The 144,179-nt window shown below is 37.7% G+C and overlaps 8 protein-coding genes across 11 annotated transcripts; 5 read left to right on the top strand and 3 right to left on the bottom strand.

The window, feature by feature from the left end:
* Nucleotides 1-19,863: 19,863 nt before the first annotated feature.
* On the bottom strand, nt 19,864-30,283 carry LOC139134153 (dynein axonemal light chain 1-like). Of its 2 annotated transcripts, XM_070701076.1 has the most exons (8): nt 30,030-30,283; nt 29,855-29,896; nt 27,526-27,635; nt 26,419-26,474; nt 26,046-26,101; nt 24,997-25,086; nt 24,327-24,504; nt 19,864-20,485 (listed from the first exon to the last, which is right to left on the bottom strand). In XM_070701076.1, exons 1-8 carry the CDS (start codon nt 30,030-30,032, stop codon nt 20,445-20,447), a joined length of 576 nt encoding a protein of 191 aa, XP_070557177.1. In that variant the 5' UTR covers nt 30,033-30,283; the 3' UTR covers nt 19,864-20,444. The 2 variants fall into 2 exon arrangements, with proteins under 2 accessions (XP_070557177.1, XP_070557176.1); XM_070701075.1 differs by lacking the exons at nt 29,855-29,896; nt 30,030-30,283 and adding an exon at nt 28,038-28,076.
* Nucleotides 30,284-30,380: 97 nt separating this feature from the next.
* Nucleotides 30,381-46,785, top strand: LOC139133786 (zinc finger protein 91-like). Its single transcript, XM_070700552.1, has 3 exons — nt 30,381-30,713; nt 40,878-41,000; nt 42,898-46,785. Exons 1-3 carry the CDS (start codon nt 30,587-30,589, stop codon nt 46,653-46,655), a joined length of 4,008 nt encoding a protein of 1,335 aa, XP_070556653.1. The 5' UTR covers nt 30,381-30,586; the 3' UTR covers nt 46,656-46,785.
* Nucleotides 46,786-55,023: 8,238 nt separating this feature from the next.
* Nucleotides 55,024-62,968, top strand: LOC139134151 (zinc finger protein 665-like). 2 transcript variants are annotated; one of them, XM_070701072.1, is made up of 3 exons: nt 55,024-55,244; nt 57,160-57,276; nt 60,919-62,968. In XM_070701072.1, exons 1-3 carry the CDS (start codon nt 55,121-55,123, stop codon nt 62,772-62,774), a joined length of 2,097 nt encoding a protein of 698 aa, XP_070557173.1. In that variant the 5' UTR covers nt 55,024-55,120; the 3' UTR covers nt 62,775-62,968. The 2 variants fall into 2 exon arrangements, with proteins under 2 accessions (XP_070557173.1, XP_070557174.1); XM_070701073.1 differs by having other exon boundaries at nt 55,035-55,437.
* Nucleotides 62,969-73,073: 10,105 nt separating this feature from the next.
* On the top strand, nt 73,074-90,958 carry LOC139134152 (zinc finger protein 347-like). Its single transcript, XM_070701074.1, has 3 exons — nt 73,074-73,376; nt 86,156-86,278; nt 86,897-90,958. Exons 1-3 carry the CDS (start codon nt 73,256-73,258, stop codon nt 88,102-88,104), a joined length of 1,452 nt encoding a protein of 483 aa, XP_070557175.1. The 5' UTR covers nt 73,074-73,255; the 3' UTR covers nt 88,105-90,958.
* Nucleotides 90,959-102,156: 11,198 nt separating this feature from the next.
* Nucleotides 102,157-105,211, bottom strand: LOC139134150 (FAD-dependent oxidoreductase domain-containing protein 2-like). Its single transcript, XM_070701071.1, has 6 exons — nt 105,071-105,211; nt 104,608-104,950; nt 104,244-104,489; nt 103,679-103,895; nt 103,176-103,407; nt 102,157-102,540 (listed from the first exon to the last, which is right to left on the bottom strand). Exons 2-6 carry the CDS (start codon nt 104,909-104,911, stop codon nt 102,349-102,351), a joined length of 1,191 nt encoding a protein of 396 aa, XP_070557172.1. The 5' UTR covers nt 104,912-104,950; nt 105,071-105,211; the 3' UTR covers nt 102,157-102,348.
* On the bottom strand, nt 104,917-106,596 carry LOC139133785 (FAD-dependent oxidoreductase domain-containing protein 2-like). The gene is made up of 4 exons (XM_070700551.1): nt 106,581-106,596; nt 105,829-106,123; nt 105,071-105,373; nt 104,917-104,950 (listed from the first exon to the last, which is right to left on the bottom strand). Exons 1-4 carry the CDS (start codon nt 106,594-106,596, stop codon nt 104,917-104,919), a joined length of 648 nt encoding a protein of 215 aa, XP_070556652.1.
* Nucleotides 106,597-118,851: 12,255 nt separating this feature from the next.
* Nucleotides 118,852-124,030, top strand: LOC139134149 (FAD-dependent oxidoreductase domain-containing protein 2-like). Its single transcript, XM_070701070.1, has 10 exons — nt 118,852-118,975; nt 119,172-119,233; nt 119,521-119,812; nt 120,209-120,509; nt 120,780-121,122; nt 121,322-121,567; nt 121,844-121,936; nt 122,292-122,421; nt 122,779-123,010; nt 123,645-124,030. Exons 2-8 carry the CDS (start codon nt 119,221-119,223, stop codon nt 122,333-122,335), a joined length of 1,332 nt encoding a protein of 443 aa, XP_070557171.1. The 5' UTR covers nt 118,852-118,975; nt 119,172-119,220; the 3' UTR covers nt 122,336-122,421; nt 122,779-123,010; nt 123,645-124,030.
* A 10,540-nt stretch (nt 124,031-134,570) lies between these two features.
* On the top strand, nt 134,571-138,776 carry LOC139134148 (zinc finger protein OZF-like). Of its 2 annotated transcripts, none has more exons than XM_070701069.1 (3): nt 134,571-134,848; nt 135,357-135,479; nt 136,665-138,776. In XM_070701069.1, exons 2-3 carry the CDS (start codon nt 135,398-135,400, stop codon nt 137,696-137,698), a joined length of 1,116 nt encoding a protein of 371 aa, XP_070557170.1. In that variant the 5' UTR covers nt 134,571-134,848; nt 135,357-135,397; the 3' UTR covers nt 137,699-138,776. The 2 variants fall into 2 exon arrangements, with proteins under 2 accessions (XP_070557170.1, XP_070557169.1); XM_070701068.1 differs by having other exon boundaries at nt 134,571-134,810; nt 136,665-138,775.
* The last annotated feature ends 5,403 nt before the right edge of the window (nt 138,777-144,179 follow it).

Genomic DNA, 144,179 nt, shown 5'->3' with positions numbered 1-144,179 from the left:
AAAATCGATGTATTCTTCTTTTCTGCGAAAGTTTAGTTGAGATATCTATTTTCCATCTCCTCTATAAGTTTACTTTTCAGTTTGATGCCTGTCCTACAATTGATATGACAGATACATGTTATCTCTCTCAATATCAAGAATCGAAAATCACATTGGGCATCAATTTTATAAACTCATTTGCGATTGACTGTTTTATTCAAGTTCAACGGGCTTTTAAGCTTATTCTTCAAAAATGGCACTTTGCAAGTGATTTTTTCAAATTGAATAGTACACCCCTTCTCTTTCAACCATCGAAGCATTAAAAGCACTGAATTTTTACAATTCTTTGTTGGATCCAATAAGAAATAAAAACTGGCTCTCTTTTTTAACACGACGCCCATATTCCAATTCCTTCATCTGTCCATTAAATATCCTCACGTTTCGGGAATGTGAATATGGTTCACGAAATGTTCGATAACGAAGATAACACTTTGATGTGAAACTGAATGCTTTTTAAAGTCTTACTTTAATCTTGTCATTCTATAGGAGAGATCTTGATAACATGATCAAATTTAGGATAAGTGTCTTCCTATTCGCTGTTCCCGTTTGTGGCACCTTTGCAAACGCTTACACAGTACCTGTATTTGCGTCGTTCATTTTGTACATTCTCATTGTCAGCATCTCTGATGCATGACAAGTATACTTAAGTATAGACTTGGTACAAGTCTGCCAATAAAACTAATTTATTGAATGTAATGTAATGCAATAGTAGAGTTTTCGCGAAGTGATACGGGAGAAACTGCAGAACGCGCTCGGTCCGCGCATGCGCAAAGGCATTACCCAGCGTGACCATCTCGCAAGAAGGCAGTTGGAAAAAAAAACTCAGTGAAAACGGCGTAGAATCGCATCAAGGTCATTTTAGTTTCACACAAAAAGGTAAATTGATGCGATGTAAGTTACTCAAATGACTTTATTTTACACTATCACCGACTTGGACCTATAGCCTTAGACCGCACTCAGCATGTAGTCCTGTGATCAAGGTAAAATGGGTCCATTTGAAATGTTCCAATAATTTTGCAATAGGATCGAAACTCTCTGTCGTCCAATCTTCCAGTTCAGAAAGTTCGAAAAAATATGCAAATAATGTTTTACAACGATGACAATAATCTCAAGTTTTGTAACTGACATTTTCATCGACACAGTAGGAAATATTTCCTGTCACGAGTTAACAGATCGTGTTGATCTTGACTAGGGGAAGAGTACTCTCTCACGCTTACACAGTTTTCAATGATAGACAGGAAACTGCCTTTTCCTCTTGATAATCCATATGACCTGAATGCGCTTCCGCGTTATGAAACAGACTTAATTTATGCATCGTAAAGTCGTGCATTGTGAAATGTACACCAAAACATGGACTATACATCCAGTCCAATCTTATTTATAGTGCAAACCGCACTTTAGAGTCGCACATCATGACGCATATTTGGTGGTTCAACTTTACTATCTCATTAAGGTTTCGCGCTGCTGAAAAGAAGCAGCATTCTATATCAAATACGTCCGTTGCACAGGGAACAACACTATTGACTTCTTGTGTATAAGTTATACACACCAACGCAGTGAGCCCTCCTTGGTTTACGTGCTTCAAGTAATTTCTCACGTCTCAAGTTATAAGCTCAAAGTTCGTAGAATAGACGTTTCCAAAATGCTTTTACACATCCAGTAATTGGATTTGAACATAAATTACAGGAAATCTGTTAGTAAAATTTGGAGAAAAATTGAATGGTCTCATATTATAGCATGCTGCCCTTTGGTCTACCGTTGTAGTCATGGATATGCGAGACAGGTGGGGTTAAATGAAGTGATCAGCTGAAATGGGCAAAACCATGTCAAAGGTCATCAAGAATCGAAGGGGAAAGTATATAGCTAGCTTTTGTCCGCTGTTGGTAAGGAAGTAGGCTCAGACAACACCGTCACACAAGTTTTACATGCATGCAATTATTTTATTTTAGGCTTTCATAGCCTTTTTGTGGCAATCATGTTAAAACAAACATGTCCCCTACCTATAGTCGGTATCCACTTCACTTAAGACGAACATTCCGTCTAGCGGGCCTGTTACAACCGATAACGTAGTAACTAACCGATAACGTAGCAAACCCGATAACGTAGTAAAAATTTACCGATAACGTAGTAAATCAACCGATAACGTAGTAACGAACCGATAACGTAGTAATTTTTTCTAACCGATAACGTAGTAAAAATTTACCGATAACGTAGTAATTTTTCCTAACCGATAACGTATCAACAAATTTACCGATAACGTATCAAATCAACTGACAATGTATTGGATCAAATGAATCATGGGAATATATTCTTAGGGATAGATGTATCCTCGATCGATCGATCGATCAATCCATTGATCAATCGATAGATCGACCGATTGATCTATCGATGTACTGATATATCAATCGATCGATCTTTCTATCGACTGAATGATTGAATGAATTGATCGATTGCTTGACTAATAGAACGATTGGTATATATATATATATATATATATATATATATATATATATATATATATCGATGGATAGATAGATCGATCGATTGATAGTGTATCAAATCAACCAATAATGTGCCCAAGAGAACAATAACGTATCAAAGTAACCGATGACGTATTAAATCAACCAATTATGTATCAAACCAACCAATAACCTAGCCAAGTCAAAGAGTAAAGATTCCAATCAACTGAAAATGCACCAAGTCAACAAATAAATTATCAATCGACCAATAATGTATTAATAAATGGAAACTAATTGAATATTAATGAGTGTTGTATCTTTCGTGTTTATATGTAGTCATTCAGTTACACCTTCAGAGTTACAATCGTGATATTACTCAGACATCACGAATCGAATTTCATCAATTGGGGAAATGCGAACAAATTAATAAATATTCCTGCAGGATGAATTCAAGATACAACACACATGTCAGTGTCTTTATCGACACACTTTCTAAGTTGGTAGGACTTGGAAAAAAGTGCTCAACATGACCGATTATGAAATTTCGTTATTTACAACGTCAGTATATCAAAATGACAATAAGCTTACAATGTCACTCTCATTCTGGGACTGAATTACAGGTAAATCTTGACTCATTGTTCAATGGAATTCCTCATAATCAGTATTCATTAATTTTGCAAGTTACTCATGTAAGCAAGCCAAGTCAACAGATTTTGTAGACAACATATTGCTTTTTCATTCCTTTTTATCCTTTCTGTCGTGATTCACGTCAAGTCATATCTTATTTGAATTAGGATTACGAAGACATCGCAAAATTATTGAGTATTATATTATAGAGCTGATAGAAAAAAACGCATAGGCCAATAAAATAAAAAGTTTGTTTCTCATCCTCGCGCGCGTCAATTCAGACCCCCACGTCAACCTTTGTTCTGCTCATGAGGAAATAAAATTTTAAAAACCCGATGCATAACACAGTGCTGTATAAAACAGAACTGCAAACAAATAACTGACACTATAACATTCCATTCAGAACTGTACACATACGTCACTTTTATATTAAATTGACAAAACTGTGCACTGCTGCACTAAAAGTCGACAGAACTGTTGTTATACAAAAATACTAAAGCAACACAACTGTGCATATATTTCTGCGTGCATTCCTGTGTCGTTTTCGTGTTTTTTGTGCGTTCTTGTTGGTTGAAGAATAAAAAAATTGAGTAGAAAAGAAACCCGCGTCACCGCATCATTTTTGCAATATGTGTAAGATGAGAAATGAGCTTTTTATTTTTCTTGGCCTTACCAGAGTTCACTCATACATTTATATTGCAGGTTCCTGATATAATCACTGATATGGTTACCTTTTTCAAATACACCCGATGGAGATTTTCAATAACACGAAAAATCGTCAATTGTACGAATGACTCATTAATGTTCTTTGGTTAATCACTAATACGCAGTTACTTCTATCGGTGACGTATACAATATGTGTGCGAAATTTGCGATGTTGGCTGTCGGTGATTGCGGTACTTATACTATCTCTTTGGATTTTACCCAACTAGAACTAAACTGTATAGCTACTATAGCAAGACTAGAAACAACTTCCCAAACCTATTCCAGTAGTTTAACAACATTTAGATCAACTTAGTCGTTCGTACTACCATGAAAACAGTCGAAACACAATTTGTTGCAGAAATTTGTGACAATTAATGCTAAACGGAAAAAATAAAAAGAAGTAAAGAAAATTGCGTACGAGACAATGTGATAACAAATCGATCTATCTATCTATCTATTGACCAATTTATCGAACCGATCGATCGATCTATCGATTAATTCATCTATCTTGCTATCGAATTGATGAATCCTTTGTTCTATCGATCGATCTGCCAATTAATTTATGTATCGATCGATTGATCAATCGATCGACCATCTATCAAACATCGATAGATAGATCCATCGATCTATCGATTGAGTGATCGATTTATTTATCGATATATTGCTCGACCTATCTATCTATCTATCTATCTATCTATCTATCTATCTATCTATCTATCTATCTATCTATCTATCTAATACTTATTTATCTATAAATCGATCGATCTATCGCTCCTAATGAATCGCTTAATCAGATATTATCAGTTAATTGATATGTAATTGGTTGTTTTGATGCGGTATTGGTTGACTTTTCTACGTTATCAGTTGATTTAATCCGTTAATGGTTCATTGATACGTTATCGGTAAATTTGCTGATACGTTATCGGTTAGGTAAAATTACTACGTTATCGGTAAATTTTTACTACGTTATCGGTTAGAAAAAATTACTACGTTATCGGTTCGTTACTACGTTATCGGTTGATTTACTACGTTATCGGTAAATTTTTACTACGTTATCGGGTTTGCTACGTTATCGGTTAGTTACTACGTTATCGGTTGTAACAGGGCCTACACAAACAGGTCATTGTTCTAGACTGGTTGAATTCAACGTTCTAAGCAGCAGTCAATTTAATATGTGGTATAACCACAAACTAATCGCAACGCAAATATTGTCGGTAGTTTTAGGATCGTCTGGCGTAGCTGTACGGCATATTTTAACGAAGAAGAAAAATATGGAGTAGATGGGCTTTGAATTTGAGCTGTTTTTGAATGTATTGTAGCAGGGCAAAACTATTCATATCAAAGTAACACACTTTTTCAACAAACAAGTAACTTTTTAAAAGTAGTGTTAAAATGTGTATGTTTTCGATATTTGAATCCATTTATTTAAATATTTACTGGTTTTATTTTATTTTGTATATGGACAGAAAATTGGACACAAATATGCAACCTAAGTTGTAGCTCTTGTTTGTGAGTTGGTTTGCAAAACAAAATACCATGCCACACATGATATTGGATCTCTCAAACGTAATACGCTTTCCATCAGAGAAAACTACCATGGCCGACAACAAAATGTCTTGAAAACAGGAATAAGAATTATACTTTCTACAATATGGATGTCTGACAAAACAGTATTAAATACTGGTGCAAACTGTAAATGATCAGAAAACCAGTTTTAAAAATCTCGTAGGTAGATTTTAATGATCTTTAGGGCCTAATAAGTAAAATTGAAATTTTGCAATAAATAACTTTGCACACTGCCCGAGTAATTATCCTACGTGACGCAAATATGAAAAGTGTCAAATGAATGACAGTTGTTTCTCTGAAATCATATTGAAATGCCATAAATTTGTTAACACAGCCTGAGTATGAGTATGTAGCAGTGTTGTCATATTGACAGCAGTATTCAATTTAAGGATTACTTAAACAATACAAGTGTACATAACAAGTATGAAGATTGCATCGGTAAGCTGAAAACTGCTGAAATCTACTTCAACTTGATACTTTGTAAAACAAGATTAAAAGATCACAAAATTTTAATTTTGTTTAATATTGTTGGTTTTAAATATTATTTCATTTTGTCATGACAGGGGATTAATTGAAATGTTTTTGAGGGCATTGAGGATGGATTGAAAAAATTGTGAGTACAGTATCAAGGTATACCATGCAGACGTCGCAGTTGCCTCTCTGCAAAGCGCCCCTTAGTCTCGCATGCCAGACCTCGAAACCTGCCTGCGGCGCGAGCGGCGAAGCCACGAGGTGCGAATAACCGCTCGTAACCTACGGCTTCGCCGCTCGCACCGCATGCAGGTTCGAGGTCTGGCATGCGGGACTAAGCGCCCGTCATAGTTTGAGTATCAGCATACATGAAAAAGCAAACTTTAAGATAATGTTTTTTTTGAAATTTTAGTAGCTTTCCAATTTCGGTTGAGCGTTTCTTTAGATTTATTCGCTGTGATCCCATATACTTTTGTTACGGAGATAGTTGGTATGAAAAATAGTGCCTATGAGCGTCGTCGATTTTCTTCGCTTCTCAGAGCATTAAAGAGAATGATCCAGCCCTCTGCAAACGCCCCAAACCTGGTTTTACCGCTGCAGCGAAACGTTTGTGATATTCAACGACTGAATCTTTCAGTGAGTGAATATGACTTACTTTCAAGTCCAAGCTTATGTGAAATCATCTTCTTTTACTTGTCCCGAAATATAGCGTTCCAAAGGGTAAAATTATCATTGAAAAGACTAACCACATGTTGACCGATACTTATCCTAGGGCTTTGCAATTTTTTAAAGAAAAAAGTGGAGAAAGAAATGATCAGAAATCACATTAACCTTGTTCAGAAAATCGTCAAGACCAAACGCCTGTCGCAATTCATGGATTACACTTTGTATTTCCAGCGAACTTTTAAGATGATGACCTTTGATGACCCCTTGGTTACCAACCTTTTCGATTTTTTGATTTCATGATACCACGCACGTTGTTCAAATTGTGAATGCGTTTTAACGAGCAACTCCTGATAAGTGGTGAGTTTTGTACTAGAAGACAATATAATTTGAAATTTAGGTGGCAAAAATCCCGCTAACACGCAATATTTTTGAGTTATTACCCCTTCCACCTTTGGTAACGGGCATATGGACGTGACAAATTAAATGTTAAGGTAATTGTTCTGAGGTGCGTTTCCGTACCTTTCAAATATCGGTGGAGCGTTTTTTTTTAGATTTACTTGCTATCCTTCCAACTATCGGCACTGTTATCTGTACGGCGGATGACAAGAGTACTCATCACAACCGATTAAACAAGTCTGCGGATAACTGCTAAAAGTGATTTGCAAAAGATGCGTTGAGAACGACCCAGATTTGATAACTGGATTGAAGGTCTGTTTGTTCCTTAATCAATAATGAGACTTCAATTAATATAGTCCGTGGGCTGGAGGGGCCCACCGTGCCACCCCCCCCCCCACATCCCTACTTCTTGGGTATTTTTTTGTTCTTTAGGACCTGCTGAACAAGAAAAAAGATGTTAACATTGGATATTTTGGGATGCACTACCTATCTGGGCTGGTTTTTGATTTGCATGTACCGCAAAAAATGGCGAAAAATGGGTAGGGGTAGGGGGTACTATATCCTCCCCTACATTGAGTAAACTTGCATGAAATAGCACAAACCATACATTTTTGGAAAGCTGAGATTCTGCTCTTTATGAAAAACACCAACTTTAGCAAAATTAATTTGTGTACATAGAATAGGACGACTTTAAAATGAATTTTTTTGACAATTTTGAAAGTTTTTACCCAAAATACCATGTAACAATTGTGATTTACTTGTTATTAAGCAAAATTTTGACAGCTTTTTGTGTTTGAATTATTTATTCCCACATATTAAACAAGAAAAAAAGTGTTAACATTAGATATTTAACTATACACTACTTCTCCTGAGTCAATTTTGAATTGCGTGTATCTGTATGGGGTGTGCAAAAGCTAGGGGTAGGGGTACAACATTCTTTCCTTGATGAAGTAAACTGGCTTGAAATGCCATATACCTTATAGTTTTAGAAAGCTTAGATACTGGTCTTTCTAAAATGCATAAAGTTTTAGTGAAAAAATATGACGTCATAGAATTGGATAACTTTAAATCGATTTTTTCTGGTAATTCAGTATTTTTAACCGGAAGAAAATACGATAACTATTGTTTCCTCCTTATGAAGCAAATCAAACACATTTATGGATGTTATTTTCTAATTGCAATGTGCTGAAGAAGAAAATAAATGTCAAAATTGGGTATTTACCATGCATTATTGTCTCTAGTCACTAAAATAGCAAGTTTTGCTACATTGGTATATCGTGAATGGCCATTTTATTGTTATGCAATGAACTAATGCACAGCCTTAAAAAGAAGACTCGAAAACGTGCACACATAGTCATATTGCCATTTTCTCCTTCAAGTAAATAGATTATTGACGACTGTCTATTGTTATAATTTAATTTTAAATATTTTTCTACAAAATAATTTTGTTAAGCGTATTTGGAAAATTGTCTATGCCTCCTTATCTTACTTTATACACAGCAAGCATTACTAACAATATGTGAGGCCGACGCTACAGGGGCGTCTACGTGCACCTCCCCCCCCCTCACCCCACAGGATAACAAACCTGTAATTTTCAGAAGCCTTGGATCCCCAGAATAAGAAATGGGATTTTAACAGATAAAATATAGGGACTCAATAGCTGTTACGGTCATGTTTTGAAGGGTACCACAAAATCACGATTTTGTGACCCACGTGGATTTTTGTCAACCTGTCTTCTTGTACGTGATCTGCTGAGCTTACTGTTTAACATGACCTAGGTTATGGGTATCATTAGAAAGGTAATTTATTTTTTTTGAAAATGGTATATAGCAATATGCAACATCTTCTACAGTTTTCATGAAATAGGGACATAATTTACCCCATACCCCAAAGTTTTATGTCACAAATTACTGTCAAAACTAATCTAAATTCGACCAATTTTTTACCTATACATAATACAAAAGGCAATACTGTGTATTAAGTTTGTGTTATTTGCTACATGTACATGTTAGAAACTTGGAATAAACTTTTAACAGAAAAAATATTGGGATCCTGTAGCTGTAACAGTCATATTTTGAAGGGTACCGAAAAATCACAGTATTACTGACTCGCATTCGTTTTTGTTAAACCTGTCTTCTTGTAAGTCTTCTGCTGAGCTTATTTTGAACATAACGAGGCCAATGGGGTACCATTAGAAAGTTAATTTACTCTTCTTTAAAATGATATGTTGCAATATGCAATATCTTCTATAGTTTTCATGAAATAAGATCAAAACTTACCCCATACTCCAACGTTTTTATGTCGCAAATTACCATCAAAACTAATCTCAAATTCTACCAATTATTTTCCTAGACACATTACAAAAGGCAATTCTTTGTATAAAATATATTTTATTTGGTACAGGGACATGTCAAAAATATGAGTTAGACTTTAAAGAGACAAAATATTGGTATTGAATGACTGTTACTGGCATGTTTTGAAGGGTACCGTGAAGTCAGAGAAATACCGACTCGCATATGTTTTTGTTAAATGTGTCGTCTTGTAAATTTTCTGCTGAGCTTACTTTTTACATAGCCTAGATTATGGGCTGCCATTGGAAAGACAATTTATTTGGCTTTAAAATGACATATTTTAATATGCTATATCTTCTATAGTTATCATGAAATAGGACCAAACCTTACCCCATACCCCAAAGTTTTATGTTGTATATTACTGTCAAAACTAGCATTTAATTTCGATAAATTCTATAAAAAAGACAAACTTTGTATGAAACCTATTTTATTTGTTACAGAGACATTTCCAACTATGAAAGATACCATTAACAGGATAATTATTGTGATTTAACAGCTGTTAGCATCATAGTTTGAAGGATAGCAGGATATATGTTGCTGAAACCCGTGAAATTTTATTAAACAAGTTTCCATGAAATTTATCTGCCAACCTTTATTTTATCCGTAACGCAGATTATAGGGTATCATTACAAAGCTTTTATCACTCTTTATTTTAGCATATGATAAAGTGCATTATCATCTGAAGTTGTAATGAAATGGCAAAAAACTTACCCAGCCCTTAGTTTTATGTGCAAACTACATCTGTTCGAAAACTTTGCAGTTTGCGAATTTTGGTATGGGGTAAGTCTGGTCCTATTTCATGAAAACTATTAAAGATATTTCATATTACAATATGTCACTTAAGGCAAAATAAATTTGCTTTCCAATGATAGTCTATAAGATAGGTTAGAGTAAAAAGTAAGCTCAGCAGATGACTTATAAGATGACACATTTAACAAAAACACATACGAGTGGGCATGACTGAGACTTTACAGTACCCTTCAAAACATGACAGCAACAACCATTCATTCCCAATATTTTGTCTTTTTAAAGTCTATCTAATATTTTTAACATGTCTCTGTAGCAAATAAAACAGATTTCATACAAATCATTGCCTTTTGTAGTATGTCTAGGTAAAAGTTTGGTAGAATTTGAGATTTGTAGTGATAGTAATTTGCAATATAAACTTAGGGGTGTTGGGTAAGTTTTGGTCTTATTTCCTGAACACTTAAGAAGATATTATATATTACAATATGTCCTATCAAAGAAGAAAAAATTACCTTTCTAACGATACCTCAATAGCCGGGTTATGTTAAAAAATAGGCTCAGCAGATGACTTATAATAAGACAGGTTTAACCAAACGTATGCGAGTTGGCAATACTGTGAGTTTGTGGTACCCTTCAAAATATGACTGTTACAGCTACAGCATCACAATATTTTTTCTGTTAAAAGTTCGTTTCAAGTTTCTAACATGAACCTAAAGCAAATATACTAAATTTAATACAAATCATTGCCCTTTATATTATGTCCCGGTCAATAGTTGTCAGAATTTGAGATTAGTTTTGACGGTAATTTGGAATATAAAACTTTGGGGTATGGGGTAAGTTGTGGTCCTATTTCATGAAAACTATAAAAGATATTGCATATTGCAATATATTATTTTAAAGAAGAGTAAATTAACTTTCTAATGATGCCCAACTTGCTACATTATGTTAAAAAGTAAGCTCAGTAGAAGACTTACAAGAAGAAAGGTTTAACAAAAATGTATGCAAGTTGGCAGTACTGTGATTTTGAAGTACCATTCAAAATATGACTGTTACAGCTAGAGCATCTGGATATTTTTCTGTCGAAAGTTTATTTCAAGTTACTAACATTTACCTGTATCAAATAAAACAAATTTGATACCAATCATTGCCCTTTGTATAATGTCTAGGTAAATAATTGGTAGAATTTAAGATTAGTTTTGACAGTAATTTGTGACATAAAACTTTGGGGTATGGGGTAAGGTTTGGTCCTATTTCATAAAAACTATAGAAGATATTGCATATTACAATATGTCATTTTAAAGCCAAATAAATTGTCTTTCCAATGGCAGCCCATAATCTAGACTATGGTAAAAAGTAAGCTCAGCAGAAAACTTACAAGACGACACATTTAACAAAAACATATGCGAGTCGGTAATACTCTAACTTCACGGTACCCTTCAAATATGCCAGTAACAGTCATTCAATACCAATATTTTGTCTCTTTAAAGTCTAACTCATATTTTTGACATGTCCCTGTACCAAATAAAATATATTTTATACAAAGAATTGCCTTTTGTAATGTGTCTAGGAAAATAATTGGTAGAATTTGAGATTAGTTTTGATGGTAATTTGCGACATAAAACGTTGGAGTATGGGGTAAGTTTTGATCTTATTTCATGAAAACTATAGAAGATATTGCATATTGCAACATATCATTTTAAAGAAGAGTAAATTAACTTTCTAATGGTACCCCATTGGCCTCGTTATGTTCAAAATAAGCTCAGCAGAAGACTTACAAGAAGACAGGTTTAACAAAAACGAATGCGAGTCAGTAATACTGTGATTTTTCGGTACCCTTCAAAATATGACTGTTACAGCTACAGGATCCCAATATTTTTTCTGTTAAAAGTTTATTCCAAGTTTCTAACATGTACATGTAGCAAATAACACAAACTTAATACACAGTATTGCCTTTTGTATTATGTATAGGTAAAAAATTGGTCGAATTTAGATTAGTTTTGACAGTAATTTGTGACATAAAACTTTGGGGTATGGGGTAATTATGTCCCTATTTCATGAAAACTGTAGAAGATGTTGCATATTGCTATATACCATTTTCAAAAAAAAATAATTACCTTTCTAATGATACCCCATAACCTAGGTCATGTTAAACAGTAAGCTCAGCAGATCACGTACAAGAAGACAGGTTTGACAAAAATCCACGTGGGTCACAAAATCGTGATTTTGTGGTACCCTTCAAAACATGACCGTAACAGCTATTGAGTCCCTATATTTTATCTGTTAAAATCCCATTTCTTATTCTGGGATCCAAGGCTTCTGAAAATTACAGGTTTGTTATCCTGTGGGGTGAGGGGGGGGGAGGTGCACGTAGACGCCCCTGTAGCGTCGGCCTCACATATTTGTTAGTAATGCTTGCTGTGTATAAAGTAAGATAAGGAGGCATAGACAATTTTCCAAATACGCCTTAACAAAATTATTTTGTAGAAAAATATTTAAAATTAAATTATAACAATAGACAGTCGTCAATAATCTATTTACTTGAAGGAGAAAATGGCAATATGACTATGTGTGCACGTTTTCGAGTCTTCTTTTTAAGGCTGTGCATTAGTTCATTGCATAACAATAAAATGGCCATTCACGATATACCAATGTAGCAAAACTTGCTATTTTAGTGACTAGAGACAATAATGCATGGTAAATACCCAATTTTGACATTTATTTTCTTCTTCAGCACATTGCAATTAGAAAATAACATCCATAAATGTGTTTGATTTGCTTCATAAGGAGGAAACAATAGTTATCGTATTTTCTTCCGGTTAAAAATACTGAATTACCAGAAAAAATCGATTTAAAGTTATCCAATTCTATGACGTCATATTTTTTCACTAAAACTTTATGCATTTTAGAAAGACCAGTATCTAAGCTTTCTAAAACTATAAGGTATATGGCATTTCAAGCCAGTTTACTTCATCAAGGAAAGAATGTTGTACCCCTACCCCTAGCTTTTGCACACCCCATACAGATACACGCAATTCAAAATTGACTCAGGAGAAGTAGTGTATAGTTAAATATCTAATGTTAACACTTTTTTCTTGTTTAATATGTGGGAATAAATAATTCAAACACAAAAGCTGTCAAAATTTGCTTAATAACAAGTAAATCACAATTGTTACATGGTATTTTGGGTAAAAACTTTCAAAATTGTCAAAAAAATTCATTTTAAAGTCGTCCTATTCTATGTACACAAATTAATTTTGCTAAAGTTGGTGTTTTTCATAAAGAGCAGAATCTCAGCTTTCCAAAAATGTATGGTTTGTGCTATTTCATGCAAGTTTACTCAATGTAGGGGAGGATATAGTACCCCCTACCCCTACCCATTTTTCGCCATTTTTTGCGGTACATGCAAATCAAAAACCAGCCCAGATAGGTAGTGCATCCCAAAATATCCAATGTTAACATCTTTTTTCTTGTTCAGCAGGTCCTAAAGAACAAAAAAATACCCAAGAAGTAGGGATGTGGGGGGGGGGGGGGGTGCACGGTGGGCCCCTCCAGCCCACGGACTAATAAGACAGCCCAGTTGATCGCTACAAGCTCACGTCGGAAGGTACCATATTGACTGCTCAAAGTGTGCATTATGTTATTTTACATCTCTTATTGGCAGAAAAATTTTACCATGTAGATGTGTAAAAATATAAAATATTATATGTCTTTGAGTTTCTTTCTTTTATACTATATCAGATAATTTTTCTTTTCCTTAGATAAGAAATGTGTTTGACCACGGGCGATAACGGTATGCCGCATAAATTCAATAAATGAGAAATGAATACCCCATAAGCTGGTGAGAGTGGAATATTACTGATGAGGTGTGGGGAATTGATGATACTAAAGTTGAAATCACCTCTCTTGTCATATAGCCTAGTAGAAAGGTGACCATTAGAGCCAAATTCAAGTAAAATGTCCAGATATAAAGCAGAAGAGGCCGTTTCTGTAGTTTCTTTATTCTCCAATTCTTGAGGATAAGTCATAGAGAGATAGTCGCTGAATTTGGAGTTATTCATTGAAATAACATTATCTATGTATCTAAATGTTAGGTTGAAAGTTCTAGCTACATAGACCTCTCTTTGATTTGGTTCTGGATAAATTCTGCCTCGTATGAGAACAGAAATATAAGTCCGCAAGCATGGGAGCACAGTTAGTACCATAGGAATTCCCATACACTGTTGGAAAATGTGTCATCCAAATTCAAAAAACTGCGTCGACGAGGAAATCAAGCATACTGATAATGTCCTTCTCGGCATAAAAAAACCTATAGTAGTATTTTTAACAAAATATATAGAATTATACCACATATTTGTAACGGCGTGAACCGTTTTTGTAGACAAATGCTTGGTTGATGATGTTTTTCAAGCGTTCTTTCAATTTATCATGTGGTATTGTGGTATACAATGTGGAAAATTGAAAGTTTTAATAGATGTTATTTTTAACTCTGTTGCTGAACATTTAGAAGATCCTGCGATAAACCTAGCTTTGTAAGGCGTTTTGTGGAGTTTTGGTATCCAGTATAAGCTAGGCAACTTATTGTGGTCATCCGTTGTAATATTAAAATTATCCATGAATGACTTATGGTTTGCCAAAATTTCGATCTGAGTCATTGAACATTGATTGTCTGTAAGTGGAGTTGGTTGAGGTCTTAGTTACACCAAGTTCGTCTATAAGACATTCAAAATAATACTTCTTACAGACAAATGCAATGTTATTGGCAGCTTTATCAGCAGAGACGACAGCATATTTGTCATGGATATCATTCAAAAACCAGCATCCGGGTAATAATTGAAGTCGACGAATACAGCCACGGACTAAATTAGCTATTCTTATTGCTGTGAAAGTTGCATGTAGCTAAGGCCAACTTAGTATAGTTGAGTGTCTTCAGATTTTGGTTAAATTTTCATATTTGCATTTATAGTGCAATTTCTCCTATTCGTGGCCAAAAAATCATTTTCAAGATTGTATCACTAATTTTGATATACCAGGCTGCATGGTGTTGTGTACTGTATGTGTGTGTCGATTGCAACTATTATCAACCATTGCATACTAATTTGCCTTGGTATTTGATGGACTAGACACCAAAATGTGTTCAAATGTACTTGACATCATAAATACTACAAGCTAAGGCCCATAGAAGCTATTAAATGTTGTATGTACGGTATACTCACTCTGGCCTGCCACATCGAACCAAATGCTAGTCATTGTCATTGACGCTGTGTTTATAGATAGCCAAATATGATGTGCACAGTGTCTGAGCATAAAAGTGCAGCTAAAATGAATGTCCGTTTTAGCTCCCATATATATGCATATGTATATATGCAAATGGGAGGTATTTGTATAAGGTGGAAAAATGTCGTCTGTATGTATGTATGTATGTACGTATGTATGTATGTATGTATGTATGTCCGTCCACATCAAAAACTCCTAAACCGTAGCACCTACTGTCTTAGTATTTGGTGTACAGGTGCACCTAGGGGTGGAGATGTGAATTTGTTCAAATGAACATGTCAGTGCCAAAAATATGCAAATGAGGGGAAAAAAAGGAAAAATCCTGCAAATGGCTAAAACTCAGTAATCATTGGTCAGATTTGGTTGAAACTTGGTATGCAGATTTCTTTAGGTATTTTTAATTATGTGTGCAAAAATTGGGATGAAATTTGCATGTTTGTATTTTTAGGGTATTTTTTCCGTTTTTAGTCAAAAAATCTTGTTCTCTGAAATCGCTCGTCTGATTGCTATGAAACTTAATATTCATGTTCCTCAGGATGACCTCAGTCATGCTTGTACAAATTGTATTGATATTGTCATGTTTGTAATTTTGGGGCAATTTTCCCAATTTTTGATAAAAAAATTTTTATCCAAAAACTACTGATTTGATAACTTTGATATTTGGTATACAGGTATCTAAGATTAATCTCAATATAATGTATTGAAGGTATGTTGAAACTGGCAATTTTTCTTTTGATTTTGGGGGCAATTTTTACCTTTTTTGGTCAAAAATGTTTTCTCCTAAAACTTCTGATCTGGTAGCTTTGATATCTAGAGTACAGGTTCCTGGGTTTATGTTAATTAGATATATTCAAAATTAGGATGAAATCTGCAATTTTGTATTTTGGGGGGCAACTTTTCTCATATTTGGTCAAAAAATTTGTTTCTCAATATTTACCAGTCTGATTGCTTTGATATTTTGTAAGCCGGTTCTTAGGGTTTTTGTTAATAAGATATATTGAAATTAAGTTGAAATCCGGAATTTTGAATTTTTGGGGCAACTTTGTGAAACTGTCAGTTTTACTGGGATATCTTTCATTTTGTATTTTAAAGATTTTTTTGGTAATTTTATACCTACTGGAACTAAGAGTATATAATGTGGTGATTTAGTAAGCATTTGTTTGATATGGTAAACTGTATTTGGTGTTGAAATGCGGTAAAAAAATCCTGGCAGATTTTGAAAACATTCCAAACAAATGCCAATAAAAAATTCAGCCAGAGAAGGTTTGACAAAAAGAAAAGGTGGGAGAGTGGGGAAAAAAGAAGTTACAATGGATCGAATAAAAAAGATAATGTACCTCATCGATCTTCCAGACACCGTCCCTTATCAAATGGTCCACCCCGATGTATTTTTGTGCGCAATTGACCATGCAGTGTATTTTAGTTTAAGATGTCAAGTTAGGTAAGGATTTGAAAGGAATAGTCAAGTTCACCACAGTTTAACTTTACTCTTGTGTCATCATCCTTGTGTAATTGGTTAAGTTTGTAAGTTGTTCCAGATGTAGATGAACCAGCTGTTCTGGAAGAAAACAATGTTTACTTTTCCCTGTAGGGTTTCTGAGTTGATGATTGTATGTTGAAATTTCTCCATGTATCTGGTGTATGGGCAAAGTGTTAACATTGGTTGCATGTTATGTATTTCAGTCTATGTCAAATATTGTAAATGAAAATCCAGAACAGTTTACTGTGTGCTTGTAAAAGATAACATATTTGTCAATAGATAAACTGCCTTGCAGATTGATTGTCTTAAATATTATCACAGAAGTAGAAAGGAAAAGAAACTAATCAAATTGCTGTAACATATTCACTCTCAGTGCCTGTATAGGCCTGTACTTAACTATTTTATCATTACATTCAGCTGTTGTTATATCTTTATCACTCTCCATGGGCCAAGGCACACTTGGGGTCAATGTCATCACTCTGTGCCAGTCTGTGTATGTCAGTCTGTCTGTATATGTATGTCCATGTTTCATACAATTGTTGACTTGTTTTGATAACTATATGGGAGCGAACAGTGATGTTGTCACTATTTTTGAATACAAGCATAGGTTTAGCAAGATAAATGAAGGTTTTTCAGACATTAAACTTACTTATGTTATTTTATTAATATAAAAGAAGATATTTACAATACAATAATACATTTTTAAAGATAACCATGAGTTACATAGGTACAAACAGATATTCTGTGGGGACTAAAAACTCTTGGATAAACTGACGAATTTAGGAATCAGTGTTTACACTCGCATGTTCATCACACACGGTTTCTTCTAAAGTACACACAAAATGTGTTGATAAGCCAGACATAAAAGTTGCCGCCTCATTTAATTACTGGTTATTAAAAACATTGATTCAGAAGTCTTTCAGGTCTTCGGAAAGAAATATCTCTATTTCACACTGCAGAAAATATGGACTAGTAAAACCATGATTTAGAAGTTTTCGAGAAATTGTCGTTTATTGATTTGTAGCTGGTCAAAAGGTCAACCCGTTGACCTTTTGATGACACGCATAGCGACGCACGCTACCCCGCAAACAGATAGCTGCGTTTCCACAGCTACTGTAGTGCGTATGAAAAGAGATTTTTTTACAAGTAAAAACGCCGTGATACTATTTAATGCTGTGGACTTGTTCAACTTTTGTGTGTGTGGTCAACTTGTGTGTGTCTGCAGTCAATTGCCTTTCTGGTTAGGTGAAAGAGATCATAAACTGGCATTCTGTGTTCTGGATGAACTACTGATCTGTCTCTGCCAAGACCATAACCCCTGGTATGTTTTTCTTGCACTAGGTCTTTGTTGAGACCCGAAAGACTTCTGTTTTACTAACCAGTAATTAAATGGGTCGGCAACTTTAATGTCTGACTTATCAACACATTTTGTGTATACTTTTGAAGAAAATGTGTGTAATGAACATGCAAGTGTAAACACTGATCCTATTAAATTCCCTGTATTTTGAGATCGGTTTATTGTACATTGGCAGTGTCAAAGAGAGGGTACTGTAATGGGGAGCTAAACTGTAGTAGGGAGTAGGGACTGTTGGAAACGGGCAGATTATAGATACTTGAGGGCTGTGGGCATTACAATTCAGTGGGAGGACATGTTTTCCGCACATGCTGGTGGGAGAGCAGTAACGAACAGCTTCACTTTCCCTTCCAAATTATACGTCAAAGTTCAAGAACATGTAAAATCATTATAAAGCTTACTGAACATGTTTTGTGATGATTTTGTAAAACTGACTGAATTCACCACATGGCTGCGCTTGACTATGGATGTTATTATGATTGGGAAACAGTCATAAAAACAGTGTCAATGACGCTGTGCTCCCATTTTACAGCAATTCTCAGCACTAGTACACACATGACATTGCATTCCTGAAGCAGGGTTACTGAGAAAATTCCTCTGCAAATCAATCTTATATCCCAGCAGATATGAAATGATTCACCTCAAATGGCATGCACACCTAATTTGAAGGTAATGGAATAGACAGTTTCTAAGATTTTTTGACCAAAAATGACAAAAATTGCTCTAAAAATGCAAATATGAAAATTTCACCATAATTTCAGTGAATCCCATTTTGGTCATCCCTAGGAACCTGTAAACCAAATTTCAAAGCTGTAAAACCATTAGTTTCAGAGATTTTTTAACAAAAATGGCAAAAATAGAGAAAAACTTCATTAAAAATAGAAACTAGCCAATATTGGCATCAAATCAATACGGCTAAGTGTGTGTGGCTTGAGGTACCTTAAAAACCATGCGACAATGATCAGATGAGTAGTTTCACAGTTCTTGACTTTTGACCATTTTAACCCTCTTTCTACCTCATTTGCATATTTATGAGGCTGACATGTTCATTTGAAATAAAAGCACATGTACATCACATATGGCATCACTACACCAAAAATCAGCTTTAACACTCATACACAGCAGTTCACAAGTTTTTGATCTGGACGGACAGACATACATACATAGACATTGTTACAGCATATAGCCTCCCAGTTGCCATATATGTATGGTAAATGGGAGCTAAAAATGTTGTCAGAGTATGAGAAAAAGCCAGCCATACCTTGATGCGAGTACAACTATTAAATGGCAGCCACTTTTGATTTCTGAAGGACAAGATTTCAAGATATCGACCACTGTTAGCATATTGGTAGTAAATAAAAAAAGCAAGTGTAGTGTTCCAGAATGCTAAATTATTGAATGTAGAATATTGTGCTTGAATCAAGGAAAGGACAAAAGTACATATGTATCATTTTATGCCTTGTGCGTAACAATAGGCCTACTCTGGAATAAAATTTCATACTCTGACATCATGCTGTACTGCTACAAACATATACCTGTTAGTAAATGTGTCTATCCCAGTACACATACTTGTGCATGGTTTTGTTTGTACTGTCTTCATTCAAATTTCTGGTTTCACCCATTCATAGAGAACTCGCAAATACCTACATTGCTGTAGACGTCTATTGTGTGTAGAGATTGACTAGATATTTCAAAGCAAAGCAAAAACACAATCACATTTTTGAAAAATTAATATTTGGTCATAAACATTTTTAATAATAACAAAAAACTGTACAAATTCAAAGCTCCGAGGACTTTATTACATGTCCTCGTTTGTCGGTGATAAAATAGAAACAAGTCTTGTCATAGTTTGCAAGTAATGTCTGAAATGTAATGTAGTAGCCTTGCTTGTGGTAGCTATGGCTGATACTATTACAACAGAGTCTCTCTAGTTTTCAAATCTAAAATATGATTTTTCTCCTTCATAGATACAGTTCAATGGGTACTGAAGAATGTTATAGATATCATAATAATAATATACTTAGTAATTTCATTATGGTTTTTGTTACACTTCCCCACAAAAGTGAGAAAATCCTCTAAAAACTTTGTAAGAAAATGGAAACAGACTGTATTTACAAGATGGACCTGAAGACAGAAGGACAACAATGCAGGCTGTGATAGCATAAAGTATTCAAACATATCCTGAACTGACCAAAAAATCTGAAATATGTTGCAGTAGTGAGTATTTTTCACCATTTTCAACTTTTTAACAGAGAAACAGGCCATCTCCAGATGTAATGTACGAGGGTGTCACTGCTATGCAACTTGATTTAGTCTTCATCGTCTTCATCTGGTCTGATAATTGGTACACCTGAAAATGAACAGCCATTGAATATATTTATGATAATGGAATAAAACAAAGGTATGGAATTGCAAAACAGATACAAGAACTTATCCAGGTGAGGTATGGGATTTAAGGTTGCTAAAACTTCTTTTCAATGTGAAAGAATGCTATGTTTCTTTTTGGTTTTTGTTCATAATGCTACAAGTAATGGTCAATTAAAGACAAAAATAATATGAGGTTACTATGAAAATGCTACAAAGGATGCATGAAGACATTGATGCTGCATATCACCCAATGCAAAGCAGAGAGTGATCCGCTGTGCTAATGTCCGAGTGCATTCTTTGCGGTATTTTCATAATATGCTTATTATTACACATTTTACATTCATGGCTATGGAGTTAAATGGGCCACATTGACCATTTCAATGTAAGTTCAACAATTTTTCTTCCGATTTATTGCGCAAGTATGGAACACAACCTTGTGCGCACTTCTGGACAGCCTTGTGTGTACTTCTGGATAGCCTGTGAACTAATGTACAGAGAGCGCGACATATTCTGGCAATCATCAAATGGATGCCTTGAAATTCTTCAACTGTAAATGTGCAGATGCAACCACAGACTGCACCGCACGTTTGGTTTGGTTGGGGGACCCTTGGAAAGAGCAAACATTACGGAAAGGGTGTTCCGTGCAGCTCTTTCACTGTACACAAATTCTTTAGTTCTTTATGATAGATATATAATAATACTTAATTACTTTGCAACATTCTGACAAGCATTCTAATTTCAAATTTAAACTTGATAACAAACAAGTGAAAATCGCATTAATGACGCTGTAGCTTCCCCAGTATGTGGCCAGGTCAGGTTATTGGTTGTTGGCATGGAGTTGTTGGCAAGTAGTAGGTGATGTAGTGGCATGAGGTGGCATATGGACCCAAAGAACCAAAAGGTTGACTAAATATATGAACGATAAATCAGAAAAATTTTAAGCTACAGTAAACTGCCTAAAGATAGTTCAGCGTGGAAAGAAGTTAAAATTATGCAGAAATAAATAAGAGAGGCCAGTGGCTTGCCATTAGATAAGTCAATGCGAGATATGGCCAACCATTGGGCCCCTGACCTTGCATCGCTGGCAAACTAACGCTTTGGGATATGACACGAAAGTAAATTTTTTTTTGCAGTCTGTGAGCTGTTGAGTGATTTGGGAAGGCATAGATTGGAATCTATTGATTTTGGCCAAAAGTAGTAAGAAAAGTATTTTTTCATATGCAGTCCAAATTGGGACCACATTTCACTGGTTTTGTCTATGGACCTTAGCTGTTAGCAGGGGGTAGAGTTGACTTTTCAGCTCCTCAGATTCAGATCCTCAGATCCTCAGATTCAGATCCTCAGATCTCAGACCTCAGATCCTATAACTTCAGACGCAGATTCGGAATTAAAATTTCACAACTTTCAAAGTTTGATGTAATATACTGATAAATAAAATATAATTTAGATTTGTACAGGTTTTAGAAATTATTTTATTTCTATCTTGAATCTTGAACTTAAAAACTGCGATCTCAGAATCAGAACGTCATCAGTCGAAGACAGGGTGCGCAATGATTCGACTTGTTATATCATCACGTGAACGTTCCCTCTATTGTCAATACATAGAGACATAGAGATAAACACACACCCGCGATCGAATGATCAAGACCGCTGCGATCATGTAAATGCTGGCTATCTGCAGTCCGTATTTTACCATCGTTCGTAATATTGATGGCGAGGGAATATAACTAATCCATGTTGGAAGCCAGAGTGACCCCGGGCTAAATCAGAGTTCAAGGGTCGGAAGAAGCAAGTTAGCTAATCTGTAATTGTAGACCCGTGTTCGTTGAAACTTGTTAAGCGAAAATGTTTATGTAAACGTCCGACTATTTTGTTTTCATTCATAACTGCCTTGTATATGTCATATTCAAATTATTTTTTTAAAAATTGCAATCATACTGTTAATACGGGTATTGTAAAAGGTTTGTAAATTTGAATCTGCATCTGAAGTTACAGGATCTGAAATCGAGATCTGAGGATCTGAATCTGAGGATCTGAGGATCTGAGGATCTGAATCTGAGGATCTGAAAAGTTAACTCTACCGTTAGCAGGGCTGTGATGGGAGGCCATAAAATGCTGGGAACACACAACATCATACGCAGGGATATCCAAGACACAGCATGTTGACCCCATGTTTTGAATTAAATGTTGAACTCAAAGTATTCTGTCCATTCACATTTTCATGTCTAACATGAAATCAACGATAAAAAAATATTAACTAAATGACAAAAAGAGAGGAACACCATCAACAAGTGTAGATTTTTATAAGCAAGGAGATCAACTTCCAACAAATCAGAGCCGTGTGTTTTCCATGTTCATGTCAAAGTCAACCACCAATCATTAGGGCGGCATACTTGAAAATGATCCATCTTGTTGTAAAGTCCCTTAAAATGTCTCATCATATTGTGGCAACATTTAACATACAGGTTATATACATTGTAGTCGGTTTTACAGTGGCGACTGTATCTTGGTACGTTCAGATTGACGACTTTGCGTCGGCCCAGGTCCCGACCAGGGCCGACGTAAAAAACCAATGTGGACACGCTGAGTCGGCCCTGGGCCGACTCAGTTTGGTCCCGGTTAGAAGGGGGGGTTCAGGGCCGACTCAGGGCCGACGCAAAATTTGGTCCGACGCAAATCGCCAGTGTGGACACGTTACGTCGGCCCTGGTCCCAGTTGACCAGGCCTCCGCTATGGATCGAAGTTGAACTAGTCACCCTATTCGCACAAAACAAACGACGTTTGAAACTAAAGTTTACACCTATCGAAAGTTTTCAATCCAGTCTTTACATTTTAATATCATCCCATGTACGCTGAACTTCCCACCAACCTTTGTTCCGCAAACGAGACCATGTCATTCGATTCCCAAGTGCACGTAATAGACTAGAGAGGCATGTCAAAAATGCCGCGCACTGGTTATTTCTCCACCGCGGTCTTATATATACCATATGCTCATCCAATAAATGGTGAAGATCTCTCCGATGATTAAAAGGGTGAGTGGTGGTCATATTTGCCCTTCTTGTGCGTAAAAACACAGGAAAATCATGAACAGTAGAAACAGCGTGCCATATTCAAATGCGCCATTTTGAACTTTGACAGGTCAGAGGTCACAAAGGAAGGTAAAGTTACGTCGGCCCTAATTCTGGTACCGGTAAGTGTGGACACGGACCAAATTTAATCCCAAAAGGACAATTATTTTGCGTCGCCCCAAATTTCAGTTGGGTTGCCAATGTGAACAAGATTTCTGTCTGGGGCTTTGTAATTTCCGATACATTCTAAGATTTCATTAATTAGTAAACAACTGTAACTGATAAGACAAGCCTGTAGGTAATTAAATAGGAAACTGGTTGTTCAGTGTGAAAAGAGTTTGTGTAATGTTTATTATTTTTGTCTTTGAGAACCTGCCACTAGTGAAGCAATATTTGAAACAAATGGTGTACATTTAAGAACAAAGTAGGAAATATCTACTACAAACCTATATCCAGCTCTACTTAAAACGTCAAATCTGCGTCACTCACCACTGTCATAGCAATGATTATTCACTCAATGATTATTCACTCACTAGACGGTCACCTTGTGGTTACTAAGTGCAACGAAACATGCCATTTTTGGCATTCAACTCAATCAGAAACCCACAGCAAAATACATGCTTGTAATTGCTAATTTATTCAGTCTATTCCAAAGTCACTCCAAGAGGTATCAATTTGACACTCATGATTTTTTGGCAACCTCTGGGTGATGGAATCTAAATGAGTTAATGATTCTGGGTCATATTTCATACTCACCATCAAGCTTTTTGAGTTTTGGAAGTTTCTGTGCTACGACATCTCTGTAATCACCCTCCAAAGTGTGCTTCTCTTCCAAAGGGTTTCCAACAAACAGGAGAACTCGTAGATTTGGTAACTCAGATAACTTTGAAAATTCACCCCAGTCTTTTACTTGGTTGTTTGACATGTACAAAATCTGAGAAGGAAAGCCAAAAGATTGTCAAAAATTGTAGAAAAGAATAAATTACAAGATGATGTTTTCTTAATTTCAGCATTATTTTTTCACATATACCATCTTAAATCAAACGATGATTTTCCCAATATTTTAAATACAAAGCCCTTTTCAAGTAGAGTTGATAATATCTGGTAGATATACCTATTGTACCTGTGTATCAGCTTGTCAAAAGTTGCATGTACAGTTGTATTTAAACAAAAGGCACATGGCTGCAGTATGGAGAAATTTAGTGATGCAACAAATGAAATTTCCAATCCTTGTGCTCTCAAACTTTAGAACAATTTATTATTTTTATGAAAAACTTTAAGAGCTGATATTTGTAGTGCTGCAATGGCATTAATTTGTCACGCCACTGTGTATTTTATTAATGACTGGTTGAAATACTTGGCCCAAATGCTTTAACTTCATGTAATCTTCATTGCATGAGTAACAAACGAAGGATACTGGACTTACTTGAAGTTTCTTGAGTTCTTGAATACCCTTTAATTTCTCTATGAAGTTGTATGAGATCCAAAGTTCACGTAATGTCTCAGCCACTGCCTCCTGTAGAAATAAAAACAGACATCGCGCGCACATTTCTTTAAACATTATAATTTCCTTTTTACATTTATGGTGTTGGGAACCAAGATGAAAGGTGAAGGAATTTATGCAACTAAAGAAAACAAATTCACAGAGAACCCATGAGACTACAAGAAAAGACACTGAATTTTATGTTGATGATATACACCCGTTATTATGTTTAAAAACTGGAACAACAATAGCGCTGATCGCAAATGACGTCATGTATTTCTCATTAATATGCATAAATAAATATTTGTCTACATTTTCCGCATAAACGTCGAAAATAAAACCTGCTAGCGTAACAATGGTTACTAAAAGTCACACTAGTTCCTGGTATTTTATGGCTCAGACTGCAAGCTGCAACAACAGCCGTGCATGCAACAACAAAGTTTGTCCGAATTTTAGGCAGCGTTGTTTGAAAGTCTTGCGCGTGCAGCTATATTCAGTAACAAATCTGAAATCGCGATCAACGCTATTACATGTATAAGGTGCTCGGTTGTTTAATAAGCGTATCTGTTCTCTTACTAAAAATACCATGACATTAAAACAAATCACACACTAAAATAAATGTTTATCTCTCCTGTTATGTGTATCATTAAAAATGCTCTTTTAATTGATGAGATTTTTAAAGTCTTTTTGTCACATTAGGAATATCTGGAAATTTCTTTGTGTTTGGCATATACTTTTACATGTTGCATGCAAAAGTTTTCTTGTATCTTGCTAGGGTTAGTGACAAGTCAGTTTCACCTAAATAGTCTCCTGGTAAAACGTTATGACACTAATTTAAATGACAATATAGTTATACCACATTGGTGTAAAGATGTACGGTTTCACACACACAATGTGTAAACATTTTCTCTTACATTTCTTGGACATATTGATCATGTCTTGCTCTGAGCAACCATGTCTGGTATTACTCAAGCTGAATAAAAATCACTTACCACTCCATTCAAACTTTTGATGTTATTCCTACCAAGTGACAAAATTGTCAAGTTTTCTGATTGGAAAAAAAAAGGAAGCAGGGGAGAAGTTAATCTGCTATTCATTCCTAATGTTGAAATATTCATTGATAATTTGTTGACTGAGTCTGTTATAAATCAAAAGTGGTGAAAAGCTATATACCATTTTATCACAATGTTATGACAAAGCTATAATTGAATGAGAACATTAACTTTTCCTACGTGGTGAAATTAATGACTTTTATTACACCTTATTTGCCCGGTCTTTTTGTAGCTTTCATTTTCATAATGATATTGCTACTATAGAGTGGACTTTAATACATAAAACATCCACCTTGAAAATATCAACACTTACTTAGTCCATGAAGGTTTGCAATCTTCTCAATAGCATTTGTAGATAGGGACAGATTCCTGAAAGGAGAACACGAATACAGCATACCGGTATACCGGTATATATTATTTAAAATCCAAGTACCTATTACATGTACCAAGTGTTTAAAGAAGTGTTGAAGGTGCTTCAAATATGGCTGCTACTGGTTGATGCTCAAGTACAAGAATGACAAATACTACATCAAGATCTTTCAAACCAAATAGCTACTTGTGCCTGTAAATCCTTACAGGGTTCAATATTACCGGTACTGTCTTGATTGTGAAATGTTACATGGATATGTTGTCACAGTAACTGACAGACGATGTATGATCCATACCAAAAGTATTTGCACTTGTCATGTTTCAGTATTTGCAACATTACAGGTGGTTTCAATATTCAGAAATGTACAGAATATAGATTTATCATATCATATCTGAAGTATTTATATATCTCATAGTCATATTTAAGCCGAAACACTGCATAATCTGTTATTCACAACGGCTGTGGGAATGTTGTGCTTCAGAGACACACATTACTCTTCAGGGTCTGTAAAGCCAAAGTCACTTAAAATTAAAGAACCGTTTCAAAGATTTTTTCAATTTTCAAGGACTTTTTGATGTTAAAAATGCCACTTTCGATTTTTTTTAATCTTGCCATTTTTTATGTGTGGTTGGATTATCTGGGAATTAACTTCATTTTTAAGAACTGTTCCAGGAGGCTTTGAATTCAAGGACTTTCCTGTAGCATATGGGCCCTGTCTATTGCATCAAAATTAAACTCTACAACAAGAAGAAGGCAACCCAAAGACAACGCTTGATACGTTGAAAATTACACTGAATATTGGAATTGTATCACTTTGATTTTAATAGCACATAGGTTCTGAATGTTGGAATTGTATCACTTTGATTTTTATACCAGCACATACAGTAGGTTATAAGAGCTGAGCTTTGTGGATTTAATCATCAGTAGAGCAGAAATGACTGGGACCAAAGAACACAGCACAGATCAAGCATGGCAAGTGTCTTTTAAAATAAGGTTACCTTAGGATTTAAACTAGCCACCAATTCAAATGAACATTTAAGGTTTACATACAGACAATTTACAAGCGTTGAAAGTGAGGCATCCATCTTTTCTATGGGAGGAATCTGAGAGTCAAGTTTGACACTTTCCGCTTCTGAGGCCTTGCATTCATTTTTCTCCTCCTGTACAGAGACAAGATGTAAGTCTGTGTTTGTGTCTATAAAAACCAATTAAATTTGTGTCTACAACCACTAGGTCAATCTAAATCTGACACTCTCCCAGTTTATAGTAATGACTGGACCTAAATTGCTCCAGTCAAGGGTCTACGCTTATACTGAGAAGGTACGACGGTCTTCTTATTCCTACCTCCTTGGTTATACATGTCATAAACTTCAGCGAAAATTAAATTAGAAAAACATTTGTGTCTTAAATCCTATTCCTTGGCTGCTATAATGCTTGTTTGATTTCCTTGGCGGGGTTGACCTTTGACCCGCATAGTGACGCAGGCTACCCGCCAACAGATAGCTGCTTTTCCACAGCTATCAGTGCTTGTTTATACCACAGCTATCAGTGCTTGTTTATACCCGTAACATTGCTTTATTCATTTTGCTATGTTGACGTCTTCTCACTGAAGAGTAAAGGTATTGCACAGAAATGACAAAGTTAACTGGCTTCAAGAAACGAGGCGTCTTTTTTTCGAACTGGAGTAAAAGCATACAACTTTCTATTTTATTGGCAATTTGTCACACTCAGAAGTCTGTGTATTGCTAGTATTTCAAACAACAGCAAACTAAGGGGTGGACCATTTGATATCCTGGGGGGGGGGCTTGGAAGATTGGTGGAGAGCCATAATTTTTTTTCCCACGTGCTTCACCATGAATTTTTTTTTTTCTACAGGGCATATGCTGGCAACTTTTTTTTTCACTTTCCTTCTTCGAGATATATTTTTTTTTTTACCAAATTTCGGTGCAATGTTTGTTTGCTTGGTTTTTCACACCCAGTAACAAGATGCTGTTCTATCGCACACAGACTATATTCAAGAAACTAAATAAAGATATGTAAATACATGTACATTTTTGATTCACTTTACAAAAACATATTTGTAAAATCATGTACATTTATGGCATTTACTTGTCAGTGTTGTCCTTACATTGAAAGTTGCCAGGTAATTTAAGAAAGTAGACGGGTGGACTGCGAGGGAGCGAAGCGACTGAGCGGCGAGTGAGCGTAGTGAACGAGGGGGGGAGAGCGCGAGAGATGGGTGTCCCCCCTCTCGCAAGGCGAAAAATGAAATTTTGGAGTGGAAATGGTTTTCTCTGGTGGCATCTGAGGTGACATTTACAGACTGAAACAGTACTTTTGTTGTGTGTCTTAGACGTGGCTCACATACAACAAAACAAACAAACATGATTTTGTTTTGTTTGTATTATTTATGACACACTTATGGTTTTATTTGCAGTGAAGATATAACATTTAATCTTAAATCACCTGCTGTCTGCTCATTTCATTGCCCATTTCCCATTCTTCATTACCACATAGTAGTTTCCCCCAAACCATCAAACTCATTCAATTCTAACCAAAACACATTCGCTTTTGTTAAGAAAAACATTGGTAAGACAATTCACTATAACAGTGTTCGCATTTACGAATAAAACATGCGTATATAGAAAACTCATAACAATGAAAAAATGTGTAGAGAGTCGATCCAATGCGTAATAATATTACGCATTGGATTGAGTCTCTACGCATTTTTTCATTGTTATGAGTTTTCTATACACAAACGATAATAGTAAAATGTTTGCAGGCTGTCTCTCTTCTTGTGGTATTTTGACAAAATCCATACATTTCAGATTTACACATTTCTGGAAAACACTGGTGAGCAATTTCAATTTCAGCATACTTCCTCTAATCAGAAGGTCATGTATACTGTACAATTGTTCATATTCAGTTATTGTTCCTCAAGCTTGAAATGGTTTATGATTTTTAAAACTCCAGAGCTACTGCTTTTTATTGATGCTGCAGTGTGCATCAAACAATTGCCAAGATTTTTTTTTCCGAGTCGCAATGGTCCATAATTGTTTTTCCATCAGCCACTTAAAGCCAGAATTTTTTTTCCGAGCAACTCCACCTGGCATCTTTTTTTCCCCCCAAATCTTCCAAGCCCCCCCCCAGGTATCAAATGGTCCACCCCTAAGATTAACTTCAGCATGCAAAGCAATCTGAGAATGTGAAATTAGAGTTTACTTCAGTGCTAGACTTGTACATTACACCATGATTACACCATGTCGGTGTAAGCTATGGCACGGTCCCTCCACAAAAGGACCGTACTACGGGGTACAGTTGTGTTATTGTTATCAAACTGAAGGATCACTGCACACAAAAGATTGCGAATGATACTTACGAACTTTGCAAGTGCTTCTTTTATCGTAGTTCCCTTTACCGCCTGAAAGAGTAAAAAATATCGTGTACATTAAATATTTGTATTTTATAGTAAAGAACAACTGCTGCTGCTATCGATTAAGCAATTTCTCAATCAAAATATTACAGAAGATCTGATTTAACGGACTGTAACTCACCATCTGGACAGTTGACCGTCAATGCTGCCAGCATAATAAGCATTGCTGGTGACCATTGGACCATTGAGGCCGCGAATTCCCCATGGGAAATTAGTTATGTTTCGAAATAATTTTTGTTCTACCATAATTTCTTTAGGCCAATAAAAACCAAATTCTGATTACTTTGAACAACATTTACCTAAAAATATTCGATATGCAACAAAATAATCAAATATATGCCACAATGGCACAAAGCACAAAGGGAGCTGAGGTGACGTCACAGGGTCATCAGTGAGAGGTCATGGCTCATTTGAAATTAAGCGTTGGGGGCGGTAAAACAAAGTACATCAACTCCTAACTCGAACCCCTGACACCCCAGCTGACACGAGGGGACACTGACACATGCACAGTGACAGGCCAAAAGTTCACGTTGTTTTGGTGAATTCACGTGCTAGGGTACTCGACATAGCCGCAGTTACGGTGCAATTGGAGGCAGTCTCAGAACTGGATTGTCGAACGTTCCTCATAAATATTTTTGGAGCAAAATTCGTAGTTTAAAGATTGAATCGGCGGAAATAATGAACACGGACCGTCTTTCGTATTTGGACTCCAGTGAGAGAACAACCTGCAATGGCGGAGGAGACAGTGAATTGAACAACAACAGCGGCGTCGGCGGTGTTGTTCTATTGAGATTGAGTCTACAAGGTATGATCAAATTCATTGTGAAGCGGTGGAGTCCACATGTGCCCGGAGTTGCCGGTGTACATGCATGTACACCGGCAACTCCGGCACGTAGGGGACTGGTCGGTCAGTTACTTCAGCCGGGGGGGGGGGGGGGAGTCACCCTATTTATGACTTTGGTGATAGGGGGTCACCATGTTTTTGAAATGCCAAATAGGGGGGGGGGTCACTGTGGTTTTGAATTTCGACACAGCTCATACTTGCGTAAAATGCTTTGTGCCAGCCACAAATTTCATCATTTAGTTGCATTTTTCGGAGCGCCCTTCGGGCGCGTACCTTCAATAATAATAAGACATATTCTTCAGAGCCCGGTCCTACTGCAAAACTTAAATATATTAGACATAAATATATCTGAGATATCTGTATGTTTAAAGATTTTCGCCGCGCTCTTTGGACGCATTTCTTCAAAATATCAAATAATATTTTTCAGCATGCCCTTTAGCTGCATGACTTTCATATATCAGATCATCGACCCTCGAGAAAAACGGGACAGGCAACTGCGATAGAGAACAAAGGGTCTATGGGATTAGCAGCTTGCGATCTATCTTTGAATAATTAAGAGGTGTTAATGGGTCGGGGACTGCACAAGGTCCGGTTCATAGACACGTGCATGCGGGTATACGGTAATAATGTTTTCGGATTACAAGTTATTTCGGATTACCCGCAAGTCCATTTTTAGAAATAAAAGTGTTACAACTACTTTGAGAAGAATTCGTCAAAATGGTTTTAAAGTACTTTTTACATATTGGTAGCGAGATTCGACGCAACTAGAAGTCTGCAGGGAGTCAGTATGTTGCTGTAAAGTGACAAAGTTTCGAATAGAAATCCGAAACACATACCGCTGCAGTTCCAGACTTGACAGCAGTTGACATCACAGAGTTGTTTACATTCCGCAATCGTCCGTGTATCTTCGAATTTCCCTCGTTTTGCAGTTTTATAACCGTCGGAATATTTTCTGTGCGAGGAGTGCTCCATGATTCGGTAAAGTATGTATGTTAACTACTGAAATGTTGTTGTTTGAAAACTGTGAACGGCCAAATTTACGAGGACAGCGTTCAGCTTTGTGTAAATGCATGTCTACCTACCTTCTTTACCGCTTCTGAATCCATCAACCGATGGATAGTCCCGATTTATCGCGAAGTTTCTCCTGACAGCGAAAGTCAGTGTTACAAATGTATTTTCTAGTACTTTGCGGATGTAAACATGTGTAGCTTATCCGAACTTTGGTGTTTCTTTAGGCTAAAACAGTACCAAAATGTTAGAGGTCGTGTATTTGAGCTCCGATGGAGTAGTCATTTTTTGTGTTCCCTGATTTTCGTCAAATGTTGCGTGACAGATGAAATAAAGGTCAGATTTTCGTTTCGCAGGACTGGGGAAGTGTAAACCTGTCTAACTTGTAAATGTTTCTTGTTATCGGTGATTTTTATGGTAGGGAATGTAAACTTATATTGTAGATATCTAGCAAGAGTTTTCTGTAGCGTCTATGGCTAAATGTACACAGTTTTTATCGTCTAGTTTTTTCCCGTTGGCTTCGGCTTGAATCCAAAATGTGATCTTCATCGTTACCAGAACATTCACCATGACTAGTATCAAAAAACCCTCAAAATTCTCAGTGTCATTACTCGGAACGTGCCATGCAAGAGCAAAGTGTACATATTCAGAACGTCAGTTTGATCGTTAATGAGATTCAGTGTTAAGTACGAAGTATTGTTGTCAGGGACCGCTTGGCAAATAAACTTTAATGTATTCAAAGATAGATCGCACAAAGAAACCTCAGCAGTTGCCTGTCCCGTTTTTCTCGAGGGTCTATGATCAGATATATATATATATATATATATATATATATATATAATATATATATATATATATATATATATATATATATATATATATATATATATATATATATATATATATATATATATATATATATATATATATATATATATATATATATATATATATCAGAGATATCTGGATGTTTAATATTTTCCAGCGTGCCCTTCGGAGGCAGTAAATTAATATATCAGAGATATATGTCAGAAATATATCTTGTTGTCTGTAAATTGAAAGTCTGTTTTGCAAAGTGTACCAACCATTATGAAATCTGCAGTTCATATCAAAAGCATGACAAGTTCCTGATACTTTTTTGTTTCCTCTATGAGAATTCAGTATTAGGCAACATGCACTAATATTTCACAATCACATTTTTCTTACAACAGTTCTGGACATCTGGTTATGCATAAAAAGAGCGTACATTCACAGCTCATTCAAAATACAGTGTTCAAACTTTAGAATTGACACTTTTAAGTTCCTATCCTAGAACTGACATGACAACAAATTCATTAAAACTCAGAATGACTGAATGTTTAAAATATACCCCAAAAATAAGTAAAAAAAAAAAAAAAAAAAAAAAAAAAAAAAAAAAAAAAAATATATATATATATATATATATATATATATATATATATATATATATATATATATATATATATATATATATATATATATACACATCATTATGTGCATTGGGAAAATACATACATGTTTTTAAACTCAGACAAGAAAAAATGAAAAAAACAAAGTAAACTATTTATGAACCTGTACTATGTTGACCTCATATATACCGGTATATATATATATATATATATATATATATATATATATATATATATATATATATATATATATATATATATATATATATATATATATATATATATATATATATATATATATATACTCTTTCATTGTTGTTTTTGTAAAACCTTTATTGTACTTTATGATCAAGATCCCAACTGGGATAAGATTTCAATAAAGACTTACTTTACTATATATATATATATATATATATATATATATATATATATATATATATATATATATATATATATATATATATATATATATATATATATATATAATATATATATATATATATATATTCTATACACTGAATTATTCAATTTATATTCCACCTTTTGATTTACCTTTGTTGTGCGCAGGGGGGGGGTCACCCTTTTTTTGAAAGTTGGAATGGGGGAGGTCACCCTGTTTTTCAAAGTTGGAGTAGGGGGATCAACCACTTTTTGACAATGGCAAAAAAAAATCCACCGTTGCCCCCCCCCCCCTCCCCCAGTGGCCGAAGAAAACTGACCCTGTGAAGTTCGGCTAACGGCCGAGTCTAACGGGAGTTGGCAGACCTGTGTTTGGTTTATACCGTAGTATGACCGACTCAGGTAGAGGTACCTGTCGGTATATTCCGAGTTTTACGCACTCGGGCGTCAATGACGGGTCGTCATCACCGCTGATGACGTGCTGGCCACGTTATTTGAAGGAGCCATGTTTGCCCAACGGACGAGGCCGAGACAGCTGTTGACAATTTTGGCATCCTTCATCTTTGACCGCCTTAGTTGGGTAAGCCGCTCGGCAGGCGACGGTTATGACCTAAACAAGCCGCTGAAGCACTGTTCGTTGCCGTACAAGAACGAGACGGCCAGTCCATTACTGCTTAATGGGCGATCTGTCGGGTTGGCTTGTCACCGACTTGGATGACAATACGCCCTGCGCAGGCGTACTTAGAAGGGACATGAGGTTAAAGATACGGGTTTCCCACCCGTACTAAACATGGGCTTGGGCCAACGTCCTTGGGTGGCAGGTGCGCATGCCACGTACCCAGCTGGACGGAATGTCAAGTTGAGATGCTAATGACATTGACTATGTTATGCTAAGTGCTCGAGGGATTTGCATTGCAAATGAGTATTATTAGCATATCAAATGGTACGGACAGGCAATTTACATGATGGGTAGGAATGTCAGCCAGCGCCGGCGTTGGTGGACTGATTGCCGTAGGTCCATTATAATAACAGGTGGCTGCATATATAAACACCCCTGCGTCCAATCATGTCCAGGGCTTTGTTTCCCTGTGGCTTTAAAAGGGAGGGACCTGCTAGTCTGTCGACACTGTTCCAGACATGAGCTTGACGGACCGCAAAAGTTTTCTGAAGGCGAGCAGACGACTGAAGCTCAAAGATGCAGAGTCTCCGGGCGGTAGTGGTAGCGATCGTTGTGATGTCCCTAGTAAACGTTCTAAGAAGTCGGGCAAGAAACGCTCCCGTAAGGCGAAGCTATCTCCGGCTGAAAAACCCAGTGGTAAGCGTAAACGTAAGACTGATCGTTCTGCCGATGAGGATGATGATGGGTCTCCGGTTGCCAGTGGTTCTCACCCGCTGCTCCGGGAGAGACTACTTCACCTGCAGAGACTACATCTGCTCTTGTGGGAGATACTTCACCTGCACAGACTACGTCTGCTGCTGCTAGTGAGACAGTTAGTAACGAGACGGCTGATGCCATTGGTTCTCCCCGGCTGCTCCGGGAGAGACACCACCTGTTGCGTGCACATGAGCCCTCATCCTGCGTCAGGAGAGGTTCCTGTGCCCAGTGCGAAAGAGCTTGAGTCCTCGTCATCAGCAGAGGCTGCCCAGCCCGCTCCTGCCATAGTTTCGTGTGCTGCGATGTCCCCGCCGAAAAAGATAGTGCGGAGGGTTCGTTATCAGGATAGCCCACCTGATTTTGAGCCAGATATGATCCTTGATGCCGCTACGGGCGAGTTAACCCAGACGCCCAGACGACGGTGATATCACCGCTGAGTCCGACTCGAGGTTGACGAGGATGCGGCAGAGGACGATGACTTTTATGACAGGCAGTATGTAGGTGAGGCAAGCTCTGACGACGATGATGACGTTGCTGCTGTGTTGGCGGAGGACGACACCCCTCCTGTCTGGCGTATGTCGGAGACTACCGATGCTAATATATTTGAGGAGACCGATTTTGACCATGAGAGAGGACCGACTTTCACCTTGCCCAGCCACTCCCGTGAGCTCGATTCTTACGTTTTAAGTTTATTCCAGCTACACTGATCAGATTGGCAAAGGACGAGACTAATAAATACGCCAAATTCCACCAGCGATATATCGCTAGAAAGATCGATAAATACTGGCGTAACGCTGACTACCGAGAGGTGCAGGCGTTCATTGGCGTCTTAGTCTGTATGGGTATCGACCGTAAATCATCAGTGGAGGATTATTGGTCTAGCGATCCATTCTGAGAAACCAGGGTATTTCTACTGTGATTACCCGCAGTCGCTTTCAGCAGCTTATGCGATATTTTCATCTGGCAGACCCAGAGAATGATCCACGTCGTGATCCTGATGAGGCACGCCGCCGACGTCGGTGTCAGGAGGATCCCCTTTATAAAATCAATCCATGGATGGAGCCCATAGTTGACAGGTGCGTAAATAATTATAAGATGGGTAGAGAGATCTCCATCGACGAGGGCATGGTGCGATTTAAGGGCCGTTCTAAATTTAAGCAGAGATTACCGCATAAGCCTGACCGAGACGGTTTTAAGATATGGCAGCTGTGCGACTCCAGCACTGCATACATCGCTAACTTTGCACCGTACCTAGGTGTGAAATTTCGGGATCGGACTGATGGGAGACGGCAGGAGCGAGGTGTGGTGAAAAGAATTACGATGGAGCTGGTCCAGCCATTTTGTGGATATAATCACAGCCTATTTTGTGATAGCCTGTTTAGCACGGTCGTTACTGCTAGAGAGCTGATGGAGACCGGGATCTACATGGTCGGGAGTTTAACCGCCGTAATCGTCGCACCATGCCCCCTCAATTAATTCCGCCGGGTAAGAGGAAGCGCCTTCCTCTGTCTGTTGGGGATATGAAAGCCACGACCAGAACGGACTCTCGTCTTAACATCACTGCTTATCAGGATAGTAACGCTCAGGTGCTGATCTTGAATACGGTCTATCCACCCTTGGAGTGCGTGCCAGTGGGGGAGGGAGACGAGCAGCGACAAGTGCCTCTGTCGCTGTACAATTATCGCCGGTACATGGGAGGTGTCGACCGAGCCAACCAGAAGCGCAAGTACTTTCACACTGGGCGCAAGAATCACAGATGGTGGACATATCTGGCATGTTACCTGATTGATGTTGCCCTGGTAAATGCATATATATGCTTCAAGCATGTACACCCTGATAGTAAGCTGACCCATAAGATGTTTCATCTGCGTGTCGGGAAACAACTCATTGGCGGTTATTGTGGGTGATCGCAGCCCAGTGTGAGAGAGGTCGAGGCCACTGTTTCTCTTGCCTCGTACATAAATCCACAAAATCAGCCGATGCACGTTGTCAGCCGTTTGGAGGGGCGGCAGAAATGCTGTAAAGTATGCAGCAGAGAGGGTAAGACCACTGCGAGCGGACGACTGTCTGAGACGTCCAAAGGATGTAGTCTGTGCGGGGTTCATCTTCACGAGGGCGAGTGTTTTGCGGCTTTTCATCATCGCATGATGCTACGAGGTAAGAGGAGCGTTGGCGTGCAGACCTCTACTCACACAGCCCCGACGACACCCATCAGCAAGAGAACCTGACGTAAATAACGGACAGGGGATAGCTTCGCCTCACAGTGGCTTGACTGTATTCTTAACACGGATCATGATCACATTTTGAGCACGGTTGTGCCGTTTGTTTGTGCTTTACGATCCCGCTGATTGTAAATTGAAACACGGATTATTTTGTACAATCCCCCGATTGTAATCTTTGTAACACGGACCATGCACTCGGACGTCGAGACAGACTCTGAGATTTATTATTCCGCATAATGTAAATTATTCCCGAATAAAATACTATCTATGGACAGCATATTTTCGTTTGTTTTGTTTAGACGGATTATTTTGTACAATTCCCCCTATTATAATTTTTGTAACACAGATCTGCCACCCCGATTGTAATTTTTGAAACACGGACCATGCACTCGGACGTCGAGACAGACTCCGAGACTTATTGTTCGGCATAATGTAAATTATTCCCGAATAAAATACTATCTATGATCGCATATTTTCGTTTGTTTTGTTTTTACCCCCACTTTCGTTTTTGGCAGATCCGTAAGGACGCTATAGTAATGGATGAACGTGCGTTGTATCACGTGGGAGGGGCACAGCCCAACGGAGGCTGTGCTCGTGCGACGTAGACGTTGTACCAACCATCTGTCGTTTGGGTTAGTGCATAGAGCAGTTGCACTGTCCAGAGCTAAGGTGGTACAAAACTGCACCTTAGTAACAGCTGCACAACTAACCTCTTAGGAAACGGTAACACTAACGAGCTAAGTGTGCACTGAACTGGCCAAACTACGTACACGCTTTCCTTCAATGGCGAAGCTATGTCGTTGACACTACGTCAAAGCAGACTGCACTGTGCGACTCTTCCAAGTCGTTCAAAGTACGTGGCCAAGTGTCACAACCCAGGGGGAACAGGACAGGTTTGAGGGTGCTGCCGCACCCATAGCACTAACCCCTGGGTCTTCTACTAACTCACGAGCGAGGTGATGTTTCCCCGGTGTGGACGTGCGTGACGGCGAACGAGCTTTACTTCCGCAAAAGTAAGCTAGAAAAGGGCATAAAAGTGCACGTCCCCCGGGGCAAACAACGCCCAAGACCTCGTTATTTTCTCAACACAACCTCATCAGCGGTTGCCCCTCTATACGGGCATGCAAAAATTTTTGAAGTCTAACACGTATATGGTCGGTAATCTTACCCCGAAAATGCGGTATTTTCCCGCCAAATGCCTGGCAGGAAAGCGTGCAGGAGAGCCGATCTTCTGTAGACACGGAAAAGGGGGCCGGTTTTGACCGACTTGGCAGGATAACGGACAGGGGCGCTCGGCAGGAAAAGGGATAAGCATAACTCAGTAACCACAAGTTCTTTACGCTTCAATTTTGATAGGATAATAGACCTTAAGATGTCACATCTTGTACCTCATTTATTATGCACATATGTATTTCTTGGCTGGCCAATACAGGTAGAGGTCTGATCTTTTTTCCTGATTTAGAACCATAACTTAGACATATCTCTTGTTTCAAATTAGGAACAATGACATACCGGTAGACCTATGTGTCCATAGATCTGAACATATACACTCCAGTACTACTTCTTAATGACCTCATTTCCCTGCCCCATCAAGACTAATACTCCTATTACAAGTGGGGACTATGTCATTGTCAATGACTTGTCGATCAAAGTTCTTTCAGTTTCCAACAATAGCAGCCTGTGAATATCACAATATCGAGGCTCTGACGCATTAGAGAATTATCCGACATTTCCAACAAGGGGTCATACATTTAAATCGGCTCATATCTTTCAGTGGAATGTTCCATTTAAGATAGGGGTTGCAAAATCACCCTTTTCTGATGATCCAATTTTCAAGTTCTTTTATTAGTTTTACCCTTTCGATTTTTTTTTCTTGACAAATGAAAGAAGTTTATGACAATCAAAATAAGGTATTATGAGTGAAAAATAAAAAAATTTATTTAGGAGAAATATGCCCCCAAAATTGGGACTTTTTATGTGAACTTCACTTGGCAGAACAATTTTTGGGGTGTTTGACATGGCAAATTTAAGGATAATGCAAGATTCCAGCAGTTTTTTGAAACTCAGTTGTGCTGGAGCACATTGTTATGGTGTTATATTTTTAGTGATTATGACTATAGCTGATTATTTTTCTTTTTAGCTCACATTTGGTATACCAATGTGAGGTAATCGTTTTAGCTGAATCAGTTCATTTGCATGCCATTTGCATGTCTGTATGTACGTTTGTATGTATGTATGTACGTATGTGTGTATGTATGTATGTATGTATGTATGTATGTCCGTCCACGTCAAAAACAGCTAAACCACAGCACCTACTGTCTTAGTATTTGGTGTACAGGTGCACCTTGGGGTGGAGATGTGAATTTGTTCAAATGAACATGTCAGTGCCAAAAATATGCAAATGAGGGGAAAAAGGAAAAACCCTGCAAATTGCTAAAACTCTGTAACCGTTGGTCAGATTGGGTTGAAACTTGGTGTGCAGGTTCCTTTAGGCATTCTAAAGTAGGTGTTTAAAATTTGGTGTTACCCTTCTAATTGTTGAAATTACGACAAAATTGGAAATATTACTGTTTTGGGGCAATTTTTGTCATTTTTTGTCAAAAAATCTTAAAAAATATATTCTTTTTAAAGCCCCTGGACAGACAGCTTTTATATTTGGTGTACAGATGTCCAGAGATGACAATAGTTAGATATGTGGAAATTGTCCTGAAATATACAAATTTGTATTTTTAAGACAATTTTGTCATTTTTGGTCAAGAAAACTTGTTCTCAAAATTACTTGTCTGATAGCTTTGTAATTTGGTACAAAAGTCCCGAGGGATGTTATTAGATAAATTTTCTGCTCAAATTGCTGGGAAACCCCAAAATTTTTATATTTTAGGTAATTTTCTTTTGTGACCTTAAATGACCTACACCAACCCAGGATATGTTGTGAGAGAGTTTTGAAGGCTGTGAACATAATTTTGTCATATTTAATATCAATTTGTAGTAAAATTTGATCCAGAAAACAAAGCTGAGGTAAATATTTTCATTGCGAACCAATTTTTGCAACTTTTGCATGTAAGACACACAAGAACTGATGAGAAATTTGGATCCAGGATAATTCCAGATGTCGTAATCCCCCCCCCCCCACAGTGGAAGGCATTTCACTATCTGTAACTGATTTAAGTGCTGTTTACATACAAATGATAGCACTCATAGCATTAATTAAAACATCCATAAGGTTGTAAATATATTTCCTGCCAGCTGGTCTTATGTAAGGGGTGGAACATTTGATATTCAGGAGGGGGTAGGGGATAGAAGATTGATGAGGTAGCATTACTTTTTACCAGATCCCTTGTACATTTTTTCCCACTCTTTATTTTTTCCCCACTCTCCCACCTTTTCTTTTTGTCAAGCTTCTCTGGCTAATTTTTTTGTTGACATTTGCTTGTGTATGTAGGATCTGCTTGTCCCATTGCTATAGAAGTTGATATGCATGTTCCTAAAGATGACCTCCAGTACCTAAGTTGCAGACCTTATTTGCTTTTGTCATTCTTGTTTTTCTGGTTTAAATATGTCTTGAATTTACCAATTCAAACCGAATGTGAGCACACTGTCCTTGACGGTATTTTTTCATTCAGGGAATATAATAGATTAGCTGTTAATGTTACTGTGTGGCTTCTTAACATTGAAACATTTTGATTTTTTTCAGAGTGTTGTGCAATTTGCAAAGCTCTAAAACATTTTGACAAAATGCATGAGCTAGTGAAACCATTAGAGACACTGACTGAAAAGATGTTTCAAAAATGTCAAGACAATGCATTCTCAATGAAAGGTAAGGTTTGTTTAATATACAGGGCAAATGTTGAGTATATATATATATATATATATATATTATATATATATATATATATATATATATATATATATATATATATGGGCCAACAACCAGATGTCAGCAAAATTTTGCTGGCTGTGAAAATTATTTGTAGATGTAAAATCGATGTCATTTCTGCTGCAGTGTAAAAAAAATAGCCAAAATCTTCTCACAGATATTTAAAATTAAATGTAACTGCAACGAGTAACAGCAGTTTTTTGTATTTGTGTGTCTGAAAAATAAATCGTAATTGAGTATGAGGATGTATACATACATGCCTTCACACGGAAATGGCCAAGTGTGTTAAATTCAGTCTGCCATGGGATCAGGCATTAGTTGAGTACTAAGTTTACAAAAATCATAGAGTTTCATGTCTTTTCAGACTCCCAAAAATTTCTAGTCGAACGAAAACGAATTGTAAGCAAGAGTACGCTGAAAAAAATCTACATACACGATAGGTACGTCACGGTAACGTGTGCTTGTCGGAACGAAGTGCACAGGTCATGCAGGTCGCAGTTGACCTCGCTGGGGTTTTTTTGGTACGTCATTGTCGGCATGTGTTCGGCTAGCTTTCGGAGTGACTCTGTACAGTCACGCAGTTGTATTTGCATGACAAGCCTATGTCAACTTTGCGGAGATTGCACGCAGAACGTAAATGTTCGGGCGATAAACAGCCAAGTATCAAGAAATTCTTCAGTGGTTTCTCTGATAAACAGGCTGAACAAATTCTCGGTGAAAAATCTGCCGATGAACCTGCCAGTAAGCCTGCCAGCACTTTAGCAGTGTGTCAGTGCAAGTCCTACTCCGGAAATCGCAACCAAAACAAGTTACAACCATGTCGAGTTCCCACGTGGCCGTGCAATGCCAGTCATGTTCCAGTATTATCGAAACAACTGAAAACGAACCATGTTCAAGTGAAAATGTTGAAACAACCGAAAGTTTCGCTACTAGTGATGTCAATTCATTGGGTCATGAATCAAACAACAATGTACAGTACGTGTTATCTCAGAGTGACGGTGAGAAAGAAATCCTAGCTGTGTTTAGCAATGTATTCGATGGCAACAGTGAGCGAAAAATCAGTCTTCATAATTTCTATTTGTGCTGCTGTTCTTCAATTCTGACGTACGACAAATATGGGAACAATTCTACAAGTAAATTTAAAGTATCTCACGCCTGGCTATAGAACAGAAAATTGGGCTTTGACGAATTTACCGGTTTATGGTGGCCAGTGTACATCGAAAAAAGGAGACTATACAAATAATAAATGTTACTAATAAATGTTCAGAAATAAAAATACCTGAAGAGAGATCACCTGACTGTCCCTACCTTGTTAAATCATACATGATGTAAAAGTGTGCAAGATTTGACCAAAAATTCATAAAATGGGTCCAGGAGAGCCATTCTGGAGACTTCAAAATCAAAAAGGTCCGCACCAAGGGAGCGGGGACAGCCCCCTCCCACACCCACCCCCCGCACCGCTTTGCGGTCGCATCGGGACATTTCCAGCTGTCAACCATAAGTTTCCTGCTGTGACAAAAATTTTCTACATCCCTGTATATGTGTGTGTGTGTATATATATATATACTAGTACTTTGTTCTTTGTTCTTTGTTCTCAGTCTATGCCGTGCTGTGCCGTGCTGTGCTGTGCTGTGCTGTGCTGCATTTGTTGAATTCAATAACTTTGTATGTGACCTGTGACCTAGTGTTATAGTTTATGGGTATGACAGAGTGCTGTTGCTGCAAGTTTGGTGCATTGTTTTTTAAAGTCATCAGTAACATCAAAGGTTACTTCTTACTGTCCCACCCCCTTGTTACCACTTCACTCAACTGAACTGTTCATACTCTCTACTCACAGATGCATCAGTAATTATGCAAGGCCTTGTCCAACATGGGCTCATGACATTGGAATGTGGCATGTCCGACCTAGAGTACAGTAACAAAGAACTGACTCCACAGCATGAGGGTGATCATATAGAACACCAAACCAAATGTACATTACACAAAGATTCCCCGAGTTTGGCAGAGTGTAATTCTCATAATGGGGACAACGATGATGGTGAAATCAGCAGTAGCAATGATGGAGCTCGCTTGAACTACCGGTATTCAGGTACACAACCAAGTCAATGCAGAGAACGTGTTGATACCATCACACATAACAGGAATCTCAAGGGGCCTGCATCGATCCATTCTGATCTCTCACCATTCCAACGCAGTGAGTGTGGTAAAACATTAAAGCAGAATCCTGAGACACATATGTTGACAAGATCAAATATCAAACTTGATGAAAGCAAAGTGCATGCCAGAGCATTCACTCAAAAGTGTGACCTGATCAATGCTGATATCAGACAACTTGTATGCAACAAGTGTGGCAAGAGCACTCGTAAAAGACAAATGTTGGCTGACTGCAATGTAAGACCAAATGAATGCAAGGAGTGTGATAAAATATCCAACAGACAGCGCTGTTTTAATAGACATACGTCGACCGATTTAAATTCAAGACCACATGAATGCAAAGCATGTGACAAAAGATTTGCTCAAAAGCGTGACCTTGACAGACATTTGTCATTCCATTGTGATGTCAAACCACACGACCGCAAAGAGTGTGGTGAAAACTTTTCTCAAAACTCTGATCTTAGGAGACATGCATTGATCCATTCAGGTCTCAGACTACATAAATGTAAAGAGTGTTACAGATCATTCAACTGCAAGACTGGTCTTTTGAGACATGCATTGACACATTCTGGTACCAGACAACATAAATGCCAGGAGTGTGGCAAAACATTCTTACGGAAGCACAACCTTATAATTCATATAATGACCCACTCAAAGTTAGGGCCATACCAATGCAATGAGTGCAACAAAACATTCACACAGAACAGAAATCCTAGGAGACACATGTATACCCATTCAAATGTAAGGCCACATGAATGCAATGAGTGTGATAAAACATTCAAATTCAAGGTCAATCTAAAGACACATATGTTGACCCACTCAAATATCAGACCACATAAATGCAAAGAGTGTGGTAAAACATTCACACGGAAGAGCAGTCTTAAGAGGCATATGTTGATCCATTCTGGTGTCAGACCACATGAATGTAAAGAGTGTGGTAAGACATTCATACATACAGGCAATCTCAAAATACACATGTTGACCCACTCAAATATCAGACCACATAAATGCCAAGAGTGTCGTAAAACATTTACAGAGAAGGGCAGTCTTATTAAGCACATGTTGATCCATTCTGATGTCAGACCACATGAATGCAAAGAGTGTGGTAAAACATTCAAATTCAAGGTCAATCTAAAGACACATATGTTGACCCACTCAAAGATCAAACCACATAAATGTAAAGAGTGTGGTATGACATTCTCACGGAGTAACAGTCTTAAAAGGCACGTGTTAACCCACTCAAAGATCAGACCATACCAAGCAATGAGTGCAACAAAAACATTCACACAGAACAGACATCTTAGGAGACACATGTATACCCATTCAAATGTAAGGCCACATGAATGCAATGTGTGTGATAAAACATTCAAATTCAAGGTCAATCTAAAGACACATATGTTGACCCACTCAAATATCAGACCACATAAATGTAAAGAGTGTGGTAAAACCTTCACACAGAAAGCCACTCTCAAAATACACATGTTGACCCACTCAAAGATCAGACCACATAAATGCCAAGAGTGTGGTAAAACATTTAAAAGGAAGAGTGGTCGTGTCAGTCATATGTTGATCCATTCTGATGTCAGACAGCATGAATGTGAAGAGTGTGGTAAAACATTTAAAAGGAAGGCAGGTCTTATTTGGCATATGTTGTTCATCCATTCTAGTGTTCAACCACATGAATGTGAAAAATGTTGTAAAACATTCAAACAGAAGGGTAGTCTTAAAATCCATATGTTGACCCATTCAGAGATGAGACCACATAAGTGCAAAGAGTGTAGTAAAACATTCAAAGACAAGAACAGTCTTAAAAAGCATATGTTGATGCACTCAGAGATCAGACCACATCAGTGTAAAGAGTGTTGTAAAACATTCAGAGGGAAGAGCAATCTTAAAAAGCACATGTTGGTCCACTCAAAGATCAAACCACATAAATGTAACGATTGTCATAAAACATTTAAAAGCAAGCAAGGTCTCATTGGGCATATGTTGATCCATTCTGGTGTGAGACCGCATGAATGTAAGGATTGTGGTAAATCATACACACTGAAAGACAGTCTTAAAAAGCATATTATGTTGACCCACTCAAAGATCAAACCACATAAATGCAAAGAATGTGGTAAAACTTACAAACTAATCGGGCAGCTTAACAAGCACATGGTTACCCACTCAAAGAATAAACCACAATGTAATGAGTGTGGTAAAACATTTACGAGGAAGGAAAGTCTAATGGGGCATATGTTGATTCATTCTGGTGTGAGAAACCATGAGTGTAAGGATTGTGGTAAAAAATTCACACAGAAGATCGGTCTTAAAACGCACATGTTGACCCATTCAGAGATGAGACCACATAAATGTAAAGAGTGCGGTAAAACATTTAAAAGTAAGAAGGGTCTCAATGGCCATTTGTTGATCCATTCCAGTGTCAGACAGCATGAATGTGAAGTGTGTGGTAGTACATTCAAACAGAAGGGCAATCTAAGAATTCATATGGTGACCCACTCAAAGATCAGACCATTTAAATGCAAAGAGTGTGGTAAAGCGTTTAAACGTAAGATCAGTCTTATTGACCATACAATGATCCATTCTGGTGTCAGACCCCATGAATGTAAAGAGTGTGGTAAAACATTCACAAAGAAGGGCAGGCTTAAAGGGCACATGTTGAGCCACTCAAAGATTAGACCACATAAATGCAAACAGTGTGGTAAAACATTTACAGATAAGGGCGGTCTTCAAAGGCACATGCTGATCCATTCTGGTGTCAGACCGCATGAATGTAAAGAGTGTGGTAAAACATTTGCGCACAAGGGCAATCTTAAAATGCACATATTGACCCACTCAAATATCAGACCACATAAATGCCAAGAGTGTGGTAAAACATTTACAGAGAAGAGCGGTCTTAAAAGGCATATGTTGATCCATTCTGATGTCAGACCACATGAATGTAAAGAGTGTGGTAAAACATTCAAACAGAAGAATATTCTTAAAGGCCACATGTTGACCCACTCAAATATCAGACCACATAAATGTAAAGAGTGTGGTATGACATTCACACACAGGAACAGTCTTAAAAGGCACGCGTTAACCCACTCAAAGATCAGACAACATGAATGTAAAGAGTGTGGTAAAACATTCACTCTGAAAGGCAATCTTAAAGAGCATATGTTGACACACTCAAATATCAGACCGCATGAATGTACAGAGTGTGGTAAAATATTTATTCTGAAAGGCAATCTTAAACAGCATGTGTTGACCCACTCGAATATCAGACCACATAAATGCAAAGAGTGTGGTAAAACATTTACAGCTAAGAGCAGTCTTAAGAAGCACATATTGACCCACTCAAATATCAGACCACATGAATGTAAAGAGTGTGGTAAAACATTCACACTGAAGGACGGTCTTAAAGTGCATATGTTGACCCACTCAAAGATCACATGAACACAACAGCTCAAATATCTGACTAGAAACACAGAGGATGGGGAAACTTTACCTTGCAAATGATTATATGAGACTTAAATTGATTAAATCTGTGATGTAAAATCATGCCAATGCAATATAGTGTTGCACACCGTTGGACACGGGGGGGGGGGGGGGGGGGGGGGTGTCTTGAGAGACATATGTTGACCCTTTAAAGAGCAGACCTCATGAATGCAAACAATGATGTAAGACATGCATGCAAAGCAAAACTTTTTGTATTTAAAACATCAATGTAAATAGGCTAAAGATTTTAATTAGAGGACAGTCTTTGGGCACATGAATCAAGCCAATAGCATATCAGACCGTATAAATGCAAGAGTGTGGTATTGAAGAGGCATAGAGTGCCTTAAGATACAATGTTTTTCTCCTTGAATATCAGGCCTTGCTAATGTTAAGAGTATGGGGGAAATAATATGGGCAACAAAACAATCTAATATACTGATGTGTACACACTTTTTATCTCACAAAAAGTAGAAATAGAACATATAAACTCAGACATTCAATATTTAGATTTTTAGCTCACATTTGTATATATATATATATATATATTATATAATATATATATATATATATATATTGTATACTTTGTATATATATATATATATGTATATATATATATATTATATATATATATATACACATAGTATACATACACACCAAAAAGTGCTTATATGGCCGGTCAGTGGCGTCTGTATACTACGTACCGGTATGTCTATAAGTATGTATGTCTGTGTGCATCAAAAACTTGAGAACTGATGCACATACCGGTACATCATCGGAAGTTCATATTTGGTGTGTAGACCCATTATGGGATGTACATGTGAATTTGTTCAAATTAAGGTGATTGATACAAACATGGAAATGAGATCTTTACATGGTAAATCAGTCGAAAGTTTATAATGTAGTTACTTTTTGAAAGATTAATTTCATATTTGATAAATAGGTATTTTACTTCTCAGGTATACTGCTATGATTGCTTTGATATTTGATTTATATTATGTAGGTTTCTTTAGATATTATTGTACTGTGTAGGAGTCATTGTCATTAATGTAGGATGCTGCTGCACTGAACAGATAGAAACATTATTCATTGTTGATCTTCAAGATACACGCTATTATGTACCAATATTTATCAAATGTGAGCGACACCTTTTTCAAGATATATTCCTGACTTTTTCTGCAGAATATGGTTGTCTTTTTGAGGGATGTGCCATCTGAGTGTTATATCCATAAAAATAATGTAAGACGATATTTTGATGTACAAACACTGCCATTAGTTTTAGCCTTAACCAGTAGAATATGGCTTATACTAGTAATATCTATCTTTATCTCAGTGAAATAACACAAAAGCTGTATAAAAAACTGTGTTCCTACTTTACTCTCTGACAACTCTTCAATGAAGGATATGTTTGTACTCTGCTGTTACCAATAAAATCACAGTTTTGTTTTCACTTTTGTTTCCCTGTGACAAGTACGTTGGTCATTGTATGGTTGATGTGTCAGCACTTTGAGGGCGATTTTGTAGACAGTTTAGGCATGCCATGAACATGATATATCTGTTACGTAAGTTATTCTCCCCTGCCCACATGATCTGAGTTCAATTAATCTAGAACATTCTGAAGGTTATGTGACCTTGATTTTGATCAGTTAAGTTTAAAACTTCCCAGAAGGTCATGCTTACTGCAAATGAAGATATTTTTAGAATAGTAATTAGCATATCAATGGAAAGTTCTAGATTGTTTTGATATGTTCTGGATATATATGTAATTGTTTGATATAAATACGGGACGGTACAGATTTTCAGTTACACGCTCAGGATCGCTACGGCGACTTGAACAGAGCTACCTTTATCAATGGAAATTTTGTTCAAATGGAAGAGGCAAGGGCGCTGTTCTCCATGACCATTACTGTGATTTTTAGCTCACATTTGTTATATCACAGTCCCTCTATCCACATAAATGTATATACAAAAAAGAGTGTATATGGTAGGTCAGCGGCATCTGTCTGTCTGTCTGTCTGTCTGTCTGTCTATCTGTATGTATGTATGTATGTACCGGTATGTATGTATGTATGTATGTATGTATGTATGTATGTCCATCCACATAAAAAACTCCAAATCCTCAGCACCTACCATCGTAGTATTTTGTGTACAGGTGCAACCATGGGGGTGTGAATTTGTTCAAATGAACATGTCAGTGTCAAAAATATGCAAATGAGGTTGAAAGAGAAAATCAAGAATGCTTCAACTCTGTAACAACAGGCCATATATGGCTGAAACTTTGTATGCAGATTTTTTATGGTGACTTTAGCTAGATTCAAATTGTGGTTAAATTTTTAATTTGTCTATGGAATTATTCCAGCATTGCTTCTTTGTAGATCCTTGAAAAGTCAGAATAATGGATGCAGAGATATAAAATAAAACTACCAAATATTTGTATTTTGGGGCAATTTTTTCCATTTTTGGTCAAAAAATCATTTTCTCCCAAACTTCTTGTTGGATTGCTTTTAAACTTGATGCTCTTGATCCTAGCGTTCTCTTCTGTTGGATTCATTAAAATTGTGGTGAAATTTTAGATTTATATCTCTGGGACAATTTTTCTCATTTTTGTCAAAAAAATCATTTTCTCTGAACGAAATATTCTGATTGCTTTGAACTTGGTAAACATGTACCTCGAGACAATTTTAGGTGAGTTTCTTCTAATTGCGGTCAAATTATCATATTTATGCTTTTTGGCAATTTTGGTCAAAAAAACATTTTCTCTGAAATCTCTGGTCGGATTGCTTTGAAACTTGGTTTGCATGTTCTCAGGGGTGAAATTAATGAAGTAAACTCACTCAAGCCTGCAACATCGAATTGAATGTGAGCCAAGTGTTATTGACACTATGTTTGCACTTAGGGGCATGCATGGGTGCAAAAAAAAAAGATGAAAAGATATCGCTGACAGCAGGAAAACAAAAAATCAAACAATTAACAGACTGAAGTTGACAGAATTGGCCATGTTAGAAAAAAATTCTAAGTTAACAAGGGGAAAAACTAAGAATTCTCCGTGGTCAATCTTCAAAGACCCGAAAAATACAATAAGGTCCTCTCTTTACACGCAATAAAATAAGGAAGTCAGGTTTACAACTGCAGTTTTGTGCACAGCCTTTTTTACATGTAACGCTCAAGGCCTAGAGTTCAACCTAATAAACATGACTTGAACCGCCACACTGATTACTTATTTATGCCACATAAATCAAGCTTTTCCAACAGTATTGCATGGTCACACGTATCGAAATCTTTCTGAAGATCACAAAACCATGCCTGGTAACTCCCCTTTATCAATATTTGATGTAATATAGTCCGTGTGGTGGATCACTTGTGATCGTAGAAAACCCAGGCCTAAAACCTGTTCACATTGATTACAAAATACTTTTTCTAAAACTTTGGAGACTTGACGATAATTTCCTTCAAAGGTCTTATCTCCTTTATTAGTCCCCACGGACACCGTCTGGGGGGACTTATAGGTTTGGTCATGTCCATGCGTCCGTGCGTCAGTGCGTCCGTCCGTCCGTCCGTCCGTTCACGCAGATATCTCAGAGATGCCTGGAGCGATTTCATTGAAACTTGGTACAAGGATTACTTCATATGTCATACAGATGCACATCGATTTGTTTCGTGATACGATCCAATATGGCTGGCAGGCGGCCATTTTATTACGATTTTTTCATATTCAGAGCAATAACTCAGGCATGTTTCAACTGATTTTATTCAAAGTTGATACAAGGACATTGACCAATGTCATAGATATGCACTCTAATTTTTTTGGTGATACGATCAAATATGGCCGCTGTGCGGCCATTTTATTACGATTTTTTCATGTACAGAGCCGTAACTCAGGCATATCTCAACCGATTTTATTCAAAGTTGGTACAAGGACATTGACCTATGTCATACATATGCACGTCAATTTGTTTTGTGATACGATCCAATATGGCCGCCAGGCGGCCATTTTGTTACGATTTTTTCATGTACAGAGCCATAACTCAGGCATATCTCAACCGATTTCATTCAAACTTGGTACAAGGACATTGACCTATGTCATACACATGCACATCGATTTGTTTTGTAATACAATCCAATATGGCCGCTGTGTGGCCATTTTATTACGTTTTTTCATGTCCGCAACCATAACTCAGACATGTATCAAGCGATTTTATTGAAAGTAGGTACAAGGAGATTGACCAATGTCATATATATGCACGTAAATTCGTTTTTTGATACGATCCAATATGGCTGCTGTACGGCCATTTTGTTATGATTTTTTCACGTACAAAGCCACAACTCAGGCATATCTCAACCGATTTTAATCAAAGTTGGTACAAGGACATTGACCTATGTCATACATATGCACATTGATTTGTTTTGTGATACGAACCAATATGGCCACCATGTGGCCATTTTATTACGATTTTTTCATGTCCTGAACTATAACTCAGACATGTATCAAGCGAATTTATTCAAAAGTATTTGTATCACAGACCTAATGAAGAGGACTTTATCCTCTCGGAGGACCTGTAATCAAAGTACCCATTAACAAGTGGGGACTGTGTCATCAACGATGACTTGTTGTATAGAGGTATCACTCTAACACATATAAGTTCAGATGACACTTCTCCATGGTAAATAAAAAGGTTAAAATGTGTGTCAGTGGCGCACTTATTTGTTGCGCTCAATCGATTACAAATCTAGCGGGAAGACCGTCTAAACCAGCTGCTTTGTTCTTACTTATTTTACCAATAATGCCTGTAAATAACAGACTCATAGACTACAGATAATCTAAATGAATTTTGAGAAAAATTTCTTAGACTTAAAATTTTAAAAATGTTTTCGGTCATTGCGGTCTTTGCTGACAGGTAATGAAGATGTTACAGAAGTCATAAATCGTATGTGCGACCTTTGAACTATCAGAGCTGATGTCATCGCCAAAAATCCCAACAAATATCTGAATTCGAAGTGTGTACCTTTTTTAATGGTCTACCTAAGTTTCGTTAAGTTTTTCACAGTTCTTTAGGGGAGTTCATGCATCCTTTTATCTTAGACTTGTAAAGTTATGATTTGCCATTAGTTATCGTTTCACACACCCAGTTTCTTTGCCGTTTAAATTCTTTTTCCGAAATAGTGAAAGTGTCTTGTCTCTATAGCCTGTGCAATTTCTGAATCAATTTATTCTTCTTTGTTCTAACCTCAGTATAGAACCAAATTCATCAACTAACATACCTAATTTTCGCGATATTACAATAAACTCGACGACCTCCGCTACCTGCCGTGGTTTAGACGTTGATCCTGAACTTGTAGCATGTGTTCCAAAAGCATGTTGTTTTCGTAAACACGTAAAGCCAACGCCAAATATTGCATTACTGCAAAAGTACGACAGAACGTTATCAATTCTACAGTTTACTCAAATTGCACCTGGGCAATGGTGTCACTTGTATATTTTGGCATAGATTGTGAACTAAATAAGGGTTTCAGGATGGTTGTTCACATAAGCAGATTACAATGTGTAAAATATGATTTTATTAATCATAATCGTTATATAGATATTAAATTAATAATCATAATTATCACAACAATGGGGTTTCTAGACGGTATTTACACAAAGTAGACGACATTGTTTGTAAAAAAAGGTTTAATATTCTGTAACATTCATATTAATAATTATTAATATTCATAAATATTTTTTATGACAATAATAGGAAAAATCATCACAAGTAATGCCTATTCGACCTGTGCCCCCCCTCCCCAAGCTGTAAATAACGCCGCGCCGGCTCCCTAAAGTACAGTAAATTGCTACAGGGAAGAACCTGCAATCTGTCGTTTCGATCGTTTTCGTTTGAGGTTATTAAGGATGGATTAAAACATTAAGATTTCAATTCAGATATTCCCTCTCGACTTCCAGTATTTGCACAGTTACGAGTGGTTAGATCACACGGAATAGAGTAATCTTGTTGTTGTTGTTGTTGTTATTGTTGTTGTTGATGGTGATGATGATGATGATGATGATGGTGACGATAATAAAAAATATTAAAAAACAATGTCATTCCTTGCTGTTGTTTGTCGATGTTGAAGATAATTGTAAAAGAAAACTGTAATCGAGACCAAAAAACGACGTAGGTCGCCCAACGTCACTCCCGTCCTATTATAATAATATAATAGGACGGGAGTGACGTTGGGCGACCTACGTCGTTTTTTGGTCACGATTACAGTGTTTTTTACAATTATCTACAACATCAACAAACAACAGCAAGGAATGACATTGTTTTTTAATATTTTTTATTATCGTCATCATCATCATCATCATCATCACCATCAACAACAACAACAATAACAACAACAACAACAACAACAACAAGATTACTCTATTCATTGTGGTTAAATGCATACCACGCGGCGGCCACTATGTATCTAACCACTCGTAACTGTGAGTATTTGTGAGTCCAGTCTTGCGGTATACGGTAAGGGAGCGTTCAGTTATTATGACCGGGGGTAGGCCGGCAAAATCCAAGGGGGGGGGGTCACCTCAAATTTGAAAACTGCAAAGGGGGGTCATGTATTTTTCAAACAGCTCAGAGGGGGGAGGTCACTTAATTTTCATAAGTATCCGTCCCGTCAAAAAGCAGTTTCAGTGTTCAGAAATATTTTGGGAGATAAAAATGATTTGTTGCATGATTTCATTCTCTGAAGTTATTCACCTGTATATCTGAACAAAAGTATAATTATCTGTCACATGAACATCTTGACTTGACAACTCTGAGGCTTGTTTTATTGTAAATCAAGCTCACTGCACTGAGGGCAATGAACAATTCCTATTACTTACATATTAGAGATATAGCAAGTTTTGTCAGGAAAATTGTTAAACAGTTACCTGTACTGAGACTACTAGTACCATGAAAAGTTAAATAATACTTTTAGGTGAAATTCCAATATCATAATTGTTGTCCACATCTGAACTTTTAAATACCCTATTCAAATCAAGTACATTTGTATCAATTATCACACACCTATAAAAGCACAAATTAATTTAGTTTAGCATTGTAAAAAAATTATTCTTAGTTTTCTCATAGACTCTAATGTATAGTGAATCAGCATTTCGATGAAATTCCAAAATCTAATTTCTTGCACACATATCAACCTTTAACCATACTAGGCTAACCAAGTACTTTAAAATGAATTATCAAATGTCTATAAATACACAGACTTTGATAGTTTTGTATTGGAAAAAAATATTTTCCTCATAGACTCCCATGTACAGTATATCTACATTTTGGTATAATTCCAAAATCCAATATCTTGCGAACACATCCATTTGTTACCACCTAATCTAATCAAGTACATTGATATCAATAATCGAGAGTTCATAAATACATGGGTTTACCTATTTTTGTATTCGAAAAAATTATTCATACTTTCCTCATAGACTCCCATGTATAGTGGATGAACATTTTCAGTGAAATTCCATAATCAGATTTCTTGTACACATAATATGCACCTTTAACCATGATCATATTCTAATCAAGTACAATTGAACGTCTGTATATGCACAAGTATACCAAGTTTTTCATTGGAAAAAAAAATTATTCACAATTTTATCATTGACTCCCATGTATAGTGGATGAACATTTTTGGTGAAATTCTAAGGTCAAACTTTTTGTCCACATGCCAGTTGTAACAACCCTATTTCATTTAAGTACATTTATGTAAATTATCAAATATCTATAAATGCATAGATATAGTTTTGCATTGAGAAAGTATTACATAGATTCCTCATACATGTATGAGAAAATATATGTATACCATGTATAGTGAATCAACATTATCAACAGCTGATTTTTAATTAAATCCAAATATCAAAATATGTACACACACGCTTGCGCAAAAATATTGCGATCAACCGGTAATTTCTGTCCAACCCCTTTGAGGGGTTATTTCAAAATTATAGCAAGTCAAAATGGGAAATCTGAGCATTAACACCTTTTGAGTTTGTAAAGAAGGTCATTTGACAAAACCTAAGCTCTTTTTTGGGGGGATTCTATCGCTCCATACCCCTGAGTTGTTTGTGTGTGCAGCTAATTTACTCAAGGAATTGGGGGGGGGGGGGGTCATGAATTTTTTTATCTTGAAAGGGGGGTCATCAATTTTTGGTACAATGGGTAGGGGGATGCACTTATTTTGACTGATGCGCAGGAAGAATTTGCCGGCCCACCCCCGGCCATAATAACTGAACGCTCCCTAAATCGTGATCATGTGAGGGAGTTCCGCTGTGCATAGCGCCCTCAGCGGATCTTTCAAGTTCAGTTGACAGGTCAAAAGTCCAAGGCTGAGAGGTTGCTCTCGAGGAGCCGCAGCTTCGGTGTTTTTGAGGCAAAATTCGACCTGTAAAGATTGAAATGGCGGAAATAATGGACACGGGCTATCTTCTTCTGGATTTAGAGGCCAGTGAGAGAACAGGATGCAAAGGTGGCGGTGTCAGTGCATTCAGCAACAGCTGCGGTGTTCTATTTAGTCCACAAGGTATCCACAGTCTGTATTCTATTCCGCTCGCTCTGCGTCTATTCGCCCCAAAGACCTGTGTACATACGCCTGAGTTATGTATCAGGTTTGCTGCGAATCCGTAGCCTCTACCACTCGGGTAGGTTGGTCATTGGAGCACTCCCAGCAGAACACGTCAAGGAGTGGCAGGGCTCGTTTTCGCAGCAAGTATCAGGTATGAATTTTGAGAATGATAGGGAACGATCAATGCTAATTTCCGAGGATACCGCAACATTGGCACTTTAGGCGTAATCGGATAATAAGTTAGTCTGTTACACCGGTTGTGAAGTGGCCGATGCCCGACATGCTTTATCGGATACTAGTAATATATCAGTATATCATTGATGGTGCAAATACAGCGTTCTGATTGGTCGAGACGCGAAAAGAACCGTGGTATATTGGCGATATACCACGGCTGGCATGCGCACTAGCTCTCGGCTTGAGGAAAAGTCATTTTATTACGTTACGTTACAGTGCCAGAATTTCAATATACTGATATAATTGCAATAAATCACACCCTGCGACGGTATACCACTCGATTTTGACCATTTCACTTCATTATCATATATGCACTCGCCATCGCTCGTGCATATATGTCATGAACTGGTCAAAATCTTGTGGTATACCATCGCTGGGTGTGCTTTATTGCTTAAATATCGGATAAAATCGATAATAACGTCCACCTTCTATTAAAGTTAGAGTCTAACATTACAGACAGTAGAAGGGTTGGTAGGCGGCTGACGCCCCATTTGTTAGATGATATTATTGATATTATCCGATATTATCCGATAAAGACAACAAGTCTGGCAAGAGCCACACTGCTCCACTCATCTAATATTTTAGTATTTTTTATTTTTTTGAGGGGGGGGGGTCATATTTTATGATTGATAAATTTAAGGGGGGTCAAATTTTATAAATTTAATTTGGAGGGGGGGTCGCTTTTTGCATTTCATTTGTAGCTTAAATTCAACTGACCTCCCCTCCTTGTAAAAAACGAAGGCTCCCTAAAAGGGATTTTCTTATGAGCTTTAATAACAAGACTGTGATCATATAATATGAGTGGACTCAATCTGTTACTAACAATGTTCAAACAAAATTTGTGTCCACTTACCTTCAATCTTGCCCATACATGATTCTGAAAATTATGTGATTTAATCTGTAGCTACATGTACTGTAGGCTGCATTCCCAAAATACATGTACTGGGTGGCATGGTGGTGGGGGCTTGATGAATTGAAGAGGTTTTGAAAGTTCTGAGGGTAGTAGAGAGGGAATTAGAATGATCTTCAGTGAGATCTGAACTCAATTTGTTTACATTTTCAGATCCCACAGTGTGGTATTGCAATTCCATATAAAATGAATGAATGACATTATGTCATCCAGTGGCTCTATGTTAACATTCAGTAAACAAATCAGGGAATCATTTTATAAAACAAAACTACAAGTAAAAGAACTAAACAGCTATTTACAGGAACACATTCTAATGAAAAGGACTGATAAAGATTGGCAAAGTTACAGCAATAAGATGCCACTTTTAGCAAGAGCACGTCATTTTAGACTTCCAGAGTTTTATCATTTGTGAAGTGTTATATTTTCATATTGCTCAGTTATCTAATAACTTATAGAACTATATGTTAAAAAAGTTATAAAGTTTACAAGTAAGTGATGAAAGAGGTGTGCCAACAGTGTCATGAAATTATGTATGTTGAGGTTACTGTAAGATTCCAGCTTTGTTTTTAAACTCAGTTGTTCAGGAGCACATTGTTATGGTGTTTATATTTTTCAGTGAATGTGACCATATCTGATTATTTTCTCTTGTTTCGGTTAGGGAAAATTATTGATTAGGTACTTTTGTTACTCTGTAGCTTCGAAACATTGAAACATTTGTATTACTTTCAGAGTGTCGTTCAATTTTCAAAGCTGTCAAACATTTTGACAAAATGCATGAGCTTGTGGAACCATTTGAGACACTGACTGAAAAAATGTGTCAACAATATCAAGACAATGCAATGAAAGGTAAGGGTTTGTTTTTATACAGGACAGTTGTTGAGTTTTGTTTGCTGTGTTTATATGTGTGCATTTGTTTGTGTGTTTTGATCTGTCGACACAAGAACGTGCCACATAGTGCACATGTCTACATCATTTTGTTTTTCAATGCACCCTTATACTATGGCTGCCATATTTAGCTCACTTGTTCACACACGTGAGCTTATGTCGCAGCGATGTCTGTCTGTGTGTCTGTGTCTGTCTTTGTGTCTATCTGTCTGTCTGTCTGTGTGCTTGATATCTCAAAAACGGCTCATCAGATCAGAATCAATGGCAATTGGTTTGCAAATGGCAAGAAATGATTAGGTTTGGTGGGTGTGGCTCTTTTTTTAAAGGGGAAGTTCACCAAGGATGATTTTTACATATGTGGTAGCTCTGTGGTCATTTACCCAGGAAAAACTATTTTCACCATTTATAACTCGCAAGATTTTTTACAAAAACCGTTAAAATAGTACAGGAAATTGCCCATGTAATTTGAATCATGGGAAAAAAAGCTCCAAGCTTGGAGCTTGCATAATGTGATATGGAAGGGACCATATACGGACGGGTATGGCCCCCAAATTGTCCACTCACAGTAACACAGTGGTAAACAGCAACACAAAATCTGACAGTGGACAGTTTATTAAAAGTGAATCATCTTGTATGCAAGGATACTAAGTATAAACAAAAGTTATGTAAATACGCACAGACTTGTTTAAGCATGGATGAGTGGACAATGCCATACCCATGGGATAATGGTCCCTTCCATATCACATTATGCAAGCTCCAAGCTTGGCGCTTTTTTCCCATGATTCAAATTACATGGGCAACTTCCTGTACTATTTCTATCGGTTTTTGTAAAAAATCTTGCGAGTTATAAATGGCGAAAATAGCTTTTCCGGGGTAAGTGACCACAAAGCTAGCACATATGTAAAAATCATCCTTGGTGAACTTCCCCTTTAAGGGTGGGGCTTTGGTTGAGCAGTTTTGACTGTGATGTCTTTGCTAAATTGCTTCGCTTTGTGAGTTTGAATCCCATCGAGAAATGTCAATTCTCAATCCCTGGTTTTTGGATTTAGCTCTTGTTGACATTGAGTATTTACGTTGTGGTAGCCCTTTGTTTTCCATTGAAATTTTTATCAAGTTGGTTAAAAGTTCTACCCTAGAATAAAAGGATGCCAGCGTTTTACAGTCTCAGTATGCCAAAAAGATCATTTGGTGGTGTCACAAACCCACCCCATGAGTACATGCACGGATTGAAATATATAAGCCGGAGTTACACGTGTATTTTTTTAAACTTTAGGGGATCCGATTAGTCACTCTGTAAATATTCCTTATTAGCAAAGTAAACGTGATCATGTTTACACGTCAGTCAAAAAGGTATAAATTTAGTTAAGGTCAAGTGCCCTCAGCGGTATTCACTGGGGAAAAATACAATCACTAGCTTGCAATGGCAGACACAAACATTGGACAGCTGCTGTCTTCGCTCTTTTTGATCAACCGATCAAGATGCCTTTTATGGAGAGTCGTGTCACCTGACAGCAGCCTTTAATGGTTTCATCAAAGCACGGTCCCTGAGGAATCTATTTTTAGAATCACCAATCAATGCTTACAAGAGAAACAAAAATTTAAAAGACACATTAGTCAAAACAAAATTTACAGAAGTAAATAAACAAAAAACAAACAAACTGGATCCCCAGATGGATTTACAATGCGATCCAAACATTGATATAGTTTCTTTCCTACTTGAAGAACAAGAACACTGAATTCACTTTAAAAAATTGACAAACACAAAATGAAAAATTCGAAAAAATTTACTCTGCCACTGATGAGAATCCACACTCAGGTTTCGAAACGCAAGCCACAAAGGGCCACTCTATCAACTCTTGTAACACTATAGGTCCAGCTGCGTCTTGCCATGAGCTTTCCCCACACAAACAAAACACTATTGTACACATTAAAATAAACTTCCCTACACAGATCCCAAATAAAAACAACATCAATGCAACACAAACTTTCAGATAGTAAGGTGGGGAACCTCTTTCCCAGTTTATGCAAGCCAGAAGACAGGATTTAGTTCCAGGGCTCGAAATTAGCGGTAGTCCCGCGTCCACAGACTACCAACTTTTCCCTGGGGCTACCAAAACCCATGAAATGGTAGCCCACACGGACTACCAAAGCCCGGGACATGAAATTACTTAGTGGACGACATGTTGATCGCTGTGAGATGACCGACGCTCATACAGTCAACCCAGCTAGACATAAAAAGGCCATACTATGACTTTATTATGCAATTAAGAGGCGACAGTGCAGTCAAGTTTTTTGCGACAAACTTTCAATAAAATATCATTATCTGAACTGATGTACCAGGATGACAGGCTCGGGAAATGATGGCCAAAATTCATTTTCATAGTTATTTAATCACAATGCAACAATCACAATGAAACACAAAATTATTCAAACTGCAAAGAAAAAGCTGTCGGGCCATCCACAAATTACGCTTTCCGAAGTGTACGAGATCATCCCATGATAGTGTATCGTGGAGAAATTAAAATTGCCAAAATAGCCACGAAAGTATTTGGAACATGACTGTACCGAGTTGTCATCCTGAAATTCTATTTTTAGCTATGTTATGTTTACAAGTGCTGAGTGAAAAGTCGTTGTCATGGCGAACATCAAACTTTGCATATAAGCTGAGTCTGCGTATGTGTGAATAGGTCGTCAAACTTCGAGGCGTAACCATTATCCACTACACATGCTATACCGTTCTCCTAGGGCTATGATCTGCAGGTAATGATGTCAAATGACTAGAAAATTCACTTCCGGGATAGAATCATGCAAAATAAATTTTTCATTGTCTAGATATAAATAAAAATACCCTTTACAAAAAAACCTCTTCATTCATGCAGGGCTACCAGACCTTGTCGCTGGGCTACCAACTTCAGAAAATGGTAGCCCAATGGGACTACCAGGCAAAAAAGTTAATTTCGAGCCCTGAGTTCGGCATTTAGTTCATCGTTCTGGTCACACGTACGTGCACAGAGGCCATTGTTTAGTATGGAGAACTGAACCTGAATCAGCCCTCCAACACCGAATTTATTTTAACTTTTTGTTAGTTTGTTGTTGTCTGGTCACACGTCCAACTGACACAGGTTTAAATTTAATCCAGTGTGAGCTCTGAAGTAAATATGCACGTGTAAACCCCACTATACATGTATTTCTATGTGCATCTGCGCACTTAGTTTGGTTTGTCTCATGGCCCAATCAAATTAAAGGTTTTACCTATTAACCTAAGAAAAAGTTGATAAATAACCTGTGCCTACCATATAAGGAAATTGGCTGACTTTGCACTCCTTAAACTTTGTGTTGTTTACTCAGAACTATTTTAGGCAAAGTGTGCCCAGAAATGCATTTGTTTGCCTCCCTTGTATGAAGAATGAACGCCAAAACTTATTCTTGAATTAAAGATTCGTATCTGATAAAATCCATGACAAATGTCCAAGCTTTGTCCAATATCATGTAAAGTCATCAATAACATCAAAAGTTTACATCTCTCTGTCCCAAGTGTGCTTTATGGAGCCCTGTTACTGCCATACTCTACTGAGCTGTGTTGTACTACTCTCTCTCTAACAGATGGATCAACAATTTTACAGAGCCTTGTGCAACATGGGCTGATTACATTGGAATGTGGTATGTCCAACAGAGAGAACATCAACAAAGACCTGAATCCGCAGCATGAAGGGGATCGTATTGAACACCAAGCTTCCTTGAGTTTGGTGGAGTGTCATTCTCATAATGGGGACAACAATGATGTTGAAATCAGCAATGAGTGTGATAAAATTTATATGAACTACAGCAATGAAGGAGCAGGTACATGTAGCTTGAACTATTCAGGCACGCAACTAAGTGGATGCAGAGAACATGTTGATACCTTCAGACACAACAGTTATCTCAAGGGGCCTGCATCAATCCATTCTGATCTCTCACCATTCCAACGCAGTGAGTGTGGTAAAACATTAAATGAGAATCTTGAGACACATATGGTATCGAACTCAAATATCAATTCAAGTGAAAACAAAGAGCGTGGCCAAACATTTACTCAAAACTGTAACCTGATCAATGCTGATTTCAAACAACTTGTATGCAAAGAGTGTGGTAGAAAATTTGCATATAAGAGTACTCTTAAAACACACATGTTGAAATACTTGAATATCAGACCATATGAATGCAATGAGTGTGGCAAAACATTCACTCAAAAGAAAGATCTTAGGAGACATGTAATGATCCATTCTGATGTCAGACAACATGAATGCGAAGAGTGCGGTAAAAAATTTACCCAAAAGACTCATCTTAAGACTCATTTATTGATCCATTCCACAATACCAATACCAAGACAATACCAATGCAAAGAGTGTGGTAAAAGATTCTCCCGGTTGCACTACCTTAAAGCACATATGATTATCCATTCAAAGATCAAACCATACCATTGCAATGTGTGCGGCAAAACATTTAATTATAATGTGAGTCTTAGAAGACACATGTGTAACCATTCAAATATCAGACCATATGAATGCAATGAGTGTGATAAAGCATTCATATTCAAGTCCAGTCTAAACACACATATGTTGACTCACTCAAAGACAAGACCACATAAATGCAAAGAGTGTGGTAAAACATTTAAAATGAAAGAGGGTCTTAACCACCATATGGTGGTCCATTCTGCTGTCAGACCACATGAATGTAAAGAGTGTGGTAAAACATTCAAACAGAAGTCCTGCCATAAGATGCACATGTTGACCCACTCAAATATCACGCCCTACAAATGCAACGAGTGTGGTAAAACATTTAAAAGGAATTCAGGTCTTATCAGTCATATGATGATTCATTCTGGTGTCGGACTGCACAAATGTAAAGAGTGTTCTAAAACATTCACACAGAAGGGCAATCTTAGTAAGCATATGTTGACCCACTCAGAGATCAGACATGAATGTAAAGAGTGTGGTAAAAGATTAAAAAGGAAGGACAGTCTTATCAGTCATATGTTGATCCATTCTGGTGTCAGGAAGCATGAATGTAAAGAGTGTGGTAAAACTTTCAGCCAGAATAGCAATCTTAAAGTGCACATGTTGATCCATTTGAAGAACAGACCACATAAATGCGAAGAGTGTGGTAAAACATTCACACAAAAGGGCAATCTTCAAAAGCACATGTTGACCCACTCAAACATCAGACCACATGAATGTAAAAAGTGTGGTAAAACATTCAAACAGAAAAGCACTCTTAAAAGACATATGATGATCCATTCTGGTTTAAGACCACATGAATGTGACAAGTGTGGTCAAGCATTTACACAGAAGAGCAGGCTTAAAGATCACATGTTGACCCACTTTAAGATCAGACCACATAAATGCAAAGAATGTGGTCAAACATTCACACAAATGAGAAATCTTAAAAGCCACATGTTGACCCACTCAAACATCCGACCATGACCACATGCGTGTAAATGTAAAGAGTGTGGTAAATCATTCGCACATAAGAGCAGTCTTAAAAAGCACATGATGACCCACTAAAAGATCACGTGAACACAACAGCTCAAATACCAGTCTACTCTGTAAATACAAAGACCATGGTGAAACTTTACCTCGAAAATTGTTGAGACACACATTGATCAAATTGATGTCAGTTAATACCAATGCAGTTAGCGTCATACACCATTCACACAGGAGGGCAGTGTTGAGAGACATACCGGTATAATAACCCTTCAAAGAGGAGACTTCATGAATGCAAAGAATGATGTAAGACATGATGCAAAAGCTTTTCACATGTACAATGTCATTAAAGGACAATCTTGATACACATGAACCAAGCTTTTCACATGTACAATGTCATTAAAGGACAATCTTGATACACATGAACCAAGCCACCGAATGAATGCAAAAAGTGTGGGGCTGAGGAGAGATAATGTGCCTTATGATATACATCTTTATCTTGTTAAATATCAAGTTTTGCTAATTTTAAGAGAATGGGAGAAATAGTCCCAACAAAAAAATACTCTTGATATATTGAGGTGTACACACTTGAATATCTGACCTCATAAAAAAGTAGAGTGTTGGTGACCATTTGCCCGACGTCAGGAGTGAGGGTCTCCTGCCCTGAGGGTAAATAATCCCTTGTTTGGGCAATAATGGTGTTATTACATACATCTCTTACATAGTTTTCACTCAATATATGTTTGGTACAGATGTTGATCTTCCAGTAGTGTAATAGTAGTGCAAAGATATGTAGCAGTTAATGTCAATTAACTGCTGATTTGCATATTTAATGAATTTCTGTAATTAGGCTGATGTGTCGAGAAATGGTTCATCAAATTTCATGAACCTCGGTACAGATGTTGAGCTCATATTGCTTTAACAGTGAATAAAGATATTTATCAGTGTAAGTTAATAAATTTTTAATCTGCATATTCAATGACTTTCCTAATTAGCGTGGTATGTCCAGCAATACTGCATCAAATTTGAGGAAACTCGGTACAGATGTTGATCTTTCAGTGCTGCCATACAATTTAATGATACTTAGCAATATTGTTTAAATCAATTGCTAATTTGCATACATAATGAATTTTGTTTGTAGGGTGAATGTCCAGGACTGCATCAAGTTTATGAAATGTGGTACATGGGATAATCTGTCAGTGTTATAATAGAATTAAGAAAATGTTTGCAACAACATGTCGATTAATTACTAATTGACTTATTTAATTACCTTTTGTCAAAGGTGGCAGCCCAGATGGCTTTTACATTTTCACCACCAAGGAACTCATTCTTGGCCATTTAGCCCCATCTGTATTATTTTTAATCACAGACCAAATAAATGAACCGGACTCTATCTTCACTGTCTGAAGACTTGTAATCAAAGTACCCATTAATAAGTGGGGACTGTGTCATCAACGATGACTTGTTTTGACAATAAATAACTAACTAATCCGTGCTTTTATAAGTGTTTGACAATTGATACAAATGTATTTAATCAGAATAGGGTGTTTTAAAGGACAGATGTGAACAACGAATATGACATTTGAATCTCACCAAAAATATTAATTCACTTCTCATGGTAGTCTAGGGGTGAACTATTTAACACAATTATGCAAACTTGCTATATATGTGCATTTATGGGTAAAAATTGTTCAATAGTGACTTTTAGGCTGTAAGAAGTTTCTTGAGAAACAATAAAGTGCTCTCTGTACTACGATAAGCCAAACTACCGGTATAAGTGTAGGTAATTAGAAATGGTACAGTTATTGTCCCTTTTGACTTTGAGTAGCTGATTGTACTGCATGTAGTTGATAGAATTATTTGTGAAATGTTATCTTTTTTCATCTTCTTACTTGAAATCTTGCACAAAAATGATTATTTGTAAATGTTGACATATTTCCTTAAAGTCCAAAGGTTAAATGAGAAATAATATGTCAATTAAGATATTATTGATATGGACTGTGACATGCAGGGGGAGGGTCACTGGTTTTTGCACATGGAAATTGGCGAGGGTCAGTTGGTCAGCAGTTCTATCAATCACATTACATACTTTTGAGTTTGAAGATGGAGGGTCACATTTTAGAAAGGGAAATCAGAGGGAGAGTCATATTTTAGAATGGAGCATCAGGGGAGGGTCACATTTTACATAATGGACAATCCTCTCATAATAACTTAGGCTCCCTTATTAATGCAGTAGATAGAGAAGGACGCTAGTTTCATCATAGTGTAGTCAAAATATGATATATTGGAATTATGATGAAATCTACAATTTTGTATCTTTTGGGCAGGCTAGGGGACCATTTTTACTAGAGAACAGGATGAAGGACAGCATTTGTATGGTGCACAGTACAATAAATTACCCACAATTCTGTTTGATTTGTATCCATGAAGGTTACTTTTCTAAAACCTTTTTCAGTTCTGCATGTAAGCACTAATGTTTAGCATCAGAATAATCGTTAAATAATATCTAGTAAAAGTACGTTTAGAAATTTCAGCAAAAATTTCAAAATAACCATTAAACAACCATGGAAGTCATGTTCTGTAGGTACTACAAATGCCATACTTTTTAGGCAGCAAGCTATGACGAACTGAAGGGGTCATTCTCTGAGAAAACTTAGAATGTAAATTTCTTTTGTCATTTCCATTGGAAAAATCAATATCCTTTTGTTTCAAAAACAGGTGCAACTGATCTCCCTACTTTCCATCATATTATTCTGTATGGCTGAAAACACAGTCAGTGGAAAATTTTACAAAAATGCTATCTCCACTCTCAATCTTGCATTATTTTCCAAATCATTTAAAATGACAATTGAGAAGAATGGTGTCCTTAAAAGTACGTTTTCAGAATTTTTACAACTAGTCTATGAATTTGTCTACTCATGGAAGACCTGGTAGACTTCTCTGGGGAATCTCTGAGGATACAAATCGCAATGAATTATGGGAAATTTACAGTACTGTGTGGTGGAATAGAGTGCACGACAGTTTTTCACTGCAAAAGTGGTGCAAAGTACTGTGTACGTAATTAAAGATCACTCAAAAACTGATTGCATTTGTTGAAAGAGTTGTTCACTTTTATGCTACGATTTGTTAGCAACATTTCTGTTAGTCAATAGCCCTACAAATATGTCATGAGTGCTTGGCACAAGGCTATCTCACAGAGGCAGCACAGCCAAGCACTCCCAATATACATGTAATACTACTGGCCAATAATACTTCTTTATTTTATCGCAACCCAAATTAATAATGAACAGACCAAACCCAAGAGTGCAAATGGTTTGAATTTGATGGAAAATTGTCAATGATGGATTCTTATTTGATCAGCAACGTTACAACGTTACGGGACACCACTTGACATGTGCCAAAAGAAGTATAAAGATCTAATCGACACAACTAGAGCAACCTATCCAAAAAGTAAAGTGTTTATATCAAGCATTTTACCGAGGTTAGGCAATGATACCTTCAATCACGCCAGCAGTGAATTTAATGACACTCTCCATTTCATGAGTGATAATTCACAAAACCTACACTTCATACAAAACAATTTCCAAGACAGAGTGAATAATATTAGATTGGAGTTGTTTGAAGATGAAGTACATCCAAATTACAAAGGCACTGCTTTCCTAGTGGCAAACATGAAGAGAAGCATCTACAAAGTTATTCTGACACAGATGGGTAACAATCAGCCAAATCCAAGGATTGGAGAAGAGCACATTCCAAAGAAATACACTAATCGAGGGAGAGAGTATAACACTAATGGCTCCTGGAATTACAAATACAATGCAAACAACAATCACAACAGCAACAGCAATAACGATAAAGGAAAGCACCTCGTGAGGGAGTTTTTGACGAACATATTGAATTTTATCAACAATTGAATACATCATTGACATCCGTCCTTTAGATATGTGAGGACCTTGAATCAGGTATCTTTATGTCACAATACTTAACTTCACTGTCACTACTTTTGAACTCTTGACATGGTGTGTTCCTCAATAGCGAGAAGTACACTGAAATTTACTACATGGAATATGGAAATTTAGAACAGAAAGTTAGAGATAGCAGTTTTTTAAGTAGTTTAGAAAGGTTTGATTTTTTAAGTCTAGTAGAGACAAAAACAAGAGTTGACTCAAATATTAATATTTCAAAATATAGTTATTTTCATTCGGCTAGAACCAAACAACATAGAAAGGCACGCTCACCCTCTGGAGGAGTTGCATTTTATTTTAGAGATATTTTTACTGCTGGTATTACGCAGATGGAAAGTAGTTCTGAAGATTTTATTTGGGTTCGTTTAGATAGTAACTTTTTTAACTTAGATGATGATATCTTTATTTGTACCCTATATTTTAGTCCACAAGGGTCAAGTATTTTTAGCTGGAAAGAGTCAAACCAGTTTCAGCTGTTGGAAAAAGATATTGCAAAATTTTCAAAAAAGGGGGCAATTATTCTCACTGGAGATTTCAATGCACGTACTAAGAATATACAGGAGGTTGCAATTTATGAACAAGACGACTATCATTTATCAAATGCAGACATTGCTTTCAAAAAACGAAATTCACAGGATATTTCAATGAAAAATTATTATGGTGACCAACTTTTAGATCTGTGCATGGCCACGATATGGTAATTCTTAATGGGAGATGTATTGGAGACAGTATTGGAAAATTCACCTGTCACCAAAGGCATGGCAGCAGTACTGTGGACTATAGTATCGTCAGTACTAACTTATTTAGCAAAATTCTATTTTTTAAGGTTCACCCACTGAACATTTCTATATCAGATCATTGCCAACTGAATTTCAGTTACAAAATAACGCCTACTTAAATAATGTAGATACTAATATAAAAATTAATCAAGATAGACGTAGCAATGATTTTACTTTTGTATGGGACTGCGACTCTAGGTATTACTTTTATGAAGCATTACATAATCCACACATTGCATCACTCATTAATAATTTTAACAAAACAAATTTTGATGCCACAATACAGTCAGTTAATACAGCTTGTGCAATGTTATCAAACATATTCCTACAAACAGCAGGAGCTAGTCTCCATAAACGCATTATAAGGAAAAAAAAAGGAACAAAAGGGCAAGAAGTTAAGCACCTCTAGGAAACCAAAGTGGTATACCAATGATCTTGGTAATTTAAAAAATGATGTTTACAAATTATCAACTAAGTTGAGCAGAGACCCATATAATACTGAATTACGGAGCTCGTGCTACAATTTAAAGAAACAATATAAACGTCTAGTTAAAACAAAGAGAAGAGAATTTAAAGTCAGATTTTAAACAAATTAGACAGCTTGGGGAAATCAAACCCAAATAAGTACTGGGAGCTGATTAATGAGTTGAAATCAGATTCACAAAATAATAGCAGTGAACACACACCAATTGAAAAAGAAAGGTGGTACAGTCATTTTAAGGCACTTAATACAAAGGTAGATTTGCCATTAATAGATGAGAATGTTATGATAGATCAACAGAGGCTGGGAACACAGATATCAGCTTTGGACAAACCCATTTCTGAATTAGAAATTCAAAAAGCCATCAGTACTTTAAAGAACAGGAAAGCCCCAGGTATGGATAAAATAACAAATGAAATGATAAAAGCAAGTAGACATGTATTAATTAACAAATCAAAACTCTTTTCAACGTAATCTTAGCTAGCGGTCACTTTCCTGATGCATGGAACACAGGCATTATTGTACCGATATATAAAAAAGGAGACAAAAATGACCCGAGAAATTACAGAGGGATAACATTGCTAAGTACAATTAGTAAACTTTTTACTTCAGTTCTAAAACAAAGACTAATTACTCATATTAAAATGAAAACCTTATAATTAGGGAACAAATTGGCTTTATGCCAGAGTTTAGTACATGTGATCATATATTTGTTTTAAAACAATTACTTACAAAGTATCTGAGTAAGGGGAAATATATTTTTGGCTGTTTCATAGACTTTCAGAAAGCCTTTGATTCAATTTGGCATGTGGGGCTTCTACACAAATTAATAAAGTATGGTATCACAGGGAAATTTTATAACATCATTAAGTCAATTTATTTAAATTCGAAGGGTTGCATTAGGGTGAAAGAGGGACTCACTGAACAGTTTCCCATGGAGAGAGGAATAAGGCAAGGTGATGGCTTAAGCCCACTGCTTTTTAACCTATACATTAATGACATAAAAGATTCGCTTAATTGTGTCAGCAATGACCCACCAACTTTATTACGGAGTACTTTATCATGTCTACTTTATGCAGATGACTTACTTCTACTATCTGAGACACCTACGGGGCTACAGAATGCTATAAATTCAATAGGGCATTATTGTGAAAAATGGCATTTAGGCATAAACATTCTCAAATCAAAAATCATGGTTTTCAACAAATCGGGGAAAATTATCAACAAATTTAAATTTACTATACATGGTAATGAGTTGGAAAATGTGTCAACATACACTTACCTTGGCATAAAGTTAAATATTACAGGAAAACTAAACAGCACAAATTGATTTGAAAAACAGAGCTATGAAGGCATGTTTTAAATTGAGACAGTTACTCTTTGCAGAGTTAAATATTTCAATTAAGGTCCATTTACAAATGTTTGATGCCATGATAAAACCTATTCTGCTATACTGTACAGAAGTATGGACTGCAGACATATGCACAAATGCAAAAACCATACTCACAAACTTAACAAACACAATTGAAAAGTTGCACATTAAATTTTGCAAGCACATACTTAAAGTGAATAACAAAGCATCCAACATAGCATGTCTAATGGAACTGGGTAGATATCCTCTAATTGTTTCAAGCATAACACAAATGGTCAAATATTGGTTAAAAATAAGTAAGAAATCTGATACAACACTGACTCGTGAGGCTTATGATCTGGGTTGTCAACTGGACAATGCACATACAGATAATTGGGTATCAGGAATTAAACAATCGTTGCTGCTAGTAAATATTGGAGATGCCATGAATGTAAAGATAGAAAATGACAAACACTTTAAAACTAATTTCAATGTAAAAGTTAAACAGCTATTTGAAAAATGTGCATTTGAATTGATTCATGATGATACCAGACAAGGGCACCATAAAAATAAACTTCGCACATACAGAGAGTTGAAAAAAGATTTCTCTCTCGAAAGCTACCTTCATGTTATAAAAAACCCAGATCACAGATCAGCCCTGTGCAAGTTACGCATTAGTGCACACATACTACACATAGAAACAGGTAGATATAGAAACCTTGATGTCATAGACAGAGCATGCCCAATTTGCCAAAACAAACAAGTAGAAGATGAGATACATTTTCTTTTTCATTGCAAAGGATACACAGACATTAGACATGATTTTTTCAGTAAACTAAACGCATTCAGAGGCACACAAGACCTTGTAAGCATCTTTTCAAGGACAGATAAAGCATCACTATGTGAATTGGGAAAATACATACATACATGTTTTAAACTCAGACAAGACAAAATGAAAAAGACAAAGTAAACTATTTATGAACCTTTAATATGTTGACCTCATGTATAGATATTTATATTTATATATATATTATATATACTCTTTCATTGTTGTTTTTGCAAAACCTTTATTGTACTTTATGATCAAGATCCCAACTGGGATACGATTTCAATAAAGGCTTACTTTACTTTACTTTACTTTACAAATAGTCTGCACTCACAAACATCTCTGAAGGGGGTGGGGGAATCCAAAAGAAATTCTTTTTCCACCAAATGCTCCAAAAAAAACTCAAAACATGCTCATATGACATATTTCTCTTACAGGAAAACTTGGTCTTGTAAAACAGAAAAACAGCAATCACATTAAAAAAAAAAAATTGGGAAAACGGATGACTTCCCTCACTTGTCAGGAAAACAGAAATAATTAATATACCGCGGCGGTAATCGTATAGAAGATAATACCTGTACATGTACCTTTTGACGTAAGACCAGTCTTTCAGTGTGTTTTGTTCTGTGTTTCTTGTTCTCCTGACAGCATGCCAGACTAGATATATTCTCTTTGGCAAACAGTAATTATTGTTATTGATGACAAACGAATACTTGTCAAATTATGGCAAGGAATGTCAAAGAAGGATTTTTTCTGTTGCCAAGAAGTTTACTAGTCCTATTAGACTATTTTCATGGTCCCCACCAGATTATGCAATACTGCATACTTCTTTTTTTTTAAAAATTGTACAACTTCAGTAAGACACCGTTTCTTTTCATTTCCATTATTGTACATACTGTGAAGCATCTGGTAAAGCAAAGCATTCCAGTTCAACTTGTGTGTTTGCCAGCTGTGCTATATTGTGAATATAGCACGGCCATGTTCACGTCTCAACCAAGCAATTAGATCGCTGTATTTGTTCCATCTATATACTGGTATGATATAACACACAATATATTAGCTACTACCGGTAATTTATAGTTAAGACTCATACTGACTGTATAAAACACAGATTATTGACAAGCTGAATACTTGATATTTATGGAGAAAGCAAGAAACTGACCCAAAAATACAGATAAATATGATCAAAATTATTACTGTCCCTTTCATTCACCAATGAAAATAAAGGTTGTGATTTACAAGGTGTTATAAGGGTATTTAAATAAAGCATGATTTATGAGATGAATGTTTTTAAAGAACATGTACTTCAAAGAAGCACCTTCAATCTGCGGTAATCATCCTTAGTGAAAGTTTCGACCAAGCAGGTAACTTTTGTATAGTTTTAATCATTGTGAGTAATTTAGTTTCTATTGAATAATTTTGGTTGCAATTGAACTCCATATTGCAAATGTCTTCACTGTCTGTGTGTAGTAATGTCTACTGTAATGGTATGTATGTCTGTGTGTGTGTCATAATCGTACAAATTGGCGCAACGATTTATCCAGCAGCAATTCCTCTAGATTTGGACTATAACAACACTGGCGCCACAAAATACCAGCATGGTATCGACCACGACCAAGCCCTGATCTTAGAGTGCATTTTATGGAGAAGTGTTGTAAAGAATATATTTGCGCAAATCCAAGCATCCAGACCCAGCTCCAATCTTACCCATTTATTTCGTGCAGACCTTTCATGTAAAAAATGTAGTAAATGTTAAGAATGTACTAAATGTAAAGAGTGTATCTCGTGCAAGCCATCTAGATCTAGCCTCGACCTTAGAATGTATTTCGTGTAGATTGTAAATGAAAAAATGTTAAATCGGCAACTAAAGACCGTAGCTCAGATATCTTGGTGAAAACCCTGTAATGATACCCATCCAAATTAAACAATACTACCGGTATATGGATGGATACTGGTTACAGAGTGAGCTTTTATATCTGTATATTTTGTTGTGACTTTGAGTTTCATGTTTTTTGTTTAACTTTTTTAACAGTCATGAGATAACCGATAACTGATGATAATCTAGGATTTGAAAGGTCTTTGTTATTGCTGTATTTTTGTAAATTGTTCAAATACATGTATTGATATTTAACTTTTCTAAGTGGTGGGGGGTGGGGGGGGGGGGTTCAGTCAAAATTTCTGTGTTAGAGAGGATGGTTACTCAAATTCATCATGGTTGGCAGGGGGCTTACTCGCAATTTCGGAGTTTACGATGAAATTCCTCCGACCCCAAGACTGTAAATAATGACAGTTAATAGTTATACAGAGAAGAACCTGCAGTCTGTCGTTATCATTGTTAGAAAAGCAACAGAGAAACTCTACCATTGTGAAGACAACAGGATGTCTTGAAAAGAGGGATGAAAATTACTTTAAGAAATATGGATGTCTGAAAAACAATTCTAGATACTGATGGCAAATTGTAAATGATTAGAAAACAAGTTTTAAAAAATCTGATGAGTAGGTTTTACTAATTTACAAAATTGAACACCGTTGGATAATTATGAAAATGTCCAATAAATACGCAGCTGCAGGTTTCGCTGATAAGCTGAGCGCTAAATCTTCAACATGATAAATCTAAAAACAAGATTGGAATAGATGAAAGAGCAAATTAAAGTACTGCAAAAATATAAAAATTTTAATATTGTACAATATTGTTGGCTTAAAATGTTTGGCCATATGATAGCAGAGTGCTTGAGCAATATTTCTCAAGGTTATTAACGGTGGATTAAAATAAGATTATCATAATCCCTACAGATTTGTGAGCCATGCAGAAGTATACATCGGCAACCCTCGTAACAGTGATGTGAGGGAGTTCCTCTGTGCAAAGCGCCCCCAACGGATCTTTCAAGTTAAGTTGACGGTTCAAAGTTCATATAATGATATGACCGTGCACGAGACCGTGCACGGGAAGCTGAGGAAAAACCTAGTATAGAGGTTGCTCTCCAGAAGCCGTATACCGTGAGCTGCGGTGTGACGCAATCTCAGAAGTGTACTTAACGTCTCTCTGAAACATTTTTGCAGCAAAATTCGTACTGTAAAGATGGAATCGGCGGGAATATTGGACAATTTAGAGGCCAGTGAGAGAACACGCAATGGTGGCGGTGGCACTGGCAGTGGCAGTGCATTCAACTACAGCTGCGGTGTTCCATTAAGTCCACAAGGTATTCATTCATTTATTATGGTTGGACAGTCTCATATCATTACGTTTACTTTTTAGTATGTCCCACACAAGTTCTGTAGATAACATTGTCGATAAAAAGAACCGACTCATTTGAGTGAAATACTAATCATGTAACACTCTAGCCCTACGAGTATGGCGAGACGCCGAGAGTGTCCGGCTTTGGCTACGCCGCCTCCCACGTTAGCTAAAGCCGGACACTTGCTCTGAGAAGTGGTAGGGGTGTGCGGCCGCACGTAAAAAACCAGGGGCCCATTTTAGACCTAAAATCTCATTATTTTAGGACCCCAGTTTAGACCTTATGACCTTTGACCCAGGTCAAAAATCATAGTGTCAAAATTTGCAAAAACGTAATCAGGTAAAAAGCAAGCATTTCATGACCGAGCTACCAGCAAAGCTAGCCCTGCGTACCGTGCTGTGTGTTTCGGGCGTTACACGTGTGGTGGGGGCCGTGTAACGCCCGAAACACACAGCACGGTACGCAGGGCTACCAGCAAAGCCTACCTCTATACTGCGTTTACGGCTATGTTGGCCATGATTTCCTAAGGGACTGGTCAGTTTCTTCAGCCTGGGGGGGGGGGGCGGTGGATTCATGGGGGGGGGTCACCCTGTTTTTGACTTTGGTGATAGGGGGGTCACCATGTTTTTGAAATGCCCAATAGGGGGGGTCAGTGTGTTTTTGAATTTTGACACAGGCTCATCATTGCCTAAAATGCTAGTGTCAGCCACAAAATTCATCATTCAGTTGTATTTTTCAGCGCGCCCTTCGGGCGCGTAACTTTAATAATCAGTCATATTTTTCAGCACGCCCAACTTTAACATATCAAGCATACATACATCAGAGATATCTGTATGTTCAATATTTTTCAGCGTGCTCTTCAAGCTCATTACTTTAATATATCATACATCTTTCAGCATGCCCTTCAGGTGCATGACTTTAATATACTAGGCATATATATCAGAGATATCAGGATGTTTCATATTTTTGGCGCGCCCTTCGGGCGCCATACTTTCAGAGATATCTTGATGTTTGCTAAGTGAAAGTGTACCATTATGAAATCTGCATTTCATATGAAAGGATGACAAATTCCTGATACTTTTCTGTTCTCTCTGTGAGAATTCAGTATGAGAAAGCAACATGCACAAATATTTCACAATATATATTTGATACAGTGACTTATTTTAGAGATAGAAAAATGACAAGATATCTTTCCTTCTCATTGATGCAATTATTTTCCTTTGTTTCATAGGTTTTCTGTAGAAAGATGCTTTTTTATGAACAAATAACAGTTAAAAAAGGCAGTTTTTGTCATTATTAGCTGTGCTTTTATGGTTTCAATGTTACACAAGAAAAGGTCCTCTCAGACACTGTACACATCAGAGATTGGCTGAACATAAGATTTGGCTAAAAAAGCTCTCTATGGCTCCTCAGTAGATTTAATTGGATGGTTGGCAAGTCTTAACACCCATCAAAGTTTTTGATTCACTGCTTTTCCCTCTTTGATATTAATGATTGACATCCATTTCTGTACAAACAGTTCAGGACATCTGGTTAAGCAGAGAAAGTGTGAAATACATTCACAGATCATTCAAAATACAGCTCATTCAAAATGTACTGTATTTAAACTTTAAGATTGACACTTTGAAATTCCTATCTTACAACTGACATGTCAACAAATCACTAAAACATAGAATGACTATTTAAAATATAAATATATGTAAAATGTAAAATATAATATCTATCTATCTATCTATCTATCTATCTATCTATATATATATATATATATATATATATATATATATATATATATATATATATATATATATATATATATATATATATATATATATATATATATATAATTTTTGTCCATCTTTTTTTTCCCTTTGTCGCGCCGGGGGGGGGGGGGTCACCCTGTTTTAGAAATTTGGAATAGGGGGGGTCACCCTGTTTTCAAAATTTGGAATAGGGGGGGTCAGCCACTTTTTGACGTCGGCAAAAAATAATCCACCCCCCCCCCCCCCCCCGGCCGAAGAAACTGACCAGTCCCTAAAAACGTTTTTGAAAATACTAAAAAAATTGGGTGAAAGAAACTATCTTTCACCCTCATCAAAGTTTGGTCCAGTTTCTGAAATTATCCGTTATCTGCAGTTAGAGTCTGACTGGTGATTTTTAAAATTCCAAACTAGAAGAATCCTTGCCGTTCATCCATAAGGCACTGCTACTTTTCCCATAGTGGACCGGTTATGATAGTAGTAGTAGTGCCCTTTTGTTTCGATATTTTCTATTGGGCAAAATTCTTCCATATATGGAGTTCTGATCAATTAGTGACAGTGTTTTAAAACCAAGTCTATTAGTCCCCACGGACACCATCAGGGGGGGGGGGACTTGTAGGTTTGGTCATGTCCGTGCGTGCGTGCGTCCGTTCACGCAGATATCTCAGAGATGCAAGGAGCGATTTCATTAAAACTTGGTACAAAGATTACTACATATGTCATACATATGCATGTTGATTTGTTTTGTTATACAATCCAATATGGCCGCCAGGCGGCCATTTTATTATGATTTTTTCATGTACAGAGCCATAACTCAGACTTGTTTAAACCGATTTTATTCAAAGCTAGTACAAGGACATTGACCAATGTCATAGATATGCACGTCGATTTGTTTTGTGATAGGATCCTATATGGCCGACAGGCGGCCATTTTATTACAATTTTGTCATGTACAGAGCCATAACTCAGGCATATCTCAATCAATTCATTTCAAAGTTGGTACAAGAACTAGAACATTCACCAATGTCATAGATATGCATGTCAATTTATTTTGTGATACGATCCAATATTGCTGCCATGCGGCCATTTTTCTACGATTTTTAGCTCCCATAGCCATATGTATATATGGCAATGGAAGCTATTCTTATAGGCTAGGGAAATGTCTGTATGTATGTATGTCTGTGTGTCTGTATGTCTGTATGTCTGTCCGTCAACATCAAAAACTCCAAAACGGCTGTACATTTCATCTTGATATTTGGTGTGTACATGGATGATGGGCTGTAGATGAGATTTTGTTCAAATGAAGTTGTCATTGCCAAAAATATGCAAATTAAGTGAAAAAATGTAAAAACAGTCAAAATTGAAAAAACTCAATAACCACTGAGCAGACTACATGAAAAATTGGCATGTAAGTACGTTGGGCTGACATGAAATGATTGTGCACATCTTGGGTCAGTATTTTGGACTTGCTATTTTTCATGAATTTTTTTGTAATTTTCTCCCATTTTTGGTCAAAAAATCTTCTTCTCTGAAACCACAAGTCGGATTGATTTGAAACTTGGTATGGAAGTGCATAGGAATGACCTTTCCAAAATTTGGGCAAATCATGGTGAAATTTGCATATTTTTAGTTTAGACGTCCATAGACTCCCATGTATTAGGCAGATCTCCATAGACTCCCATGTATAAGGCCACAAAAAATAAAAATTTAGTTTCTCATCGTATTCATATTGCAAAAAGGATGCAGTGACACAATTTTTAGTCCCCATGGATGAAGTCCAGTGGGCTTATAGATTGGGTCATGTCCGTCTGTTCGTCCATCCGTGAGTCCATCCGTTCACGCAGACATCTCGGATATTTTGACAAAATGTCATGTGACCTTGATGACCTTTGATCTCAAATATACATATTTTTCCATAACTCAGTAACCACGAGTGCTACCACCCTTCATATATGGTATGATGGGACACCTTTATGACGCTACATATTGTACCTCATTAATTATGCACATATCTAATTTTGAGCGAGCCAATAGAGCTAGAGGTCTGATTTTTTGCTCACGTGTTCACACACGTGAGCATATGGTTTAGCCATGTCTGTCTGTGTGTGTGTGTGTCTGTGTGTGGTGTGTGTGTGTGTGTGTCCGTGTGTCTGTATCCCCATTATCTCAAAAACGGCTGAACGTATTTCAGTCAAATTTGGTAGACATCTTCAGAATTCAAATGGCTAGAACTGAAAAGGTTTTGGTGGGCGTGGCTTGCATATTAATGAAGTTATCACAGTTTTAATTTTTCTGATACATGGTAGTCTATGGGAAGCATGATGACCATGGTTTCTGGACATCTCGACCCCTAACCAACTCGACCCCAGTCAACTCGACCCGCTACCAACCTAACCCTGGTTAGACCTTATAGCCTTGCTCCTTCATGCCAAATATCAAAGTCACAGGTCTTGCCAATTTGAGAAGAAGATTTTTAAAGTATTATTTTTCTGATTTTTCTATAACCTTTGACCTCCCCTATACCTATGCAGCTAAGCTATGGCAATGGCTTATTCTGGCCTATGTTAAAGTCCAAGACAGCCAGCGTCTATTGGACAATGGCCAGTAGGGGACCAAATTGCTCTCCACAATTTTGGGGGTTCCACTTGACCTTTGACCTTGGCATCTCCCTGCAACTCATTTATTATGTACATTTCTAATTCTGAGCTAGCCAATAGAGCTAGAGGTCTGATTTTTACCTCGCGTGCGCATGCGCGCAGCGAGGTTATGTCGCAGCGATGTCTGTCTGTGTGTCTGTCTGTCTGTCTGTTGGTCCATTTTCTCAAAAACGGCTGAACGTATTTCAGTCAAATTTGGTAGACATCTTCAGAATTCAAATGGCTAGAACTGAAAAGGTTTTGGTGGGCGTGGCTTGGATATTAATGAAGTTATGAAAGTTTTAATTTTTCTGTTACGCCGCGTATGACAAGTGAAAACAATCGACTGTTTGAGGGCGCTGTGAAATGTGCTTGTCCAGGTTGGCTACAGCTGGATAGCTCTGGTTTCAACCACGGTCCCTCCGTGTTTCAACCTCGTATTGAACATTAAAAATATGATATTTTATTACTCATTCAACTCACTATTCAAGATAAAATATCGTTTAGCAAATTAGCTTCATCCTTGGTAATTGATTGTTTCCCTCGCTGCTCGATCGCCAGAAATGAGTACATACGTTCTTAGCCCTGCGTACGATGCTGTGTGTTCCGCTACAGCTATTAATAGCCCCGCTCACCACAGCCCTGCAAAGACCCGTACGTAGAGTTGGTGACTTCAAATCCATTTTTGGACTTGACGTAAAAAGCCAAATTACTGCCGAAATTCAGCGTTCTTGGGCCCAAGTCGTATCCCTGCCTACCGCAGCTACTCGATCGCTTCCAAAAATGCCAGTCTTTATTCTTTTTTCGTAAATAACCGTCGATGTCGGCAACTCTCTCGCTAGCCCTGCGTACGTACGCAGTGTACGCTGTGCATTCCCTGTGTGCGTTCCTAACACACAGCGTACACTGCGTACGTAATACGTTCTCTACCTAGCCTCATGGCATGGAAGTGCTGATGAATAATAACTTTGGGTCAAAGGTATTGAAGTGTCCAATCAGGTTCGTGCACAGAGTCCAAGGCCATGACCTACTTCATGTACTGCTGCACTAAAACATTTTACACAAAGTGATTTCTGAATTCAGTCACTCGGCCGCGCTGATCGCTAATCTTGAGTTTTGACTGTTGATGTCGTCGTGTCGACGTTTGACTTTAAGAATCGTGTGGGTTACTCTGGACATAGCGAACCAAAAGCTAGATTATCGAAGGTTAGCGTCATAATATTTGATCAATGCATTTTCTCTGAGAATGAGATGTAGAGTGACACTTTTCAATCTTGTGTGTGTGTCAGCGAATTTATATTCCGGCATGGTTCCGCTGAGATCAGCATAATATTATGGCGACGTATTGACAGTCTGTGTCTTTTAAGTTGCTTTTCAAGATTGTATTAGCTACAGAACCAACAATGACAAATTTTTCATGAGATTTCCATGTTGGCATTGATGTTAAATCAGGAGCAGTAGGCTAGCTCCTGCCATGCTCCTGCGTACAATAGGTCTGCGTTTCCCGGCGGTACGGTGGTAGGCCGACGGCTTGTACCACACTGTCCACAGGACAGCACGTGGTAGAGGCCGTGTGCACAACCTGTACGCAGAGCTTCGAATACACTAGACAGAGTTCGTGTTTCCGTAAATTAGGCATTGAACTTGACAATATAGGCAATAACCAGAATCATCGACCATCGCCTGACAAGTGCACCATAGTCAGCTGTACATGAGTTGCGTGGCGTGGTGAGCAGGTTCCCATGGGTATTTATTTTTGAAACGCGTACTTCAAAGGTCACGAACTCATTTTGCTGCTACACGGCGCGGCACAGATGATTGTATCGTTTTTGGGCGCATTGAGATACTGTGAAGTAGGTCAACTCGTTCTACATGGCAATTATATGTGAAATATGCAGAATTTATACGCAAACGCGACCTCTGCCAGTTAAGAGCCTGCTCAGCCATTTGCACTTGCATCGACAGATATTGTTGGATCATAATTTTTCAAATGGTTTCTTTTCTTTTTTTTCATTGCGTAATACAGTGGGGATAATGTCAAATTTAGATAGATTGGATTAATTTCGGGAATAAAAACAATGTAATGTCATAAAAGCCAATACCCCAAGAAGTACTTTACAAAATGTGCACGCGAGGCAATTCAGTTCATATCTGGTTGGTATATAGGGACAACTTAGCAATACAAATTTTTTGACAAAATGTTATGTGATCTTGATGACCTTTGACCTTAAATATGAGTATATGTCCATAACTCAGTAACCACAAGTGCTACACCCTTCATATTTGGTATGATGGGAGACCTTATGACATCACATCCTGTACCTCATTAATTATGCACATATCTAATTCTGAGCCAGCCAATAGAGCTAGAGGTCTGACTTTTGGTATATAGGGATAACTTAGCAATACCATTTTTTTGACAAAATGTCATGTGACCCCAATGACCTTTGACCTCAAATATACATATATGGCCATAACTAAGTAACCACAAGTGGTACACCCTTCATATTTTGTATGATGGGAGACCTTATGATATCACATCCTGTACCTTATTAATTATGCGCATATCTAATTTTGAGCGAGCCAATAGAGCTAGAGGTCTGATTTTTGGTATATAGGTATAACTTAGCAATACAATTTTTTTGACAAAATGTCATGTGACCCCGATGACCTTTGACCTCAAATATACATATATGGCCATAACGAAGTAACCACAAGTGCTACACCCTTCATATTTGGTATGATGGGAGACCTTATGACATCACATCCTGTACCTCATTAATTATGTGCATATCTAATTCTGAGCCAGCCAATAGAGCTAGAGGTCTGATTTTTGGTATATAGGGATAACTTAGCAATACAATTTTTTTTTACAAAATGTCATGTGACCGCGATGACCTTTGACCTCAAATATACATATATGGCCATAACTAAGTAAACCACAAGTGGTACACCCTTCATATTTGGTATGATGGGAGACCTTATGACATCACATCCTGTACCTTATTAATTATGTGCATATCTAATTCTGAGCCAGCCAATAGAGCTAGAGGTCTGATTTTTGGTATAGGGATAACTTAGCAATACAATTTTTTTGACAAAATGTCATGTGACCCCGATGACCTTTGACCTCAAATATACATATATGGCCATAACTAAGTAACCACAAGTGCTACACCCTTCATATTTGGTATGATGGGAGACCTTATGACGTACCTAATTAATTATGTGCATATCTAATTCTGAGCCAGCCAATAGAGCCGGAGGTCTGATTTTTGGTATATAGGGATAACTTAGCAATACAATTTAACTTGATTTTAGTCATTGAAACTTGCTATATACATAAAAGATACTGTGATATAACATTATTGAACTTCAAAGAACATCTTTACTTCAGCCAATTCCTAATTTGCGTATTAAAGGAATTTTCATACTTAGGGATATTCATCTGAATTGACTTGATCAAAATTGATGTAACTTGCTATGTACATTTCAGACACTGTAATACAATATTATTGAAAGTCATTAAGCATTTTCTCTTCAGCCAATTCCTAATTTGCATGTTTAATGAACTTTCCTAATTAGAGATATATATCTGAATTGACTTGACCAAAGTTGACAAAACTTGCTACATATATTGCAGATACCATGATACAACATTATTGACAATCATTAAGCATTTTTACTTAAGTCAATTCCTAATTTACATATTTAATGAACTTTGCTTATTAGGGATATATACTGGGATTTACTTGATCAAAGTTGGCAAAACATGACAACATTGATGATTATACCTGGTTAAAACAATATCGAAAGTCATTTCACATTTTCATGTCAGCTAATTTACAATTTGCATATCTAATGAGCTTTCGCAACTCGGCATATATGGCTTGAATTACACTTGCTATATAAAATGGTGATACAATGACAGCAGTCAAAGAACTTTAATATTTTTATTTCAGCTAATTACATATTTGTATACTTCATGACCTTTGAGAATTAATCGGCGGTGATTATTGTTCATTATGTTGATCATAATACTTTCAATGAAGTTGCAAACATGTGGCAAAGGTTCAAATTTACAGTAACACATAACTGTATGAAACACGTGAGCATTTTCAGTTCATATCTGGTTGGTATATAGGGATAATAGCAAAACAATTTTTTTGACAAAATGTCATGTGACCTCGGTGACCTTTGACCTCAGATATACATATTTGTCCATAACTCAGTAACCACAAGTGCTACACCCTTCATATATGGTATGATGGGACACCTTATGATGCCACATATTGTACTTCATTTATTATGCGCATATCTAATATTGAGCGAGCCAAGAGAGCTAGAGGTCTGATTTTTGGTATATAGGGATAACTTAGCAATACAATTTTTTTGACAAAATGTCACGTGACCTCGGTGACCTTTGACTTCAAATATACATATTTGTCCATAACGCAGTAACCACAAGTGCTACAGCCTTCATGTATGGTATGATGGGACACCTTATGACGCCACATCCTGTACCTTATTAATTATGCGCATATCTAATTTGAGCGAGCCAATAGAGCTAGCGGTCTGATTTTTGGTATATAGGGATAACTTAGCAATACAATTTTTTTGACAAAATGTCACGTGACCTCGGTGACCTTTGACCTCAGATATACATATTTGTCCATAACTCAGTAACCACAAGTGCTACAGCCTTCATGTATGGTATGATGGGACACCTTATGACGCCACATATTGTACCTCATTAATTATGCGCATATCTAATTTTGAGCGAGCCAAGAGAGCTAGAGGTCTGATTTTTGGTATATAGGGATAACTTAGCAATACAATTTTTTTGACAAAATGTCATGCGACCTCGGTGACCTTTGACCTCAAATATACATATTTGTCCCTAACTCAGTAACCACAAGTGCTACAGCCTTCATGTATGGTATGATGGGACACCTTATGACGCCACATATTGTACCTCATTAATTATGCGCATATCTAATTTTGAGCGAGCAAATAGAGCTAGAGGTCTGATTTTTGGTATATAGGGATAACTTAGCAATACAATTTTTTTGACAAAATGTCACTTGACCTTGGTGACCTTTGACCTCAAATATACATATTTGTCCATAACTCAGTAACCACAAGTGCTACAGCCTTCATGTATGGTATGATGGGACACCTTATGACGCCACATATTGTACTTCATTTATTATGCGCATATCTAATTTTGAGCGTGCTAATAGAGCTAGAGGTCTGATTTTTGGTATATAGGGATAACTTAGCAATACAATTTTTTTGACAAAATGTCAGGTGACCTCGGTGACCATTGACCTCAAATATACATATTTGTCCATAACTCAGTAACTACAAGTGCTACACCCTTCATATTTGGTATGATTGGACACCGTATGACACCACATACTGTACCTCAACAATTATGCACATATCTCATTCTGAGCAAGCCAATAGAGCTAGATGTCTGATTTTTGGTATATAGGGATAACTATAGGAGAGAAATTTTTTGACCAAATGTCATGTGACCTCGATGACCTTTTACCTAAAATATATGTTTATGTCAATAAATAAGTAACCACAAGTGCTATGTCCTTTGTATTTAGTAGGATGGGAGACCTTATGACAACACACGCTTTACCTCATTAATTATGTACACATCTAATTCTGGGCAAGCGAATAGAGCTAGAGATCTGATTTTTGGCATATAGGGATAAATTAGCAATATAATTTTTTTTTTTTCAAAATGTCATGTGACCTCGATGACCTTTGACCTTGATTATACATATATATGCATATCTCAGTAACCACAAGTTCTATACCCTCCAATTTTGATAGGATATTAGACCTTAAGATGTCACATCTTGTACGTCATTTATAATGCGCATATGTATTTCTTGGCTGGCCAATACTGCTAGAGGTCTGATCTTTTTTCCCGATTTAGAACCATAACTTAGACATGCCTCATGTGTTTCAAATTGGGAACAACAACATAGACCTATGTGCCAATAGATCTCAACATATACACTCCAGTGATACTTCTTAATGACCACATTTTCCTGCCCCATCAAGACTAATGCTCCTATTACAAGTGGGGACTATGTCATTGTAAATGACTTGTTGAGTTAATGGTTGTATCACAGTATTCGATATATCTAATTCTGTATTTTTTCCATTTTATATTCTGAATAAATACATTAAACATATTTCACTGTCTCCAGTACATTACATTTAAGTATTTTCACTTCATGCACTTTATCCCTTTCACACATGTTCAAATATCTGACCAGAGAACAAACACTAAATAGTCCAGGATGGGAGCTACAGTGTCATTGACGCTATTTTTTCATGTACAAAGCCATAACTCAGACATGTTTTAACCGATTCTTTTCAAAGTTGGTACAAGGACATTGACCAATGTCATAGATATGCACGTCAATTTGTTTTGTGATATGATCCAATATGGCCGCCTGGCAGCCATTTTGTTACGATTTTTTCATGTACAGAGCCATAACTCAGGCATATCTCAACCGATTGTATTCAAAGTTGGTACAAGGACATTGACCAATGTCATAGATATGCATGTCAATTTGTTTTGTGATATGATCCAATATGGCTGCTTTGCGGCCATTTTGTTACGATGTTTTCATATACTCAGACAAGTATCAAGCGAATTTATACAAAGTTGGTACAAGGAGATTGACTAATGTCATACATGTGCATGTCAATTTGTGATGTGATACCATCCAATATGACTGCCGTGCGGCCATTTTGTTACGATTTTTTCATGTACAGAGCCATAATACTCAGGCATATCTCAACCGATTTTATTCAAAGTTGGCACAAGGACATTGACGTATAATGAACTTTTCTAATTAGAGTAATATGTCCACAAATACTGCATCAAATTTGATGAAACTTGTTACAGATGTTGATCTCATAGTGTTGTAAATACAATTCAATGACACTTAGCAGTATTGTTTAAATTAATTGCTGATTTGCATTTACATGATGAATTTTTGTTTTTATGGTGAATGTCCAGAAGCACTGCATTAAACTTTATGAATTGTGGTACTGGCGATAATCTGTCAGTGTTATGATAGGATGCCAAAATGTTCGGCAACATCTGTCGATTAATTACTAATGGACTCATTTAATGACCTTTCGTAAATAGGATGGTGACCTACATCGGTTTTATGTTTTCACCACCATGGAACTCATTTTTGGCCATTAAGCCCCATCTGTAGCGCAGTATTTTTAATCGCAGAGCTAATTAATTAATGAACATGACTCTATTCCCTCTGAGGACTTGTAATTAAGTACCCATTAACAAGTGGGGACTGTGTCATCAACGATGACTTGTTTACTTTAGCTAAAGCCAGGGGGTCTCTTTAATGGATCCCCTGCCACACAAAAAGATATAGATGCTTACTGAGTGCAGCTCGAAACCCTGCTAGGAAGACGGGAACTGACAGTTGGAATTTGTTCTTGTGTGGCGCTCAAAAATCGGCCCCATTTTAGACCTTGGTTTACTGTGAATTGATACCCCCATTTTAGACCAAGTTGCTGAAATACCCACCCCATTGGGCGGCACGTATACATATTGGCAAGTAATGGAAGTGACACCCAGGGCCTCCGCCACAGGCGTTAAAGTCAAAATCAGCCCGTAGATTGGCGTAAAAGGCAGGAATCCCGTCTGAAAACACCACAGCTATGGACCCATAGCTAGGCTGTGTGTTACCAGTTCTAGTCCTCTAAACCATGTGACGCCACAGCCGTGCCACGCAGAGCTACATTAATATAGACATGAGGTACGAGTAAAGAAAAGTGGACACAGCAATGGTTGCCAACTTGAATTTTTTAGGAGCTCTAAATAATGAGTAATCGGATGACTGGACTCCCCAGGTTACTAATAATATTCAGACAAAATTGCTTTTTTGTGTACTAATCTTTAGTCTTGCCCATACAGATATGGAGAAGCAAGATGTCACCTTAATCAAGAGCAGGACAGTGGGACTTCCATTATCAGATGTGTAGTGCAGTATTTTCATATTGTCAGTTATCTAATAACTTATAGAAGTTGTTATGTGAAAAAAAAGTTTTAAGGTTTGCAAGGGAGTGGTGAAAGAGGTGTGCCCAAAGTGTGGTGAAATTCTTAATGTTTAGGTTGCTGAAGATTCTAACTTAGTTTTTTAACAACTCATTTGTAGAGCATATTGTTATGGTACTTATATGTTCAGTGAATATGATTATATCTAATAATTTTTCTTTTTTCTGTCAGGTAATATCATTGATTGGCTGTTATTGTTACTACATGGAACATTTTTTATTTCTTTCAGAGTGTCGTGCAATATGTAAAGCTCTAAAACATTTTGACAAAATGCATGAGCTAGTGAAACCATTAGAGACACAGACTGAAAAGATGTCTCAACGATATCAAGACAAAGCATTATCACTGCAAGGTAAGGTTTTGTGTAGACAGGGTACTGGGTAGATACATGTTGAGTTTTGTTTGGTTTGGTATGTATATGTTTGTATGTGTTCGTGTGTGTGAATCTGACACAAGAAGATACCACATAGTGCATGTCTGCATTATTTTGTTTTTCAATGCAATCTTTTAATAATTTTGGTGTCTTTTGTCAAACTTTATTTATGTAATTCATCAATGTTTAGAATTAGCTTTTGGTTGTCAGTTGGCTACATATACAATGTCAAACTAATTGTCAGATGTATTCATATCATCTGCAGATGTGATCTCTGATGGTTTTAATAGCCATGCTTTCATGTATTTTCCATTGGGGCTGTAGAGTTGTATCTTGCTCTCATGACTCTAATTGTGTTATACCGGTATGTACCTGCACTATATTCATAGTCTGTGCTCTACTGTGCTGTGCTGTATTTGTTGTATTCAATGACTTTGCATGTGACCTTTGACCCATAGTGTTATAGTTCATGGGTATGATTGCTATTGCTGCAAGTTTGGTGCATTGCTATGTTAAGTGAGTAGTAACATCAAAAGTTTACTTCTTGCTGTCCCAACTCCTTGTTACTACCGACTCTGATAATCTATCTACTAACAGATGCATCAATAATTGTACAGAGCCTTGTGCAACATGGACTGATTACCAGTACGTTGGAATATGGCATGTCAAACCTAGAGAACAGTTACAAAGACCTGACTCCACAGCATGAGGACAATCATATAGAACACCTTGCTACATTACACAAGGATTCCTTCAGTTTGGTGGAGTGTCATTCTCTTAATGGGAACAATGATGATGGTAAAATCAGCCGTGAGTGTGGAAAGATTTATGTGAAAAACAGCACAGATGGAGAACATAGCTTGAACTATTTAGGCGCACAATCAAGTGAGTGCAGAGAACGTGTTGATACCTTCACACACAACAGGTATCTCAAGGGGCCTGCATCGATCCATTCTGATCTCTCAGCATTCCAACGCAGTGAGTGTGGTAAAACATTAATGCAGAATCATGAGACTCATATGTTTACAAGCTCAAATATCAAACCAGATGAAAGCAAAGAATGTGGCCAAACACTTACTCAAAAAAGTGACCTGGTCCATGCTGATTTCAAACAACTTGTATGCAAAGAGTGTGGTAGAAAATATGCAAATAAGAGCACTCTCAAAAAGCACATGTCAAACCACTTCAATATCAGACAATATGAATGCAATGAGTGTGGTAAAATGTTACCTCGAAATTGTGATCTTAAGAGACATGTAATTATCCATTCTCATGTCAGACCATATAAATGCGAAGAGTGCGGTAAAATGTTAGCTCGAAAGGGCGATTTAAAAAGACATTTGTCAATCCATTCTGGTATCAGAAAACATGAATGCAGAGAGTGTGGTAAAAAGTTTGTTCAAAAGTATTATCTGACGAAACACATGGTAATCCATTCTGATATCAGACCACATAATTGCAAAGAGTGTGGTAAAACATTTAAAATAAAGGAGAGTCTTGCAAAGCATATGTTGATTCATTCTGGTGTCAGACCACATAAATGTAAAGAGTGTGGTAAAACATTCACATATAAGGGTGATCTTAAAATGCACATGTTGACCCACTCAGAGATCAGACCACATGAATGCAAAGAGTGTGGTAAAACATTCACATACAAGAAGAGTCTTAAAATGCACATGTTGACCCACTCAGAGATCAGACCACATAAATGTAAAGAGTGTGGTAAAACATTTAAAAGAAATCAGTGTCTTGTCCTACACATGTTGACACATTCTGGTGTCAGACAGCATGAGTGTAACGAGTAACGAGTGGGTAAAACATCCACACAAGAGCCATCTTAAAATGCACATGTTGATCCATTCAAATATCAGACCACATAGGTGCAAAGAGTGTGGTAAAACATTTCAAAGAAAACATGATCTTGTTGTACACATATTGATCCATTCTGGTGTCAGACAGCATGAATGTAAAGAGTGTGGTAAGACATTCACACACAAAAGCAGTCTTAAAAACCACATTTTGACACACTTGAAAATCAGGCCATATACATGCAAAGAGTGTGGTAAAACATTCACACAGAAGGGAAATCTTGAAAGGCACATGTTGACCCATTCTGGTCTCAGACAGCATGAATGTAAAGAGTGTGGTAAAACATTCAAACAGATTGACACTCTTAAAAGCCACATGTTGACCCACTCAAATATCAGACCCCATGGATGTAAGGAGTGTGGTAAAACATTCACACAGAGGAGCAATCTTAAAAGGCACATGTTAACCCACTCAAAGATCACATGAAGACAACAGCTCAAATATCAGACTGTATGAATACAAAAACCAAGGTGCAACTTTACCTCAAATAAATGATTGTATGAGACTTATATTGATCAAATCTGATGTTGGATCATAACAATGTAATAAGTGACAGTGCCATGCACCATGAACACAGGAGGGAAGTCTTGAGAGACATATGTTGAGCCTTCAAATAATACAAAAAATGATGTATTAGACACAGATGCAAAATCTTTCACATGTAAAACATCAATGTAAACAGGTAAAAGTTTTTCATCAGAGGACAGTCTTGGCACACATGAGTCAAGCGGATAATGTATGAGACCTTTTATGACTTAAAAGAGTCTGGGATTGAGGATAGATAGTGTGCCGTGAGATATGCATACTTCCCTTTTAAATATCAGGCCTTGCTAATATTAAGTGTATGGGGAAATATAGCTGTGATATCGCAGCGGTACTTGTGGCGTGTATCGAACACGCTTGGGTCATTGAGGTCATCGCCACAGTCCCGCTGCGAGCCAAACCATGGGCTTCGTTGGCAGTTTACGACGAAACCGACCGGTGTTGTAGATTTAGCTCGCAAAATAATGAACTAGATTAGCCTTTTGATAAATAAACTTGTATCATCTTTATCATTGACTATCTGAGACTCATTCTGTACACCTGCTAAGTTCCTTGAAGATAAGAACACGTATTTTCGACCATTTTCCCGTGAGCCGTCGACGGTTTCTATGATGTTTGCTTGATCGCCCGTACAACGCACTGAATACGTTGGAGGTGAAAGTTCAAATTCAAGCAGGAACCATCGACGACTCACCGAAAAACAGTCGAAAATACATGTTGTCACGGTCGGGTTCGTTAGCAGGCGTAGAAGATGAGTCGTAGATAGTCAGTGATACACAGTTGGTATAATTTTATTTATTGCAAGCTTTATCTATTTTATTATTTTGCGAGCTAAATCTACTACACCGGTCTCTCTCGTCATAAACTGCCAATGAAGCCCATGGTTTGGCTCGCAGCGGGACTGTGGCGATGACCTCAATGACCCGAGCGTGTTCGATACACGCCACAAGTACCGCTGTGATATCAAAGCTAGGGGAAATAATGCAGACAAAAAAGCATCTTGACACACCTAGGTGTAAGCACTTGAATATCTGACCCCAGAAATTGAAAAAGAACACATAAAATTAGACATTTAACATCTAGATATTTCATGCTATGTTCCTAACATTTTCCTAGAATATCTTTTCTTTATGAAGGACATTTTTCTTGGTGTTACTCTCATAAAAATAATGTAAGACTATATTTTGATGAACAAATACTGTCATTAGTTTCATCCTAGAATATGGCTAACAATGCCCAAGTTCATCTATGTGAAATAACTCAAAAGCTGTGTGATCTACATGCATCCTTTGACAACACTTCAGTGAATGATGTTTTTTCTACTCTACTGTTAGTATTACTTATTAAATCACAATAGCTCATATTTGGGCACTCTTAGAATAACATATTTGATAATTTTTTTGCCATGGGACAGGTTTGTGATTGTATGGTTGACGTAGCAGCACTCAGAGAAGGTGGTTTTGCTGACTGTAATCATGACATGAATAATTAAAGTTCCACACTATTGAATGAGCATACTGTGAAATCAAGGTCAAAAGTCATCCTGGTCACATGATATTTTGTCAAAAAACTTTGATCCCATACTGATCCCTGTCCACCAAAAATCAGACATCTATCTCTGTGGTGTATACATATTCTGTAGTTGCATTTGGATTTTTTTGCATGAACAGAGGGGCACCATGTGGTATGGAACGGACCATCTTTGGATGGGTATGGCCCCCACATTGTCCACTCATAGTAACACAGTAGTAAACAGTAAACAGCAACATAAAATCTTACAGTGGACAGTTTAGTATATTAGTGATTCATCGTTTATGCAAGGACACTCAGTATAAACAAAAGTTATGTAAATACACACAGCCTGGTTTAAGCATGGCCGAGTGGACAATGCATACCCATGGGAAAATGGTCCCTTCCATATCACATTATGCAAGTCCAAGCTTGGTGCTTTTTACCATGATTCAAATTACATGGGCAACTTCCTGTACTATTTCTATCGGTTTTTGTAAATAATGGCGCGAGTTATAAATGGCGAAAATAGCTTTTCCGGGGTAAGTGACCACAAAGCTAGCACATATGTAAAAATCATCCTTTGTGAACTTCCCCTTTAAATAAAGACTGAAAAAGTGTATAACATGCTCATAATTGTTAAAGTGGCATGTAAATTCAACTTTGTAAAATTTTAGATTTCCTTCCATTTTCAAAAACTAATCATGTGAAAGAGACAATAAAGATTAACAAAATGTTTGCCATGGTGTCATGCATTTAAGTAAATGGCTTCTTGCTTGTTAGTCCCCACGGACACCGTCCGGGGGGACTTATAGGTTTGGTCATGTCCGTGCGTGCGTGCGTCCGTCCGTGCGTCCGTGCGTCCGTCCGTTCACGCAGATATCTCAGAGATGCCTGGAGCGATTTCATTCAAACTTGGTACAAGGATTACTTCATATGTCATACAAATGCACGTCAATTTGTTTTTTGATACGATCCAATATGGCCGCCAGGCGGCCATTTTATTACGATTTTTTCATGTACAGAGCCATAACTCACGCATATCTCAACCGATTTTATTCAAAGTTACTACAAGGACATTGACCAATGTCATAGATATGCACGTCAATTTGTTTTGTGATACGATCCAAAATGGTCGCTGTGCGGCCATTTTATTACGATTTTTTCATGTACAGAGCCATAACTCAGGCAACTCTCAACCGATTTTATTCAAAGTTGGTACAAGGACATTTACCTATGTCATACATATGCACGTCAATCTGTTTTGTGATACGATCCAATATGGCCGCCAGGCGGCCATTTTATTACGATTTTTTCATGTACAGAGCCATTACTCAGGCACGTTTCAACTGATTTTATTCAAAGTTGGTACAAGGTTATTGACAAATGTCATAGCTGTGCACGTCAATTTGTTTTGTGATACGATCCAAAATGGTCGCTGTGCGGCCATTTTATTACGATTTTTTCAGGTACAGAGCCATAACTCAGGCATATCTCAACCGATTTTATTCAAAGTTGGTACAAGGACATTGACCTATGTCATACATATGCACGTCAATCTGTTTAGTGATACGATCCAATATGGCCACCAGGCGGCCATTTTATTATGATTTTTTCATGTACAGAGCCATTTCTCAGGCATATCTGCATGTTTCAACCGATTTTATTCAAAGTTGGTACAAGGACATCGACCAATGTCATAGCTATGCACATCAATTTGTTTTGTGATGCGATCCAATATGGCCACTGTGCGACCATTTTGTTACGATTTGTTCATGTCCTGAACCATAACTCAGACATGTATCAAACGAATTCATTCAAAAGTATTTTTATCACAGACCTAATGAAGAGGACTCTATCCTCTCTGAGGACCTGTAATCAAAATACCCATTAACAAGTGGGGACTGTGTCATCAACGATGACTTGTTTCTTTTATGATTATGATGTGTATGTGCAGGAAAATACTGCATTTTTAGCTCTCATTGGGTGAATCATTTTATCGTTGTATTTACATGTATGTATGTACTTAAGTATGTACTTAAGTATATACATATGTACGCATGTAAGATCAAAAACTAAGCTATACCAGCTACCAAGGGTGGAGATGTGAATTTGTTGAAATGAACATATCAGTGTTAAAAATGTGCAACTGAGGTGAAAAAAGGAAAAATTCTGCAAAGTGCCAAAATGTTATCGTAGCTCAGATTTGGTTGAAACTTGGTATAAAGCTTCCTTTAGGTAGTACTCTAAATTAGGTGTGTACAAATTTGGGTGAAATTTGCATGTTTATAATTTTGTGGTATTTTTTCAGTTTTTAATCAAAAAATCTTCTCCAAAACCACTTGCCTGATTGCTTTGAAAGTTGGTATCCATGTTCCTCGGGATAACCTCAATCAAGTTTGTACAAATTGCAGTAAAATTTCTGTATTTGTAATTTTGGGGCAATTTTCCCAATTTTTAGTCAAAATTTTTTCCCCTGAAACTACTCTTCTGATAGCTTTGATATTTGGTTTACAGGTTCATAAGATTGATCAAAATTTGATGTATTCAAATTCTTCTTAAATTTGCAATTTTGTATTTTTAGCTCACATTTGGTGTACGAATGTGATGTTATCGTATAAGCTGAAGTCAGAGGCGTATGTATGTATGTGTTTGTGTATGTATGTATGTATGTGCGTATACAGTATGTCCGTCAACATCAAAATTGCAAACCGCTGCACTTTTTAGCTTGGTATTTGGTGTGTGGATGCATCCCGGGCTGTATTTGGATTTTGTTCAAATGAAGTTTGCATCGCCCAAATTATGCAAATGAGCTTTAAAATTGTGAAAATGATAAAAAATTACTAATTCAAGAACTGCTGTTTTGATTGTAGGCCTTATAGTTTTTTTTATATATATCATAAAGATGTCTTGAATTATATTTTTGCTGAATTTGTTGGTTATTTTCATCATTTAAATTAAAAATTATTCTTCTCTGAAACCACCAGCCCGATTGCGTTCAAATTTTGGTCAGAGTTTTGAAAGGGTGTTACCCTTCTAATTTGTTAAAATTGGCAAAATTACCGTGTAGGGGTAATGTTTGTCATTTTTTGCTCACATTTGGTATGTATATAAATACCAAAGAGAGCTTATATAGCAAGTCAATGGTGTCTGTATGTCTGTCTGTCTCTCTGTATGTATGTATGTATGTATGTATGTATGTAATTTATGTATGTAAGTATGTTAGTCTGTCTCTCTCTATGTGTGTCTATGTATGTATGTATGTATGTCTGTCCACATCAAAAACTCCAAAACTGCCGCACGTACCATCTCAGTATTTGGTGTACAGGTGGACCCAGGGATTGAGATGTGAATTCGGTCAAATGAACATGTCAGTGTCAAAAATATGCAAATGAGGTGAGAAAAAAAGGAAAATCTTGCAAATGTATGGGAGTGATGGCAGTAACTCAAACAGCCTACACCACTGATGAGTCGTTTCCTGTCATTGTTCCTTAGCTGATACATATACAAGTTAATGAAGGTAAATACATCTGAGTCTTGTTTAACTATTCAGCTGATTATTAATATGTGTTTAAAGATGTGTCTTTAAGTCATTAGAATATGAATTATCGGCTACACACAGTTACATGTCCGATAGGAAAACCTTACTTTCTTACTTGTGTGCGGTTTAAATTGAAAGCTTGGTGACCATGTGCATTTGGAGGACAATACATCACAGTCAGAATATACAATATCTGTCTTTGTTCTTAAGTTTTAGTTAGTGATTATCATGATGAGATATGTAAACGTTGCGTAACATCTCCTTGCAAGTTATTTGTCACTTAAAAAAATGAAACAGGTCAAGGAACAAACGTCTCACACAACATAACAGTCCAAAAATATGCAATAATTCATGTCATGCTATCTTATTTCATGTGTCCAGTATTGTCTGATGAGATAAATGTCAATACATGTTGAGTCATCAGTAGTCAGTTTCTATGCTTGATTACTAGTTTGTAATTTTGTCAAACTTAAAATATGTACAAGTCATTTGCAATCTATACTGAACTTCGAGAATTGATGATAAATGATACACAACAGCGATAATATGCGGTATGCGGTGGTCGTCACACCCCACGAGCGTACTGTGTACCCTCGAAAAACTCACCACTTTTATTTACACAATTCCCCCCTTACAACGCATTGTCAAAAGGCAACGGATATACTAGATCTATAAAACTGCATCACAAGATTTAGAGAATATACACATAAAAAAAATACTTGTGTGGACATCGTGGAGTTTCGACCGAGATTGAAGACAAAAAGACCTTTACACCAATATATACGCATTCAACACCTGGTGACACAAGCGTCAATCAAAGGAATTCTCTTATGTAACGAATAGATAGTAATTATACGCTAATCTTCGAAACGCATATAATTGTTCATTAACAAGCCAGCCAGTCATTTATTCAGGGATCAATATAGCACGTCAACTTGATCTGTCGTGAAAATACTGAAATTTTCTAGCGGGTTTACTGGGTAATCAACAAATTTTCTAGCGGGTTTACTGGGTAATCAACAAATTTTCTAGCGGGTTTACTGGGTATCCAACTCCCTCGATCCCTTCTTAAATAAATATCGTCCCAGACATTTGCCAAAAAGAAGAAAAAGTTTAAGATACTCTTCAATTTTGTCTTCAACACGATTGGAAATAATTTGAGATAATTGGATGGTGAAGTAATATCTGTTTAATCTGCAAATGTAAGCTCTTCTGCTTTTTCTTTTACATCATACACTTGCTTTTATGAGTAATTTGCAATATTGCAACAATCAGCTATAACCTTTGAGAAATTTGAAAAATATGAAAATCCAATTATCCCAAATTAGTTTCAATCGTGTTCTCCTGAGCAATTTTTGAAAATAAGAATTCAAAGCTCATCGATTGCATGGCAGTGTCTTTGTATCACAGTGTTCATCTCATTTGTCAGAGAGTTCCATAATACACAATTGCAATGTCTTCATATGGTTTTGAAGCTCTTTTGCAAGTAATTTCATGATGTTCTTTTGTAAATCTAAATTGCAAATGAATTTGGTATTTTTAGCAGTGCATAGCTAGAAACAAACAGTGTCCGGATGATTGCATGAGTTCAAGCCAAACAGTGTAATTGTACGAAGAGTTCAAGTGGGTCAATCAAGGTCATCAATTGTTTAACACGATTTGAACTAATTTGAATAATGTCGATTTCACCTACAAATGTAATCTCATCTGCTTTTCTTTTTACGTTACACACTTGTTTGTATGAGTAATTTGTAATATTGCAACATTCAGCTATACGGCACCTAACTATTTTGAGAAATTTGAAAAATATGAAAATCCAATTATCCCAAATTAGTTCCAATCGTGTTGAAATAGTTCAGAACATTCGAAAGCCAGTGAAAACTATTTAACAAATAATGAATTTATACATGAAGATATATACAGACGCACATTTCATAAAAAAGCACTTAGACTGGGGAAGGCAACAAATTGTTACTTTTTGTTGACGATGTTATGTGACTGTCTAAACGCCACTGAGTGATTAGAGGTGATAAGTGAGTTTGTGTTATCCTATTCTCACTGAAGGGTTTAATTGGGTTGTAGTATGCCAAATTATAGAGTTCCTTTGTTCTCCACACCCCATTTCCACATGCCTAGCTCTTTTCCCTGTATTTTTCTTAACAGGCTGATGACGATGTCGAAACAGATCGTTTTGATACTAGTTTGGGTGGCTCCAGTAATGTAAACACCCTTCGCCAGAAGCAACCTGCAATAAGTCACTGCATAATAAGTCAAATGTACAATAAGTCAATAAATGACAAGTTTAGATAATACAGCAGATTCAATAGCACCACACATTGTGTACAGCACTGAATTACTACACTAGCTGTTACAAAATGCAATAACAACCCATGCACTAACGCATCTCATGGCAGAACTATGAAAAAAAATATGAAGATCCAATTATCCCAAAATAGTTCCAACCGTGTTCAAAATGTTTTCGCATCATTTTTATCATTTTCTGTGCGTTGTAGCCAAAAAATGGAAAAGGTTCCAGACCTGACCTAGTGTTTGGAGAAATGTAACTGGGAGACGCGTTTTGGAGAGAATATGTTGTTTTGCTGAAACAAGCGGAAAAGCCTCCAATAACAATGCAATATATATGAATTCTAACATAAAATATAATATTGTTTATCACTTTGCCAGTCTAATAGCGAATATGAAATATAGTATTATAATTCAGCTTGAAGATTTGATACTGAATGGCGAATTACAATTTAAGTTTCCTGGTCAATGATTAAGAATTTCTGTCACTGTTCCATTTTACACAAGTTGCCGACCCCCTACCTTCTTGCCGATACGTATATTCATTTCGACAGGGAACGCAACAGCTACGAGTGAAAGCACTAAGGCAATAATGGCGCAATACAGCAGTACCCATGACAACCCTAGGCACGATTTCTGTCCAAAAGGTGGAGATTCTTGGTTTAAATACCAATCTGATCTAGCTACTAGGACGTGTACGTATCGTCTGTCTGTGGTATCGTCCACTAAAAGTAAAGCGACCAATGCCCGATGCTGTTGTAGAGTTTCTTCAGCCAGAGATTGATGCCCTAGCAGACGAAGCCCCTTGAAAAATGCAGAGATGTGCCTGACCCAGAATCAAAATGAGTCCCTTCACCATGTTATTTGGGGTTTAGTTCCCAAAGAACAAAACCACGGTCGGTTGAGTTTGGAATTAGGAATTGCGATGGGAATAGCACACTTTAATAGTGGTTTGGAAAAGTTCAACTGCCGACTGTATGATGGGCTTCAACTACCTATCCCAGAAATCAGCCGAAAGATGTGGAAGGAATAAGATGGAAGGCATATTCGCGACATCGAAGTAAAGTCTTCAAGCCGGCCAAGAAACGGAGGAAGATTAACAAATACAGGCATCTAGCAAAGATGGATAAATTTGAGTATCAAGAAAGGCCAAGTTACGCATCAGGGCAGTTTTCAACAATTACTGAACGTACATCAATCAGGATGCCCATGTGTTCAGTGTGTATAAAGTCACGAAAAGGCCATCCCGACGAAAATTCACAGAGGCATAGTCTGTTTTTCATACATAACTTTTCGATCTGGTAATTGGGCCATCACAAGAACCAAAAAATGTAGTAAAATTGTTTTCAATTTGTACTCGCGAACCTCTAATTTATCTTAACGATCCTGTTACCTTATCTCTGTGGAACACACTTTGACATCATAACAATTTTAAATTTAAAAAATGAAGATCACTTAGTCATCGATAAACATAATTCTCGGTATGCACAGGGGCGTAAGAACAAAGCAAATTGACAAAGTAACATGTACCACCAGCTCCTTTGGGTCACCATATCGTAATATTAAACAATCTTGGTAGAGCCGATGTGTGGAGTTGCCCTCATTTTCCTTTATATTTGTCGCATGTCGCAATTGTGAAGTCGCAGGTCGCAGTTTGACAAACTCGCAGGACGCAGATCGCGGTTTTTAAGTCGCAGGTCGCATGTCGCATGTCGTTACCGGATTTCCATAAAGAATTGATTTGTCGTTAACGTTTAAAATGTGTTAAAACTTTTCAGTTGAAGGGAGTTTAAATCAGTTCAATTATTCTCTCAGCGGCCATTTTCTCGAATCGGTCAAAGAATCGATTCATTGAGCGAGTACTGTCTCTGTGCCATCTTGCCATCATCTTTCTTTTCTGTCTGTCTGTCTGCCTGCCTGTCTGTCTGTCTGTCTGTCTGTCTCTGTCTGTCTGTCTGTCTGTCTGTCTGTCTGTCTGTCTCTGTCTCTGTCTGTACGTGTCTCTCTGTCTCTGTCTGTCTGTCTGTCTGTCTGTCTGTCTGTCTGTCTGTCTGTCTCTCTCTCTCTCTCTCTCTCTCTCTCTCTCTCTCTCTCGTCTCGCTCTCTCTCTCCATCTCTCTCGTTTCTCTTTTCTGTAGGCCTATAGTCTTGTGATGCGGCAAGAAATGACTCTGATGCGGAGGTCCGTCGTTCTCAGCCTAAAGCTTCGCGTTGATCACTTCCAGCTCCATGTGTGCCATCCACTGACTCTGCCATAGGCGAGTCACCTTGTCTTACATTCCTACTCTCGAATCCTTTGAGATTTGAATATAAAGTGGGAGGACGGATAGAATGACTCGTGCCGTAAATTCGAACAAACTCGTCGTACAACTGACAGCTTTTTCTGCTGTTGCCGGTGGTGTTATTGTGGTCTGTCGTATCTATGAAAGCCGCCTTGAGGTTGAGAAATTTTCTTTCACAGGAGTCGGACCAATAATTGTGATTCCGTTCTATAAGTTCGTCTGATATCTCTTTTCATACAGCCTTATCTTTGATTCGAGGATCTTACATTTTTCGGTTCCTTATCTTGGTAGAAGTCGAGCAGAAGCAACACAGCTTCGCGGGTTCCGCACATTTCTGGGCGGTAAACCCACGGCCGCGGACTCAGGCTTGTCATCAACTGAGCTTGTCGATGGTGTATTCACGGACCGTGGTGTATCATATGATTTGGTTTGAACGTCTGTAGATTTCGTTGGCAGTTGGTCTGGCTGTGGGTATGCAGAACTAGACGATGCTGACGGTGTTACTGAGTCAGAGTGATGACTGATTGAATAACCCCCTGTATTATTCTCACAACTTTACTACCGGCAGCATTGGGATATTTCAGTTTTGTCACAGCAATGGCTGTTTCTCTATCTTTAAAAATACATACAAATACGATATATTTTAGTTCACCATCATATCTTACCATTCACATAATTAAATTTTTGAAAATGCACGATCCTTGATTCCGAAAATGATATCCATTTATGATTTACCAAAATGACAGAACGGACGATATTTGCGTTGCCGCAAAAAACAAATAGCCGAAGCGTACACATATACCGCCGCCTCGAGCACTTTGCAAAATTACTTTATCTATTTTTAATTATGAAAAAGCACAAGTCCAATTTTACTTTAGAAAACTTAAAATTTACCGCCGTTTCAGCGCCACCAGTGTCGTCTGCCTTGTAACCACAACAGTCCATGCACGCCCCAGAGCGTGACTGTCGTGATGGTCAATCATGATTGTCATTGGGGATATTCGTGATTGGCCGATCACTATCATGATCGTACTAATCGAACGGCCCCTTATCCCCTGCCCCATATCTAGCGATGACTGCGCTGCCCACGAAAGAAAGGGTCCAGGTATAGGCTATAGTAAGCATGGCTGTCATTGGTCAATAGTGTGAGTGATAGTACCTTGATTGCATTGAATTTATTTCCAACTTGGAGCCACCTTCGAATTAAGATTTCGTTTGCGCATGGAGTTATTTTACCTCCATGGTTTCCCGAACCAAACATCCTAGTCTGTGGACATTAAATGAAACACAAAAAATCACTTATTTTTGAGTCACTGCTGTACATGCGAAAGGACGGATAGTCTGTCCATATACCCTCGTTTTTCTCGAGGGTCTATGGTCTGTCACGTCTGAGAAATACACCATAGACGATAATCGTCATTTCACCACCAAATGCCAGCATAGAAGTACAGAGTATGAGACTTAAAAGTGAAGCCGTGCAAATAACTTCAACGTTCGATGTTTTGTCTTCCCATTTCAAACTTGCCACTATACAGATATGCTGATCACATCCTCTTGTCAGGTGACTGTGCTCATTAATATGCAGTCGAAATTCTGTCTAACTTGGCAGTCCCTACCTGATCCTATTTTCGTGAGTAGCGCAGTCAGCGGTAAAAATGGGGCTGGGGACCAGACTACTGCCGATGTTTTAACATACTAGGAACTGGTTGTCAAAACGTCACGACTCACTGGCCCCCAGTCACCTGTTGCTTTTCTCGGCTGCAGTTACTGACTTGCCAAGGCGTCACTCCAACGATCTAAGCAACAGCCTTCCACTTAGCGTGACAGTCTACTGAAGTTCAGTCCTAAACTTCAATTTATTGTTCTGATATTTATATGTTCAAAGACTTGGAGCAAGTCTACCGTCATGGGTGTCTTTCCGACATTTTAGAAAGTTAATTTAGTTTGAGAAGCTTTTTACGGGCTCATAGTTAAAAGTATGAACCACTCGATGTAAAATGTGGTCTCATTTCTGACAGAGGCAACATGTTGCTGGAAAGTCGTAGCTACACGCTCTTTGTGGCAGAAAATGCATTGGTGTAAATGCTACCATCGAAGGTGATAATATCGTCATTCGGGTGTTCACTCCTTGTTCAACTAGTTCAGTGCACGTTTTCATTTCCGCATTGTCATTTCTTCGCTCCTCAGGTAACTTTGTTACCATAGCCAGGACTTTTGATACAACTAAGTAATGTGTTCATGGAAAGTATTTTCTTTTTTAGATTTTCGTCCACGATTTTCCGTGTTTTCCATCGAATTTTCGCCCCCCAAGTTCGACCTCGCTATGTAGGAAGAGGCAGCTTGTGGTACAAAAGTCCTTCCCTTTCATTTGCAGAAGCTCGCAAAATTGAAATGACTTTGGTGCAATCAATCAGACTTGTGGTTAGAAAATCGGTAGCACCCGTTTTTTGTGTCATTTACTCTGTTATTAGTGAGTAAAAGCCCGAGTTTTCGAAGATGCAGTCGTTTTCAAAATCAAGATGGCGGCTGCCAGAGATCGGCCATGCGGTTTTCAAACGACGAAAATTGCCCATTAACCAGTAAAATTTCCCTTAAAGAATGGCTTGCTAGGTATGTATCTTCCTAAAACTTTGTTTTCTACACTTTGTTTTTGTTCTAGTATAACTCAAAATTGATTCTTTCGATGTTTCGGAATCTAAGTTTGTCACGACGCCATTTTGAAACTTTGATCGAGCAGGTTGCAAATCAATTGGTTCTACGGTCACGATGTTTAACCCTCCCTTCCATGTTTGAATCAATTCCAACTCAGCATACTTCACTCATTGAATATTTACTCTAAGCTATTTTACGATCGGTGAGACTCTTGTTTTTGATGCTTTTAGATTCGGAAATAATGATTTTTGGAATAATGATTTTGTTTGTGTCTTTTGTTTACCCGGGAACCGTTTCAGGAATCAGAGCGCACTTCGGTGGAAGGCGTATGGTTGAAGTGTTAGTGCATAGACCCTCGAGTTTTTCTCGAGGGTCTATGGTTAGTGTCAAAGGCTTGCAGGCAGTTCAGTGTATCAACGAGTTCAATGTATTTTTTGAATCCAAAGGGGTACGCAAGAGATTTGAAAGTAGAGGAATTTTATGTATAATAACATGAAAGACCCTTGAGGCACCCTACCCCAATACCGATAAGTTTTTGTTGCAATAGTGTTTCTGTCATCATTTCGAAAATGTGAGGAGTCACTAAAATATCATCCTGATCCGCATCGAGAACCTCTAAAAACAAAGTGCTATCCAACTCTCTTGTCCAGCTTGAATGGGGTTGTCGGCCAACATGATGTATACATCACGTACACGACGAAGAAATTCGCCATGCATACGTATACCGATGTACGCGTGCATTATATAGTTCGATTGTTTTCGTGTCGACGATAAGTTTAATCTGCTTAGAAGCAGCATATTGATGTTGATCATCTTTAGGGATTATGGGATTATGAGTAATTAATGTTTGTTCTCGCAACGTGATGCGAAACAGAAACAGAATCAGTTACCAGACCGGTAAGAGGTACTGTGGCACACGTATAGTAATGATAGTGCTTCAATTGGAAACATATTTTCGTAAGTAAATTGATCATTTTCGGTCTGGCTCAACAGTTTCAATATTTTAGAAATGTAACATAAGTATTTGCATGATCGGTATGGATATGGGGACTTAATTAAACGTGACATTATAAAAAGATTGAAACAGTGACATTGTAGGAGTATTACGTGATGTAGTTTAAAACTATTACTGAAATGAATGCTATATACGCAGGTAATTGGCATTTATAAACTTTTTTATTTAAAAACCAAATCTATGTTGTTAACGGTCATGTTTTACAGTGAGTTTTTTCGTCAGCGCACAACAACAAGTGAGACAAAATATGCAGCATGTCGAAATATCGCCAATTTTCATCTTTATAGAAAAATGGATTGTAAAATACGATTCTGGCACAAGTCCGTTATTAATATCACATGTCGCTGACGTCAACTTGAGGTCTGAGGATAGAAATACTGCACTCGAATTGCTGAGCTTTCTTCAATTTGTCCACCTCTTTCTTTGTCTGCTCGGCGATTTCTTCCTGCGTCCATGGACGGTAGACCTTTGGCCACATGTCCGGTGAGAACAGCTGTTCGTAGAACCCATCCTTTCCAATCCTAGTCTACAAGAAATGGACAGATATCGAAATCAATTTACAGTCTTGCTAGCTGCATTGCTGTATGTGTAAGGCAACATGATCAGAGCGTTACACAATTGTTTCACTTCGTGCATTAAATTTATGGAAAATAAGTGTTGCGCTAGTTTATGAACGCTGAATACATAATTTTGCAAAAAATGTTAAACAAACAGTATAAAATAGTGCAAACACAGATTAACGATCGCAATAACATGAGCTAAAGTCAGTTTCTGTCAACTGTGAAGGTAATTACAGTAGTTGGCCCGTCAGCATTGAAAACCCCAAACTTTTGCCACATCAACAATAAGCAGAGGTCACTGTACAAAGTTTTGAACTAGCGAAACAAATAACCCAACATTTTTATTTTGATATATTTGAAACTCAAAATGACCGGCGTGCTAACTCAAAAAGTAAAATTTTGGATATCGAAAAAAAAATGGTGAAACGTACTTTCTTCAAGAGCTTAAAAATGAACCACCACACGTGGTAGATCAGGAAAAAAAATGGTCGAAATGTGAGTCCGACGAATTTCTGTCCAATTGAGGAGTGGTCTACCTGAAGTTTTTTAGTAAGTGTTCGGAAAACAAGTGTTCCATATTTGTGCACATATTTCTACTTACATGGCGGAAGAATAGATTCTTGACTTTATTGACGTATCTCTCAGGGTTGGTGTCACCGTCGAAGTTTCTGGTATCTGCACGCACAACCAGTGAACCACCAATGTACAACTCCTCCGCCATCTTGCCGTTCTTGTAGACACGGAACACCCCCTGTGGGAAAGGTGAGCATTTGCAGTTGGACGCGTTGGCATCGCCGGGAGTGAAAAATTCTGTCGCGCTCAAGGTCGGATATCTGTAAAAAATGTTAAGAAAATATTAATGATAATATTTCATGCCAATAAGATTACGTATGACATAGTGAGGCAAAGTTGATGTACAGTTTCTCTACAGCATAGACGTTAAAACTAGTCAGACTATCTTGCAAATGATATCTACAAAAAGTAAAGACATTTTTGTTTCGTCGGGTGTATCAAAAATTAGGGCCACTATACTACGTGTACATTTCCTCCTAAATAGATCTTCTGGTAAAGATAGCAGGTTGAACACATAACGAATAAACTTACTTGCTGATGGTATCTTCGATTGTGATGATAATAGCCATCTTGGCATCCATGAACCAGTCTTGCTTTTTGACCCAGGCCTGCGGAAGCTCACGCAAGTATTCAACCCTGCCCGCGGTGGGCGCGTCTGTCTTGGCGTCGCCATCTTTCTTTATGAGCATTACGTCACAGAGGAAGCCCTGACCCATCTGATAGAGACCCGAGACGACGCTGATGTGTTCTTGAATGATAAACGATGATAATAAGGTACAAAGTTGTAAATATGACAATACGATTTGTTTGTGCGATTTGTTTGTTTTAATTTGATTGAAGATCCAACTGATGTTGGCAATACTAGTTTTTTTGTGGTTAGATACATGCATAACATGGGTCATTTGCCAATTAGTCTACTTGTATTTTATTTACACTTTTACTGTCCAGTAATCGTTATTCGTTGGTTTTGCTAATTGCCTTTTCCATTTCAGGAAACATCTTTGCATAACAACTAGCTAAAGTTTTAAACTTCATTGTCAATAATTTCGACACACGGTGTAAAACTTAGAAACGGGAAGCAATTGTTACTACTTACTGACAACAAAGTTGCAAATCTCTTCTTGGTCGATAGGACTGAAGATTTGTTTTTTCAGTTCTTTGCTATTGTACGTGTTCTGTAGCATGTTGGTGAGAGTGCGCACGTTGTACCGGAAGCCATGGATGAAACCGGAGGCAGCTCGTCTGTCACGTGCCTGCATGGCTGTACCAATCACGTACATGTCAGGAACTGTCGACTGCCAGTGTTCATCGAGAACTGGATATTTGTCTTCTGTGTGCATCTCTGGAAGAACAATTAAATAAACATAGAGAACCGTGAGTGTGGAATAGATTTGTTCTGTTGGTTTTTTCAAGTAAATTAATTACATCTCAAAATTGAGTGAAAAAGACAAAATACACACCTGGTTTACACGAATCATCAAACATGGCAATATTGAGGAACTTCCAGCCGGTACAAGATATGATTTTGTCGTATCCGCTGGTGACGAAGCGGCCAGTGCCTGGTGGATCCCAGTTGGGAAGGTGCATGTCGTATTCGATGCTAAATTTGCCGTCTTCGGTCTTCCAGATTCTCGTGGCTTCACATTGACGCAGGGCGTGGAGTGACTTGAGATGGTACATGTCGAGGACGTTGTTGTTGACGGCTCGGAGATGACCGACGAAGTGAGTGTCCCAGGCGAACTTGACGGGATGTCTGTTAAACATATGTATCAAACCAGCAGAACCAGCCAGATGGTCAGCAACCTGCAAGCAATGAAAAGAAAAACTCTCATGTCATATCTGTGTATACGTTCAGTTTTGATAGAAAAACAGCAAAAAGTGAATAACTTCATTAGGAAAATGCTATTGCGTTCAAATACGCACCTCAAATGCACTGTTTCCGCCTCCCAGAATGCACACTTTCTTGTTTTTGTATTCTTCCAGGTCCAGCGAATGTTTTGGTAGGAGTCGATGAGTTCAACGCCAGGAATCTTGGGTTCGTGAGGCACAATAGGACCGGTACCGATCATAAGAACACGACACGTGAATGTTGTACCCTTCTCATCCGTCAATGTGAACCTGGATCTGGACTTGTGACCATTGCTTTTCTTGTCTCTGTGAACGTTGGTGATGTTGGTGTTGTAACGGATGTTGGTTTTATACTTCTTGCAGAAGTCTTCGATGTATCTGGAAGAAAATTTTCATCTTATGTTATAGTCACACATTAAATGAGAGGAGCTACGTCACAGCAAATACTTCTTCGATTGCTGTATAAATAAAGATCAAGATTATTTGTTATGTTTATATTATCCAATGTTCTAGGAATCTGACTATTGTAAAACACTTTGAATTGGCTGCATGCAGCATGCTTTGTTTTTTTGCATTGGTGGATTTCAATCAAGCTTAAAAGACACTTTAAATTGTCATAGGAAAAGTTTTGAGTTGTAGGCGTCTTAAACTAGTAAACCCTTTGACTGCAGCTCAATTAGCTATAAAGCATATTATCTGAATAATGTTTTCCAGTACATTTGTCTACGTAAAGGGATTTGTGACTCGTAAGAACATTCGGAAAAAACTGATTGAGTGACATATTATTAGACCCTTTTTCTTCACTAATGCCCACTTTTTAAAGACATACTTACTTCACAAGCAGCCCGGCATTTGGAAAGAGATCTTCAGAATAATCGGTGAAGAGGAGCGGGTCCTCTTCGTCACAGAGCAAGGAGTTCCAGTCGTGACGCATGTTGAACTCAGGCTCAGGGAAGACGTTGTACTTCTTGTTGATCGAGATAAGATTACGATGGCGGGGATATTTGCGATAGAAGGAACCAGGTCCGTCTGCTCTCTCAACGACCAAATAATCCATCTTGCTCTTCTCCATGTAGTAGGCCATCTGCACACCGGCAGGGCCAGCGCCGACCACGATATACTCATAATCTGTGGTGGATGAAAGAAAGATTTTTTTTAGATTTATTTGCCATCCAAGAGTAGTGAGTAAATCCACAGTCCCTCGTGGGATATTCAGCTCTGGGACTATTCGCCCTATAGACGAGTGTTCATAAGCCAGAAACAACCTTCTTATGTACACTCGTCTATGGGGCGAATAGTCCCAGAGCTGAATAGCCCACGAGGGACTGTGGTAAGTCGGATGGCAGTGGAGGCTTTCTGCAAGTAGTGGTTTTACATTTAAGCAGGAAAATGACAAACTTCTGCGATATTAAGTTATATTTACCCAGAAAGCTATTGGTCGTTTTTTCCTCACAGCCACAACAGAAATACAGGTGGATATAGATATTGACCATTAACAGAGATACATAAGCAGTTTAGAATTAAAATGCGTGGTCACACAGAAAATAGCATTTTTTATTCTTTCCATATGACCTTGATGACTCACCGGTTCTTTCAGCCATTCTTTCTGGAAATTGCACTGGTTATTAGTTTTCCTGGAGAAGAGAACGATATGACATGCGTTAAGACATTTTTCGTCGAAAATAACGAGTTGATTTAAGAGGCACATCTGTCCTCATTTTAAAAAAGCGGAAATTGGAATTCGATCACACATCGGGCATTTATTGCAACCAACAAGGGTGAAGGCCCGCAGACATGCTGGCCTTGTTCGTATAGAAACCAACTCGTTAGGAGTAGAGCTAGGATTGACGTGGAAGTAGCAGCAAACTCACTGTTTCATCCATTGGACTGACTACGTCGCACGTCGTCATAGTTCGCTAACAACAGGATATATTGGCTAAAGTGAAGTTTTAAACGCACAATTCAATGCATGTCAGGACTCTTTACACTCAATGATTTTGAAGTAAAGATAGCTACGAAGACATACAATCCGACGTGGGAATGACATACCTGATCAGAACAGACGATGGAACACGTCCTGGAATGCTTCTGGAAACTGTTGCCGATGTCTCAGCAGCAGATTGTGACAATTGGCCGTCAAACCCGTGCTTTAAATAGCATACAGAGATTGTTCGATTTCAGAAGGGCGGAGTCAATGTGGTGTCCCTAATCCGACGATGGGCGGAGCTGCAGATGAATGTTTATTTCAGGTTCGAGAACCAATGAACTCAAAGCGTCAAGGAAATCCCATCAACACTTCCATTGCCGTGTAGGGAACTCCCTTTGTCTACGATATAAAGATAAGATAACACAACGCGTCTGATGACGTAGAGGGGTCTTCTAAGATCCATAGTTTGGGTTTGTGCTCAGTGTGTCACCTTTGACATTTACAGATCCATGAATCTCATCTGAATTTTTATCTGGTAAATGAAAATTTGAATCCCCCTGGTTGAAGATAGAAAAAAAACAAACGACTTTACATCCACTGTGAAATAATTAAAATCCTTGTTTTATGCTACTCTGCACAGCATTTCTGAACTAATTCTCTTTGCCTTATTCAAAACCATCGCTGGCTCAGCCAGGATAGGCTAAATAACATCATGGATATTCTCTATTTTTGCACATCCAAGATAATATGAACAGAAAATTCTCTTCTGTATAAGTGTCGGTAGCGTTTGCCAACCGGTTTACATTTCCACCCGGGTATACGTTTCGTTTTTGATAGTGATTCGACGGGAAAAGTAAGTTTCATGCGGCGTTGCATCAGTCTCGCTCTAGTCCACTGTCAAAAATATCGTTGTCAAAAATATCGTTGACCGTGAGAAAAGTCTTTTAACTTATGAGTGTCTGATGCGTTCTTGCTACCATTAATAAGGAGTCCTTTTAGCTCCATGTTGCCACAAAACAATCCTAGAGTTTCCTTCGACACTCATATGTTTTGTGTTCTGTGTTTGTTCACTGTCAGATGAGCGAATTCCGCTCTATGGTTCGTTGAGATCAAGATTTTCCGTCCGATTTCAACGCAAGACATCCCACAGTTCCTTCATCGGATATCAGTTGTAAAGCTTATCAGTCGATGCCAAGCTATTTCACAGATTATGCCGTTGACCTTCAGCCACCCAGGGACTACATTGGAAAAATCAGTTCCCCGCGCGCCGTTGGCAGACTCGAAACATTTCAACGTCCTAGATATAGGGAACAGTCCAAGGGGTGTTTTTTTGGGGTACATGATTCATTGTGCCTTCTTACCTTCATTTCTGAACCCCTATAGTCTGTACAGAAATTTCTAGAAATTACTTTGAGCATGGAGGTAGCTACCTCCATGCTTTGAGATACGTACCAGTTCATAATGATATGTAAATGCTTCGTCAGCCGACGGGAAATTTCTGGAATGGTTGGCATATTAACTACGCCCCGTGATCATGGACGTATAAAAAAGTCTGCAGACAGAGCGTGCCCCTTTACTTTACTGAGTTCTCTCAACTTATGGAGGAACCATGGACATACATAATTTGAAGAGTTCTCTTCAAAGTGGAACTATGCAGCTTGAAAACTTTATTTTACCGATAATATACTACCATGGATGAACAAAAATATAGTTTTGTACATCCATGATGCTTCACACTGCCCTTCTTTATGGACTATCGAGAGACCATTTTGCCGAAAACACTAATAAATAGAACAAGTCCAAACAGATAACGCTCGAGTATCTTGATTTTATTTGAAGAGCTTCTGGTCACGTTGGTAACGATGTAATCGTTATCAACAGTATTTTCTAAGTTGGTTTTGTGAAATTAAACTGTGAGCAGGACAAGGACCGTGACCTTCATTAAAATATTTTGATGTCATTTGCAAGACCTGCTTGTATTTGTTAATTGGGGAGCATGTTGAAACGTGAAAGTACCGGTAGCCGAGCGTACAATTCTGGTCAGAATAGCCCTGTATATTCTATGGACTAAGTGTAATTTAGAACAACTTTGTACAGAGAATACAGAATATCAAATAATGGGAATTTGAGATAAATGACATTGATTTTTCCTAGCATTTCACAGAAAAATCGTGCTTACACAATTAACCCTGTTTTATCCGACCTCAGCCTAAAAATCGGAGTTACACAACGTCCATAAATCTGATAGATTACTCTGTTCAATCACCCTAGTAGATGTAAACATATTAATTCCGAGCAAACATTAATAATCCCCCATCAACAACTCACACAATAGATCGCACAGTCAAGGCCAATGTCTCGATTCCTTGCACGTGAGGACATCGTGAAGGATCACGATTCCAGGGCACCCCGAGACGGAACCCCATCAATGTGACATTTAAAATGCAAATTTGTTCTCAGCTTTTTCACAGCTGGTATCAGCACCCGCAAGTCCAAAATGTAATACCAATATTCGTATGGAGTTGTTACGCGTAGTTTTTCCACGGTACTTGTGTATTTGTATATTTCTTCAAATCTGTTTGACTCAAAAATTCTTGGTGATCGAGGAAAGGACGCCCATGCATGGAGGTCTTTTGGTACGTTCCGTGTAATAAAAGTGGTGACGCTTTCAACTATACGACAACAGTACACTGAACATGAATCTGACCAGTATTCATCCAGTGCTTTGTTCTGAAATCCAGAGTTAGACTACTGTGTAGATTTTCCCAAAGTAAAATTAAAGGAATAAACTGTTCAGTTGATGGTGTGATCGCAAAAGTCCCCGGTCTTGTGTTACTTCCAGAGGTTTTTTCCAGGATTGGGGGCGGGATACTCGGCTGGGGCTGGTCGCTTGGCAAGAAAGTTGCAACCGCGTACGCCCTAACAAGATACAGACGTGAAACTACAGGCAAAGTTTAGCAAAACAGTACTCAAAATTCAGCCCTAGTTATTGGACACCAAGCCATGTATCAAATTAGCTGTTTTGACAAACCATGGTGGTAGACCTGTGGCTCAACCATGGGACAGTGCTTCAACTAATAATATCGACCTGTCTCCCTATAGTGTAGGCTTGTAAGAGACATACTCTTTCGCAAGTCAGACCATGGGGGTTATAGAAGGATATTACTTCCACAGAGTTAACTGATAGTCAAGTAGTATATGTCAGAGTGCAAAATTGATTGTGAAATTAATGTTTTTCACAACAATTACATGGATAACACCGATAAAGACAGCTACTAAGGGAGCCGCCATTTATGCCGATATGGGGGGTTTCGAAGAAGTCAAGGAGAGCCCTTTATTATAATCAAAATCTATAAGCTTAGAGGATTGTGGGGGGGGGGGGAGGGCGACTGCCCATTCTTGGTCATACGCAAATGACTAGCAAACAATATGTTTGGATCGAACCTTTGGGTGACATGACCTATGTTACTGAAATCCACAAGATGCATGGTAGCGATATATGTCCCGAATTTTCCGTCCAACTGTTCTAATTCCGTATAGCCACGCGTAGGGTTTAGTAGCGTATCGACAATGTCGCGAGGTATTTGCGTATCTGTTTCTACTTCTACAAAGAATCAAAAAAAAGTTCAGGTCCGTTTGCTCCACACTAAATACTATGGCTCAGTACTTTATGCCTTTGCTACAGGTCTGCATCCACGGCCTCTTGAATTCTAATCGTAGTAATTGTAGTAAATGTGTGTGCTGACGATAACAGAAAGCCTACATTTGAAATGAGGAAATCGCCAAATCGCATGTATGAGCAAACAAATAGACCGTTCTAACTTTGGAAAATTCGGTACAATAATGACGATCTCGACAAAATAAACGTAAATTAGATCATGGTTATGATAAAAATAATTTCTTATATGAAAAATGTTCATAGTTGAAGAATTAATACTTTTGCTGTTCTGAATTTCCTATTTGCCTTGATCCTTTATGAAATAAAATCGTACAGGGTTGGAAGGCTTTCAGGTCATGTGAAATAATGAAAATATAAAACGTTCCCTTGTACATTTCTTATTGTCAGTTAAATTTCATTATGCTATTAGAAGGAGGAAATGTGGTTCTGTGAAAGACATAATATGAGAGTCCTTCCAGGTGTCAAATTCAAATGGTGTTTCTTATGGGAACGTCATAGGTTTTGAGTGGCAGTTCCGACAACTTACGAATTGTCAGAACAAAAACACCACCCCCTGAATAAAAAGAACAACTTCGCACACACTTTCACATTTCGCACAAGCAATTTATAAGAAATTTGACATAGGGGTGACGTCATAAATCCAATCATTTCTATGGTTCAATGCAGATAAAAAAACAAACAAATAGAAAAACCTTCACTCCCTCCGTTTCCCTCATATTTTCCATGCAAACCTAATTCATGACTTTCAGAAAAAAAGAAAAACAACATTTCAGGAAAGAAAAATGCGACATAAAACAAAAAAGCTGGACAAAATATTGAAAAACCCTAATTTATGAAACCACTGCAAAGATCTTTCTATGACGAATGGAGCAAATAACGGCTGATCCATAGTTGAATCGAATTCGAAAAAAAACAAACAATATTAATTTCTCGTAACGTAAAAGACGCAAATCAATGATGTTTAAGTTCAATAACCAGAATTGCAGCCAGGACGCGCCCTTGCGACAATGTCCGCAAAACGGAACCCGTTGTCCCGCATTCTCGCCCACTGTGGGTCACTTCGGGCACGCTCTTTGGTCGACTGTGTTCAATGGTTGACATCTGCAAATAATATATGTTACTGACGATAGCCTTGTTTTACATGATTATTTTAAGGCTTATATTTACGTATTTTCAAAGTTGTGATTAAAAGTAACTAAAACGCAGCACTTGGTTGTAGTCTCTGATTGGGGTAGATACGGTATACTGTTACGACTACCTGAAATTAAAGCATTGCGACGCGGTCCCGCTAGCTTGAATTTTGTTTTGTGAAACGAATTTATGATAAAATGATAAAAAATCTGATTGACAACTGACACATCTTGTCGCCAAAATGTGCAAAATGTCCCCAAAAATAAACGGTAGTGGGACACAGTGGCCCCTGGTCTAAAATTCCTGGCTGCAACACTGAATAACACTGAACAAATTCAAATTTTCTCGGTCCAAAGTGTTGTTTATTTATGATATAAGTCTAGAAGCTCGTTTTATAGGTTTTTTAATCGTTTGCAGGGCACTTGATTTGAACACTGTTTACGGAGAATCTCGCTGAATCCAGCCAGAGAAATTCACCAACTCTCCCTATAAGCTTACATTCTTAAGACGATAACTGTGTCGGCCTACTTTCACGAAGCTACTGAGACTTGTTTCAAGTCTGTTGGCATATAGATAAACAAACAGAATACGACGAACACGGTCCCTCCACTTTTGTGGAGGAACCGTGCGTTGAAGGAGTAAACTTTAGTAGACTGTCGCGTTAGTGGTGGGCTGTAGATCGTGGGGTGAAAGCGACGAGCCAGTAACGCTGACGAGAAAAGCCATGTGACTGAGGCCAGTCTACGAAGCTACCTGTCAGGGTGAAACAGATTCAGACCCAGGGGCACCCATCCATTCTCTTGGTGTTCATAATGCATCTCTCGATGTTTTCCACCGTTTGGGTGAGGGGAAAGCGGGCCAAATGAGAGACTTGGACATTTATTTACCAAGCCATACCATTCCCCACCCACAGGCAACAAAATATGTCAAACACATAATGGTGGGGAAAATATAGGCCCCATGTAGATAATTCAGGACTTGATATCAATCAAAATTCTAGACGCGGTGAAAATTAGCCAGTCTTCCTCTGCGACATTACATCAACACATATAGCATGACGATAGTCATGGCAGCCAAAACACACCATGATTCGGTTTCATTGTCCCTATAACAAGTTTTGCACTCTAAATGCTCGCCTGCCCCATTTTGCGGTATTATCAAAGTCACAGTCCCTCTATCCATGGATAGAGGGACTGTGTCAAAGTCTCATTTTGCTCAGCGGGCAACTTGGAAAAAGAGGGTAGGATTTGAATGTTTGGGTAGGGTTATCGAAAATAGTGTGTTGACGGGAGGGCATTGGGAATTTCTCTGATGTGGGAGAAATTCCAAGATACATTATGAGAAGTGTATCAAAATAGAATTTCCTGAGGCAGAAAACAGTTCAGCATTCCCAGCTTGATGCAAAAACTAGGTCAGACCAGTTGCAGATGTCCTTGACAAAAATACTCTTGTCCGCTGAGTTTCAAGTTTTGTACATTTCTCCCTTTATTTTTCAAATATTGATTCCTCAAGTTTTGAAATCAATTTGTAGGAAAGAAGAAACGTTTTCAGGTCAATCCCACCTTAAAACTGCGGGAATCATTGTTATCCAATATTGGATTTTGACGTCCTATTTCTATAAAAAAATCTTGTACGACTTTTAGACCTCGAGAGGGGATCTTTAGGTGGGTAAAAGAATAATGAACGCAGCGGCTTCTGCTCTACGGTAAACTTCCATGAGCAAAGACGGAGCAATCATATACCAAGCAATTATTGTTCATTCTAAAGAGAGCGATATTCCGCATGTACTCGTTGCAATTTCTACGGATGTCTTCAGAAACCTGTTTGCGGGCTCCCGACGATGTCACACCTCAAGAAGATCCGATGGTATCGGATACAATCAATTTTATGGTCTAGTATCGTCTAAGCATAAGACTAGACGATATTTTTGTATATCCTTGGCTGGATCCCGACGATGTCACACCTCAAAAATATCCGATAGTGCGGAATACTATCGATGGTATCGTCTAGTATCGTCTAGGCCTTAAAATAGACTATATTTGTTTACACCTTTAGAAGAGGAACCCTACAAAGTTGCATTTTTAGAGGCAAAAGTTTATATGACATTACGGTATGACGGCGGCAGAGTGACAAGGAACATTAAGATATGTCTCGAGACAGTTTTAATGTTCAAGTGCATCCTAGAGATGTCTTACCCGCCAAAACCAAAATCACGTGAAATCAGTTGTCAATAAGAAACTTGTTAATCAGCATTGTCTTCAAATGATGCACCGAATGTACTCATAAATTGAATGCTTTTCAGCAAAAGAGTGACCTTTCACCTGAAACCGGAGTGGTTTATCACAGTAAAGCTGATATCAGTCCCTCCAGCCACAGACGCTGGTCTCGCTCCAGGGTATATGCTCCACCAAAGGGGCGACTGTGAGCTGGTTCATTTATTGAGTGGCTCTTCATCATCTTGAAGTGGTTTCGAGGGTTGCTAAGTTTCAGGAGTGCAAGCAATGTATCTTCATCTAAATGTACTACTATTTTTTTCTCAGACAATTTGTTTTAGAAGTTCAGAAAATGAAAAAAAAGCTATGCACAGTTTTAGCCACATGTCGGATGAAATTGTACTGAATGTTAGTGCTGCACAAGGTTGCGCCTAAATTATTTTCTATTTAGATCACATGCGGTGCAATAGTGCAATATCTTGTTTTTGTTGAACTTTGCTGGTGACATGGCTCTTGTTGGATGACTTCAAAAGGAAGATTCTCTTTCTGAATATTTTCCTAATGCTGAAATTTTAAAGAACTGGTGCATAGATAGCTTTTTTGCTATTAATGTTGAAAAAAGAGCTTGTAATTCGTCGTAAAATTTGCCCTGATTTTACTCCTGTCACAATTAACAATGAATCTGTTGAAGTTGTTTCATGTTTCAAATACGTAGGTTCATTTCTTGAAGAAAACTCACATTAAAATACTGACTATATATGGCCAAAAAGTACCTACAAAGATTTTACCTTCTCAGGAAACTCAAATCGTTCATTGTGAGTCAAAATGTTTTACCGATGGTGTAAAGTTCCTCATTGAGAGTGTTTTAATCTAGAATATCATTTTGTATTGTGGCAATTTGGCTGTCAAAAACAGACTCTGAGGTGAGCTTATCGTATTGTGGGAATGGCAGAAAACATCATTGACCGTTGTCAAAATTCTCTTGTAAACCTTCACCATTTGGCAGTAAAAAGGAAAGCGAACAACATTGTCAATGATTCTAACACTGACCCTCAAGAGAAATGAGGGTCTATGATTCTAGTCACCCTCTTCATGGTTACTTCCAGAAGCTCCCGTCTGGGAAACGTTATCGGGTCCCTCGTACAAAGAAAAACATCTTCAAAAAGTCATTTTTTTCCATCAGCAGTGTCAATTTTAAACTCAAACTCGATGTAGATGTTTCAAACTTCTAGTCGGTTTTTAGTTGCTTCTGTTGGCAAGTATTTCAATGTTTGTATCAATGTTGCTATCTTGTGTGTGTTTTAACCTTTTCACAGTGACTGTAAAATGACTTTCCATTCTATAGAATGCTCTTGCAATTTGTTCTATTTTAATAACATGCACCGTGGGGCATTGGTTAGGATACCGGACTCACTGTCGGAGGATGGTGAGTTCGAGACTCCAGCATGTTGTTGTGCCCTCGAGCAAGGCACTTTACTCCTCATTGTATATTGGGTAGTGGGTTATGGGTAACCTCATCCTGTAATTGGGTTCGCCTGTTGGATGAGTTATAAAAAAAAATAATTGTATTTGATGAGCCTTAGGGCAAATTTCTACTTGTCTTTGTGGACAATAAGGTTTTTCAATTGAATGGATTATAATTGATTTCTGGAATATGGCTCGAATTCGTTACAGAACATCTCTTTGTACAAAGCTATAACTACAACGGCAAAGTAATCTTGTACAATCTACGAGTATTCGTATTGGTATTCGCCTAGGCCATTCTGAGCGATCTTATATCCCCACAGACAAGGAGAACCCCCTTATCTGTGTATCTACACAGACACGAATGTTGAATATAGACTTATGACAACACTTAATCATGAAGGGACGGCACGACATAGCACATTTAAATGATGTCGGATATATATCATCTGGTATCGATACTAAGGTTTGAATCTTCTGGTATCGTCTTGGCTAAAAACTACAAAATATTTTCCATCATTCTTGGCTGGATCCAGACAATTCGTGCCTTAGAAATATCTAATAGCCTGACAGTATGAGATACTAAGTATCGTCTAGAATCGTCTAACGATATTTTTTACACCTTGACTGGATCCCGACAATGTCACACCTCAAGTATCCGATCATTGTATCGGATAGAATCGATAGTATTGTCTAGTATCATCTAGGTTTTAAAACTAGACGATACTTTTTAAACTTCTTTGGCTTTTTCCAGACTATGTTTTACCTAAAAAATACTCGATAGAATCGGATACTGTCGATAATATCGTCTAGCATCCATAGACGATATTTTTTACGTCTTTGGCATGATCCCGACGATGTAGCTCCGAAAAAATATCCGACAGTATCGGATACTATCGATTAGTATCGTCTAGACTCTAGAAATAGACAATATTCTTTGCATTGTCGCACCTCAAAAATACCTGACAATACTGGATACTATTGATAGTATAGTCTAGTATCGTCTAGGTACCAAACGATTATTGTTTTCATCCTTGGCTCGATTCCGACAATGTTGCATCTCAAAAATGTCTCCTACTATCGGATACTATTGATATTATCGTCTAGTATCGTATAGACCGTAATACCAAACGATATTGTTTTCATCCCTGGCTGATTACGACAATGTTGCCCCTCAAACATTTCCGCTAGTATCGGATAATATTGATAGTATTGTCTAGTATCGTCTAGGCTATAAATTCGACGATATTTTGTGCATCTTTGGCTGGATCCCGACTATGTAGCATCTCAAAAATATCCGACTGTATCGGATACTATCGATAGTATCGCCTAGCCTTTAAAACTAGACAATATTTTTTTACATCTTCTTCTGAAAATTTACCTTATAAGGCTCCATTTCTCGAGCCAAAAATTGATTTGATATTAAGCAAACAATACGGTGTGACCTCGGCATTCACTCAAACATTTTATTCAGAAGCTCACGCATATTTTTTAACCACAGACCCTGATGGGCTAACTCAAATTTTCTGGATCTGTTTGAGATAGGATTCCTACAACCCCCAGGTTATGAATAATGACGGTTCCCTTGATCTGTTTGGTAGAACCACAGTCCCTCCACCCACCGGTGGGAGGAGGGACTGTGGTAGAACTTAAATGATTGTGAATTCTCCTCTGTATCGCGTTCATCTCATACAGGCAACTCTTTGCTGCGGTCTGTGTCCACCCAGAACACAAGTTCAAGTGATGGCGTCACTACAATGTGATGTGACGATGAAAAGAACAAAAACACCGACAGTTTCACCTATGAAGCACAAAGAAAAAACTCGAACGAAATAATCGATTTGAGAAGAGTTTACACGTCGGGTTATGGTCGGTTGGTATGGGGTGGCAATAACAGTCGTTCTTCGTCCTTTTTTATTAGACACAAGGAAACATGTTATTTCCAATTATGTTCGTTTTCACCCGAAAAATTAGGAAGGCAGATGCAAATGACAGTGCTGTGCGTCGAAGGTTGTTTATTGGGCGCGTGCATACATGCAACACGGAACGTGACCGCGACACTAAGGTTTAAGCGTCTCGTTCACACCTTTTACAGATATCTGGTTTGTATGGGAGCTGCAACAGGTGTGATCATGGAGGCCCGGGTCCAGGGACCGAGTGTAGAAACACTTTGAAAGAAAACAATTGTTATACCAAATAAGCCTATCAGTAAATTGGATGTTAATCGTTGTGCTTGTCAAAGTTTGTCAAAGTTAATTCCAATCGACAAAACTACGCGTTTCTCTTTTACAGATGTACAAATAATCTTCAGATAATCTTCTATTTTTTTCCGAGAAAGGTTTGCGCACGGTCCCTCCACACACCGGTGGCGGTGGGTGGAGGGACTGTGGTTTACATCCGAGTTCGACCAGATTGGCGGCTGTCCCCAGCTTCCTGCTTTCTGGGCTGAACGTTTCGCGATGATGCAAACACGGTCCCTCCTTGCTCCGATATTTTGTCGTCGGCAAAGAAGGTTGCAGCATGGTTACCTGCATGATTGTATCATTGAGTTAGAAAGAAAGAATCGAGAATTGCCCCGTCGTTCACATCCCGAAGTCAAGCCGTAGCCCCAGCATTTTATGGAACGAAATCGTACCATTGTGTAGAGGACTGTGAATTGTACGCAAATAAAAAAAGGAACCTGATAGATATTCCAGTCCTCGCCCCACCATCACTCGTAAAAATTTGCACGTGTGCCCGTCACAGATAAAGAAAATATCTCGATCAATGTCAAGGGAAGATGCAAACAAATTAATGTATAACTCAACTGTCAAACCACAGAAGTTGACCTTCACAGCCAAACTCGCATTGCATCCATGGTAGAACCAAAGACGATTTTTTTTTGAATATGCTACTTTTCATGGTAACATAGAGATAGAAGCGAGACTCATATGATATTATAACTATGGAGGTACGCCACGGGAGAACAGACACTGCCTTGTCTCAAGTTCAAAAGTACAAAAAATAGAAAGAGCGTGAGTGAGAGGAGTGAAATTGGTGACAGCATTGTGTCAACGACAAAACTTTATCAATGGTTGGCAGCAATTACACTGCGGAAATAAGCAGTGTGCGCACACGTGGACATGAACTTCCATGAAACATTTGTCATAAACTGTCTCTCATTTACGTGAGACAAATTTTTATAATGTCATGGACAGATATGAGAGATTTTTGACAGTGACCTTGATTCAAGGTTTCTGACCTTGCGTCGTGTTGGCAGTTACACAACGCCACCAAAACCGAGTTTCATAACGTAAATAATTTCTGTCAATATTGTCTCGCCACACTTCAAGATTGACGCTATCCCGTCGTCATGCAATCTTCTGAGAACAACATTTGATTGACAGGCGTGACATTTCTTATGCAAATTATGATCAAACTGATGGTTTTTGATAATGATTGGCTCAAACTGAAGATGAATATGCAAATGTCACCTTTTGGCGTTCCTCGCATATAAATATTTGTGTGGCTTCAAGTTTCAAGCACTACTGTAAGCTCATGTTACAGTGACTGGCTATACGCTCCAGGTAAGTGCTGTACAACTTAGTTTTACTTTGTGCTAGGTCTATACGGTTGAGCTGCGGTCGTATTCGAATCACTGAATATGGCTTTAAGTATACGGCTACTATGTTCGATGCTGCTGTGTCTTCGCCTTATAATGTGAATATGCCCATTCACCATCGTTTTGTCGTAATGGAATGTTTCGTTTTTTTATTTTCATAGATTGATTTCAAAATCTTCGTGAGATTGACCAATCCATAAAGTGAAAGCCATGGAGAAAACAGGTAATTTGAAATCTTCCTTTGTCTTCACAATCTTATTGCACTGTATTTTTCGTGCAACTGTAAAGCTGTGCATTCACATCTGCGTTTCTTCGTCGGAAACACGCAATTATGATCTACCCGAAAAGAAGTGAGAAAACTTTAAGAAACTTCATATCGCATATGCATGTGCCTCACTTTCTGAATCGTAGCAATTTCTCAAGTTTCTAGGACAATCATATACGCAACGTGTTCACGCTGGCCTTTGTACCTTTATGATCTACTAAGTTATGTTCTGACTTTGCCTCCAGATTATGAATATATCGTCATCGGAGCCGGCCCTGCCGGTGTTCAGATGGCCTATTGCATGGAGAAAGCCGGCAAAGATTACATCGTACTCGAGAGAAACGACAGTGTTGGTTCCTTCTACCAGAAATACCCACGTCATCGTACTCTGATCTCCATCAACAAGAAACACAACTACTTCAAGGAGCGAGAGTTCAATCTTCGTCATGATTGGAATTCTCTGCTCTGTGACGAAGATGACATATCCTTCTTCAACTACTCAGATGATCTTTTCCCGGACGCTGGCCTTCTTGTCGAGTAAGTTCCTTATTATCAGTAAGGTTTTCAACATCGTGGCATAGAAAACACTTTCATACAGAAGATTTTTATCCAAAGTTTAATTTATAGGGAAGAGAGCCTATATTTACAAAGAAAAATTACAAACGAATTCACTAATACTGAAATCGCATCGTGGGCGAATATAATCAATTATGTGCTAATTGGTCAGGTTTATCTCATAGTAATTAAACTCCTTTCGCAAGAGTTAATTAACATGCGTGTCAGATCGTCTTGTCCTAATTTACTGGTAGACACAACGCTATGATTCATAATACGCTTACAGACAGGAACAAACTTTGCTGACTGAGTCCCCGGTCATTAATGAGCGCAATGCGACATAAGTGATCGATTTTCGACCTTTTTCTTACTTTTCAGTTACATGCGTGACTTCACCAACAAGTTCAACCTGAAAATACGTCTGAACACCAACATCGTCAACGTCCACCGAGAGGCTGCCATGGATACGAGACATCCCTCACGTTTCACCATCACCGACCAGAACGGTAAGAAATTCACTTGCAAAGTACTGGTGGTCGGTACGGGACCTATCCTTCCTCACAACCCAGACATCGAAGGCATAGAACACGCTGACACTTACCAGGAGCACACACTCGACTTGAAGGAATATGAGAACAAGAAGGTCTTGATTCTTGGAGGCGGTAACAGTGCCTTTGAGGTAAGATATCTGTAGCTCATATTGGTGGCGCTTTTTGACAACCGTGTGTGCAATCCTTATTAGTGACAGTGTAAGGATTTGGTTTTATAAAATATATCATACAAAACCTCAGCGAAAATGTGGAGGGGAATAGTGATCACACTATATGTCTGAATTGAACAGTTCATCATTTTAATATTTAATTTGAAGTGTAGCACACTTATTTGAACTCTACTGCACATGCAGCGTCTGTACTCAGTTTAATGCCGCCATCCCTTTTTTTACCAACAGTGCGCTGACCATTTAGCCGGCAGTGCGGCAATGATTCACATGTGCACGCGCACACCTGTCAAGCTGGCGTGGGACTCTCACTTCGTTGGACACCTGAGAGCCGTCAACAACAACGTCCTCGACATGTACCACTTGAAATCCTTGCACGCTCTCCGCCAGTGCGACACCAAGAAGTTCGTCAAGGAAGAAGACGGCACCATCACACAGACCTTCGAGATGGAATTGCCACACTGGAACCCACCGGGCACTGCCACGTTCACTAGCAAAGGCTACGATAAGGTCATCCTTGCCACGGGGTGGAAATTCATCAATATCGACATGTTTGACGATACTTGCAAACCAGGTAACCGTTCAGCACTCAGAATTGACGATTATAATACATAGCCACGTTAACTTTAAACCCATTGTACTCAAGTCATAGTTACACAACGTATTAACTATTTCATATGCATAATTTTATAGAAAATAACTTCGATCGACTTAACACACTGTACTGCAATACCACTGTTAATTAATGTACCAAATAATATTTTATATTTCAGCAACACACACCGAAGGCAAATATGTTGTCCTCGATGAACACTGGGAGTCGACTGTTTCCGATCTCTTCTTCATTGGCACTTCAATGCAGTCACGTGACAGACGAGCCGCCTCCGGCTTCATCCATGGCTTCCGCTACAATGTCCGCACCCTCAGCCACATGCTGTGCGCCCGCTACGACGGCGATGAACTGCCGAAGAAAACTTTCCCGTCGATTGACGCCGAAGAACTGTCCAAGTTCATGATCGGTAAGTGCATCTTTAAGTCTGTCCATGTCAATAGGATATAATCATGCTTGTCTCTGATTATGTGAGCGTAATATATTATCTTCTAAAACTGAAGCGAATACTTGACATTTTCATGTGGCACTGGAAGCACGCTTGATCAATGCTGTATTCCGACGAAAGTTTCCTCCTGTACGAATCAAGTTGCATACTTAAATAGAGAACGTGATGTACAGCTAAGAGGAGAGTGCAGATATAAATACGGGAAAGACTTCATCAACAGTCAATTTTGTATTTCAGAACGTGTTAGCACAACGTCAGCGCTTTATCAGATGGGACAGGGCTACCTCTGTGATGTCGTGATTCTCAAGCCACAAGACAAGGAGAAAGAAAGTAAGAGCAATATCGAGCATAACTTACAGACAAAACGTATGTTATGTAATTGTTGATGTAAATCTACAAAATTTCAAACAGGTACATGATTGTAATGCTTTGTAGAACTTTGCATCAGTAATTGAGATATGTACATTCCAATTTGCACTCGAATACATCTTAATTGTTATACATGGATAAAAGAGTTTTCTTCCCGAACATACAAACGCTTCTTGATATCCATATCTTCGCCAATATTGGCTATGTATTGTGCTACCATGGAGGAAGGTGCTCACATGGCTGTCCCAGCGCCCTCTATCAACGAAGTCCTAGAAAGATACCTACCCTCAAACGTTACCTTACATTCATCTTGTAGGTGGCCAAGACAAAATGACTGGTACAGTGGAGTATTACTACTAGTTACCACGTGAGTGGGTTATGAAGAACGATTTCTTCATGAAGCAGGAACACATGATGATAGTCACAATCGAGGATAATCACCACAGGTAAGCTAATCAAGCCAATCAAAAAAACCTAGGATCGTTGGTCCAGGATAATCTCACTATATTGTGGTAAAATGAACTTAGTATTGGGATTGCAAACTGTTTTCTTTTGTTTAAAAATCTAACATGCGAATATTGAGTAAATGTTCAATTTCAGACAAGTGTGGTCATATCAAAATGAAGTTGCTTTGACATATTCAAACTTGACCAGCCGCCAATATTTTAAACGAACATGTGGAAATGAAGCTTCAACATCTTGAGCACAAATGACTAAGTACAATGACATTTCAGCGGTTACAGATCAAATTGGCTTTTGGCAGTAAATTATAATGCTAAAAAAACTTCTTTTTTATTGTCCAGATTCCCGAAAATGAGCGTGACGGAGTTCTTCAAACCAGGTGACATGAATCCACGTGACTGTAAATGTACAGCCTTCCCGCAGGGTGTTTACTACTCATACAAACATGGCGAACTGCAAGAAGATCTTCACCTCGGAGGATCTCTGGTCGTCAGAGCCGACAAACAGATCTTCGTGGGCGATAACAATCCAAACAGATTCACCAACAAAATCAAGAACTTACTCAACAGACAGGTAATTTTGTTTATAATGATATGATTTCGGAATAAACACGCCTGAAGAGCAAGCTTTCCTCCACACCTGAGAATGATAGCATATTTCCCCTGCGTGCAGTAAGAACGTTTTCGAAATAACAGCATAGTTACGATTAGTTACGTATACTGCCATTAGGTTGCCGTTTCAGATAAATAGCATATATATAGATGGGAAGTAATTGTATGGACGAGGGTGACACCAAATATCAGAAACCAAAACGCTATAAAACGCTATAAAAACGTTTGATCCACGCATTCTTTAAGTATCAATACTATCATTTAAATCTATTGATGAAGTAAAAACAAATTTATCAAGTTGAAGCTTTACATCCATAGACCTTTTACTATCCAACGTTAGGGCGCCATCTATGATTAAGACGCAGTGTTCTCTTGCGCTCATATATCCTTCATTGACACAGTTTCGTTTGGCATAACAGGTACAAGAACGTCGAAACTACATGTGAAAATGCTTTTTTATGTTAATTCAAGCACTTTTTGTACTCGAATTCTTACAGCCCTATGCGTGTCTCCATTGACAGTTGATTTTGACCTCTAAAACGAAGTATCTTCTAAATTGCGCAATTTTGATCATAACTCTCCGTATTATTCACCAGATCGGCATCGGGCGAGGTGACCACTTCGAACGGTTATTCGAACAGGATGAATGGAAGAAGAACTACAAGCCCTGGTCGCAGGAAGAGATCGAACGCAGACGTAAGATGGAAATGGCCCAAAAGATGGTGACGTCAGAATGTAGACTCGGCCTTGTCGAATGAGAAATGCTGAGAGACCTAAGCTCATTTACCATAACCTGCCGCGAAAGATAACTTAAGACACACAGCTTTGAGGATACATCGTTGGACATCTTTATTTTTTCCAACTCTATTAGCTTTATTTATTTTCACTGCATTTTCCTTTACATGACAAAAAGAGAGATCTTCATTTTCGTCTCCCTGTACTTATGCTTCATGGTCAGTGGAATAAAGCATATTAAATTTTACTATGATTTGTATTTTTGTGTAGCGAACGTGAGAACTGGCATGATTGCAACTGAAAGGTTTAAAATCATCAGATAAGCTACTTGTAGTTGTTGCCTCATTTGCCCCTAACTATCGAAGATATTTATTGCTAACGAAATTACGGTGCGCACACGAAATTCCGGCACCATGGATGCAATCGACCAAAATTTTGTTAACATTTCATTCGATTTTCTCTGTCTTGTCACAAAAAAAGTTTTGAAAGACATAGTTATACAAGGTCCGCCGACACATTGTATGTTCCATAATGCAATGTTCTTGTTAGATTAAATCTTATCGACTTCACGAGTTTGACTTGGTTTCACTTATCAGCGAAACAAAATGTGACAGTATTTGCAGCCTGTGTCGACAACTTTGATACTCTGTATCTCGACACACTTTTTGGAGTAGCTTAAGAAACCGCTTTATACTGACAGACAAAGAATGTCAGAGAGGGGACAAAACATTGCCTGCCCTCTTCAATATACAATTTCAAGGCTCTCTCTTACCACTGTCTTTGTCATGTTTACCACCCTTCAGGAAACCTTCGAAAGCAACGAAATGACATCAGTACCCGTACGCCGACGTTTTTTTAATAAAAGGTTCATGATGCCTACGGGTCATTCAGCAAACTCGATCCATTGACTGCAAATTAGCCGCCCCACCTTTCCATTCCTTCTATTCCGATGCCCGCCTCCTGATATACTGGCTGTAAAGAAATTGCTAGCGGGTACATGGTATAGCCGTTCGTTGTAGTTACTCCTGATACACTGAGTAGTTTGCCTTGTAAACTGCCCGGGTGAGGATTCCTCACTGTATAGAACACTGGTGTAAGTTTTAAATCCGCTCACAAATGATGCAGATGAATGGGTGAGGACTACGCCATCAACGGCCGCCTGTGATTATCTATTGCAAAGAAGCCATGTTTTACCACTGTAACAAGACAGCCAAGTCTAGGCAGCGGATAACAAAACTTGCAAAAACAACAACAATCCCATTGACAATTTCATCAAGAAGAAAAGACGTACTTTTAGAAACGGATTATGCCACAGGATTAGTAAAATATATTAATTGAGGTAACCAGGTAAAAGCTGTCAATGCATCATGGGTTAAAAGGCTTGTTGTTGATAGAGACAGTACCTGGACTGCAATACCATGGCCATATCTTAGCGAGCGATCTCCTCAAGCAAAATCAGTTCTGGAATGTATTAACTGGAAATGTAGGATTACGAATTCCACAATTATATGAAAGCATCTTAAAGGTATGGAAATCGATCCCAGGGCCTAGGAGTGGCGCATGTAAAACAGTGTGTATCTTTGCGTCGGAGGCGGAATAAATCTATTTATCCCGGAAATCTTAATCCCGAATGCTATGTTTGTACGCACATAGAGCCAGTCGACGTTAGGGACACAAAAAACAACACGAGGAACAAACAGGCAGTGGTTTTGAACAAAATCAATGTACCCGGTACTTCACCGATGTCTGTAACTCAGTACATGAAAATATTCGTAGCTTGACGCACTTTGAACATTAGCATTACATAGCTCGTAACAAGTGACAGCGGAAAGCCCACAGAACTACGTGTACAACTATAACAGCCACTCATGTAGTTGGCGCTCAGTGAAGATTTTTCGATCAACAACTTTGACGGATGATGGACTGACCTTTTCTACCGCAATTGTTATCTCCCTCGATTCAGCACAAAATTTTCGTATGGACTATTGATGCGGTGTTTACAGTTGTTACGTGGTGGTAAATCCTAGTCGTATTTACGACTGCTGCGTAAACAGTCACTGAATAAATTTTGCACGCATTTACGAGCACTGGATATTACTACCGTTTTTAATCGAAAACCGTCCGTATACGCACATGACAGTTGTGACAAAAACAACACAAAAAATCTGGCGTACATTGTTACTGCATTACTTTGACCAAAAATCACCCAAATGCCGAACGGTGATCATACAGAACTCTGCTGCAGGTTTCTGGACTAAACGACCCCAAACCGACCGGGTCCCAGTCAACTGTGCCGGGCTCGACGTCTACTCTATCAGCGTCAACTCAAACTTTCACTCCAGAAAACTTTACCCCACAAACTGGGAATATACTAAATTTACCTTGAAAAAATTTCAAACTTTGTATCGTATTGAAAAAATCTTACCGGGGCCACGGAGCAAATTAAAAAACCAACAAACCCCAACAGAAACAGTGGAATGATCATTAGTGTGCAAGGTCGCTGTATTATATGTCAGGTGAAAAAATCTAGCTTTGAAATTTCTGGACTGTACAAACGGCGGGGCAGAATTAGACAAGATTACGACCAATGTGTTACCGCCGATGGTACATAACGTACTGTTGATAGCAGGTAGTTCGGTGTCCAGTGAGAACACGATTCCAAATATATCACGGCTGTTGATTTGAGCTGCCTCCGATCGAAAATTTTCAACACAAAGACATGATATCAATAATTTTGCGAGATTATAAGTACCCGCTGTCTTCTCGCCAAATAGCTGCGATCAAGATCATTATGATAGAAGCAATTGACCGCCGAACACCTGCTTGCTGATCTTATACACAACGTGTAAAATTGATTATTCCTGCTGAGAAATACGACAGCAAATATTGCAATGTGAATTTCTTACTATCTTCCTCGCAATGATTTTGCATCTGTGTTTATTTTATCACGGTCACTGGACCATTTCTGACGATTTTTACTAACAAAGAATCAGTTCACACTCATCGTGGGAACACATTGCAAAGACGTTCACAAAATTTTCATCACATGAAAGATTACCGTAATCCCCGTTTCAAAGACGTAGGAAATGTATAATGATTTGTTTATCTTGAAAAATCCCGAACTGAAGCCTCTAAATACAAAATGATTTTTCTTCTGAACAACTTCCCGACAACTTTACAATCACACTCTGGTCATCACATGGCGGTTGTAACCGTACATGTGCTGCTGCCAATGGAGAATCAAAAGACTTCAAATCAACAGTCAAAACGTACGGAAAAAGTATCAATATCCAAGCAATGTAAAACAATAATTTTGATAAGGTCAATTTATTGTATATTATAAAAAATCTCCAGACCACTCGGAAACAGCGTAAGATTATGATCTCACTCATTCGAATACTACACTCACACGGTAGGGTAAAAATATGGGAACTCAGATCGTTATATACTGCTTCCGTCAAACGTGTCCGCTTATCTAAAGACGGCAAAAATGGTAAAAAGACGGTAAAATGACCATAATTATTATTGCTTGTCTCTGTAAATTTTGCCGACTATTCGTTAGTAGTTGTCGAATTTATTGAGTTTGTCCGAAAACTATTTCAGTGAATGACGTAAGTTTCAAGACACCCGAGTGCGAACGCAATATCGATATGGAGATAGCAAAATCAGTCACAGACAATCAAGGAAGAACATAAGAGTCTATTAATCTGCGATTTAATTCATCCTAGGTTACCATGAAAGTAAAGAAGGTAATTTTGTGCCCTGGTTGGGAAAGAAAAGTTGATTAACTTTTCAAAAAAACGTCAGCTAATACTCGAACAATTTAGTAAAAAACTAGCTCAGAAAAACGTATAGAGAAGAACGACATCACCGATCACGGCGATCTTCAGATCTTTTATCATGTTTCAGTCTGAATGGTCAACATTTGATGCTATAATCTATGTCAAGTGCCTCTTTTTGGTCAAATCCGACAGAGATGAATCAATCACGATTTAGTTTCATCGCCCCGACCCGACAGGAAATAATGAAGCTCATGGGCACCTGTATACATGTAATCGTGGCATGAACGTATCCAATGCCCGTCCACTGCATGAGCCATTGACCGTGCATCGCGAGCAAACAACGGTTTTGGATGTCACGAGAGCATTTTTTTCGCAGTCTGTGAGCAGTTGAGTGGTTTGGGTAGGCTGCATACATGTAGATCGGAATCGAGTTGATTTCGGCGGAAAACAGTTAGAAAGTAGTTTTTCGTGCTCCGTCCAAATTGGATCCGCATGTTGCCGGTTTTGTCCATGGTAATCAGCAGAGCTGTGGTGGGAGGCCGTATAACGCCGGGAATACACGTCATCGTACGCAGGGCTATGCCACAACATACTTCCAAAGGCGATCTATCGTAAAATATCGTACTGCAGGTCAACAAAAACATCACCCATTCATAGGCCTACAGGTACACATATCAACGAACAAAAAGGGAGAGGCAATCTGCTTGAAACCATGAAGTAGTCCGTTTGTGTCTGAATTCATTGAGGCGCGTGTTCAGTAACCGTTGGTCAAGTTTTTTCGTTCAGTAGTAAGAATCGTTTATTCATTGTTGACATCGTAATCGATCCGATGTACACAACAAATGTTTGATCGTTTGCACCTTTGCGCGTCCCCTCGTGATTGGCAGCTGTTTGAATGCTTTCATCTATTGTTCGTTAGACGCTTTGAACACAGCATCGAAGCAGTTTTGGCATAAAAAATCAACTTAAAATGGAAAAAATGAGAGAATTTCGCCAACAGGGTGATGCCACAAGTATTCACAAAACGTAATATGTTGGAACAGTGCTTTAATTTACACCATGGTTGTTGAAAGATCCAGATTTTCGGGAGCATTCGTTGATGTTGTTACCATGTGCCACTCATGTTGGATTATGAATCCCCAGGGAGATAGGGGGTATTTATAGGCTCCCCCTGCCTTTAAATGCATGGTACAGCGCCAGTCAAAATGTCAGAAACAAGAACGTGGTCTAAAAATATATTGTATTTTAAGTCATAAGCAGCAACAGCAGATGTAGATTATGGAGTGTGGAAAGATTTCAAAATCCTTCATCGATCCAAGTTGTCTTCAAAGGTTTTTACAAACTCTTTGCAAAGAAGAAATTTATTCATATTGATAAATTAACGAAATGGTATACATCGCTACAAATGGCTAATTTGAACAGCGACGAAAACACTGTTATCATTGGGAAAAATGTCAACAATATGACCAAAGATTTCAAATTACGTGAGTTTAAGTGGAAATTAGTTGATAGATTTCTACCTTGTAACACCGAAGTATCTTTTTTACTTGAAAAAAGTAGATCACTGTGTGATGCCAGTTTTGCCCTAGTGTTGAATCTTTAGAGCACAGATTTCTTGTATGTGCCTAAGCAAAACATCTCTGGCACAACGTTTCTAGAATTTTAAGTGGTTACCTTCAATACTGTGTGAAATTATCAAATGATGAAATAATTTTTAACTACGATTTGAGTCAAAGCAGATCGAATGATGTATCTTTCATTGTCAATCTCTTCATTTTTGGTCAATCCACAAATATCGGGTGGAAGATTCCAAAATCCCTGTAAATGTTATTTTAAAGAACGAAATGATTCTCAGATATAAAGTTGAAAAGGAGTTAAGACCCGGATCTGTACATTTAAAGCACCCCCCTCGAAGTTTTAATTTTTTTGAGTGACACCTCACATTCCTCCGACCCCCAGGCCGTAAATAATGACGGCTCCCTTAGAGTCACGCCAGCAGTGAAGATGCCAGTTGCGACAGTGTCTCTAGCAAAGCGCCCCAAAGGGTATGTTTCAATATTGCAGGTATTTGTGACATAAAGCTAGGGTCACAATAAGGACAATGGAATAATAATGTGTATCAATAACTTTTCAGGTCAAACTAGGGTCAAACCTAGTGCTTCTCATATCAGAGCACCCTAATGTATGTGCTTACTTTTTCCTTCAAATGATCTCCAAACATTCTACAATCCAGTACTACAATTTACTGCATCGTATGACATTAACGTGAAGCTGCTACTTTCTCTGATGTCATTGCTCTCTATGCTAATTTGCCAGGCGAACTTTATCGTTTATCAACACACTCGAAGCGACTATTTCAAAATATCTGTTCATGCTCTTTTGCACCCGTCAACAACTTTAAAAAACTTCCCAGCTATATCCGACTCCCTACTATTAAGGATATTGTTATAAATTCAACTACCTCCGCTACCTGCCTTGATTCTGAACTTAAATAGGAGAATCATTTATCGTACCTTCGTCAGCATGTGGTTTTCGGTTAACAACCCCCTATCTTACCGGATATTTAGGATGGGGACCACTTTGAAGTCAGGGACCACTTTGAGGTCTTAACACACGTGCCATACTTTACATTCCTAGGATCCTGCAAAAGTGCAACAGAGCGTTATCAATACTGCAGTTTTCTCCTTGTGAGGTTACTGTGATACAATTTCTCAAATTGCAATTATAATATTACTTTGACAAGTAGTTTAAATCGGAATTGCGCGGCTTCTGTCCTTTTCATGTCTCACCAACGAAAATAAACATATTGTACAGTTTGTGTTTGACAAGGTGAATACATAGACATTTCAGCATGGTTTGTGAGTAAAATTTTTTTTTATAAAGAACATGACTTGTTACACACAAGAACATCCAATCTGCCTTGACCATCATTAGCAAAATAAATACCATGGAGGAGACAACAGAATTGTCTTGAAAAGAGGAATGAGAACCATACTTTTTTAGTTATGGATGGCTGATAAACAATTTTTGATACCAATGGCAGATTGTAAATGTTTAGAAAACCAATCCAACAAATAAATTTGAATACTGCCTGAGTATTGCCTGGTAACTACCTGACAACAATTAAACATCTGTCAGATGAATGAAATGTTAAAAAAATAATGTTAAAATGCCTTCAACTTATAAACACTGCCTGGGTATGATTATGCAGAAGTGTATTGACTGCGGTAGTCAATTTAAGTGTACATAACAAGTATGCAGGTTGCACTGGTAAGCTTAATGCTATATGCTTCAACGTGATAGGGGTGTGAAACAAGATTCGGGTAGATACATTACGACTCAAAAAATACTGAAAAAATCTCAAAATTTAATAGAGTTTTGTTAATTGTTTTTACACGCTTAGGGACGATTCAGAATTTATTTCCAGGGGGGGTGGAGGATTTTCAGGGGGGGCCACCCATTTTTCCCAAGAAAATTTAGGGGGGGCCAGACAAAAATACCACAATCTTTTAGGGGGGCCAAGGAAAAAAATCATCAATTCAATATTTGCCCAGAATTTCTGATCTCTACAAAAGAGAACCATAGATGCTACCTGGGTGACAGATAAACTCAACGTGTTTAGTTAAACTCCTTTAGCTTCCAAATTCGGTAATATTCACAGTGGTTTGTTTTATGCATCTACTGCAGTATCTTGTTCTCCTCCCTGAAGCGTCATGAAATGTCCAGTATTTAGCATGTCAACACAAACCATACAGTAAACAGTCGGGGTTGTTTTTGTTGAAAAGAGATCTCGAATCAAGTCCAGGCTAGAATTCATTTATCAACATAACAATGGTCATTTATGTTCACACTGGTATGTTGCTAAATACAGCATTGGGTGTTCTATGTAGTGATAGAATAACAAACAAATGCTGATACACAGAGATGAACATTGAACAAATGCTAAAATTACAGCAAATATTCAGCATCATCAGGTTGGGTTTACCTTGTAGCTTGTAAAGCAGTGTAAAGTTGCATGATAAAGAAGTGTTAATTTGTGCAAATGTATGCAAATCACCCGATTTCTTGGCTTCTTTTGCCTCCCAATTTCAAAATTTCCGAAGAATATAACTCCACTCCGACTGGGTCGAATTTTCTGAAATTTCACATTATGTTTTTAAATGCTATATAACAAAACAACTATCAATTGGTTTTGTTTCGCAATAAAGCTCTTACATTTTTAAAAAGAGGCATTTTGAATAAGAGGCATTTTAATTTTGCTGATCATGATTTTAATCAATTATTAGAGTGTCAGTCTTTAAACCCCTACAATTTTAAAATGAGGATGGATAATGCCAAATAAAATAGTCGTTTTATTCTACATATACTCTCCTTTCAAGTGAAATATTACATTTCAGAAAATACTGTCTAGTTTTTGACTTAAATTAATTTTTATCATTAATACCAAAATTGAGGTTTTTTTACCCAAATATACACCCACTTCATCCTTTGAGTAAACTACTGCTACCATACTAAACTTTAGAGTCTCTGCATTTTGAAAATATATGGTATGAGGGGGTTTCCTTGTCATCTTTGATGAGAAATATTGCTTTGAAAAAACTGTGTTGGCAACATGCAGCTCCACCTTAATTCAAAACAAAACGACTTGCTACTCTGCCACTTCTTAAAGTAACATGGTCACGTTGGTTCTCTGGGATTTCGTCAGTTCAGTGTCTGTGTCACTATTATATTCAGAACCAACACCATCATCATCACTCTCAATGACTCCATTGACAGAGATTTCCAATTCAGAGTCACTGCTATCTGACTCTGACTCATCTGTGACATAAGTTGTTACATCTTTCCCTGACAGTTTCTTAAATTGAATGAAGGTTGTGCATGTATATGTGCGGTTATAATTTGAACTTTTTCAGCTTTCAATTTTTTTTGTTTTGGTAATTTATGTTTATCAAGGTATTATCTTTTACGTTTAAATTTTGAAGGTTCCCACTCAAGAGCAACTTTAACCAGTCATAGTCCTCGTATTTTTTATCCTCTCTTCTTTTCTGCTCCTTTTTCTATGTTTCATTCTCATCAATTTTACCCTTTCTAAATTTTTTAAATGTTCTACATAACTTTTTACAGTGCTTACATCTACTATAAACTTTTTTGAAAATAAATTTATGGCCGTCTCATCTTCAAGTTGCTTTTCAGCGAATAGTTTTTTAATGTTGAAAATAAAAATATTATGTATTACTGTCAAAAATATATGGTGAAAATTTACAAAAGGGTTGATTTTCCAATAATCCTGTATGTGCGTCCAGAAGATCATGTGGCTCTGCATCAATGCTATGGTGTCGGATTGTTGAAATATTGTGTACACAAGAAATTTGCTGTAGTCCAAGAAGTGATCTCAGTGTGTATGAGGCTAGGAGAAATATGGATAGGCTTACACATTGTGTATTGATGCTAATACTTTTGTGTCCCATTCATTCTGATATGTATAATCAAAGATTTCTCAGTGGCGGCTGGCAGAAAAGGCAAAAAAACAAATTAACATGTATTGTTTCATGTCATCTGAAAACATGCGCATCATGACTATTTTAAGATTAAAGTTTGTTAAAAAAATTTGAAATATGAATGCTCTGTCATTTTGAAAAATACTGCTGACAAAATGTGAACTTTGACTTACACAGGGTTATCTGCATTTTAATATGAACATTGGATTGTTAATGGAATGAGCAGAATAACATGTGAATTCATGTTTTGGATAAGGTGTTTTGTTCAAGAATGATCTAAAATATTCCTCAGCATTGTTGCTTTCCGTGGCAGCTACTTGGTTTTATGACAACCAAATTAGAAAAAAAGAGAAAATTAAAAACAAGTTGGCTTTCACCAATTTTAATTCCTAATGTTTAAAACTTTCACCGTGAGTCTGCATTCAGCATCATCAAATGAAAATGTATGCTGAACTTGTGCGTGTACATGTACATCTTACTTTCCAGAAATATCTGGATATCTGCAAATGATGTACAATTAAACTTCTAGATATATATCACTTTGCCAATTATCTGCTCCTCTGATTTCCTGTTCACCATTTCTAAACTGACATCTTTGCTTGTCTTTGTGTGCATCATATGTATCAGTGAGACATAACGAAAAACGTATTCATATTTAGTAATTAACTTTTCTTCAGAAATTTACAACCAGATATGTTTATTGCTACCCTTTCCAAAAGTGTGCCACTTGCAGTCCCTGCAAATCATTCTTTTTATAGTCACATAACCCTGAAATGATTTGTTATATCATCGATTAAATGTCCACTACAGTTCCTGCAACTTGTTAGACTGGATATGTCTATAGTGTATAAGCATGCATGTATATATTAGGGGGGGGCCATGGAAAAAAACACGAAAGATGAGGGGGGCCATAGATTTTTTCTATAATTTACTAGGGGGGGCCGTGGAAAAAAATCACCCAGAAAATAGAAAATCCTCCACCCTCCCCCTGGAAGTAAATTCTGAATCGTCCCTTAGCCAAATGATAGCGGGTACTTGAACAATCTTGATCATAAAGAGGGGGATTTGAAATGTGTGAGGGTTGAGGTAGGGTTAAAAATTAAGATTTCAATCGCGATTGTTCAAGCCCCATGTCAAGTATTTGTTAGTAGGCCTACAGCCTTACAGCATACGCGGTATACGGTAATGTGAAGTAATCTGTTTTCCTGCCCCATTTTTATCGCTGGCTGCGCCTATTTCCGTGAGAATACAAGAGATAGAGGCAGTTCGCAACTTTTTTTTGAAAAATATAAATTTATTTCTATGGAGACCGTCACGACATGCGACATGCTCCATATATTTCAACAAAGTCGCAAATAAAACAAATCCACACTTCGCAAATTTAGAAGCAGTACTTCTGTGCAAAGCGCCTCAACGGATGTTTTGAAAAAGTTGACAGGTCAAAGTTCATGATCATCACTTAGGCCAAAGGTGAATCAATATTCACGTCGTTGACGACAGACCCTTTTTAACACAGCCGGGTTAAGCCGCTGTTTCGGTCGGACGTAATCTCTCAGAAGAGGATGCAATGGCCCTCTGAAATATTTGCACAGCGAATTTCTTTCTCTAAAGATGGAAACGGCGGAATTCATGAACAAGGACCGTCTTTCGGATTTGGAGGCCTGTGGGACAACAACCACAACAACCTGCAATGGCGGCTGTGTCAGTGCACTCAACATCAGCTGCGGTGTTCTATTAAGCCTACAAGGTATGATTCATGTGAAGCAGAGGTGAAACACCTGTAAGGTAAAACTTCGGGCTGTGAAAAATACGCTCGGGATTAGCCCTAGTCCCTACGAGTATGGCAACAGTGTCCGGCTTTGGCTACGCCGCCTCCTCCACTCTCGCCATACTCGTAGGGCTAGCTCGGGATATGACATGCATTTATCGATATCTCGCGATCCACGCGCAGTCGCAACGTCAAATATCGACCGTTGGCATTAAAAAAATGTGTTTTGAAAATGTTACCAAGTGGGAGTGCCTCTTTAAACTGTTGTATGTACAGTCACTCTGGTATGCAACATCGGACAAAATGTGAGCCAAGTGTTATTGACAATGTGTTTGTCATCTTTGGTCAAAATGTTTTTAACTTCTTCAAAACTGCTGGTCAGACTGCTTTGATATTTTGGCTTATAGGTCCTTAGCGATGACATATTTCAGATTTGATGATAAGTTTCTTGTTTCAGGGATCTCATTGATTGGCTGTTAATGTTTACTGTATGGCTTCTTAACATTAAAATGTCTTTTCTTTCAGAGTGTTGTTCAATTTGCAAAGCTCTTAAAAATTTTGACAAAATGCATGACTTAGTGAAGCCGTTTCAGACACTGACTGAAATGTTGTGTCAACAATATCGAGACAATGCATTATCACTGCAAGGTAAGGTTTTGTGTGTACAGGGTTGATGTTGAGTTTTGTTAGGTATGGCACCAGTATGTACATACTGGTATGTCTGTGTTTGTTTGTGTGTATAGGGATCTAACACAAGAAAGTGCTACATAGCGCACATGTCTACATCATTTTGTTTTTCAATGCAATTTTATAATATGGCAGCCATTTTGTCATGCTCAGATCTGTTGCATAACTCGTTAGATTTCATTCCAACTTGACTATATGAGTCTGACGATATTTTGCCATAAGTGTCAATAATTCTGATGTCAAATGAATGGCCTTAGAAAGGATTCAATACCTTCTTCCAAAGTACAGCTGAACTAGTTGCATATACCAAAATTTTCACAGGTTGAAACTTGGAAGTTACAGGCTTACTGTGTGAGTTTTACTGGGGGTGTAACTATCCTTTTTAAGGATGGGCTTTGGTTGAGTGGTCTTGACTGTGATGCCTTAGCTAATTGACTGGGTGCTGTATGTTGTGAGTTTGAATCCCATCAAGAATTCATTGAATTGTTGTGTACTTGAAGTGGCCATTCTAAATCCCTAGTTTTTGGATTAGCTCTTGTTGACATTGACTGCTTACTTGGTGTTTGCCCTATGTTGTTAAATTAAGTTTTTATCAAGTTAGGTAATAGTTCTTTTCCAGAATAACAGGATGTGATGTGTTCCACTGCTTACAATGCCAAAAAGATGATGCAGTACAAACTAAACCATGAGTTCATTAACGTGGAAATACATGTATTCTATGTGCATCTGCACACGTGGGTTTGTACCATGGTCCATTTACATTCCAGGTCTAACCTCTTTGCTCAAAATAAAGCTGATCAATGTGAAGAATCAGCTTTTGGTTGTCAGTCAGCTACATGTACATGTGCAATGTCAAACTTATTATCAGACATGTTCATGTCATCTGCAAAGGTTCTGATCTCTGTGATCACCCATGGTTTTATAGCCATGCTAAGATGGTTCTTATTGCTGGTACTATTCACTGAACTTATCTAATAAAATCCATTACAAATGTCCAAGTTTTGTCCAATGTAAATTGAAGTCATTAGTATCATCATGACATCAAAAGCTTACATCTCTCAATCCCAGGTGTGCTGTATGGAGTCTTCTTGTCATTACCATACCATACTCTACTGAACTGTTTTGTACTAATCTCTCTACTAACAGATTCATCAATAATTGTACGGAGCCTTGTGCTAAGTGGGCTGATTACATTGGAATATGATGTGTCCGACCGAGAGAACAGCAATGAAGATGTGACTCAACAGCATGAGGGCGATCATATTGAATGCCGAACTACATTACACAAAGATTCCTTGAGTTTGGTGGCGTGTCATTCTTATGACGGGGAAGACAATGATGGTGAAATCAGCAATGATTGTGGTAAAATTTATATGAACAACAGCAATGATGGAGCACATAGCTTGAACTATTCAGGTGCACAACAAAGAGAATGTGGAGAATGTGTTGAGACCTTCAAACACAGCAGGTATCTCAAGGGACTTGCATTGATTCATTCTTATCTCACACCATTCCGAGGCAGTGAGTGCGGTATGACATTAAATCAGAATCTTGAGACACCTTTGTTGACCAACTCAAATATCAAGCAATGTGAAAGCAAAGAGCATGGCCAAACATGTACACAGGAATGTGACCTTATCAATGCAAATGTTAGGCAACATTTATACAAAGATTTTAGCGGGAAATTTGCATATAAGGGCACTCTCAAAACACACATGCCAAACCACTTCAACAGCAGACCATATGAATGCAAGGAGTGTGGTAAAACATTTCCTTACAAGTATAATCTTAAGAGACATATATTGATACATTCTGATATCAGACAACATGAATGTGGAGTGTGTGGAAGAAAATTTTCTCGAAAGAGTCCCTTTATGAGACATTTGCAAATTCATTCTGGTGACAGACCACATGAATGCAAAGTGTGTGGCAAAAGATTCATACAGAAGTATGATCTTAAAAACCATATGCTGTTACATCTTGGTATCAGACCATATGAATGTGAAGAATGTGGGAAAACATTCACACAGAAGTCTGGTCTTAAAAGGCACATGTTGACCCACTCAAATATCAGACCTCATGAATGCAAAGAGTGCGGTAAAGGATACAAACAGAAGTGTGATCTTTTCAGACATATGATGATCCATTCTGGTGTCAGACAGCATGAATGTAATAATTAGTATATTAAAACATTCGTACAGAAGTACAATCTTAAAAAGCGCATGCTGACCGATTCAGAGATCAGAGCATATAAATGTTAAGATGCAGTACAACATTCACACAGAAGGGCGGTCTTTAAGGCACATATTGATCTGCTTAGAGATCAGACCACATAAATGCAGAGTGTGGTATAACATTTAAAAGGAAGGATGGTCTTATCACCCATATGTTGATCCATTCTTGTGTCAGACAGCATGAATGCAAAGAGTGTGGTGAAACATTCACACACAAGTGCAGTCTTAAAAGGCACATGTTGTCCCACTGAAAGATCAGACCACATAATAATATAATAAAAATAATAAACAAAACATAAATGCAAAGAGTGTATACCGGTACATGTACAACTGCTGTGTATTGAACAAATCAATAGGTCTCTAAACTTTTGAGTGTCAGTGTTGTCCATTATATTATACCAGTTACATTTGGTAAAGCCTGCAAGTATTCTTGTCAAATGATGAGAAACTTACTTTCTGGGCAGAATCTTGATAAATTGGTCTTTCATTGTCTGGTTAGTGAAAAAAATATCCCTAAACCAAAATCCATGAACTATCAGCCATTTTCACATTGGGATACCAACTTCACAAAATGGTAGCCCAAGTGGACTACCAGGAAAAAAATTATTTTAAGCCCTGCTTATGTTAAGACTATGGTTGAATTCAGACAACAAAACCTTCATGATATACCTAGGTGTTTACACTTGAATATCTGACCTCATGGAAAACAAATAGAACAAATGAACAATATCATGCTTTTTTTACAATATGTTCTTGACTTAATCTTCAGATTATTGTCATCTTTATGAGAGATGTGTCATGTTGGTGTTATACTCATAAAAATAATGGGAGATTGTGATGTAAAAATGCTGTCATTAGTTGCATCTTAGAATATGGCTGACAATATCTAGCTGCATTTTGGTGAAATTACAAGTTGTGTTATAAATTTGCTCTATTGTATTCTTTTACAACATTGCAATGAAGGATATGTCTTTTATGCTGCTGGTAGTATTACCAATAAAATCACAGCACCTCATATGAGGGCGCTGTTAAAATAACAGGTTTGAAAATTATTTTGCCTTGTGTTTCCATGTCACATGTGACAGGTGGTCACTATATGGTTGATATGTCAGCACTTAAGAGAGGTTGTTTTGCTGACTATAACCATGCTATGAATATGATATATTCCAACTGTTAAATTACAGTTTCAGATTATTTTGTGAAACTGAGTCAGAGGTCATCCGGGTGATGCAACATTTTGTCAAAAACTTTGGCTCCCATACTGATCCACGTCCACAAAAAATCGGACGTTTTTTCTGTGGTGTATACATATTACGAAGTTGTATTGGATTTCTTGGCATTTACAAATGGGTGCTGACCTTTTTAACTTCTAATTTATGCTGCAGCTTCTGCTGCCATGTTTTTCTTCAATTGTAATATTCACTTGTCTCTACTAACAAGACATTATGCTTAGAAATCACATTGTGTCTAATATAATTTCGAGTTTTTATGAAAACTGCACGGTTAAAACACTCCAAAATGGCCAAGAAATCACTTCCTTGTACCTCAAAATCAGTGGTACAATTTACCATATCAAAGTGAAGATGTCCTCTGGTAATATTGTACTGCATGGAATTCATGTAATTGACTTAGTATTATTGGATGATTCTGGATGGGTTATAATGATTGTGATTATTGTACACATCAAATACAAACATGAAATATGCCTCGGCACAAGGTTTTGCAATTTGAGCTGGGAATTCTTGAAGAAGATATGTGGCATTTTGTTTTGGGATCAAACACTCAAAAATCGTCCTTAAAATATTGCAAGTCTTTTAGTTCCCATATGGCCATGCACAGCGGTATATGTGCCAATGGAAGCTATTCTTATAGATTGGAAAAATTGCGTCTGTGAGTGTGTGTGCACATGTGCGTGTACTCTTCTGTTGACAGAAATTGGACTGGGTTACCATCAAGCAGTCAAAGTGACTCGTCGGGATAAAAAGGCACTTGTCCCAAAAGTCTTCTGGATGTTTAAATGTATGGAATTAAAAAGTTCAAAAAGATTTGCAAACACTTCATATAACACCATATTTTCAAAAATTGGAGCTAGTTTTCCCATTGTTATAAAAGTTATATCGTGAACATTGCCATGACACTTATTTCTTTTGTTCAACTTGAAAACGTTATTTTTGTGCACAAAAGTGCTCTTTTATGCTGCCTGTTCAGACAGAGTAAAACCATGTTCGCATTCTGTTTTATATCCTTTGGGTCAATCTGTTGTCTTGTCACAACTCGGTTTCATGAAAGTCAACCCTCCTGATTTCCACCACCCCCCCCGTAAAAAATCGACGCTCCCTTCGCTACCCGAAACATCTTTGTTCATCAAAGCCGTTCAAATTTTCATGTCAGCCACATCGTATCGTAGGCGAGAGAGGCAGCCATGTAGTTTGTCTACTCTGTTTACTATCAAATATTTGCAAATGTAGTTCGGGAACACACAAAAACTCATTACGCTTAGGCCAAAAAAAAAAAAAAAATGTTTCTGGTCAGCGCGCGCGTCACTTGAACAACAGTGCGTCGCCTTTTTTTTCTGTTTGTGGCCGGCGGCCGTGGCTGATACCAAACCAAAATGGCTGAAGAAAAAAGAGAAAATTCTTTGGGGGGCATGATCAGTGACTGCATGAATAGTATATATGTGAATATATTGATAAAACTATAAAACTGACCCTCCTCCCTGCCTTGAGGGGAAAATAAAAAATAAAAAAATAAAATGCGCGTCGCCGCACCATTTTTTAAAGAGAGACCTGACCAGAAACATTTCTTTTTTTTTGGCCTTATCGTACACATATCGACGTTTACTTTACAACATCATGGGTGATATTCTACGGTCAACGTCACCAAGATTGAGCGATATGGGGTGGGTATATTATAAAAGATGATATAATACATATTGATTATGGTTCTCGGATTTCATTCAGAACAGTCAACAAAAAATTGTCATGACTGTGTGCATGATATCGCGCACGTTTATTTCATCAGTCGCCAGGTAAAGTCACCTGAGTAATGTACACACCTGACACTGGAACAACAAAGGTTTTAAGAATGAAAATTCACACAATATTTTAAATATATTTTAAACCATATATTATTTTGAACAGCGAAATGGGAAAGTTATGAAGCAAGCATATTTGACTGAATCGATAAGTCAATCGACAGAAAGTCAGCCATAACTTTTGATATTATGATGATGTTCACTCACTGAGTGTGGTTCCTTCTTTTTTTTCTGAGGTTTATCAAAATAAAAAAGCATCGGCTTTATCAATGTAAGTACAATAGGCCATGTTATTGTTGACAAATATATCATACCAGAATATTGATGATGTAATTAATACTGCGATCTGATGGCCGAGACGTGAAAATAACCGTGATATATCAGCAATATAGCGCGGTTGGCATATGCGCGAGATCTCGGCAAGAGCAAAAATCCTTTTGTGACATTAGAAGCCAGAATTTCAATATATATACTGTTTATGATATAATAACAATAAACCACACCCTGTAACGGTATACCACTCGGTTTTGACCAGTCCACTTCATATATGCAGTCGCTATCGCTCGTGCTCATATGTCGTGAACTGGTCAAAATTCCGTAGTATACCTTCGCTGTGTGGTTTATGCTTGGACGAAACTCCGGGATTAAAATTGAGTTGTCAAGATAGCGTTTGATGTTAAATACTAACAAAATGTATTGACGTATCGGGATCAGAATTCTGCAAGCACAATATCTCAGAAAACATATCGAAAATTACAGCTGATGAAACCTTTGATATTTTAAGTTTTTATCGGCATATTTCAACCATTCACGCTTTTATCCGCTTTCATCCGCCGTAGACATTCTGTTAAATGATTTATAAAAGGAGCTAAGTAAATTTGAGTCGCAAACAAAACATAAAGAATAAAAGCTGTATCGGCTCCAGTGCATTTCATTTCTTCAACGTATCAATTCAGCATATACATGTTTAATGTTCATCGTTTTTTGTTGACAACCGATATCTAGTTTGGATTAGAATTAATTCAATTCTCAAAAGTCGATGACGTTGTATTTTGTTCACAATGTGTAGATCGACGTACTTTCTATTTTAAAATCTTGAGGTCTTGAGAAGTGAATCTTCTCTAATAAAACAAAGCTACTGAGAACGTTTCTGAAATTTAAACCTATTGGCCCTTGCATGGCAATTTTGGGAAGGTTGCTTATTTTATGGCAAAAACTTTTAAATTTTTACCATTTTTCGTGCAGCATTATTTTGAAAAACAAAACCCATCCCTAGTGATGAGTAATTTCTATCCAGTCCCTAAATAAAGCCATGCCAGTAGTGACGATGGCGGAGAAGCAGTGTCTCCGGCAAAGCGCCCCCAACGGATGTTTCAATATTGCAGTTACTAGTATTTGTGGCTTGCTTGAAGCCGGCAACAGACAACAATTATAGACAATGTCTGTTATGCAGAAAGTAATTCTATATTTGTTGAGATTAAAATATGCAGACATGTCCTCCATACTAGAGTTTCTTTTTCTACTTTGTAAAGGGAATACCAAGTATTCACTTCCAATATCAATACAAACTGTATTGATATATTAACACCTGAATTGGATATAGACTAGTGTATATAGACTGTATATAATACAGGAAAAGAAAGAATACGCGAAAAGAAAGGTGTCAGAATATTATCATCAAAATTGTAGCTCCTGTCCCATTTGTTTGTCACCGATGCAAATAAACATATTGTACAGATTGTATTTGACATGGTGGGTACATTGGAATTTCAGCATATTTGTTTGTAAAGTGCTTTTAAAGAACATGTTATTGTTACACAGAAAAAACGCGCATCCCTTCGTCATCATCACCAGCAAAACAACAGAGAAAGCTAGCATGGAGACGACAAAATATCTTGAAAAGAGATGAGAATCATACTTTCTAAACTGTGGATGACTGATAAACAATTTTAGATACTGATTGTAGATTGACATTGTTATTGATTGCAAAACCTAACAATCTGATAAAAATCTGATAGAGAGATTTGAATGACCTGTGATTAGTAGAATTGGACACTGTTGGATACTTTTGAAAATTGTGCAATGAATAGTCGCACACAACCCGACAGCCCGAAGGATGATTATAAGGGGTTTCTTGAACAGTTTCGATCAAGTAGAGGGTGATTTAAAAGGTTTTTGAGGTTTTGAGGATGGATTGAAAATATTAAAATTTCAATCGGGATTACTCCAACCCATTTTTGCTCACGTGTTTACACACGTGAGTATATGTCGTAGCGATGTCTGTCTGTCTGTGTGTCTGTGTGTCCGTGTGTCTGTCTGTCTGTCTGTCTGTCTGTCTGTCTGTCTGTCTGTTGGTCCGATATCTCAAAAACGGCTTATCAGATCAGAATCAAATCTGGTACATAGATTCAGTTAGCAAATGGCAAGAACTGATTAGTTTTTGGTGGGTCTGGCTTGCATACTTTTTGCTCATTTGCATAATTGATGATTTTAGAAAAAACGGATATTCATTAAAAACGACTACACACAATTTGATGAGATTTGCTACAAATGTTGATCACACCAAGATATATCAGTAGTGGGAACCATTAAGGGGTGACATGAAAGAGAGTTGCTAATTTGCATATTTAATGAACTTTCCTAATTAGGGATATATGTCTGATTTGTCTCGATCAAAATCGACCAAACTTGGTATGTATATTAAAGATACTATGATTTAACATTATTGAAAGTCATTAGGCGTTTTAACTGCAGCCAATTCCTAATTTACATATTTAATGAACTTTGCTAATTAGAGATATATATTTAAATTGACTGGACCAAAGTTGATGAAACTTGCTACATGAATTGAAGCTACTATGATACAACATTGTTGAAAGTCATTAAACATTTTTACTTCAGCCAATTCCCAATTTGCATATTTAATAAACTTTCCAAATTAGGGATCTGAATTAACTTGATTGTAGTTGGCGAAACTTGCTATATACATCAAAGATACTGTGATATAATATTATTGAAAATCAAAAAACATTTTTACTTCAGCCAATTCCTAATTTGCATATTAAATGAATTCTCATAATTGGGGATATTTATCTGAATTGACTCGATCAAAATTGATGAAACTTGCTATGTACATTAAAGATACTATAATACAATATTATTGAAAGTCATTAAGCATTTTCTCTTCAGCCAATTCCTCATTTGCATATTAAATGAACTTTCCTAATTAGATCAACTTGACCAAAGTTGACAAAACTTGCTACATATATTGCAGATACCATGATACAACATTGTTGAAAATCATTAAGCATTTTTACTTCAGCCAATTCCTAATTTACATATTTAATGAGCTTTGCTTAATAGGGATATATACTGGATTTACTTTATCAAAGT

This window comes from Ptychodera flava, chromosome 5, assembly GCF_041260155.1.
Source record: "Ptychodera flava strain L36383 chromosome 5, AS_Pfla_20210202, whole genome shotgun sequence".
Lineage (NCBI taxonomy): Eukaryota > Metazoa > Hemichordata > Enteropneusta > Ptychoderidae > Ptychodera > Ptychodera flava.
The sequence above is the reverse complement of the archived record's forward strand: the minus strand, read 5'-3'. Positions and strand labels throughout refer to the sequence as shown.

Bases quoted from the DNA above. Each gene is read 5' to 3' on its own strand.
- LOC139134148 (XM_070701068.1), top strand. From the start codon at position 134,675: ATGGAAACGGCGGAATTCATGAACAAGGACCGTCTTTCGGATTTGGAG. The intron at 134,811-135,356 runs GTATGATTCATG...CTTTTCTTTCAG, and splicing joins TGTTCTATTAAGCCTACAAG to AGTGTTGTTCAATTTGCAAA. The intron at 135,480-136,664 runs GTAAGGTTTTGT...CTCTACTAACAG, and splicing joins CAATGCATTATCACTGCAAG to ATTCATCAATAATTGTACGG.
- LOC139133785 (XM_070700551.1), bottom strand. The intron at 105,374-105,828 runs GTAAGTATGTCT...ATTTTCTTCCAG, and splicing joins AATGCCGGGCTGCTTGTGAA to ATACATCGAAGACTTCTGCA. The intron at 104,951-105,070 runs GTGCGTATTTGA...CATTGCTTGCAG, and splicing joins GCGGAAACAGTGCATTTGAG to GTTGCTGACCATCTGGCTGG.
- LOC139134153 (XM_070701076.1), bottom strand. The intron at 27,636-29,854 runs GTAAGTATCATT...GTCTCTGTACAG, and splicing joins AAGAAGCACTTGCAAAGTTC to GAGGAGAAAAATGAATGCAA. The intron at 20,486-24,326 runs GTGAGTATGAAA...GTTCATTTTCAG, and splicing joins AAAACTCAAAAAGCTTGATG to GTGTACCAATTATCAGACCA.
- LOC139134152 (XM_070701074.1), top strand. From the start codon at position 73,256: ATGGAATCGGCGGGAATATTGGACAATTTAGAGGCCAGTGAGAGAACA. The intron at 73,377-86,155 runs GTATTCATTCAT...TATTTCTTTCAG, and splicing joins TGTTCCATTAAGTCCACAAG to AGTGTCGTGCAATATGTAAA. The intron at 86,279-86,896 runs GTAAGGTTTTGT...ATCTACTAACAG, and splicing joins CAAAGCATTATCACTGCAAG to ATGCATCAATAATTGTACAG.
- LOC139134149 (XM_070701070.1), top strand. The intron at 120,510-120,779 runs GTAAGATATCTG...TTTTACCAACAG, and splicing joins GCGGTAACAGTGCCTTTGAG to TGCGCTGACCATTTAGCCGG. The intron at 121,568-121,843 runs GTAAGTGCATCT...TTTGTATTTCAG, and splicing joins ACTGTCCAAGTTCATGATCG to AACGTGTTAGCACAACGTCA.
- LOC139133786 (XM_070700552.1), top strand. From the start codon at position 30,587: ATGAACACGGACCGTCTTTCGTATTTGGACTCCAGTGAGAGAACAACC. The intron at 30,714-40,877 runs GTATGATCAAAT...GATTTTTTTCAG, and splicing joins ATTGAGATTGAGTCTACAAG to AGTGTTGTGCAATTTGCAAA. The intron at 41,001-42,897 runs GTAAGGTTTGTT...CTCTACTCACAG, and splicing joins CAATGCATTCTCAATGAAAG to ATGCATCAGTAATTATGCAA.
- LOC139134151 (XM_070701072.1), top strand. From the start codon at position 55,121: ATGGCGGAAATAATGGACACGGGCTATCTTCTTCTGGATTTAGAGGCC. The intron at 55,245-57,159 runs GTATCCACAGTC...TATTACTTTCAG, and splicing joins TGTTCTATTTAGTCCACAAG to AGTGTCGTTCAATTTTCAAA. The intron at 57,277-60,918 runs GTAAGGGTTTGT...TCTCTCTAACAG, and splicing joins TCAAGACAATGCAATGAAAG to ATGGATCAACAATTTTACAG.
- LOC139134150 (XM_070701071.1), bottom strand. From the start codon at position 104,911: ATGTTTAACAGACATCCCGTCAAGTTCGCCTGGGACACTCACTTCGTC. The intron at 103,896-104,243 runs GTAAGTAGTAAC...TTATCATTCAAG, and splicing joins GATTTGCAACTTTGTTGTCA to AACACATCAGCGTCGTCTCG. The intron at 103,408-103,678 runs GTAAGTTTATTC...CATTTTTTACAG, and splicing joins ATCGAAGATACCATCAGCAA to ATATCCGACCTTGAGCGCGA.